Here is a 106,058-nt window from a genome sequence, read left to right as displayed (position 1 = left end):
GTAAGAGACTTAAGTGGGGGCTCTCCTCTGAGAAGCCATGTGTGACCAAAAGTAATACTGAAAATAGTAAGAATAATGGGAAAAGAAGGAAAAGTACTTGCTCTGGTCCACATTTCTTACATGCCTCTGTTATCAAGGATCACCACGCTAAACTTTCCTAGGTCATGTAACTATTTGCAGCTAGAAACATTGCAGGTTCCTGGTGAATACATCTAACTTCCATTTCTATAATTACCATTTTCAGGATCTGTGAAGGCACTCTGGCACAGCTTCAGCTCTCAAAAGTGTAAGTACAGGGAACACTTCAAGTTTTTTTTTCAAGGATTCAAACAGTGAAAGCTATATTAAATAGGAAGGATTTAAAATTCTGCAGCAGTTGAAAATATGCAGAAAGTTAAAAAGTGCCAATGGGGCTAAATATTGTTCAGATGACAAAACACATTTACAGCAGTTTACCTAGTTTGAAAAAATATACTCTGATTTTGTAAGAACAACATAATAACATACAGCATGATGTCTTTTCCTATGTTTACGGGGGTAAGCAAGCAGGTAGCTTTTGAAACACTGCACAAATCTCATGATCTTTCAGTGGCCATTCTTTCAGCAGCATCTGCAGTACCACATCCTGACTGAGGTCAGGTCCCTAGGTACATGCTCTTCCTTGCCCTTTCTTCAGAAAAGCATCTTCCATCTGATACTAAACTGTAAAAGAAAAAGTGAGCACTTTCTCAGTGGCACTAGTGAAGAGGAAGAACACTTGCTCATGACCTGGCTCTTGAAAAATTAAACCAGATGAATCCTACAAGACAAGTCCTCTCCCTTGGGAGCAGGGTGAAGCACATGCAGGGTTAAAGGCTGTTCCTGCTGCAGGCAGCTTGGGTTACACCCATGGTATTGTAGATTACCCTTGGGCAGCAATATTGAGGAGGGATAAAGCTCTGAAGCACAGCATCAGAGTGGTAACATTTGGTACTACCTTCCCCACAGAATTTATTACACAATGTCCAAGACAAATCTCAGCCTTGAACATACTAATGATCATTTTTTCAACAAGATTTTATTATCCTGATTTTCCAAAGTCTGCATTTTTTTCAGTTGTGTCTCTCTGTATCATGGAGCGGAGTGAAAAGCAAGACTGTCTTTTTCCGTCACTTAGAAGATACCTGTACCTTTGAATGTGCTTTCATTTAATTCTCATACATAGCACTACTAGAACAATTACCTAGCTTAGTATTAGGAAGGCACTGTGTCAGACTGCAAGGTGTTATTAAATACACACAATATCAACAGTGGGATGAAACTCATCAGTTCCCAATTCGCAGCAGCAGAACATCAAATGGAAACCAGCCAGCAAAGATGAAAGCCCATTTAGGGTGATGAGGTTCCAGTTAAAGGATGTTGAGCCTCAGCAATGATACAACCTGAAAAGATTTATGCAGCCTCTCAGCACATAACTGAAAAAGGTACATAGCATGCAGGGACTAGCAGGAGCTTTGGGGCACTAAAATAAATTTCCTTTACTTGATCATGTGAGAATCCAGAGACCATCCTGTGACTTACAAGCTATGACACAGCATTCATCACTGAAAAACAGCAAAAAATAACTCAAAGCAACAAAAATCTGACTGAATCTGTACGTTTGAAAGTAATTGCGCATTATAGAGCACAGACTTGGAATAGCAAAGGTGAAAAACAAAATCGCAAACAGCTATTTAACCCCTAGATTACAGTTTCTCAGTTACAAATATTATTGATAATTTTTTGACAGCTCATAAGTATAATAGATTTCAAAGGGGAGACAGCAAGTGCCTGTCATAAATATCAGATCAGCCAGAGCTCACAAACAAGGCAGCAGAGTCAGCAAGTGATACCATAGGAAGCTCATGGGCCAACTTTGGCACTTTATGACAGTGGTGGCAGTGCTAAGAGATTCCAGCAATTGATTTCCACAGCCACAAGACAAGAAGTCCCTTGGAAGATCTGTACTGGGAACACTGCTCTAACCTTCCTTCCCCTTCTCTCTTTTTCTGATGGAGAAGAAAAGAATGAAAAGAGTTAAAAAAAAAAATTCAAGCAGATATAACTAGATCCAGGGTGGAGGCTGGTGATGAGAACCTGCCGACAGTGAAGAGATTTAAGACATCTATTAAACAGAAGAGGAAGATAACAGAGAAGTAAAAAGAAGTTTGAGGTGTGAAAATCCGCACGTCTCTATATTTATATAGATGATATTAGTAAGATCTAAAAGGAAAGAGCGGAAGCTGGAAAATCCTGCACACATTTCAGAATATGGCACGTTCCCAAACGTTATACTATGTGTGAGGTTTTGACACCTTTAGCATTTTCAGCAGGACAGAAATTTGCCATAAGTTTTGGAATCTGCTGAAGATCTAGTCAACTGACTAAGAGCAAATGACAGCTGGTTTTCTTATCAAACATTATGTAAAACATTAACACATAGGTCTGCCGTGTTAAATCCTCCCTTGGGGTTCTCGGCCACACATGTATAAGCCTAAAGCAGCTTTTGCTGGAAGCAAATGAAGCTAGCAAATTTATCCCACAACTACATCCAAAAGCTAAAACACTAATGAAGCTCCAGCAGATGCTGCAATCAGCTACAGCAATCATCTGGCTGCTTGGCCCCTCTTCCACTCAGGATATGTTTCAGATGTAATGAATTTATGTGACTGGGAAAAGGTGGCAGGAAAAGCTCAGGGCACTTGTCTGCAGCAGCTCAAGTTTTCTGAAGGAAGAGTCCTGCTGCACTGGGGATTCAGCAAGGGGGGCAGTATTGGGATGCCTCCCATCCTGCACAGGTCTGGAGCTGACAGAGGGGGAAGAACGAAAAAGGGTAGTGATCTCAGGTGCTCAGGAGGTGAGAACAGTGCTAGGAGACTCACTGCAGTGAAAGGGAAGAAGGTGAGAGGAATATTCCAGCTCATTTATTGAAATAGAAGGAAAATAGGTTAAAGCCAGGTGTTGAGGGAGGGAGCAGCAATGTGCTTTCCACACATTCATAGCAAAACTGTGATCCCAATCACCTCTGGAGGTACTGGGGAAGAGGGTACAGGTCCCTTCTGGGAAACACCTATGAAGAGTCAAGATAACCTGCCCCAGACAACTCACCAGAAGACTGTGGGGTCTCCAGTCATTCCTTTGAGAATTAGGGGGGTCTTACCCCTATTCCTCCTTTGTAACAACAGTGTTTATGCAAGGCCACAAACACCAGCAGCAGAGATAGAACAGAGCCTCACTCTCTCATTTGAATTTCCCATCTTAAACCATAACAGTCAGATTATTAACTTGCATATTTTTCATCAACAAATCCCAAACCATCTATTCTCAGTTCACAGATACAACCATGAATTGTTAAGAGACTTTCCTAAAGCCAGAGAGGAAGTGAGGAGTCTGTGGATGAGCCCTATTTGGGGACTGCCAGGCTCCTTCCTCTTCAGCTGGGGAGGAGGCCACAACTCCAGGGGGGCCAGAACCCCCCCTCTTCCACTTCTGTTTTCAGGCCAGTTTGCACATCAGAAGTGACCAAATGTGGCAAGAGGAAGCCAAATTAAGCCTAAATTGGTTTCAATATCAATGATACACCTTTTGCAGTGAACTCATGCTACTTCTTTGCTGATTAAATATTTGAATGGAGATGAACCAACTGGCAAGTGTCATATATTATTTGCAAGTGAATACACCAGATCTTATACTGCACTGAGAAAACAAATAATCAGACCCCCAAATTCATGTACCTTCCCTTTAGCAAGAGTCACACTGTGTTGTTACATCAGCAATTGAAATATGACAGAGTGCTTGTGTTTATACTCAGAGAAGTCATGTACAGATTCCATCTGTTCAACATTTGGAGCAAATTTGCAGTGATTACTCAGGCTGAAAATTGCTTTGGAGTTTTGTCTGTTGTTGCTTGATTTGAAATAAATCAGGGTGTGGTGCCTCACGTCTGAACACAGACAAATGTCAAAGTGACAAGACAGCAGATGAACTTTGGCTGTTCTGATTTGCAAGACATTCAGGTGCTGTTGACTCTCACACAGTGGTTTTCTCAAACATAGGCTTTGGGGAAATCCAAGAACTAAAGCTGCTGCTGAGGTGAGGAATTAATATTCTGGATCTTTGCCTCTGCAAACTAAGAGTCATTCCCCCTTGGACAAAGTCCATCCCGTGTCATGGGTTCTGGGACAGAGCCATCAATAGCCAATGTCACATTCCAGAGCTGCAGCTGCACTTCTAAAAGCAGTTGCCCAGGAGTCTGGTAGAGGTATCAGTTAAACTGAGGCACAAATGATTCGCAGCTGTTTGAAGTCATCAGGTCCAGACTTAGATCCAAGCTTTGAAGCACCAGTCTCTTGCTGAACAGGACAGCCAAGATTGTGGATCTCAACAATATCAAGAAGAATTAAGAAACTTTGGAGTTTCCTACAGCTTTGCTGATTGGGCTCTAAGTCAGAGCACTAGAGAGATGAATTTCAAACTCAGTCCTTGATATGACCAAAGAGGAAACCACAAAAGAGAGAAATTAATTTCAGTCATTCAAATGTAGTTGAATATGCTCAGCTGCAACTTCAGGGAGAAATCAGAGAGGAAGAATTTAGCTGATTGGATTTTGAACCAGAAACAACTCCCACTAAAGTGCCAGATGTTCAACAGTAGTCACAAATAATAAGGGTTAAGCCCTACATCATCATTATCCAATCCTTAAAAATCCTTGACTGATGGGAGGCTTTTTACATGAAGGTAGGCTATTCTTCCAGCCCTGCCTAGCTTGTGAGATCAAGTGGAGTAAAGCAAAAGGACTGGCTACCCCAGCTAACAAATTAGTGGGATGAGAGAGTGAAAGCATGTGCTGCTCAGAGAATCAGGCTAACTATGTGGGTGGCAAAGAGATGGGAAATGGGTTGGAGGGAGTCAGTATGCATTACCAGCCCCTGATCCTCTGAAAAACTTGTTGACAATGGTGCTGCAGCCAGGGAGCTTTGGAAGATGAACAGCTTGGCTGGTGGAAAAACCTGTTCTCTGGCCACCCACGCCATGGAAACCAGCAAGCAGTTGGCTTCAGAGGGATAAAAGGTTATTTCTATGGATGAAACACACTCAACAATTAAGGGTAAAGTGGCAAAGTTAGGCATCGAGTGAGCCTTAGGTAACACCCGGTGACTGCAGCATGACTTGTGAGACACTGACACCATGACACCATCTGTTTATGATTTATGCTGAACAGACTGCATATAGAAACAGATGGGAGGTGTCAGCTCTGATCAGAATTGTTATGCTGGTGATTCCACAGCACATTATATAGCCGACAGCCTTACTTTCCCACATACTTCTATAAAGAGCAAAGTGTTTATATTCATGTTAGTCAGGGAATCATCCTTGCTGAATCCCCCACTGGACAGAATCCTAAAGTTATACAGCTGGGACAGATCTTTATTATTGTATTGGATGTCACTTTGTCTTTTCAATATTCCTAAATTAAGGTCCCAAAGTATCTTTTTCAGGCTAGTTCTCAAGGTTAAGCCAGAAACTTGCTGAAACTGCCTTCAAGTTTGTTATGAAGGCACTCTCAGGCCCTGATGTTCTTTAACACTGCCATCCCTGCCATTTCAAGTCTCAGCTTTAGAAGGTTTCCTTTATGACTCCATGTAGTTGTAAAAGTTGAGTTTTCATGACTGTGCAAAAAGATGATAAATGTAATTCAGATTCAAAATAACAGAAATCTCCATTGGGAGGAGACTCCTGGGCTGTCTAATCTCTCCCTCGAAGGAGAATCGTTTCCAACACTGGAACAAGTCAACCATGGCTTTGTTGAGCTGGAGCTTGAAAACCTCCAGATTAAAAGACTGTATAACCTCCCTGGGCAGCATGTTCAGAAGTCAAAATCCAAATATAAAAAAACTAAACCCTGTGTTCTCCAAGACTGATGTATGATTTTTAACACAAACACCTGACATGAATACCTTCAAGATGATTTGTCTAATATAAATAATAGACCATAAGGCACATTTTCTGCATTATCACTGTCTATGGACTTCCCTTCATTATTAGGAGATTAGAATCAATAAATATTAGCTCAAAATAGCAAAAAAGAATACTAAAGGTGAAGGCAACTGTTAAAAACTAAACTGCTTCAAAACTTAAATTTTGTAGGAGTGCAGAGGCTTTCTAATATTTTCAGTTAGCTAAACTGGAAAGATATGGTTATGAAAGACTTTCCATCAGTGCTCAGAAGATTTTTTTACCCAATTATCCACAGGTGTTCTCTAAGCAACAGTGCATTCACAACTAATTTCAAATAATAGCAATAGCAATAATACTAATACTACTAATAATAATAATTAACTATGCCCTGAAATGACCAGGCCACAAAACTACCGTGAGAAACCACACCAATGGGCAGTGTGATGCCATGCATGGTCTGCCATTGCCTTCCCAGTTTCTGATCTGGGTACAGATGTCACTGAGTGATGTGGTGCAGAGCATAAGTCCCCATGTCCACTCACACACAAATCTGGGATAGTCCTACCACAACCAGAGGCACTGAATTTATGTAACATGGGTGCAAGAGTGAGACCAGCCCTCTCATCTCACTTCCACTGATCTCTGAGAATGTAAAATGTCTGTGTCTGTGGCTATCAACATCTTAAACTCTATGCATCTTTTTGCCAGTCAGAATAAAACAGCTTTCACTGATTCCAAGGGACTTGAGCTGGTTGATATCAGCAGGGTGCTGTTCACTATATTTTTAAGCATGAATGTATGTACCAGACTCTCAGAGTACAGGTAAGTAAAATGACACAGATATGGATTGTGTAGCACAGAGAAATCTGGCCACCTTTCCCTGGAAGCAAGGGGATTCTGCCAGTGCTGCTCCAGGGCACAGGACCACTGGTGTTTAGCTGCAGGTCCCACTGCTACTGTGAAAGCAGGCACCTGAGCTGCTGGCTAGCTGAGTGGCACCCAAGAATAAAAAGCAGCAGATGAAACAGCAAGTCATTATAGAAACAAACCAAAAAACTTTTTTACTTGTTCCTTAAACTAATCAGGTTTTCAAAACTACAGCAAAATGGAGCATTGTACCACTCTGAGCTGCCACATCCTTCTTGGGTATTGTGCCCTGGGGCAGTGCTGCAGTGGGATTCACCAGTGCTGCACATACCAGCCACTGCACTTCCAGGACACCAGCAGACACAGGGATTGTTTTAGGGATTGTTTGTAATTATATAGATAAGAAAGAGCAGATTAAGAAGCAGCCACGTTTAGGCTGAAGGAGTTTTCCACAATTTTCCTCAGGCCCTGGAGAAAAGAAGCACTGTAATTCCCATATACGTGGCTTCTTACAGCCTGTCCTGCCTTACCTGCCCGGCATTATCAGAACTGATCCTGCAAATCACCTGCCAGATCAATCGCATTAACTTCCCAGGGCAAGATCCAATTTTGCTCAGTAAAGATGCAGAACCCAGCTGGCCTGAAGGCAAACGGGTACAATGGAAGCACAGGGTCTGGGAGGAGGACACTCAGTAAACTCTCTAGGAGATGCTGCTTCCTCATTAGTCAGCACAGTGAATGGCTTGCAGCTAGGGACAGAGCCATGGGAAGAAGCTACTGGCAGAGAAAGTTTCCCCATGTGTTTAGGGCAGAGGAGGGAGGCTGTGACCTTTGGAAAGATGCCCTCCCTGTGTCCTGCTTCTGTGCTTGGTGCTGCTGCTAGATTGATTCCCCTCTGCTCAGCCACAAGACTCCTTGTGCTGGTGGGCTTGGAAAAGTGCTCTCACTGGACAGAGCTGGGGTGTGGGGTTATGGTAGCACACCCAGTTTTTGGTTCAGGGAGCAAAGCAAGCTGCCTTTTCTCCAGCATCATCCAGTTCCCTCTGCAGTTTTATGGGGCCTATACACAGGCATAGAGGTACAGCACACTCCCTGGACACCTAACACAAGGACAGCCAACATTACACTGCAAGAACTTTTCCCAGCCTCATCTACACCTGTCAGGCATCTTGCAGGCAGGTCAGCAGAGCGGGAACCCAACTAGGAAGGATTTCAGACTTGGCCAAGTGTTCGAGTAGAGGGGAAATGCTTTCATTTCTTAACTTTCCCTTAAAATAATGTGCACGATCTGTTCTGGGAACACCCACCCAGTGAAAATCCCTCGGGAGACTGCCTGCCAAAGCCTGTGAAAATCCCTTCTGGGAGCCGTGTCCGCTATTTCAGACACAGCCTGTTCATAGGAACATAAATCTGCTGTCCTCACTGATGAAGATTATTCGAGCTGGATTTAATGTGCCTAGGCACATCTTTCTTAACTTAGCTCAGATAACCACCTGCTACTTCACATGCATTTGTTGCTCAGTACAGATCTCTAACAGAGTCCCCACTGCTGCCCACAGCACTCGCCTTTTCCCCGCTACCTGGCACAGTCTAAGCAGAACTGGCGCTAGGGAGGAAGCCACTGATCTCTGCTCTGCCCAAATACTTTACCTTGGGATTCTCTTCTATTGCAGCATTTTGCCAACATGTCAAATCTGGAGAAGAGAATACCTGGTGTTTAGGAAAGAAACAGACTGTAGCACAACTCCCTAAAAACATAATAGAGATGACACTTATGGAAACTTAACATCTGTAAAAAGTTCCCTATCTATATGATTTACAAAAGAATGGGTTTCTTTGCTGAACCTCTGACTGGAAGACCATATGGGAAATGTTCTGCCACTAAAATTTCATTTGGGGGGCAAAACCACTGAAGGAGGATTCTGAATTCTATAGGTGAGCTCTCTCCATTACAGTAATTCCTATAGTAAAGAAGGGAGGTGGGGAGAGCAGGAATAAACCACATATTTCAGCACTTCTGCTGGCAGCTTGTTGAATTGTTTAAAATCAAAGGAATCCCCACATTTTTTTGGGATGTCAGAACACTGGCACACAGAGACCTTTGTAAGATTTGGCATAAGACAACGCTTTCTTACCCACGAGCAGTTCGTACTGCCAGCCACTCCAAGAACACTTCCATCTCAACATGCTGCTGGCACCAGCTCCACCCGCTGGAAACAACCTCACGTCCCAGCTGGATTCATGTTCTCAGAACACAATTGTTATATTTAAGAACTTGACTCTGCTAACATCCGTGGTGATTTCTCAGTATTAAAACCTTCAGAATCAACAAGTGCTTGGTGCTTTCATACCTTTCTGAATTAACTGATCAGAAGTCAATCCTCATTCTAATGCAAAGGTTTAACTCTGTCTATGTTCTTTGTAATTCTCCCCTTTATCCATGTGTATCAGAAAATTAAATGTAAGAAACAAAGTTTATCCTGTGCTTTCATTTTTTAGATAATTTACATACAAATCAAGTCGAGCTGATTTAGTTTATCTAGTTTGATATAAAGTAGATGAAATAATCGCAATGAAAAATTATTTTTGTCTCTTAGCCAAGGCTCCTAGAACATACTACAAGCATTAGGCATCAGACTTCATGTTCACAGATCCCGCCTCAGGGATGATCAGATACCCACCATTATCTTATGTACACATACTCAGAGGATTTCACATGGCTGGTCCAGTTCTGAAGCCACTATTTATAAGGCTCAGAACTTTGAGTTGAAACAAGACTTTCACCTTCAATCTTCATAAAACTTTCACCTTCAATTTAAAATTCTGCCCAGTGGGGAAACTACCCTGTCAGCTGCTGTTGCACTCAGTTGTTAATTACCCTCACTCTTAACACTTTGCTTCTTACCTACAATGTAATTTCATTTCCCAGAGATGATGGGCTTTTATCATCCCTTTGGCTGCCAAGCAAAGCATGCTCTATTAGTATAAGTGTCACAATGTGGATGTTTATCAGCTGAATAAATTATTGCTCAACCTTTCTTTTAAGCCAGCCATATTTTTATTACTCTTGCATTCCTATTTTCCAATTGATAAAGAGGAAAGAGGAATATAGCTAATACCTACACAAGGCAATAAAGTCAAGCATACCTTGCAGGATCTTGATATTCAAACCTCTGTCCCTGATGCTTTCCTCTAACTGACATTTCTTTTTCTCTCCTAATACTATTTAACAGCAGCACAAGCTGGCATGGGCTGTAAAATCCAAGCATACAGAATGCAAGGTGGTAGAATACATGCATTATAAAACCAGTATTTTAAGGAGCTAGACATCTGTTCACTCAGATGATTCAAGGGATAGGAAATTGTCATTATGAGTTTTACTGAATATTATAGTCACGTCAAAATTAATTATTTGCAAAAAAGTTTGATTCATTTAATCTGGGAATCAGCAGTTACATCAGGATTTTTTTTTTAATCACCCTGTGTGGTAAATCCACAATTTTCTAGGTTTCCTACACATTTCTGAAACCAAACACATTCAATTCTTGGAAATATCTGGAAAATACCTAACTTTATTTTTTTGTTCAGGACTTTCCAAAATAATCTAAATGAACAGTCAATGCTCAGATATGCCCAGATATAAACAGTCACAGGAAAGTTCATGTAATGCTGTGTTACTGAGTTCACAATACCTCTGGCATTTTTCCCAGTCAGTGATTTTATTATCCTAGTACACTTTTTTTGCAACAGGCAGATTAAACTCATTCTTTCTGAAGATACATCAAAACACTTTCATTAGAACTCTGTATGATTAAAAGTTTTTCTCATTAGTATATATCACTAGAGTAGCTATGATGGTCTAATAACACCAGAGATAAAATTTGTTGGCAAAACCAGAACCTGTTACTAGAAAAAAAAGTGATATTATGAAAATATTTGTATTTTCAAAACATATCACCTAATCTAATAGAAGAGTTGCTTTCTTTCTACCAAATTTTGAAAATGTCTTGAGTCAATTTTGGATCATTCAAATATCACAGATTTGTTTTGTTGTAGCAAAACAAAAAGGTAGTTGCAAACATAGTCCTCACAACATTTTACTTCTATTGGCATCAAACATTGCCTTCAAAATTATATGGAAGTTCCTCTAATCTTATACTACTCTCAGTGTAATTTTTCCTAGAAGACAGAGGCTGTAAATTTGACTCAACACTAGGACTGATTATCTACAGTTGTAGTGCTCTTTCATCAACAGTCAAGATGCCATCCACTTACTATGTGAGTGGAACAACTAGCTTTTTTTATTAAAAAAAACTCAAAAAAACCCCCCAAAAACTAGAAATCTTCCAAGAAGAGCTTTAAAAAATAAATTTCCTTTTGATTAGTCTGTCACTTCTGGAAAGGCATTTAATCATTATCAAAGTGTGTCAAGTGATAATCTCAGATGTGGCAATCAAGTGCAGGCACAACTTGGATGCAACACCTCATACGCACAGCAAACCATCTTTCTGGAGTTTTTTCCAACAATTAAAATCTTCAGCCTTTTGCAGGAGCTGAACTGCTGTGTAAGCTCAGAAGGACACAAAAACTCAGCTGAAAATGCACTTGAGATCTTCAGTGAGCTTCCTCAGGTTTTACGTCAAGTCAGGACTGTCCAGCCTATGGTTTTGTTGAGAGCACTGTACCAACACTTGCCATAGCAGAGTCTCTATTACTGCTTCTCTCTCAGAGTGGGCATGAAATAATGCTTCAGACACTGCTGGGACTTCTCCCATCTCTGCAGTCTTATCAATACTGAGAAAATGTTGACAATTTGAAAATGAACCATTATCATTTGAGAAAAAGAGAGAAATTAAAAGCAAACATCTGGTAAATAGAATTAAACATACTCTCTCATCACACATTAGACGTGCTCAAATCACAGAGTATCTGCTGCAGGTCTGCTGCTCAGCATACACCTTTACACCACAGATTACAAAACTTTTTTCTCCTTTTAGATCAGCATTTATTCCGATGCAACTCTGATAACTGCTCCAAAATTACTTGCTTACTAGCCACTGCAATACTGCATCACGAGCATGTAAAAATCCTAACATCCTGTGGCACTGGATGCCTTCATATTTTTTAACCTCAAAATCCTTTCCCTTCCCTGCAGTGCTCACCTAGTGACTTTTGTTTACAACTCCAGCACCAACCCCTCCCCCGAACTAGGCCAAGATCTTGAGCATAATGATCCATACTTCGTGACTGTGGAAATTCTGTCATCTTATTCATACCACACCTACTAAAATCAGTCTGCACCAACGTATGAGGACACAAGAATAGGCATTTGTTGAAAAGACTTTAAAGTATCTATTTTTGCACCCAACCATCACATCAAATTCCTTCATACCAAAAGGATTAGTTTTTGTAGTCCTAAGTTATGTTATCAACCTTACCTGCTAGGTAAGTAGAAAAGGGCAATGTAATTTTTCAAACAGCTGGTTTTTGCCAAGCAATGTACTTAGTGAGTTTTAAGTTAGTTGATTTATGGAACTATCATGAAGTACCCACTCACTTCTTAAAGAAGTCCTTAAAAATCCCTCAAACAAACAACAAATAACAGAAAGCAGAAAATTTACATTTTTTTGCCTTCCTTTTATTCCAGAGGTAACCTACCTGATAATAAGCTTCCATTAAATGTTAATAAAACAAAGGTTACATAATTCACTATCCAGCAAGGACTAAGCAGGATAAATCCAGATACTAATGATAGTTTGTTTGGGATTAATGGTAAGCATTGGATTAGTTGAGAGCTTCTTGGTATCTGCATTTCCCAGCTCACAACAAAAACTCCAACAGCAAAAGGCTAGTGCCACCTTGGGATGAAAATTTGTATTAGATCCCTCAGTCAATCTGATTTTCTAATCTGCTATTTGATTAGATACTTTGTCGTGCTTTCAGAAAGTTAAGTAAGATTTAATCAGCAAGTTGTTTTTTCCTTCTCTCTCACCTCCCTTTTTCCTACTTTCTCCCACTCAACTTTAATTTTTAAGCAATAGAGAAAGAGTTCTTCCCTCTTCTTAGTGCTCATATGATAGCTCTTCGGAGTTTATTCTTGGAAATGTATCAGAATGTCTATTAATTGTCATGGTACTTGATTAAAGTCTATTTGTAAGATATTTCCACAAAAATGTTAAGCATTTGAGGGAGAAGAAAAAAAATCAGTGAAACTTTTAACCTAAGTTTAGGTAAAGGTTTACATAACTTTGATTCTTATTTTGGTACTTCACCCATTTCCAGACTTATCCTTATTTTACCTTGCTTCAGATAGCCAGAAATATCCTCATCAGTCATCAGACCTGCAGCACCTCATTCATCTAAGAAAGAAAGGACTGCTTCATTTTGAAAGGCTGTATCCAAATGTGTTATACAGGCTCTGGCTGAAATGGAATTCACTTTCTTCACAGGGGACCACGTCCTGCTGTGTTTGAGTTTGTGACTAGAACAGCGTTGCTTAACACCCCAGTGGTTTTGTCTAGTGCTGAACAGTGCTTGCACAACATCAAAGCCTTCTTGTTAGTCTCTCTGGGGGTGGGCAAGGATTTGGGAGGGAACAGAGGTGGGACAGCTGACACAGACCGGCCGAAGGGATATTCCATACTGTGTATCTTCATGCTCAGAGATGAGAATCTTGGGGTAGGGGATGGAACATCTTCCAGCACAGCCATTGCTCAGAGTCTAGCAGGACATCAGTCTGATCGTGAAAGATGGCAAGTGCAGCACTCTCTCTCTACCCTCCTTCCTTCACTTTTGAACTGTCTTTCCTTTGACCCAGGCATTTTCTTGCTTTTGTTCTTCCTGTTGTGTGCCCAGCCCACCGCAGGAGGCGCGAGCAAGCAGCTGTGTGGGTGCTTAACTGCTGGGTCCACCTAGCACACCAGGGTTTTCAAAACTTGTGTCTCCGCAATAGGCACATGGCAGCATCTTATTCCCTAAGGCAAAATAGTATACCATTACTGACAGTCAAATCTACAGTCGTGGTTGGTATCAACAAAAAGTGGAGACTGTAAGCAAAAAATCCCAGAGAGGCAAATGATACCATTTGCTAATTGGCTTTGGCTTTTCATCTCTGAGTGGGTTTTATAATTACATGTGAGCTTTATTTGATTTCAAGGGCTCTGCATTTATTTCTAATAGTAGTACTTTCCAGTTTTTATTGGATGATCCCCTGGAGACCTTGTACTAGGGAAAAAATGTGATCAACCAAAAACTTTACTTCCTATGTTCAGGCATACTTCTACAGCAATGTGAAACATATGCCATTTAACCTACCCCACACACAGGCAAGTGACAACTTGAGAAAGACTGTCTGGAGTGAATCAAATCAAAAGAAGGGACTTTTCTTGATGATTTCCCAGTGCAACCAATTAAGTCCACTCCCTGCACACTATGTGGCCTTGTTTTTCAATTTTTTATGATTTCTTTTCCTTAACAATTCCCTTTGTCCCCTTAGGGATGAAAGGACAAGTGTTTGCTTTCAACTGAGGAAATGGTCTGACATCAATGCCCCTCTACGGCCATTCTATTTCTAAAACTTCCGTTTGCAAAGCTGAGCAAAGTTTGGCCAGCTGACTTCTTTTGCTCTCTGCAAGTACCTCCTATACCCGAGGAGAAAATTCAGGATCATCTGAAAAAAAGTTACACGCATCACACATCAACACGTAGCTGAAGTGATACCACTATTACCATGTGAGTCATTACACAACCATTTATTGGAGAAAAGGCTCATGTTTCCAGTTTTTTCTTATGCCCCTACCACTAATGCCTGAGTGTCTGTACCTCACTTACTACTTGAGTCAAGGTCAGGTGAATATAAGAATGGCGTAAGTCAGAAGATTCCTGAACTCCTGACATGCTGGGAAGATTTAAAGAGTACCTAAAATCATATCTCGTATGACAGCATTTCTTATTCATGTTTTATTGAAGCGAAAGTCAGTCAATGAAGTAAAGTGCACATGCAACTCTACTACTAACTCTTACTTTCTACCATTTTTATCCAATGAATTTAGAACATATCCTAAAGGGAACTCTGGAGCTGCCAGCATGTCTGTGTACATTTAATAAAATGAAAGTAAACCAAAGTAGATAAAACAGAAAAACAAAGAGCAAATGCTGCTCTATTCTCAGTTCAATCCACGTTTCTCGGCCCATCTGGCACTTAAAGCCACCTTTATGCTTCCACAAACCAAAGGCCATATGAACAAGATTATATCCCAAGATAAAAATGCACATCTCCAGAGTGTGAGACCTAGATTAAACCATTCGACAGGTATTCATCCCTGTCCTGCCAACATAAAATGCAGCAGCAAGCAAAGCACTTTCTGCCAGTATAACCCATTTATTCTATCACTAACCCACCACATGTCTGCAGTCCCTGTCCAGGTTGCTTACATTGGGGCTGACATTCACTCAGACCTTGACCATACCCAGCTTTAACACCATGGTGGGACACACCCAGTGACTGAGAGCTGACCACTTTAGTATTCACGGAGTGCGGACCATCACTAGGTTTTACTTTTATGACTGCAGCCAACTAGTTTTAAAAGTAGTTACCTGGTACCCAAGTCAGGATTTTGATACAGAACATAAATCCCAGCAGATGCTGGAAAAATGCACCCAAAAAGCTGGATAAATATTTGGCCAGAGGATCCAACCTCCCAGGCTGGCTACTTTAAAACATCAGCTGCAGCAAGACAAAAACAATTTGCAGATTCTCAGAGTATGTAGCTCACAACTAATAAGCAACACTCTGCTAGACTTAGCATACCTCAAACCTAAGCACACGATTTCAAAACAATGAGCTTGTGACCATATCAGGGTATCTAAATTTCTGTACTACCCTGCCTACAAAGGCATCCATCCCTCCCAGCCAAGATGCTAACATTGGCAGAAGCCAATAGGCTGACAGTGAGTCTTGCCACTCTTTTCATTCCCTGACCAGGTGGGAACCTTCCCTTTCTTCAGCAAGCAGCAAGAACTGATGTGACTACTCTGATCTGAGAAAAAGTAAAGAAAGAATTCTGTTCAGACCAGGGGTGTGGTTGGTGTCACAGCCAGCACCATCTCACCTTGCAGTCTCCCTGGGGCAGACTCTGGCTTTCCAGCAGCCAGATTAATACCTCCTAACCCACATTAACCTATACATTCCCTCATCCACCACCCCAGGAAACTATGAGGCCCTTGTCCAACACATTTAAAAGTGGCATAGCTGCAAAGGGTACAAGGATACCAAAGAGCAACATCAGGATTGTGAAAGATACAAGTGATCGTAGATAAATATATTCCAAAGTTTAATAACATGGCAGGCAGTACAACTCTAAACAGTCAGTTAAGGCACACTGTAATAAAAAGTTAGGGACACAGAAATGCAAGCTGACTCCTCATGTGTGAGGCTGTAAATACCACCTGAAACAAAAAAAGACCTTTCTCTCGCAATGCTATCAGAAATCCCATGTTACCCAAAACTTCAGCATTAACCTAACGCAGGGTTTGGATGCTCGAGGCATGAGCTCTGGCGTGCCCCAGGTCAGAGACAGTCCAGCTGCGTTACCTCCACGCGTCGCTGAAGTGGCTTCGGCATCAGGAAAAGGGCTGCTTGCCGGGCTAGCTCGCTGGCTTCTTTGCAGAGGGAACACAGCAGGAGCCGATGGTATCAGCTCACTTAGCTCGGAGACAAAGGAAGAGAGAGGCTGTTCAGGTCTGACTCCTAACAGGTTTATTGTTAGAAGTTTCGCAACCCGAACGAGCTCAGAAGGCTGGAATGCAATGTGATGGGAATGATGGGATTATGATGGGATCCTCCCTTGAGGCTCCTCCTCAGTTTTATAGGGAATTTGAAAACCCCGGTGAAAGGGGAAAACAACCAATGAGTAACAAGAACCACTGGGGGGGGGGGGGGGGGGGGAACCGAGTTATAACAGAACCAATGAACAACCGAGTAACCGAGAATTTTCCAGAACCGGGGGAGGTGGCACAGCCCAGGCGGGGTGCGGCTTAGGCTTCTGAGCCGCCCATCGACCCACCCTCTGAGTCTGCCTCTTCGGGAAACTCGATCCAGGGGAGGGGCTGGGATTGATTGGCATCTCGCTGCCCCAGCCCCGCAGCGAGCTGGGTCGCACCAACGCTAACCCCCGATTTCCAGTGCTGTGTTGTAACAGCTTACCCAGCCAGGCCCTTCCTATGTGCCTCCTCCAGAGCAGACAGTGCCTCACAGTGCTTAGCTCAACAAGAGCAACCAGAAAGTCACAACTGACACCATAAAGATGTTTGTTCCACATCTGGTTGCAGCTCACACTTCATTAGTGCCTGTTCCTAAAGGACAAGTTTATCTGCTGCTCTGACGCTCTGCTGCTCATGCCTGCCTAACCATATTGCAGGCAACACGACTAACCCAACAGCACTTTGGTTCCAAGAAATTCCATGCTCCATGTAATTTACTTATCTGGTGAAAAATCATACGCTGGCAAAACCCTTTCAAAGGCATTCATAGCAAATGGGATGTCTCATGAGGTCTGTAATATTGCTAAACACTAGTGGCTGACACCACTGGATGTCTACACAAGCCTGGAAGTCGCCCTCCCACTTGCCAGGTCCGTGGGCCCAAAGGGACACTCTCAGGGTGGGCAATCACAGGCCTCTCACAGGCAGAACACCCTGAGAACTTGGGTATTTTTTTCCTACTGTAATTTATTGCCAGTTAACATCAACTTCTGCTTGCTCATCTGAGTGCTGGGGGATGGGTGGGAAAGCATAAACACCTCCTTGAACAGCTCTCCTCCCCCTTTCTAATTTCAGCTTCTCATGGGTCACAGACCAGCTACAGTCAGCCCGTGCCACTGCCCTGCCGAGCCAGTGGATGAGGCAGGGGCTTGGGGTTGCATGGTAACAATCCCACCTGCTGCTCTTTCCTTCTTACTGTTTTTCCCATTGCCTCTCCATGTCTTCATGTTTCCAGCTCAGTGTGCCCACAGTCACTGTTCCTCAGATGGGTCCTCACCCTGGTGTGAGATGCCCACAGCCATCTTCCCACAAAGGATCCCTCCTTTGCTGTGGATCACCTTCCAAGAGCAGCAGCCCTCACAGCATGGTGCCTCTGGTCCCCCGCAGCTGCCATTCCTGCTCAAAGGCATCAGTGCTGATGGCCACAGGCTGCCCACACCACGGGCTGCCCATTCCAGTCAGCAACACCACAGGGCTGGCGATGGCCACCTGCCAGGCAGGGCAGCCCGCAGCCCCCACTGCCCACACACAGCACATGGCCATGCAGTGCCCAGCTGTTCTGCACCACATAGCTTCAAAGTTAGAGACAAACTATTAAGAAAAAAAAAAAAAAAAGAAACAAAAAGCAATCTCAGTCTACCCTTGCTCTTACACCACTAGATAAGTCAAAAAATTGAATACTAAAGTAGAACAGCACTAACACTTTAGCAGTCTTTGACATGAAATTGTGGAAAATCATCTCATGATTTACTTTGGATTTGTTTATCTGTTCTAGATTTATTCTAGATTTCTCCCCCTGTAGATTTCCATTTGTTTTAACATATATACTAAAACTGGGCTGCTATTGCTATGCAAATTGTTTAATTCAGATTTCTTTTTATAGTAGCTTTTGTTTCAAAGGCTTGCATAACTTGCTAAGGAACTCATGCTTTAAAAAGATACATACTGAAAACAAATTAACATTTTCTGCAGGAGGTTTCAAATAACTGTACAGAGGGGAGCTAAAAAGGAAAAAATCAATTATCCTTTTAAGTGGGGTATCAGAAGTGAGACTTTTTAAGTTACTTGAAGGTTATAATGGATGAGTTTGTTCAGACACAGAATGCAATTTCAAACACAATGCAATTTCAGAAGCAAAAGTTTCCTTGGTTCCAATAATGTACTTTTCTGAAAAGAGACTTTATTTGGACCAGAGACACACAAACATCCCACGTTTCCAAAGAAGCTTCCTTAATGTCTACAGTGAACTACATCATCAATGTTGTTTGGCTTTCAAAGCCCCAGGCTCAGACCATCCTGAGACATAACACGTGCCCTGCGACCACAAGTGCAGACTTTGAGTCTTCATGGTGCTGTATGTTCTAGAGCACAGAACCTGGAACTGGGCAGGCAAGTGAACGTGGCAGGCAAGACATCACACAAACACATGGCATAGACATGAGTTGGGTTTGTAGGACAAAGGATTGGTCTTCACTAATACTAGCCATACCAGTTTTGATTTCTGGCCAACTTGTATCCCAGACTCTGCCTTTTCTTCTTTTTTGATTTGCTTTTTTGTCTAATCAAAATGGCTTGCACTTGCATTTATATTGGGAATTCTTTTCAAGCACATAACAGGCACAGAGGAAGTGTTTGCACTGAAATTCATTGCTTACTTTCATCTGACCATTGCAGGAGAATGTACTTTCCATCTCTGAACTACAGTGTGTTCTACCATGTTCTTTTAATGATGTAGCTAGTAGTAACTAGCCAAGAGAATTCTGAAATTAGTTATTTCTGCAGTTTCTGGATATGATGAAAAGCACTCAAAAATATGTAGAACCTCCTTGATATTTTACCATTCAAGACAGCATTATTATCTTCAGGAATGCAATATTCTGAAAAGACAGTTCTGCCCATCAAATTTCACCAAAAGTCATGGAAAATTAGACATGTTTTTTATTCCTAGAAGACTAGAACCAAGGAAAAAACTTCATGCTTCAAACAGTGACTGACAGTCTTTGTAGCTTCCACACATTTTGTGACTGTATTATTGAGATGTTTATTCCATGAATTGCAGAAGTTTAATCAGACAGTAAAGTTAAAGAACAAGCAGCAATGCAGGGGCAGACAATTTCTATTAGGCTAATATCCCATTTCTTGACTGAAGCATTGAAATCAAGGACAGCCTTGCCTCATATGGACATCCACGCATCCCCAAAGAACAGCAACTCCTCTCTCAATAAACAGTCAATACACCACAAGTGTTACGAGATAACCCCCAAGCTTTCTGAGCTACTGAGACTCTACATCCTAATTTTGGCTTCATTTCAGAACTGCCACTGGCACAAACTGAAAAGACTAGAAAAGAAGAAACAACAAAGCATTGAGTTGACTAAAGAGCTCACAAAAAAACCCCAAAAGCAGAGCTTCTGAGTGTCCCAAGAGAACCAAGGTGTCTGAAAGAACCAGAATGTATGGAACTGTAAACTGGAGCAAGAAATTCAAGGATGCTGCTTTAATGTACTCTTCTCTCGAGCTTAGTCTCCCTAAATAAAAAAATAAATTTAAAAGGGCATTTGAGACAACCACCCATCCACTGTATCCATGAATAAACAGAGACTTCTAAGGGGAAGAAATGCACAGAGAACTCTGGAGATATGGTGCAGAAATCCAGAAGATACCAAGGGAAAATCTCAACTTCTCATCTTCTGGATCACATCTTCCACTTTCCATAGGCAGCAAAGGAGCACTAGGCTTCTATTCACCTACATGATATACCTGGTGTTAGTAAAAGCGTAAGTGCTCTTCTGTCCACACACTGCAGCAGATGATAGAGTAGAAGACTTCTACCCATCCAACTAAGAGAAAAAAGCCCAGAGGAGGTAGTTAGGCTAAAGCAGAGTATTATAAAAATACATCACAAATAGGCTGAAGCTGACAATCCAGAAAGTAATTCTTAAGTATATGCTACAGCAGTATAATCAGACAGCCAAGCAGGAATCTGCCTGTCTTCACCCCTTCCATCTTTCCACCTCATCTTCCCTGAAGCATACCATTTATCAGCATATAGAGATGCCAAATCAGACTAGATATTAGAGGTGTCTTGCTACTAAATTTCAGCTGCTTGCATAGTGACAAAAGCTACTTACCAACTCCAGGGCAACAAATTTGCTAGACAATCAAAAAAAGAAACCTTGGAGTCAAAACCAAGCAGTTGACTTGACAGTTTTCAAAATAATGTAAACAATGCTATATTTCAGCTGTTCTCATCAGTCACACAAAAGAAGTCAAAGCTCTGTGCAATAAACAGTGTGTGGCACTATTAGGAGAGAGATTTTACACTTGTACATATATCAGTAGACAGCAGACTTTCAAAGTGTAATACCCTATTCAGAGATTTCCCTGCATCTGCCCTCTTAGAGCCACAATACATAGAAGATGTGGCAGAGCATTTGCAATCAGAAATCAAGGCTTACAGAAGTACACACTTAGGAAATTAGTACTGTTTTAAACACTGTTTCAGAAAGCTCACGGAATTTTAAAGAAAGGCAATACCATAATGAAAATCCATTGGACACTAAAAACATTTTTCAGTATTGAGCAGCCCAACTATAAAAATTCTCTCTAGTTCTGGATTTCATAGAATTACATATGATTGAACTATCTAATGAATAATTAAGTGAAAGAATGGTATGATCAATATAATGAAATAAAAAGCAGAAGTAAGTATCTGTTAGTCCAACAAGTTACACAAAGCTGTGTATTCAAAACCACACAGACTAACACTTTGACCAGTGACAGTGGAGCGCTGCATTTGCTAGAACTTTATGAATAGACAAGAAACAAAGAGTCTCGTAACTTTTTGTTGTTGGTGTCAACCCAGTATCAGTTGATAAAGCAGAAGTTTCCAAGAATAGCCATGATTTGCCTTTAGTGCTCTTCTCTGTATCGATACCAAGCCTCATTTTTGCTTCTCTCACCATGAGACCGTACAAAATTTCCATTTGCAACCTGGTGTCCCTAGCCCTACCCTTAGCCATAACCTGAACTATGAATCAAATAAATCACCCAGCACAGAACACTTCATAAACAACTTGCAGCCATCAAACCTAGACCTGCAGACTCTGCTGTGCGATCAATGAATTTAATTCTTTATGATGCTGTTCATAATCCTAACCTAATCTCATCCTGGAAAAAAAACATACACCATTATCTTCTGACATGACAGGCCTGAAGAAGCTGAAAAATTAGCCACTAAAACTTTCCAATGCTTAAACTCATGCTTAATTCTATGGGGAATAATTGACAAGACATCAGTAACTCTCTCAAGCAAAGCAGAACACCATGTCCCTAGAAAAGTCATCACAGTTTTGGTTATTTCTCCTTCCTTCCATGTTGCCTAAAGCTCTTTCTTCACTCCATCCATACTGTATTTCCAAACCAAGAACACCAAGGCAGATATCCTTTCCCAGTCTCAAAAAAATGCTCAATTTCAAAGAAAACATATTGCCCCCTGACTAGATGAATTGTTTTAGAAGCACTTCAGCATTGTAAGAGCCTATGTTCTGACAAGCAAAGGAAAATTCCATTCACAGATCAAAAAATAACTGTATAATTTGGAAGCTATTTGTTTCTTAGAAAACAATCAATGGAACAGTCCTGCCAATGTAGGAGTAAAATTACCAGAAGCACTCAAGTGCTGTACTCCTAGGTATGTAACTATTGACTCGTATATTACGGCTCACACAATGCAGTCTCTAGCTGTTTCTGAGATCATGCACACATGCATTAGAAATACGATCTTCGATTTTGTGTTCTATAAAAACATAATGTAATTACCCACTTCCATACATGAGCTTGAAGGCACTCATTTTTGTATGTAAATAGCAGGAAGGCTACTACTCATGTTCAAAATGTTCAGTCTTTCTAACAGGCTCCTTGAACACAGAGCTATGATTTCCTTCATTGGATATTCTCATACCTCCAACACCCGTAGTCTTTTTTTTTTTAAGGTGACTTTTTGCATCAAGCTGTCATCTATGACATAAAACTTGTGTGCGTGTGAAATTAAGACCACACATTGTCACTGGCCAAAGGCAATGCACAATATTGCAGGAAATAAAATCAGTGATGTGATGTGATGCCATGTGATGGCACAACTTTGTTGCTTTTTCATAATAACTGGGTTCTTCAAACAGTTAGACCAGACTACACAGAATGGACAATTAAGTGTGGTTTTGCAGGATGAGACTGTCATGCAGGCATTTTACAGCTATTCAGCTTGGAAGGTATGGGCTACATACATGCTATCAAACATTTTCCAGTTTAACACTTCCTTTTATTTTTGTCTCTCCATACAAGAACCAGAATAATTTTACCTGAGGAAAAATATTAACAGTCCTGTCCTTCCAAACAATGGAGCAGTAACCTATGGGCTACTCAAATAACTTTTTAAAAATTCAAGAATTAAATAAAAACCAATTTTTTATTTACAGAAGTAAATAAAATCATATTTCACACAACAAAAGTAGTATTTTGACACTCCTGGAAGAGAAATCAGAACTATGGAAAGTCACTACTGAACTTCTACAATAAACACAATGTTAACTATTCAAGTCATTAGTACACAGAAACACAAAAGCTGTGCTGAAAAACTGTTACCATCAACTCCAAAAGGAAGCACATTAGGATCATGTTTGCAATATCAGAGTGTTTTTGGACTTTAACAGAAACTAAATTTAGACCCAGTTACATAAAAATACTAATAGCCTTAACACTTTTAATCAGCATAAGAGGTTTAGAGATACACAAATGATTTAAACTCTGTTGACTAGTTTTATACTGCTTTTGCAATATTGTGCATTAGTAAAGTCAGGGAGATTATGAAAGAAATACTAAAGCATAATAAAATTACATAAAACATGAAAAGCAGGCTATACAGAGCAACTCCAAACATTGATGCTAAGAGAAATTTTACCAGAGTATTTCAAAAACATAACTTGTCTACAGATTCTTGCAGCATAAAGATTAATCTAACCAGGTAATGCAAACCAAGTACTGGTAGGTTCAGAAAATAGGTTGGACGCTTTATAAATGCAGTATTAACTTGTGTGATCCTCCAAAGAGCAAAGAAGAAAACACTTACTATCTTCATAATGTTGCAAACTGCTGATCCATGACTAGCACAACAGCACAAAGCAATCTGGCAGCCTTTCAAATGCCGAGTCTGGCATGGTGACGGGCAATATGCTCCACCAGCTGTGCAACTCCTTCAGGAGCTGCAAAACAGCAGAAAAAGTAATTCCCTGATGATTTGTCAGAGCAGTTCACTACCATGTCTTGCAGAGCACCTGCCAATAATTTATGAAGTATTGATTACATCACACTCAGGGGTTTTTGCTCCATGAAAGTTAAACAAGTTCTCTGAAGACAACCAAAGATACAATAATAGTGTACTAACAGAAATAATTACTTGGATATGGTATATCTATTGCCCCAGACACGTGGTAAAATTACAAAATGATTGGCAATGTTATCGCACCCAATCTCACACTTTTTGATATGTAATCCACACCATGAAAACATTTTCAGGTTCACATCATGAAGCATATGCAACAGGCTAGTTGGGTAATTGTGGGTAACTTTTTTTTTTTTTGCTGACCATTTTTTCTTTATTTGACCAGTTCATTGCAGTGACATCAGAAAACATTCCTTAGAAGCCTGTTCCTGTCGCTGTGTCCTAGGCAGATACAGAAATTAAACAGTGATGATTAAGTTCTAACTACATCCTTTCCTTTCAAGGATCTTTCAAAATCCTCTTGTACAATTTTACTGCAAAATTTGAGTGTTACCACTGATAACAACGTATTACCTACCTGCTTCAGAATTATTGCTGAGAAACTTTGGCAATAACAGCTGAGATGAGCACACTATAAAACTTATACAGATGGATTTAAAAGATTAAACACCCACACTTTGACACAACTACTGCAAAATAAGGTATACTGGAAAATAACGTATGATACTTGTGTGGTCAGTCACATTTTTGCTCTTTCTACAAAAATATAAAGAGCTGGAGAAGAAGTAGTTCTCTGGATTAGACTAACTGCAATGGTTTTACATAAAACTGCAACCTTCAACCCCAATAAAATGTTATCTTTCAACCTCTAGACTATTACTGATTTTTTTTTTCTTTGCTAGAACTCAGTGATCCAAACTGCCTCACTCCAAATTAAGAGTTCTTGCTCTGATTTACAGAGCTGGAAAGCAGTTGAGTAAATGACTGTGTATCACAACGTAGTTCAGAACTGGTGAGACAACTAAACAAGACTTCTTGCAGACAAGGTAACTGAGTTAAGTGACAGCTTTAAGAAGGTATCAATGAAACCATCGCTTGAGAAATCGATCACTCCAAGAGCTGTTGCTTAACAGCTGTGTTGTTAAGAGTTCATTCTTCACACCTATATATTCCTATAAACTAATTAGCCACAAACAAAGGAAAGAATAATTTGTTACATCTAAAAATAAAAACCTTCAACATTTTGAAGATGGAATTTTTATTTACTTGCAAAAGTTCTGACATTGTTATTGACATTAAATGTTATGCTTTATTTTCTACATCTTAAATACCAGCAAGGGCATAGTAGCCACCACTACACAACATGATTAATTCTCTCCATTAGTTTACCATGTAATTTTCCAGAGTCAGTTTTACAAAAACGGTATCAGCCTTGGGCCAAGTTCAACAGCAAGCTAGTGGTTTGGGTTGTATTATTTTTTAACTGAAATGACCACCATTGCAAATTTCTTTAGACTCATTTGTCAAAAGTAGCCTTTAGAGAAGTTTTTATCACTTCCAAAAAGCTGCACTGAAAATGAAAAATATTTAAGAAAAGCCTGCACAACCAAAATAATGTATTTTCTCATTACCAAAATTGGTGACTGCCAGATTGCAGTTACAAACTACACTTTTTTGCAGATGTTTAGCTCATTATCATTCAGCTGTTGAATCACAGATGCAGCTTGCATCACCTAAGAGGATTATGCAACAACAGGCAGGTTTTTACTGCTTAAAGCTCATATAGCGAACTTGCTTCTTCTAACCTTTAGAGTTTGTATGGATCCTTCTCTTCCAGGAAAACAGTTAGAGGGCTTACTGGAAGTTCTACTAAATAATGCAGGAGGTGAGGTTGTTTTTTTGGATTTTTTACTTTCTGTCACAGTGGTAATACATAACCTATCAAAGACAGTAAAATTTGCAGTTCACTGCACGAAACAATCTTGTTTTCCCACATACTCATAACTAATTCCTCTTCTACCACTGTGAGGAAGTGTTATTGAGCTGAAAGGAAGGATCCATTCCCTTACCATGGAACTGCAACCACTCCTCAGAGTTCCTCTGCCAGAAAACTCTAAGACAGAACTAAGAATTTAATTAATGTGATGAATGTAGTTGATCTGAAACAACATGCTCTTTCATCCCTTGGTTAATACTGGTCCAGCAGTGTGATGTACATTAACAGTTCACAACATACACTGTTTATTATGCCATTTTATATCATCCAAACCATTCAATGAAGTATTTGTCCTTCCAGTACTCTTCATGGAAATGAGTTTCTACAAAAACTTGTGTTGTTATACTGGGAGCTTTCAACTTCATTAGAAATAAAAAAAGTACTCTTAAAAAGATGATTAGTGCTCACTTCAACTTTGGCTAACCACCCTGGTCTGTACTTGAAGGAAACAAGCCATGCAACAAGACTCCCAAAATAAATGCTGGTGATGTAGGATAGACATGATCTGGCAATGTGCTCTTGCAACCCAAAGAGTCAATTGTATCCTGGACTGCATACAAAGCAGCGTGGGCAGCAGAGTGAGGGAGGAGATTCTGCCCTCTCCTCCACTCTGGTGAGACCCCCACCTGAAACACTGCATCCAGCTCTGGGGTCCGCAGCACAGGAAGGACATGGACCTGATGGAGCAACTGCAGAGGAGGGCCACGAAGATGATCAGGGGGCTGGAGCACCTCTCCCATGAAGGCAGGCTCAGAGAGCTGGGGTGATCTAGACTGGAAAAGAGAAACCTCTGGGGAAACCTTAGAGCACCTTCCAGTACTTAAAGGGGTCCTACAGAAGAGCTGGAGAGAGACTTTTTACAAGGGCATGAAGTAAAAGGACAACAGGGAATGGCTTTAAACCAAAAGAGAGTACATTTAGATTAGGTACTAGGAAGAAATTCTTCACTCTGAGTAGGGGTGACGTACTGGCACAGGTTGCCCAGAGAAGTTGTGGATGGCTCATCTCTGGAAGTGTTCAAGGCCAGGTTGGATGGCGCTTTGAGCAACATGGTCTAGTGGAAGGTGTCCCTGCCCGTGGCAGGGTGCTGAAACAAGATGATCTTTAAGGCCCCTTCCAAACCAAACCATTCTATGATTCTATGAAATTTTGATCTTTGTATTATATCTCTTATCAAAATCAAAAAGAGTCTCAAGAGAAGGTAACACTTAATACTGTTTAAAATATTTTTAAAAATGAATGTCAACAGGCCATTTTATAGTTCTTTTGATCTAGTTTCATTATCCCAGTTTGAACTACCACTGGTTTCTTACAGAGTTTTCAGACTAAGTACTAAAATCCTGTTTACTAGATACATTTCTTTATCAGATTTGACTATGAGATCATCTTCCCCAGCACTTCCTTTTCAAAACTATGAAAACAGCTCTAAAAACCATGAAACAGAATATCATGCAACATTCAGACCCTTACAGTAAGATTACTTTTGACAAAGACTCAAAAAATGTTAGTAGTTTTCGTGGTTTAGGAGCGGTATTCTCCCATTTGGCGTTCCCACCAAAACACTCCAAACCATGTGCCACTTGTTTGCTCCTCCCTTCCCCTCTCCCTCCCCTGTTGGGGTTGAAGAAAAGAACTGGAGTCACAAAATGTGAAGATCATGGGTTAAGATAAGAACAATTTACCAGAAACAGCAATGAAATAAGAAAATGAACAGTAACAGCAACAACACCAGTAACAAAAGTGTATGAGGGAAGCGAACGATTCCCATGCAAATGCTCACCCCTACACCAAAGGGAGCCCAACAATACCAGAGCAGGAAGCGACCCCTTCCCCATTCTTGGAAAATGACCTGAGGTGGCACAGAATAACCTCTGGGTCCTGGCCACGCCCCTCCTGGCTGCTGCAAAAAATTAACCCTGTCCTGCCCAGAACCATGTTTAAGTGTTTACCCCAGGCAAAACACTCCCCCTTCCTACCTGTAGTATTAATACATGTCATGCCTTACCAAAGAAATCTTGATTCTGTACAAAACAAGTGGTTTAGGGTACGACCATCTATAACAATTATTTAGATTGGAGGGTGGGGAGGAAGGCTGTCTCTGCTTGTTAATTCCTAATGAATAGCATTTGACCCCAATTAAAAGCAAGCAGAGATATGGGAAAATCCCTACATTTCCAAGCAAGTTGTAGCAACAAGCACATCTCAAATGCTGTCACAAAACTGTTAACTCTGACAGAATGCTGGGCATCCTACCTTTCCATTTAGAGCATATTTTAAGAAGGGGATCTGGTTAAGTCTAGATATTATTGAAGGATGGAGAAGATTTTCAGCTTCACTTCACCTTCACTTCATATTGTCGAAGTAAAATGATTAAAAATTAAACTGTCACAAACAATGTTATTTAACTCAGGGTTATAAATTAAGCTATGTTTTGATAATAGGAACAGCATAATAATTAATGCTAGAATTATTTTTTTATCATTAGAATTCTGCTTCTGCATTCCCTTAATCTTTTAAAACGTGTCTTCGCATTCTACTACAGAGGTACAGGAAGAAGAGACTACAAGAGCTAGGATTTACCCACAAGTACTACAGACTTTGGGGATGGAAGGCAGCAAGTTTCCACCTTTCCTGTGTCTCCACATACCCTTGGCTCTTCTTATCTGAGGAATTTGAACTATCCAGGAGCCTTGGAAGGAAATATTTTTAACTGGTGAACACCAAAACTAGGTTTGACGATAATGTTCTTACCCTCAAGGGCAACAGATTAGCGAATAAGAAATGGTACTCTTTGTCACATTTTTACTGTTAATGAAGAAAACATAGAAGTCAGAAAATACAACTTACAGATCGTGGCAGCACTGACATTTTGTGAAGGTAAGCAGAAATTAATCTTTTAGCTCAAATACAAACAAGAACCTGACTAGTAACTCTGAAAATTATACAGAGAAGTTCAATTACTGTCTAAAGCAAATCATAGTTAAGAACCTATCAGGGAACTGACAGCAGAATAGGCAAAATTAATGGGTATTGGCTTCAGCTGCACACTGCTTACAAGCACTGCATGCACAGCTGAGGAGCACGCCTGTCCCATAGCACCAGTACAGCCTGTGATACATTTTCTACAGATGTCCAGAACTCCAGTCCCAGCACTCAGCTGACTACTGTCACCTTGCATGCCAGCTTCCTAGGTGTGATTTCACACTTCAGCCACCCTTATGCTGAATAGACTAAAATAAGCAGTTAGCTGTTTTGCTTATACTTGAGACTTTTCCTCAGTGATAGCACTAATTTGGGGGTCTCTGTCAGCACACACTAGAATTTAGTGACTGATAACACTAAAATTTTGTTGACCTTAGCTGGTTTTGTATCAGTAGGTTAGAAAAACAAACAAAACTGATAGAAAGGTTTATGATCACACTGTGTTGTCTTTATCTTTTTCTTAAAAACAGCACTATTTTTTACTTCCTAAGGGGTTTTTTCTTTATTAGTATATTCCATGCAGGTGTATGTAATCCCATCCTAAGCCCTCAAGGTAAAAGTCCTAGGCCAATATGATTATGTACAGAGTAACTCACTTTATAAAAGTTCACTAGTATCAGCAACAATAGTAATACAATAGTATTCAGCAACAAGTGTTCAGCATCATATAGATTTACATAGCATTGCTACAAAATGTGAGCATTTCTAAGAGGTTCTGGTTGCCAATATAAGGGAAATACACATTTTTCTAGACTGTTAAGAAAAAAACCCAGAAAACTGAGCCATCTAGTTATCCTTAGCTTTTCTTTGTGTAAGAAAATACATTCTCACTCCACATTACATTTTCAAGTTTTTTACATTTCTAGTATATAGTTCTACCAGATGTTTAACACAGTCTTCACTTTTAAGTTACTATTTTAAACAGAATAGTCTGTAGGTCAGATAGAAAATTTTTGTAGAGAATGAATGACAAAGTAAATTAGCTTTCCATTGATAGCCCACAGGGCTATTTTTTGCCACTTTTTCAAAAGGTTTTATTTAAGCATACACACAAAGAGCATATATTACATTGCTGTTTGATGTAAAAAAGCAAACAACCCTCCACTGCCAAAGCTGGTGTTTCACAAATGGACAGGGAAGCAAAGGATTAAACAAACTCAAGAGGCCATTTGTTTTCATAAGTTAATTTCTGAGAAATTAATGAACTCAAAACTGTGCTTATCCTCACCTAAAAAGGAAGGTCAATTCCTAGCATCAGCAGCTACAATAAGTCTCACTGTCAACTAGAACAGAACATGGCACAAAATTATTAAATACATCACATGAATGCAGATTTCAAGAGAAAAGATCTTCTTGAACTTGGGTCATGGGACTCTGAACAAACAGCAGTGCATGGATAAAGGCTTTAGACTTTGAAAAGTATTAAAATCAGAACTTGGAAAAGGTTTAACAATTGGCATAATTTTGCAAGAGCTAGGAGTTACAAATTCTGTAAGTTTGTGCAGAAGTTACTTTGAAGCACAATTACTGCATTTTAAACTGCCTGAAAATATCATCCAATCTTCCTAGAGTAATTGCCCAAGTAATTTTTTTATCTTGCAGATTAATACTTTCATATAGAATATGAAATGCTGTTTCAGAACAAATCAGTAAGATGGAACAGATACAGCATTAAGATGCAGCCAGATCAACACTGGGGAAACTTTATGTAGTCTAGCTTTAAGTGTGCTGTTAATAATGTACTTCAACTAACCTCAAATTAAAAACAGAAGATGAAAATATTTGAGACTGTTTCCCAAATCAAACTTACTAAAAAAACCCCCAAACAACCGAAACCAAAAACAACCACACAGAAACCAAAATGAAGAAAACCAAAGAAACCAAAGTTCTTTATCACATCTTATTTAGAACAGAAAAAATGACTTTTACATATTTTGTACTCTTTGGCAGGAAATCTGTGAAACCAAAACATGCCCTCACAAATTGAACCTTTCCTGAGAAGTGTTCATAGATTCATTTAAAATGTGTTACGTGGGAGATGCCAAGTTGTAACAGTTTAAGAGTCAACTACATGGAATGTACCAATAGATTTATGAACAACAATAGCAGTTACTTACATGTTCATGGCAGCTAATTTTTCTTTATGAATTAGATTTCCCTGTATAAATTAGAAAACTACAAAAAGTCAGAACTGGGAGAAACCTCCATGGTCTGTAAAAGTTCAAGTGAAAACACCTTTGCAGCACTTTCCTTAGACAATAGCGTATTGTTCATATAAAAGGTCTCTTATCCTATAGAAGTCCTGGCAGAGGCAGCCTTCCAATCCAATGCGCCCTGTTTCAGTCTGAAACAAAAGACATGTTTCAATTTATTATCTTTACACTAATGAGGAGCTTATTATTAAAATAATATTTTAATTTATTACTAAAATAATACATATTATAATATTATTTGCCAAAGAGATTAAGATACAGAAGACCTACCCTGCGGACAGCCACCAGGTTGTTGCACACAAGCACTCCTCCTACAAATTCAGCTTGTATACCTTCTCGCAAGAGAACCTGCTTGAAGTCAGACAGTCTTGGCTCATTCATAAACACAGACTGATGTCCAAGAACCTTCAAAACAACACACACAATTTTACTACTTCTATTTAACACCTTACATTTTACCAAGGATCTCATTATTGCATAGGCAGCAGTGCGGCCTCAACTAAAGGACTCTAAATTAGAAGATTGGCTCTATTTCTGTTCACCTGCAGCAATATATCTTCAGGATTGAAAGGCCTTAGAAGTTACCCATCAGGTGAAGCAAAAGTTTTTTCTTTGCGCACGTATTGAAGACAAATGGAAAGCTGACAATGAAGATCCCTCTTCCAAGCCATGCTATGTCAGGGACTGAGCTGCAGTGAGCTGTACTGCTGATCAGTACAGGGTGCTATGATGGTTGTCATTAATCTGAACAGACTTTAGAGTTGTCTCCATAGTTGTCCAGCTCCCAGAACAGACTACATTTAGGACTGTGAAACAGAGAATCTTAAAAAGCAACTCTAGGATTCAAAAGTACTGGAATCATACAAGAGAAAGATAAAACAATATTTCCTAAAATGCAAAATATTTTAAGAGTAAGGGTAAATTTGTAGAAAAGATAAATATAATGAACTCTCAAATCACTACTATAGAAGCAGACATATGAATGTCAAAGATCTGTATCTCAAGTACATGAAATATTTTCCATAGCATTAACAAAACATTATAAAATCCAAAAGCGACTAACACTAACTAATTTCTCTGTCTGCAAGTACTAATTACAGATATGACACGCTAATCAAAATCTTATCTTCATAAATATATGATACTGTATGCTAGGCACTGTTAATGCATGCAAAAGATCATCCTCACTGAAAAGCATAAAAGCTGAACAAAGAACAGCACTGGGTTAACAAAGAGAAACCCAAACATGAAAACCCTGTTTCAGTTAGGCTTTCATTTGAGTAAGATCACAGTATCAACCTCTAAGCACTAGAAGAAGACAAATGAATACAGAGGTCTTTATAAAAGAAATCCAGACCAGCATCATTTCTGTACCTCATGAGGTGGCAGAGGTTCCAAAGTAGGAATGATCTCACTCTCCTCACACATCTCCTTGTCATCATCACCAAAGAGGCTTTTCATGGCCTTCTGTTGTGCAATCACACTCGAGTCTGAAGAAGGCACGTCCACTTGCATCTCTAAGTCTTCATCTTCCCTCAACTCTCCCTCTTCCAGAATAACTCCAGTATCCACTTTTGAAACCCTCATGTCCAGAACACCATCTATCCAAGCCAACTCGGCATCCTTGGCTTTACAGAACTGAAGAGAGCTGACAAGAGAATCTTTCAACCTGACCTGGGTTGCACAAAAATAAAAGTACTATTAGTTTCATGAAAAATACAGAGTTCTTACTTCAAGCATTAAAGATTAGCAAGTTTCTCTTCACTGTCTCTCCAATGGGTTTGGTTCATGCACTCTTGTGGAGAGAAAGGAAGGAACTGGTATCACCGAGGCAAGATACTTTAAAATTTAATATGTGTAACACTTGTATCACAACTTAAAAAGCAGCAGAGATCAACACCTCTCTCATCTTGGCTAAAATAAAAAAAGAACCTACAGAACTGCAAACCCGAGTCAAATTTACAGCAAGAGCAATCATTTCCTTTTAAAAACCAGGAACCTTTTTTCCAGCCAAGCTGTCCCTCGGTTGGCCTTAGCAAATTCAGAGAAAGTTTCTATAGCTACAATTAGGTTATTGATGAATAGTTCCAAATTTCAACCCTCCAAAAAAATTATCATTCATATTTTATTGTAAGAGAAGATGTTGTAAATATGAGACTTTTAAGTGTCCTTACCCTGATTCCTCTGGTGGACTCTAGGACTTTAATCATCCTTTAAATAAAGCTCTACTCTTAGAGATTGTTATGCACATTAGAAGGTCCATGATTCCCACAGCGCAATCAAGGCTGCAACTGTGTGAAAGACACAACTACCAACGACCCACCCATCCTACAGCACAGCCCACTCTCTTATAGTTTTAAAAAGCAAAAAAACCCCAACAACCAACAAACCAAACACAGAAAACATGCTGTTTTAAGGCTCTCATAACTAGATAATTTTTAATAATGATTTTTTTTACTTCCTAGAGAGTAACAGTTTTCTCTGGAAAGAAACAGAAGTACCTCTTTCAACAATTCTACCAATGTTCTTCTACTAACTTTAAAGAACAAAGGAATAAATGACTACTGCAAAAGTGCTTGTGAAAGACTTCCCTCTAAACAACTTCAAAAATTTAATTGGGACCATACACAATTTTCACACAATTCACACAAGTTATTTCTTATTTATAACTTAATATATTGCATTTAATTTTCATGGCTAATACAGAGCAATACATCATCATAACCTCACTTTCCAAGAATCATCACATTAAGTTTTTGGGGGGTATGCGTGTCTTACTGTTTTTATCATTAACTTGCTCCTAACTTTACATGTTCAACCTTAGGTACTATTTAAGTATCAAGAATTTTTATTTTCTAGCTCTTTAAGGCTCCATTTCAGATTCCAAAGAGAATCCTGAATTGCAGCTAGTATACAATGGTATTCTAAATTTAGGTATTATAAATTTATAAATCCTTCAACAAAGCAAACTGATGTCCCTGTGGACATGAACATTGCCTTCTGCACTACACACTGATCTCACATTCAAGCTTTCAAACACTTATGAATAATAAGCATCAGGAGAATGCTTGTCTAGAAGACAGAAAAACACCACCAATGCCTTGATCACACAAAACTAACTGTACACACAGGTAGTACAGCTAGTGCCACCTCTCCCCTCCCAAAGAGCAGAGGGCAAATTACATTCTGCCCATACAGCTCTACTACAGTCCACAGTAGTTACACAACTAAAATTCCAGCACCTTACCTGGTAAATATGAGTTTCACTTGTAGCATCTACAGTTTCATGAAGTTTGGGCATGTAAACTTTAATATCTTTTCCACCAAAAGCTCTGCAACATTCTGCGAGGTCCTGACTGGCCTCAGGCGGTCCATGGACAATGACCAGTTGTCTTGGTTTCATTTGGTTAATAATTTTTTTAATTGAGTCCCCATCTGAACGTCCTTCATAGTCAATGTATGTAACTCTGGCTCTAGTTTGAATTGAGAAATCCAAGAATAAGATGTTTTAGTTTAAAAGATTAAACCTCTTAGTGCTCCAAAATACTTCATTAAGGTATTTTTTAATTATTCTACATCAACAAAAGCTGTCAGTACAAGGTATATTACGGATCTGTAAAATACAGCTGTCAAATATTAGCGTGCGTGTATTTAACACTATACATTCACATAATTCACTTACACAGTTTTCAAAAAAATAAGTTATCCATGAAAGAAGCATATTTGAATATGTTATCCTTTTAACAAAACATATGTATCTATGCTAACACACTATTGTATTATTTCTTCTACTTCTTCCAGTTGTCTCCACAAGACAGGGAACAAACCACATTTCTTAAGAGTAGGGAACCGTAAGACTGTTGTGTGCTCCCAGAAAGACTAGTAAAATTCAGCTTAGCTTGGGGAAAAAATAAACAAAAATCAAGACCTTTCCCACTTTCTTAAATCCAAGCTAGCCTTTTACCCAATTTGCACTGTAACCATGACACCATTCTAGGAGAACTGACGAGAATAAAGTCACTCACTTAATTTCCATAGATTCTGTTGCAGAAATACATTTGGTAGGAACGTCTGATAAATCCTGGTCCATAGGCTCCTCTCCATTTGTCAAACCAGACTCTAATTTGCTTTTTTCTTCTTCTGTTGCTTGAAGTTCTGGAACTAGAAAATCCTCAGGTCTAAAGAATGAAAGGCATTTTGCTTTTTAGAGTAAAACCGAAGCACTACCTAATATAAAAACAAACAGTGCTGACTATTACTACTAAGATCCTTTTGTAACAGCAACGTTACTACATCTGCCTTCACTATTTCCATACTTGAACAGAGCTGATTTGGAAAATATGACTTTCCTATCTTAAGAAAGAACTTGAATAACTTATGAAATACTAGCAAATCAAGCATTTCTAGCAAGTATTCCTTATGCAAAGGAATATCACTAGATTTTGCTAGGATGAACAGTGTTTTTTCACCTCACAAATTTAACATTAAGTGTAATTTAAAGCACAAAAAAGTCAGGTTAAAAGAATTTTAAATCTTCTATCTCATACAATTTAAAAAAAAAAAAAAGCCTGGCGTAAAAATGCATCCTAAGAGGTGTGAACACAACAGTGGAGATCAGCACTCTGCAGCTTCAATTCTATCATAAGCTTCCTGTAAGACTTAGCAGTTTGAAGAGCATATAACAATGCTGCAAAAGAGACAAAATGTTGATTTTAATTCCTTCTAGTTTTTGGTTATTTCAGAGATACTACATTAGTATACATTATCACCACATACTTGATAATTTCACCATATTCATCCCATTTAATTCTTTCTTCAGGAGCTGGAAACATTGGGTAAGATTTTTTTGCCTGTTTGAAGAAACTTCCTTTCCGGCTACCTTCACCTTTCATCATCAAATCATGTTTGGTCTTATGTAAAGTTGGCTGATCAATATCCTCTTCAGCATCACTCTCATCACTGGAATCGATATCTGCCCTGAAATGACATTCCAAAAAAACCTAGCACTTCTTTTTTTTTTTCAAGTTTCATATTACATAAACACACTGACCTGAAAATTACAGCTGACATAACACTAACCAAGGCCAAGGGCAGTTTATGTGTCTGAAAAAGAGCTCACAGACAAAAGGCAGATGAAACTGGGTCTATCAGAACAACAGATTAAAAACAACCACTCCTGATTCCTTAGTGCCCTCAGAAAAGTCTACTGAAACTATAAGTTTCATTTATCCCTGTAAAGAGTTGAAGGAGCAGAATAACCTCAACTCTGATCACAACAGCAGAATGAGCAAACACACTTACTCTTTAGACTGCTCTAACTTCTTAGCTGCTTCTTTCTTTAGTTTCTCCTTCTCTAGGTATTCTTCAAGTTCTTTTCCTTCCAACTTGACACGTTTTCTCAACTGCAGATAGAATTAAAATTAATTTTATTGTGAGTAGCTGACACAACTTTAATACTTCTCTGACATGCTGTTGACAAGAATGTTTGTACTTAGGTATCAAGGGCAAGTATAAATTGTATGTCACATACAAGACAAGACTATGACAAACATGCGGCACCTTGGCATGGCAACGTCATGATAGTGTTAATTAGTATAGTCTACTTTAAAAGGAAAGCATTTCTAAAAATACTAAAATCAACTGAACTTCCCAGAAATTTCTGAAAATGTCTTCGGGAAGTATCTCTTCAGTAAGTGAAGGCAAATACTCTTAGATGAGCAGTGGTTTTTAGTTTTTCTATCATTAACATCAGCCCAAAAGAAGCTGGAAAAGTCATCCTAGCTGGCAAAACAATAGTAGATTTCATCTCTTGTTTTCTGAGTACAGGTCACTCTGAATAAACTGAATTCTAGTGATAATCTAACACTGTAATTCAATGCTTTCAATCCAATCTAAAACTAAAATAAAGCTGCGTCATCAGTATTGAAATAATCACTGCAATCACAGGGACTTCCATATATTAACAGTGTGTACCAGAAAGAAGTAGATACAGGTGTAGAGATTATTAAAAACAATTTGAAAGCATGAATAGCAATTCATTGTCTCCTAATTTCCAGCATTTACTTATCTTTCTAATCCTGGTGGCATGTATTATACTAACTTGACTTGCTTCTCCCCTGACCCAAACCTGGAGTATTTTCCAGCAAGACTAACCCATCATATGTGGTGATCCGTACATCAACTGCAAGCAGACTTTTTTCTATTATAATAAAAACACAAAGGTAAGGGTTGTCTAAATATTTAAAAAGAACTTCATGCTCAGGTCTATGGAGTATTAATTTTGCCACACTATGAAAAAGCATCTTACAGTTCTCACTAAGAGACCTATTTTTATGTAAATTTATCCACAATTTAATAAATATGCCATACACTGATTTCAGGTTTCTCTCCACCACTAGAAGAATTTTCAGAAGATCAAAACGGAAACTATGATCAGTTTTGCCCATATGACCCCAGATGGCCCACAACAAAAACTCAGAGCTATAGAGACAACTCTTACCTCAATATCTATAACTTTTTCAGAAGGATTATCGATCAGGAATCGTGCTAATGTTCCAGGTGTAGTGCGGTAAGTTAAAATTATAGAGTTTTTGGAATCCTGGCACCATTGAATGAAAAGATCTCTAGAAAACCCACACTCCAAGTCAGGCTGACTGGCAAGAACAACTTTTGGACTAGGCACTCGAGCCAGATCAGACAGACTGTGACATAAGGAGAGATGGCGGAACTGAAAAGGGTTATTTCTTTTGTCTTCAAAGCACCTCATCAACTTGTCACTCATCCATTCAACCTAAAACATGTATTAGAGAAAGTTATCTATATGAATACAAGTTCTTCAACAGTACAAGCCTGACATGAAGCACAAGATGCAATATGCCCATGATTACTTCAGTATTTCTCAGCAGGTGTAGAAATAACATTGAGCATAACCAACACCAAAACAAGTACTTTAAGTTCTCATTTTTAACAACTATAAACTATGCTAACAAGTCTTATCATAAAAACAGAAATCAGTGTCAAGAAACATGCCCACTATCAGAACTGGACTCTGCATTACTTGATCAAAAGAGCTGAGACACAAACATGCACTACAGAATAAGGACACTCCCCCAGCACTTTGCCATTTTTTACCATTAAAACGAAACGCTTTTGCATAAATGTTTCATTACACTTCATAATTGGATTTTAAAATCAAAACAAACCTGAGATTTAGAGAACTCCACTACATTGTAGCTGACGTTATTCAAAAGAGCAAGAGAGTAGACTCCTAATCCTGCATCTTTTGTTCTCCAGATCTGATCAAGAAGCTGAGCAAGCTCCAGAACTCTGCCCGCTGTATCCACTGCTATTAATACATTTCCATCACCTCGTAATGTCTCCAAAACATTAGCTAAGAAGAATTAAGAACAAAACAAAAACCTACTTATACTTGAACCAAAGTTAGGTTTGTGGTGTGGCTTGGGGCTTTTGTTTGTTATATGACACTAGCAATCATATTCAAAAGCATACTGAATAATGAAACAAATGAAACTTCAAAGGAGATCCAAATCCACACTTCCACCAAAATTAAAGGGAGCTGGAGTTTTCTCAGTAGCTCTGAAGATCTCTCTGCCTTGGTACTTATTTCTTTTGTCTTTTTTTAATTAAAAAAAAAAAGTAAAATGGAGTTTTAAAAAAGAAAGTGCTGAGGAGAGTAATTTAAAAATCCCTGAAGAGATTTACGGATACTGGGTAAAATATCCTGTTTTCAAATACAGTTCACTGTTGTTAGGAAAACATTTAACTCACAGGATCAGGATCATCAGAAAAGAGTAATTCAAAACTTGTTACATTTTAATAAGGGTTCTTAAGTTTAAATGCTGATGAATTTCTCATAGAAAAATCATTTATAGTGGCTAATAAACCACATTACTGATATTTATGAAGCCCAAACAATACATACTCAGCAGCTGTTCATCCCTTTGCTTCCTCCTGGGTTGTACATAAGTAGCATTAAATGAATCTGTAATAAGCAATGAAGGCCTGCTCAACATTTCCAAGGAACATCCATTCAAATGGCTGTGGAAAAAAGGCAAAATCTCAGTTTTTTGCATTTCTATTTTAAAAGAAAAAATAAGGCAGCTAGCTTCCAGATATTTGCATGTACAGAAATCAAATTACTCAGCTACTGAAAGCTTCCTGCTTCAAATTTGCAAATAAATAAAAATGAATGGAATAAAGAAACCCAGAGCTAATGCTTGCTTCAAACTGATTAATCTAGATGCAAATGAAATTAGTGGTCTTACTAGAACTGGAAATGCACTTCTGCTTCCACACCTCTTTATCACCCACTAAATGATACACACCTAACACAGCTAAGAACTATACATTGCTATGTTGAACTTACATCTCCCTCTTGTGGTTGAAATCAACGGCATAAACAATTTCTTCCTCCCCATCCTTGACAATCTTCCAAATTGTGCCTCCTATCATGTGACCAGCTGGCAATGGTGTGATTGACAAACCATGTCCTTTGCCTACAAAGGTTTTCAGTATTTTAGGTAGATTACACATATTATAATCCATTACTCTGAACAAGAGATAGTAACTTTAAACAACTGAATGCCTAAATTACTGCTGAGAAAAAAAAGTCAAATGAAGTACGAAAAAGCAGTAATATCTGTCCTTCCCATCTAACCAGTAACGTCAAAACAATTTGCAATTCACTTTTATATTTCCTCCAGAATAAAGAAACTAAAGCAAAGATCACTTCTTCCCTCCATCTCACACTGATACTACTCAGAGGCACTGTAAAGTAACACAACACCGTAACGTAAACAATAAATTATATAAAAAACACATCACAAGAAAGCAAGCACACTGATGAAAGCCAGGACCCTCTCTGGGACAACTCTAAATGTTTATTGTATCATTCACTTTTGAGGTACTTAGAAAAACTTATGTAAATTACACAACCCGGAAGGTTTACAGAATGACAAACACAAGCCAAACCATAGCAGGAAAGGTGTTCATGTGCTGCAGTCGGGGATAACAGAACTTTTCAGCACCTGATGCACTTTTAAAATGCACTGTTGCTCCCTGTCACTGATACCAGCCTGTATCTTTGTCAGATTAAAATGAGACCACCCACGACAATTACTCACTGACTCTGCTGCATGAAGTGCACAGTAATAATTAATAATTCTACATACATTATCTTCTTAAATGCCTCCATCGAGTCTTTTCAAATCACCTCCATTAAATATAAAAGAAGTAGGTTGTTTTAAAAAAGTTGTACACTAAAATGACTCATTAGATGTAAAAATTGCCAGCACAAACATAGCCTTGCTACAACTATCTTGAAAAGGGGCCTACAGTCTTTCAAGGATAACATCCTCTTTCTATTTTACAAGTAAGAAGGTAAGTATTTTGGCAGCACTATTCATGAACCTGTGAAATACTTTAGAGACAAACTGCTGGTGGTCAGCTTGTATCTGTCTCTGTTCAAGAAGAGTGTTTTTATTTCATTCTGATCTTTACATTCAACACAAGTGGAAAGCTGCTGATTGTCTGGTTGCTACAGGTCCCCGCAATAAGCTATACTGAATATGATCTGAGTCAGTGAAGATCTCCCCATTAAATCCCCATTACATGCTGTAACTTCATCTCTGCAACCTGCTCTAGAAAGTTTTCCCTTGTGTTACTGCTTATGAACAGTTCTGAGATATCTACCACTAGACATAAGTAAATGCTTTTAACAGACATGAGTAAATTTCAAGAAAAGCTACAAAAACACATAAGAGAAACAAACATCTAAACATTCTTTGGCATTACCTCCTCCGCATTAAGTGAATATTCTATCCATTTCTAGATACAATTGCTGAGGCAAACAATTCAGCTGATACAGGCTGATATGGGCTAATGAATTCAGCACTGCAAAACACACAGTATTTCAGAACATACTCCCTTTAAAAAAGTTACTTTAACTCTTAACTACTCTATTGCCTTTCACTAGAAGTAATTTCTTGAGGCTTTGGTGACAACTTTACCTTTCAAGTTCACAATCTGAGAAAACTTCAGCTGTTGTATCTTATCAAAGGCCGCATCTACATCATCCAACGTAAAGAGTGTAAAATCTTCAGTATTATGACGGGACTAAAACAACAAAGAGGTACAGAGCGTTCAAACACTCCACCATAACAAAGATGTTGTGTATGAAAATATCAACTTAAACATACCTGGTAGAGATCATACATAAACATCTGTCCCATTTTATATACAGGAATAGTTGCATAAATGGCACAATTCAATCCCATTTTTCCAACTGCATAAGGAAGTGCACCAAGGTGTAGAGGATCCGGGTGGGAAAGAAGAACAGCATCAACCTGGTGTACATGCCTGTAAAAAGAGGGCAAACAAAAGCCATTGAAAGGAGTTCTGTATGGTTTTGCGTATCTCCTGTTAGGGCTATTTTGAGAATACATACACAGTCTGAATGCCAAACAATGAAACTTCAACCTTTCAAGGTTTGGAACAGTTTTAAAAATCATAATTAAAAGTTACAGGTGTTTCCTAATGTTCAAGTACTTAAAAACACAAGTGATTTCAGAAAGCATAATTTTAAGATCTGGAAGACATAAGTTTCACATCAAACTCCTAATGAAGAAGACCTTAGCAAGTATGTGGACACCAGAAAGCCACTGAGGGACCAAAAATCCTATCAGCACAGATGTGCTACAAATTGTTTATACAACTAAAAACAGACTACAACTTTTTCTTCTCATGAGAAAGAACCAAGTAACAGGACCAAATACACAATAATCCTCAGACTAATAAACATCAAATCAAAATATATTTCTTTAAACATAGAAAAGATCAAACATATTGTTTAAGAAAAGTAGCATATCCATTTGGGGGATTTTATTACTTTTGAAAACAATTTTTTTTCTTGCAAAGTGTTGCATAAAATTAGAACTTAGACTAAAACCTTTCTATGTATCATAATTGAAAAACTTGAGGGCATAAACCATATGTATTTCACCAATGAAAATACAAGTTGGTCTGACAGCTTTTTGTTCCCTTGCACAGGAAGTGGGGCACACACATTCTTCTCAATGGCTGTTATGAAAAAGGGAATTTTATCTAATTGCTTCTCAGATAAGACGCTTGAAAAATTTTATAAATTGTCCTTACTACCTAACAATCCTCAGTTAAAAGATTCCAAACACTGCCAAGTGTGTCAGTGCTATAAAACTAGTATCAAAAAGCTTAGTTTCTTTCCCAAATTTCTATGTTTCGGTTCTAACTGAAACACAGCTCCTTGCTGTACACCTGCAGACGTCCAATATTAAAAGTCTAGGGAGATTTTGGTTTATAGGGTTTTTTCACTTTGCAGGGCTGGTGAACTGACAGAAGGCATTTTCCTGACAGTCCATTCAACTTGAAACAGGAGGCAAGAGTTGAACCGCTTTGCATTCAGCCTACATACACTAAGGCTTCCTCTCCCATTTTAAACTTAGTTAACTGTTCTAAATTAGTTGAGAGCCATTCTCCCACAAACTGTGTCACATTTACACCGGTAAAAACCAAACAAAATATCCAAGCCAAAACAAACATGGAACAGTTTGAGAATTACAGTTAAGAGACACAACTCACTGGACTGACAAGAAAAAAACCCCAAGTTTTTGCGGGAAATGTTTCAGCAGTGTGATTCCCTTCAGGTAAAACACACACAAAACAAAAGAACAACTTTGGATTTAGCAACACCATACATTATACCACTGCATGGAATTTCTACAACTTTCAAGACAGGCCAAGACCTATTTTAAAAAAAGGTGTACGAACTGAACTACTTACTTCCTCAGAGAATCAATAATATCCATAGAAAAGTTTTCATCCCAGCCACAGTCCAAAAGAAAACGAAACTCATCTACTTGCAACAGATAGCAAAGGGCAGATTCCTCCTGCACCCCCGAGAGCGTAGTCAACTTGATAATCGATGTCATTTTCCTCTCCAAGTGCTTACTCTCCAAAAGAACTAATCTGTATGGGGGACAAAATGTTTCATTGACTAACACAAAGAAAAAGTCCATTTACTTAGATCTAGCTTTACACATTCCTGAAAATACGCAGGCTAACGGTATTAGTACTGCTCAATAGAGCTGCTGGATACCAAGTAAGTCCAAGATGTTAACATTCGACCGTTGCAGGTCTTCTGTTATTAGGAAGTGGTGGGGTTGTTTTTTTACAATATACATTAAGAATAATTAAAAAGAGGATCCCTAGGAGCAGCACAGTTAACAGCAGCTTCACAGAGCTGGATGGGGACACCCAGAGATGGCACATCCAGGGCCGCGACTCTCAAACCCAGGGCCTGCCCGACCAGGGGCACAGCGCGGGGCGGGCCGGGGCCTCCGCGCGAGGGCTCCGGGGCTCCAGCGTCCCACCGGGCCCCGGCGCCCAGGCCTGGCCTGACGGGGCGAGCCTCGCCGGGCGGGGACGGCGTCACGGGGGACGAGCCCTGCACCCACTCCAGTCCGAGACGAGGAAAACAACGGGGAAGAGGAGAATGGTGTGAAAGAGCGGATACCTGCTGCCCTCAACCACCCCCAGCCCGTGCCGCGCTCGCCGCCATTTTGCGGGAGGCGGGAAGGAGGGGCAGCAGGCGGAAGGGTAGCGGGAGGCACCACCGCGAGCCCGCCGGGGGGAGGGCCTTCCTCCCCCGCCCTTGTGCAGCCCGTGGTCTCTCCCGGCCCGCCCGTTCTGGTGCCCTTGGCGCGGCCGCTGCGGGTCCCGGCGGCGGCGCGAGCAGCGGTAATGGCGGGGTCGCGCGTGGGGCGGGAGCGGCGTGGAGGGCGGAACTGCTGTCAGACCTCCCTGGGAGCGCCTTGCCCTCTCCCCTACCCCTCCGACCGGGACGCGGCAGCGGGCGGAAGCGGCCCTCAGCCGTGGGGCTTTATGGCGCTATTGCCCCTGGAGGGGCGGTCGGGGTCCCGGGCAGGCCGGAGGCGGCTGAGCCGGGCGGTGGCGGGGCCGTGTCGCCGGTCAGCGCCCGGGCCCGGGCAGCTCCTCCCGCCGCTCCCGCAGGGGGGGGGGTGCGTGGCCGCCCCACAGCGGCCGCGGCGGCGGTGTCCGCCCTCGGGGCCCCGAGCCCGCGGCAGTGTGTGACAGACGTCTTTGGTGTCGCGTGTAATTCCCTAATCTAGAAGGCTTTGGTTGGGTTGGAAAGGTTTGTTGGGCCTCTTTAGTCTGGAGAAGAGAAGGCTGAGAGGGGATCTCATTAATGCATGTAAATATCTCAAAGGCGGGTGCCAAGAGGATGGTGCCAGAGTCTTTTCAGTGGTGCCCAGCGACGGGACAAGGCGCAATGGCCATAAACTAAACCACAAGAAGTTCCGCCTCAAGACGAGGAAGAATTTCTATAAATTAAGGGTGGCTGGGACGGGCTGCTCAGGGAGGTCGTGGAGTCTCCTCTGGGGACATTCAAAAGCCACCTGGACGCATTTCTGTGTCACCTGCTCCAGGTTACCCTGCCTTGGCAGAGAGGTTGGACTGGATGACCTCCAGAAGTCCATTTCAACCCTAAAGGTTCTGTCATTCCGTGATTTTAGAAATGTTTTCCTTATTTTAGAAACGTCCTTTCTTATCTCTCAGCTTCCCACTAAACATACAACTTGTGTCTGACACTTGAGGCAGGTAATAAACTGTCCATCTACAGGAGTTCAGGTTATAGAAGTATTTTTAATGTTTTACAGAACAGCAGACTTCTGTAGAGTTGCTTTAATGGGTAAGTCAAAGAGATGTTCTATTTCTCTCCTGTTTTAGGATGAAAGACTTTTTCCTAGGGCCAAGAGCTAGTTAGGGTTATTTCTAAGAAACCCAGGTATGGGTTTGAGAACAGTATGTGTCTCCTAGGAAGTGTTAGATAGCCCTTGTGTATTATGTCGTAGAATCCTAGTAAGTGAGAGTAAAGGTGCTAAGCATGCAAGTTTCCAAGTGCAGTTTTATTAGTAACACCTGTTACGCTTTCCTTTCTAGCAGTCATGGTGAATTTCGCCCAAGCTGTGCGTGACCACTGGGTTCACATCCTTGTTCCCTTAGGATTTGTGATTGGATGCTATTTGGACAGATGGAATGATGAAAAATTGTCTGCCTTCAGAAACAAGAGCTTATTATATAAAAGGTCTGCTTTATGATGCCTCTTATATACACGTATAGTTATTTTTCAAAGCGCTTCTTGGTTCTTTTCTACAAAAAAGTTATAAGTATAGCCAAAAAAAGGGAAGAAAGCCCTAAAAATATCAAGCATTCATGAAATGTTTGAGGTCAGTAATAACCTCTGAAAATTGAGTCTTTAGGAGCTATCTTCATGAAGGAAAGGATCATTAGCTGCTGTCAAGTTCTTGGTCATTAAATGTGGAAACCATTATTTTGACTAAAACTTCAGCAGGAAACACAGTGCTTGAGTTTTAATTTTCTCTCTTAAATTTAAAATGATCACAGCACTTTTTAACAAAATCTTTTTTATGAATGTGTGTTACTTAGAAATAATAACCGAGTTCTTGAAAATTAACATACATACTGGCAGCTCTTCACTGAATTATGTGATTATATGCACTGATCAGTTTGGGTTTTCTGGCTGTGACTTCTCAGGGAGAATTTACATCAGAGGACTTCAGGCATGGACTCATCTGTGTCAGTCCTAATTCTGTATTAGATCATCAGATTAATAAAATAAGAGGGGGGAAATCGTGTTGCATAGACAGATGATAGGACTATCAGTTTGCCAGTGGATTTTTTTTTCTACTCTAGCCTCATCTAAATAATTTTGAGTAAGAAAGAAAGCTTTTGACATAATCCACCTCACTGGTACATTAGCACTTTTCTTAATACATTTGTTAGTGATGCTGGGCTGCTATGTCAGCATCTTGTAAAAATCCTTTCTGCTTTCACACCTCTCTTTCCACTGAAGTACTGAATTATGTTTAAAAGAACTAGAATTTTTCATTTTGGATCCAATTAAAAGTCTATTAACTCCTTAGAAGTCAGCTGTTCTGTCTTCCATTTAAATGAATGGAAATTAAGAGGACTCAATCCACTGAAGCTTTTGAAAGAAAAGAGCAAAATACTGAAAGATTTTTAAGTGACAGCAATTGCACAGAGAGTTAAATTTTTACATAAATCTCAAAATTAAGGTATTGTTGAATAAATGCATTTATTAGTAGTTATTCTAAAGAGAAAGATACTAATTTTAGTATCTTCTCTCTTGTTTTTTTTTTTTCTACACAGGGAGTTGAAGCCTGGTGAAGAAGTGACGTGGAAATAAAAGCTGATGATGAAATGGAAGACATTTTTGTTTGATTCATCATCTTATCTCACCTATTGAAAGAACAGGAATATGGTTTTTACCCTGAGAGGATATTACAGTAAAGGATATCTGCAATTCATCAGTGCTAGTTTAATTTCCAGTGTTACTTTTTGAAGTTGATTTAATTACATGACTGATATGCGTTCGGGAATTCCATTAGTCCTTAAGTGTTGAGAAAATTTTGTCCCCTACTCTGGAAAGGAGAGGAAGAATTATAGAATAAACTATGCAAAAATCATTTGTGTTGTTATTGATGTGTATGGTGTGGAATCCATGTGTTGATAGCTAATTCATTAACTCACCTTCAGAGGAATACTTCCATAGACTCAGAATGTGATTGGCAGTTGTTTCGGTTTTTTTATTGAAACTGGGTAAGTTTCTTTTTGTATTTCCTCTGTAGGCTTGGTACTGTGGCTTTGTGAGCAGAACAGGAAGGTGTAAGGGGCAGGCGGCCGGTGAGCCCACGGCAGGAGCGGACGGTGCCGGGAGAGCCGGGCCTGGGGCCGCTGCGGAGCAGGCGGCGCGTGTCGCTCCCTGCGGGCACGGCCGCCGCCGCGCGGGGGCGCTCGCGGCCAGCGGCGGGTCAGCGCGCCGGCCTCCTCCCCAGCAGGGGGCGCCAGCGGGGCCTGCCCTGAGCCGCCGGGGGGCGGCGGGCGCTGCGATTGGCCGGGCCGGTCACGTGGGGCGGGGGCTGCGGCCGCCACAGTAAACATGGAGTCGATCTTCCACGAGCGGGTGAGTGAGGGAGCGAGTGAGGGCCGGCCGGGTCCCGCCGCCCGCCCTGCTGCCCGCCCGCCTTGGGTACAGCGCTGTCGGTTGTGGCCGTCCGGGCCGCTGAGACGGGGGAGGCGTGCGAGCTTTCTCTGAGAAGCTGCTAGGGCGGTGGCTGGGCCTCCCGTCCTCACGCTGACCGTGGGGCAGCCCCCGGGGTGCGCTCGGGCTGTGTCGGACCGGGCCGCGCGGCCCCTCCCGGGCATCCGTCCAGCCTGAGGGAGAGCCAGGGCCCTCGCGCGACGGTGCCGGTGCTTATGGCCCGTCCCAGCTGGATTGTGCCAGCCTTGCAGGAAAAGGAGAGTCAGGGCTGAGCCTCGGTGTCCACTTCGGCATGGGGACCGTGTTCTGGGGACTGCAGAAACAGATTCCATGTGTGGGGAGGTGTAGGCTGCAGCTACTTACGTTTTTTAAGAGAGAGCACGCATAGCTGAGAAATGAGTTTGAGGATAAGCAGCGGCAGGCAGGGCTGGTCCTGTGCTCTCAGACCCATATCTTCACCGAACTTGGTTGAGGTCGTGTAATGAGTAGGGAGTGGGAGACGTGCCAAAGAAATCTCAGTTCATAAACTATGCTTTTGTTTGCCGAACAGTATTTCCTGGTTGGAGGACAAATGCTTCTGTGAACTGCTGTGATTTATCCAGGTTCCCAAATACGACATACTTCTGTTTCAATGTTGTTCAAATTATAATTGGCTTTTTTTCTTGTACTTTGCCAACGTCTCTTCAACTTTATTGTGTTAATCTTAACACTAGTTCTGTTACTTTGTTTTCATGTGTGGGATTGGTTTCCTTAAGAAATCAAGTAAGATAGCTGTGTACCGTCCTTAAAAAAAATTCTAAAAATTGTTCTGAAATCCATAAGATCTGGGGAGTGTTCTTTCTGAGTAGGTTTGGGTTACAAAATTTGGCAAGTGTTGTGGTGTTAAGTAGCTGCTGTTCAGAGGGTGAGTGTTGGATTTCAGTCATGATGGCCTCTGTTTCAGTGACCTTCAGTCTAGGTTTGAATATAGTTTAACAAAATGTACTCTTTTCGTACGTGGCCTAGCCTATTGCAGTATGAAATAACGTCTTTATTACTAAGTTGCTTTCTAGTTTAGTAACAAAACTGCTGAAATTGAAGTGACAAAGCATAATACATTCAGAGATACAAGGTGATGGTAATTTGTAGTTGCTACGCATTCTGGGGAAGGGGGAGTTGACAGTCTCTCATGTGAAACATACTCCCTGGTGAGTTAGTTACACAGTTAAAAAGTTGCACCTGAATGTATTTTAAGTTGGAAGACCAAATATTTTTATTCTGTTATTATTTTAAGGAAAATCTAACTGAATCTCTGTCTTTTTGTCTTAAGGAGTATTTTTTCCCCCATCAAGTGCTGTCAAAATATTTTGAAGTGCTGCATGTTGCTGTGTCTGCACACCCCAGTTGTTTTGATAAAAAGACATGAGAAACATGGTATTTATAAAGAAAATTTAATAAAACCAAGCAATTTTTAGAGAGAAATGACAGTTGCAGAAAGTAGGATTTAAGGATGGATGGGGCTTCAGGAGTCCCCGTCTTAGAAGTTTGTCCTTTCCTTGATAAGATACAGATGATTGAAAACACTGAAAGCAGGGCAGCAGTTTATGTCAGGAGAGGTTTTAATGAGGGGATTTCAGGTTATGGAAAAGAGGCAATATTCTCTGCAGAAAACAATGGAAGTTCATGTCAGTTAAAAACTGTAGGATCTGTTTTCTGCACTTGGCACTTAATGTGTATAGCTTTTACATATGAAAATTAAGATTTATTAATTTCAGATAATACTGTATGGATACAGAAAGGTCCTTTTCGTGAAATTAAGATGTAACCCTGTAATACAACTAATTTTCAGAAGTATTTTAGTATCCCTCTGTTTCTAAACCGGTTTCATATAATTCTGATGGGGAAACTTGTGATTGTTGAGCAGGTTCTTCTGTTACAGTTTTGTCATATGACCAGCAGTAAGGATGTGGTCCCAGAGGGACAGAAGCTGGTGTCTAGTCTTGAGTTTCTTGTTGCAGGAAGGGCGTGAGCTGGAGGAGGTTTCTGGATTCCATTGAAGCCTGGCTGTACAGCCAGTGGAGCTTTAATAACTCTTTGCTCAGCTGAGTTCCATAGGAACGTTCTGGAGTAAAGGGAACTTTGGAGGTTTCTGCTGTGGGGAGATCATGGGAGAGTTCTACATATGATTTGTATGATGCTTTTATGGAATTTTAAAGAATATTGCTCAAAGGCATACTCTTGTATTCTTAGTTTCTGTGGGTCTGGTACAAGGGAGGGATGTTCTGTATTGTTCTTGAGGGTTTTTTTTTTTAACGAAGAGCATGTATAGTAGAGTTCTTAGTGTAAATAAAAATGAAGACTGATTAAAACAAAAGAGAAAAGCAAGATTTTAAAATTGATGTTGCTGGTCTTGCACCTGGAGTTATTTGTTTAAAAAGGGTTGCTTTTCATGGGAAACTGCTTTGGTTGGTTTATGTTGTGAGGTTTATTTAATGAGGCGGTATTTTATCTCTCATATGAAAATTACAGAGCCTGACATGCATTCATTCAGATTAGAGATTTTTAAAATTTGTACTCCAAAATCATGACTGACATTGTTATTTAGCTCTTTTAAAATTTGTGCTGGTGTTCTAAAAATGTTACATTATACTTCTATTACCTGTAGTATGCTGGACATGTAACAAATTATCTGAAATGGTTTTTATTTAAATGGTCTATCAAGAAAAAAATATTTTCATTGTTTAATATGCTGAATTTAATTATTTTTTTCTTGTTTCCCCATCATTGTTTTCAAGATTTTCAAACTAGTGGTATGAGCTTATTTTATCTACTTCCTATATGTAAATTTCATGTGGAAAAGGAGCTTTACTGCTCCTTCAGCTGCTAATCGCTCTCCCAGCAATAAGGTGGAGAGCGGATTGTCAATAGCCACATCCAGAAGGGAAGAAAAGTTAAAAAATAATGAGAGTGTCTGTTACAGAACATGCTTGTTACTAGGAAGTAGATATCTTAACTGTTTGATTTTCATGTATTGATGATTTGAAGAAGATAGAATCCATTGTTCTGATGGTTGCAGAATCTCTGTGTGATTTTTTGGGTCATTGGCAATTTTTATGGTGTTTTCAAAAACAATTTTTACATGAAATTTATTTCCTTTGAGGAAATAAAGTGGTATGCATATTAGGTTTTTTCCCTTCAAGTGGATGGGAGGGTTGTATTCTATAGCTTGCAGTGTAATGCATTGAAAGAATATATGGTATTCTGCAGGGGGGGGGGGTGGGGGGTGGGGCAGGAAATTTGCCAGAATGAAATGGCTGAGTCATTTTACAGAGTTTATATTAACCTGATTTTCTTCTCTTTTTCTCCTCTTTTTTTTTTCTTATCATTGATATTTTTTTCTCTTCCACAATTAGCAAGAGGGCTCATTGTGTGCTCAACATTGTCTGAATAATTTGCTGCAAGGGGAATACTTTAGTCCTGTTGAGTTATCCTCTATTGCACAGCAGTTGGATGAGGAAGAAAGGATGAGAATGGCAGAGGGAGGAGTATCTAGTGAAGAATACAGAACATTTTTACAGGTAAAATCATCTTCATTTGAGGTTGCTTGATATTTGCCTGAAATGTAATATTGTCTGGCACAGACCTGCTAGTCTTGTGTAGCTAGACAAGGTTAATTTTCTAGTGCTAAAGCTTTTTAGATTTATAGGCCTTTTCATTCATGCATCTTGGATGTGTCATTTTCAAGTGTTACTAGTACAGCTTTACAATAATTCAACAAAAAGCTACATTACCTTCATCTTACAAGTAGGAAGATCAGGCATGATCAGGTGGATCAGTATCAGTAAGCCACTGTCAGACAGGAGCAGAAATTCCCATGTCTGTCTGCCCTTTAAGCACTGAACATCTCTAAAGGTTTGAGTTTTAAATTAACATGCCTATTTTGGGCATTGTAATCAGCCTTACAGACAAGGACTTAAGTTGTTGCTTTAAGAATCTGCAGTTACATTTATTTTCAAAATTCAATTATTTTTGACCTTTTATGCTTACACCATTTTTCCCTTTTCTCCCTCCCAACCTCACATCAAGCAGCAGCCTTCTGTAAATATGGATGATAGTGGATTCTTCTCAATTCAAGTAAGCACAGCTCTCCTCTGACACCATTTCCTGTTTATGCAATATATTTTCTCCTCTATAATTTAAATGGCACTGAACTTTTTCATCTAGTTACCAGTTTATGGGCTTAATGGGATTAAGTGCTGGACTTCCAAGTGTTCCGTGTTTTCCATTAAGATCAGTGACTTGCAGTTCTTCAGTTCATGGGCCCTCAAACACATAGGAGAAGCATGGAGTCCAGAACTGTGAAATGACATCTGCTGGCAATAAGCTTGACTTCTAAGCTGTTTCTTATGGGCACTTCAGGTGTAGACCTTGGTTCCTACAGACTGCAGTTTAAAAAGCAGAATTCAGATTGCTTTCTCAAGTTAGAGACTGGAAGGCCCCTGGCAATGCTTACAGGGTTATCACAGTGATCTGCAGATTTTTCTTGGTTTTTTTGATTTTGTTTTTTTAGGGCTGTAGAGGTAAAGTAATTAATAATAAATACTTAAACCAAAACAACAACAAAAAAAGCTTTGAACACCAAACTGGGGCTTGTGTCTAGATTAGAGCTCTAGGCATCTTTGGCTGTCTCCCAAGCTTTCAGTGGTGCTTGCTGATGCTCCAGACTTCTTCAAGAGCCTCTCTTCATTATGGCAGACTAGGCTATTTTTCTATTTAGCAAGAAACCATTAACAGTTTGGCTTTCTTTCTATCACTGATTGGGCTGCTTCAGTAGCTGAAAAAATGCTTCCTTGTTCTACTTCTTTGTCCTGTCATTGCTTTGCCATTTGCTGCACAGTTGGCATGCTGAAAGGAAGTTGAATTGTTAACTTAAAAATTCTTACAGTGTTATTTTGTGTACCTTTAAACAGTTTTTGTAAAAGAGTTGGTGCTCAGATCAATAAACTGATCCTGTGATAATCCAGTGGTACAAAATTTCCAATAGTTACTGTGAAGAAAGATTGAGATTGTATGGGGCGGAAGGAAAGTAAGGGCAGAGCAGTGCATTGCAAGTAGAGAGAGGACAACTTAGGAAGTGTCTATGGAAGGTGAAATTACAGCTTTGTTTGGGGGAGTAAACTCATTAACAAGGCTGAGTTAAATCTTAGTTTTGTTACTTCTCCTTAGGTAAGATGAGAGTGTTATGTTGCATGTAGATTCATGACAGCTGCATTTTGAGTAATGTGATTCCTAGGTTTCCTGGCAATGTTTTGAAATCTAAGTTTTATGAAAACAGTATAATTGTTTAGTGTAGCTAAGATGGTTGCATTGCTTGAATTTAGATTTGAACTAGTTTGACTCACGAAAAATGTTATTTTTTGACAGGTTATAAGCAATGCCTTGAAAGTGTGGGGTCTAGAACTAATCCTCTTCAACAGCCCAGAATATCAGAGACTTGGGATCGATCCTATGTAAGACTTTTAATCTATGATTTAAATAATCTTTCTTTAAAATTGCTATTTCAAGCTGTGCTGCATTTTGATGTTTGTATTATCCCCTGACTTGGACTTTTTGTTTTGTTTTGGGGGTGCATGAGAACATCTGTCCTCTTTGCCTTCATGATATTTTAGTATCTGTGGCATCACAGGTATATGGAAATTTCAGTGATACTGACAACTTCCTAAATATTATAAAAGCAGTATGAGTATTTGGTAATGTAACATAAATGGTTGTATTACTGAAACTTTATTATTATATAAGTTCGAATTAGTGATAACATCTTAAACATTATTATGCACTCTGATTTTAGAGTATTTAATTTTATTTATACCTTTTGTTTTTCTTTTTACAGAAATGAAAAATCATTTATTTGTAATTATAAGGAACACTGGTTTACAGTTCGAAAGTTAGGAAAACAGGTGACACTGTCTTTTTTTATTTTAAAATTTACTTCAGAAATGGGTGTGGAAAAGTGGTTGCAAGTAGACTGTGCTTCCCTTTTGAAGCTTTTGCTGCAGTTTGGTTTAATAGTATCCCATATTTATTTAAAAAAGTAAATGTTTGTTTTATTACAAAAATGCCAGGCAGGTCATTGTTAATGTTAGCCTGGGGAAAGATGGTAGTATCAATTCCCTTGTGAATCTGTCCTGAAGGGAGCTGCAGCTCTGGTAGAGTCTTATGTGACTTCCTAGACGACTTTCTTTTTTTTTTTCTGCATGAAGTACTGAAGAAAAATTGTTTGGGGGGTGGGAGGGAGTAGGGAATCCTGAACAAGGATTGGGATCCCTACAGAATGCAAACTTATTTTAATACAATAAGTTACTGACATGGTAAAATAATTTTGTTTGTTTAAATAGGCAGTAGATATAAGGAAAAGTTCAAAGTTTTGATGGATAATAATGGATACTCAGAAGACTATCCATTAGAATGAGGGTTGGGAAAGTAGAATCACAACTTGGTAGTATTATATAAAACTTTGAAACAATTGTATTCTGAGCAGGAAATAGTTATTAAAGGTAAGGGCTGGCCATATTAGTATGTGGTACCTATGTACCAACTCAGTTCATATCCATGTCCCTTACAGCACCAATGCAGTGTTTTATTTCAGTAGCCAGTCATTGTTCTGGATCATACTTCATAACCTTTTATACAACATGAGCTGATTTGGTGTTTGGTTTTTTTTAGGGCTTTTTTTCATAGAAAACATTCATGGAAAACAGCTTTTAGATTCTGTAATAGTGGGACAGGGGTCTCTTTGCCCATTCGGTTCATTTTTGTAAGTTCTGGCTACTTATGTTGTCATCCAGATTTAAAAAAATAAAGAAAAATCACCCATGAATGAGAAAACTAAACTCTACTGTTCTGCTTTAGTTTAAAAGTATGGGTAATGTTTACAGACAATTTTTGTTTATTTGATATCAAAAAGGCTGACTTTTTTTTTTTAATTATGGAAGTGCTCCTTATTGTACAATGCAACCGTGTTGGGTGGAATTTTATGAGAGAACCCAAAGCCTTCTAAGTTGGAGGGGAGATGTCTTTTGTCTTTTTGTATGTGTGGCCTGTAACCACATGAAGACAATACTAGGTTTCTGTTATCTAGAGGGTAATGAGAAGATTTGACAAAATAGATGGACTTAGATTTATTTGACCTGCTTCTCTTCTGTTACAGTTAAAGCAAAATTAGTTTCACAAAACTTTCTCCTCCATAATGCCTTTTAAAAGTTGCCATAGTCTGTCCATCATATTTTTTTATCGAACTTTTTATTTCTGTGTTTTTCTACACTGTTGGTCTTCTTATCCATTCCTAGTGGCAAAGTGTGTTTTTGGCAAATTAAGTGATTGCATGACAGGGTGGTAGATAGTAATTTATATTATTGTATGGGCCTGGCTGCAAGTGTATGGGTGCATATATGGAGGTTTGGGTCGATGAGTGCATTTCTGTGAGGATGGAGATAGAAGAAGGAGAATTCTATCTCAAATGGTGCTTCCTGGTTAAAAATGGATAATATTGAATGAGGAGGTCTAAAAAAAAGTTCTTCAGCTTCATTGATATATATGGGGGTTTAAGGGTGGAATATTTTGTTTCACATTTGAATGTATTTTCTCTCTAGAAGTTTTATGTAAGTATAATACTGTTTCTGTCTTAGAAGTATTATAAATTACTAGTTATGGTCTTTGGGGAACTAGAAATGAGCTGTGTATGTTTATATGAGGTGTCCCTTCCTGTAATATAGTGCTGTACTCTGAGCGTATTAAATTTGAGTAAATTTTTCTTCATTTTTAAGTTTAAAAATTATCTGAGAGAAGGGTAAACACTAGTTTTCAGCTTCACCTGCTATTAAAGGTGGAATGTTCAATGAAAGTATTTAATGGAAGTAATGTCTATTTCCTGTATCTATTAATTTCTTAACACACAGCATTAACTGATGATGGGTTTCTTGCTTCATTAGTTTCAGGTTTAAACAACTAGGATTAATCAGAATTTTAGAATGATGTCTGAAATAAATCAAAATACAATGGTTAAGGATTGTCTGTTTTACCGTGTTTCCCTGGTACCAGTATTCAGTAATGGGAGAGAGCATGTGGTAATTTCCACACTTCAGATGTCCTGTTAGAGTATTTGAAGGGTAACCTTTACCAGTATAGGTATTATGCTTCAAAAAACTTTTATTTGCTAATTTATTTTAATAGATTTATTTGGATATTCCATAATAGAAAATTACCACAATGTACAGGAATGGATTACCGAGTAATCTTCATGCTAATTTGTTCTCTCAACCTTCTTTTTTTCTTAATTACAGTGGTTTAACTTGAACTCTCTCTTGATGGGTCCAGAACTAATATCAGATACATATCTTGCACTTTTCTTGGCTCAATTACAACAGGAAGGTAATAGTAACTTGCAGATGTTAAATCTCATTAATTAAAAGTAGGAAATAACCATTATTTCTTAGAACTTACATATTCAGTTAACTACCCTTAGTTTTATGATTGAAATAGTGAAATAACCCAACTCCTTATAATGAAAGGTGGAGTCTTACATCTTAAGTTGCACATGATTGTATTCCATATAGTGTGCATTTTAGAGTGTTTATATCTGCACTTTAATGCTGTAGACTTATGATTTCTTTTTCTCAGGTTATTCCATATTTGTAGTAAAAGGTGACCTGCCAGACTGTGAGGCTGATCAGCTACTGCAGATGATTCGGGTACAGCAGATGCAGCGACCAAAACTGATTGGAGAAGAGGCAGCACAGTCAAGAGATCAGAGGTAAGGTAAATAAAGATTTTATTTTGATAATGTTCCGTATGATTGATTTGCAATTTGGAAGTAATAAGAAGTACATTTAGTTCAATGTTTACTGCTGTTGCACACAGTAAAAGCAAGCTGATTGGCAACAAATGGTGTATTTTTAAGTGGGTAAAAGCTGCCTTAATAAGGATTCCAGTCTTTCCATTGAGTCTAATGTGCATAAGCATATTATACTGCAGATTTTTGACTTGGGGAGGAAAATGGGTTAGCATATCTGATAAACTACTGTTAATAGTAATTATTCTATAATTCAGACTGGTTTGTGCATTCCATCATAAGTAGAAAAGAATGAGAAACTGATCTCTGATTTCCACATCATATAAATCATTCAGCCTTCCCTTTTGGAATAATTTTGCTGTAACATTGTGGTGCTGCTCATTTTTGGTGCATTCTGCTAATACAAAACATCGTTGAAAGCATAGAAAGTACTACTTCTGCAATGATTTCATTGAAGTTGCATAGTGAACAAATTGCATACTGATAAAAAGGCTTAAGGCTTCTCAGAGGAATTCATTATTTTTCCGCTTTGTAAAGTTAAACTGATGTTGTAAATCGGTGGAATGATTGGCAGTAATGTAGAAAGCATGTACAGTTTACATGGGTTGCTTTAGTGTGGTCTTCCAGGCCTCCTGAGAAGGAGACCATATGCGCCATTTTCTGCTGGTATAACTGTTTCAATAGCAGTAGGTTTGAATAACATGTATCATGGCTTTTTGTGGGCTTATAATTTTTGACAATTTACTATCTAACAGCTTCTTGTCACCATGTGCGTTGTTTTAGAGTGCAGTATGTGGCAAATATATGTTAAGGTTGCACTGCAGTTGCTTGCAGCCCTGTTTGTGCTTTTTCATTTTTCAGAAAAATATTTGTTTATATAACAGACTTTCACAGGAGAAATATTTTTTCCAAACTTAAACCTAGAGTTAAATCAGCAGAACATACTAATTTTAAACCTCATGATAAAACCTAATGTGATTTCTGTCTGAATTTTGCGATGAATGTATGGATTTCACAGGCTACCCAGAAGTGATGTGGACCAAGGAATAGAAGTTAACCATCCCTTTGATGGAACAGGCATGTTAGACGAAGATGAAGAGAATTTTCAGAGAGCCCTAGCTCTAAGTAGGCAGGAAATTGATATGGAGGATGAAGAAGCTGATCTTCGCAGAGCCATTCAGCTCAGCATGCAAGGTGCAGTACTCATCTAAATTTCTTACAGTTGCTTGTGTTGCTTATGCTTTAAGCAACTACTGGAATCAGTTTGTCAGGCACTCTTTCCAGCATGCGTCAAGCTCTCTGGAAAGACTGGTTTTAGGCATGGAAGGACAATCCAGAATTGCCTGTAGCCATCTCCCTTCTGCCTTTTGAAAAGTTGTAACTTACATGTTGGCATTGATTATTAGAAAAGAACAACGAATTGGCAAAGGGTGGCAGAAGGAAAGGGAAGCAGTTCTAAGGTGAGAAGGAAAGAGAGTATCAAGCAAAGTTACTCTGGGTGCTTAGCTCTCTAACAAGTCTCTTTCTTCGTCTCCTCAAGTTTGAAGACATTTTTTAAGCTGTATTTAATTTACTAACTTCATTTTACTATAATTAGTAGGATATGGCATGTTCTGGTTTTAGGTAGCCGTCAAAGTGAGCTCTCAGGCTCATTACCACAGAATGTTCCTCAGTCGTCGCACAGCAGTCAGACAGACTCCCTTTCCTCAGAAGAACTGCGAAGGAGAAGACAAGCATATTTTGAAAAGTAAAGTAGCTGATAGAAAACTGCATGTGGAAGTACATATTGTATTTTTCAGTGCTTTTTGGGGTGTGAATGGGTTTCTTACTGAGGTCCAGCACACCTTTTCTGTCTTAACATGATTTCCTAACATAATAATGCAGTAGTCTTGCTGCTACTGGAAGTCTTGTGAGGAAAGAAAACAAAACATACATTATAGAAGTATTTTAAATGAAATCCTGTAAATTTCTGCAATTACCTTCCCAACAAGAAGTGTTATTTCTCTAAGACTTTGCTTCTGGTAGTGATGCTTCTCATATGCATCACACAAAAGCATTGTACGTATTTTATGTTGCTGTTCTGGTGTACCTTTTTAATACATAGTTGGGTTATTGTAGTTTTTCCTTATCTCGGTCTTACAGTAATGGAGGAAATAAAGACCAGGGAGAAATGGTATGGATGGGAGGAGTTAGACTTGGCATGATAGGATAAGAATGCAGAGCTTCCAAATCCTGGGAAAATAGTCATGTGGCTTGGAGTGTAATACTGGGAAGATAGGTGTCTGAAGGTTAGCAGGGTGAAATGATGAAAGAGATTTTGGGCACAGGGGTGTTACTGTACCAAACAGCTTCTACTTCTGACTCTTGGCCTTCCTTGCAATGAAATGAACTCGATTCAGGTCTCATACTGATGTTAATCTTACTCTCTTATAAATTTATAACACTTTCAGACAGCAACAACAGCTACAGCAGCAAGATCAGACCCCAAACCTACAGGATAAGGCAACTGTCAGCTCAAGCACTCCAGAAGCTGGCCCAGGTATTGTTTTTTAAACTTACATCCAACGCTGAAATGTGTCCTTTTTATCTTTGTATTGTTTCTTAATTTTCCTTGTCTGCCTACTTTGTCACTTCAGCAGCCATTCCGACTGCATATCACAGCTGTTACTGTACTGGCAGTGAAGGAAAGGATCACCTTCCTGAAAAGCCTGTTTCCCTTTGAATGGCAATATTCTGTTTCAAAGTGAAGAGCATTGCTGTCAGACCACTTGAGTTCTAGCTTTGCTTTTTGTTGTTTTGTTTGTCTTGAGCATTACAAATTGGAATCTTTGATGGTATTTGTGCCAACTATATGTTTTCTAAATTACTTTTAAAGTTGTATGACAACTTGGAGTAATATCTGACAAAATTATTGGAACCAGTTTTCAGAAGAACATGTGTAGACCTTACCAGTGTTAGGTATTGATGATCCAAAATTGGTGTGTATGGTTGCAAACTGACTTTTGTCAGTAAAAAACTATTTGCAAAATGTTCAGTGATTATAATAACAAAGCCAGTTTTGTGGGTGGGGTGGGAAAAAGGGGGTGTGGACAAAAGAAACAACAAAAACATTTAACTGAGATTAAGAACTGTGAATTTATTACAGCTTATATGTATTTATTGTCTTTAGGAGGTGATATGAGCGAAGAAGACATGCTTCAAGCAGCCATGAATATGTCTCTGGAGTCTGTTAGAAACCACTTGAATTCAGAAGAGGAGAAATAACATCATTATTCCCCTCGTATTGTCAAAATGCTAAGTCTCCATTAAAATTCTACTGTGTGAATGTTGCACAAACAGGGTTCATTTCAGAGTTCTGGAAGCAGGAATGAAAGGGGGGCTGCTGGAGGTCAGTTTAGAGAGGGTCTGCAAATACAAAAAAGATTGCACTAATTTAGAGAACTGTAGCACTCCTACTACAAAACATCTGCTCAAACGAGTAGTGTTGTTAAAATTAATAGAACTGTTCACACAAACAAAATTAGACAAGGGTAGCAGCTGTAACTTGCATTTAAAAAACAAGTTTAAATTGTTTTGAAGAATTCTATAGAAGATACAAATGATGCTGAAAACAGCATCAACTGATTTTCTTCAGTACTAATGGAAAAACAGATACGAGTAGTAAGTTATGCTCATAAATTCTTTTTAATAGATCACTCTAAAATGGGGAGAGTAATTAAGTTCCATTCATCTTAAATTATTTATCTTGTGATTGTTTATTATTAATGACTTAATGTCAACTTTTTGATCCTGCTGTCCACTTCTGAAATGATCCATTCTGCAGGAGAAACAAGAATCCCTAAATTTAATGCTTTTCAGTTCAAGACAAAATTTTCAGTGTATTGTTGATTATAATGTTATTCCTGAATCTTTCAGTGATTTCTGACTTTTTAACAGTTTTTGGTTTTAATTCCAATTGTAAAATTTTAGGTTCATGTTTAACATACTGTCTTTTAGCAGATCACTTGCCTTATTTGGCTTGGGGTTTTTTGTAGTTCTTGTTTGTTTTTAATTATTGTATTCTTATGTTCTTTCTTGTTAAGCCACTGTATTTTTACTACAAAAGCAGCATATACTCAATTGGATTGAACAGGTTTTCTTTTCTACCTCTTCCAGAGTCTTTTCCTCTTCAAGCTCAACCCTTCATTCTGGCCTTTCAGTGTGAAAGAGCTGTAACGGAGTCTAGGAGAAAGTAGGAGGGGATTTAGGTGCCATAAAGTCAGTGCCACACATGAGGTGCATTCCTGCAGTCTGAAATGACCCCTGTGCAAGTAGCTCTTTTAAGAATGAATATTTATGCCTGTGTGGATGTTCTTTCTGAAATGCTTTCTATGAGTGTCTGTCAGAATGTTGCAGTTTTTTCAGGAATGGCCTTTATTCACGCACCTTAAAATTTTTTATCATGCTGTTTCTGATCCTGAGAAAAATTGGGAAGTGCAAAGTATGTGAGAGAGCTTATGGTATGGATTGTAAGACATTTGCTTTGATATCCAGGATGAATGTGTAACAGGGTGACCAAACCTGACTTTGAACTTCAGTGCAACAAAAGAGAGATGTTTCATTTTCCTAAATGGTGCTTGAAATACAAATTCTGTTTACATATAAATTATATGGAAATATGTTGTAGATAGAGTATATAAGCTGTAGTCCAGTTAAAGCATTAACAGCACAGGCATTCTAAGAATCTTTCAAAAATAACCCCAAATTTCTTTAGCAAAATACTTTGAAGTTACATCTTTGCACAACAGTAACATTTAATTAAAATTAGTAGGAAATTAATGGTAGTTAGATGGAAATACACATTCAGCATCAAGCAGTACTGTACATGAAAGGGCTCTTATCTCTCAGTAAAGATTTGTTTACAGCAATGGTTTCCTGATCGCTTAGGATATTATTATATCATACATAATTGGGCTAAATTTTGGGTTTCTTATCTGTGTGCTGGATTTTCACCAATGTCACCAGAACCACTGGTTTGTGTTACACAATATGGATTATGACATGAGACAGCACTACTTTTTAAAAACTGCATTTTGTCTTTTTCAAATAATAGTCATGCACATTATAATTATTTGTAATGTGTTAAATTAATATAGCTGAAAAGTGACTTTAAAAGTCCATCTGTGTGTATGCCATTTTGAAATGCTATACTTTTCAGGATGTGATTTTCTGCTTTCAGTTTGAAATTTCTATGAAACTGAAATGAAGAAAGGTGTCTAAAGCACTAAATTTTTTTTTTCTCATCTGTCAATTAACCACAGCTTAATTTTCCTTTTTTGGTTGTGCCATAAACTAATTCTGAAATAAGAGTCATTTTTATAAATAGGTGTAGACTGGCAATCTGATGCCAGTACTTGGAACTCAGACCTTTTATCCTCTATTATGAAAATATAATCAAAATGTATTATTTCTATAGCTCTAGCAGCTCTATATAAAAAAAAAAAAAATCTCAGCCCCTTAAATCTCATTGACTAACCCAGGCCAGCTACATGATTTTATAATCACTAAAACATGCAGGCTTGCTGTTGAATTTTCATGTCACATCAAAAGTCCCTTACCATTAACCCAGCCAAGTCCACCACTAAATGTAATGGTCCTAAGCACCACAGCTACACCTCTTTTAAATAGCTCCAGGGAGGGAGGACTCAACCACTTGCCTGGGCAGCCTGTTCCAATGGTGGACAAACCTTTCAGTGAAGAAATACTTCCTGATATCCAACCTGAACCTCCCCTGGTGCAAATTGAGGCCATTTCCTCTCATCTTGTCACTTGCTACCTGGGAGATGAGGCTGACACCCACCTCACTACAACCTCCTTTCAGGACTTGTAGGGAGTGACAGGGTCTCTATTTGAACTGTACCTAAGGCAAATACTAATACTAGTTGCTGACAGTACATATTTTATAAGCCAGGTCCCAGGTTCAAAATGTCTGGACCTGCCAAGACACTGTCAATAAAACACTGATGTCATTTTTTGGTGTGCATTCTTTCAGTGATAAACAGTTCTCAATGTGGCTTAACTACGCTTCTAAGGTGTTTACTAATTTAGAGCATCCTCCTGGTATTATCTACCCTGTCAAGCTGAAGGGTTGGGGTTTTTTTCCATGTTACAGCTTTAGGCCAAAGTCCATTGTAAGGGAGCAGTCATTGATTTTTTTTTTTATTTTTTAAATTTTTTTTTAATTACAAAATTATATTCGAGGGGATTTCAGACTTCATTCATTCAACAGATTTTTACTGTTTTCCAGTGAATGGTCCATGTGACATAATTTATGGTTTTCTGCCAGTAGAAGTCAAAGGAGCAGAGGGGGAGTGAGTGATACAAGAAATATCTTCCAAAATTACTGCTCTAAGTATAATTCTGCAAACTCCTTTCATGGTCCTACAGTGAGGGCAGGAGGAACAAGAGTTGTAATGAAGTCATGCTTGTATGCAGTTCTTGTTAGGCGCAGCAAGTACAAATATGAGCTGTTTAAATGCTTACATTTTTCTAGACTTGAAACTAATCTGTTACAATTCTGGCTTACTTTAACATTTGGTCTTCCTGTGCCCTTCAAAAAACTGCAGCAAATTTAAGTGTAATTTTCAGCTAAGGTACTCTTCTTACTTGTCATACTTTATTACTTTGCAGACTACTTGAAAATAACCAGTACAAATTTAAATCTATGATGTGTTTTAATGTTGGACTATTGCTTCTATTACAAACTTACAGAATGGTAGGGGGGTTAAAATGGCTTCTGCGGGTATCTAGTAGACAAATATCATTTGCAAGCTGCTCTGTCTTTTACAAAATCGACAGGCTTTTAAAGATGAACAAGAACATGTCAGTTCTAAAATGTGAAATTTTCTAGAATTAATTATTGGTTCAAATAATGATGAAAACATAAAAATGGTGGCCTTTATACTGAAAAATACAGTATAGGGGAATGGGATCAGAGAACTAGAACTCTAGTTACAATACTTATAATACTTACAAAGAAGTATTATTTTGCAATTCGTGTTACCAGCACATCACTTTTAAATGATTGAAATAAGAATCCAAGGAGAAGAAAAATTGATGTGGAAACTTTTTTTAAGGGCTTAGATAGAAAATCATGTTGTTCGCTTGGTAAGCCATGACTGTCTTGCATAAAACAAATTTAAGTCCTGGAAAATCTTTTATTCACAAATCATTACAAAAAAGAAGGAAAAGAAGTCTAACAGGTAATATGTACATATCTATTCCATACACACAGAATCATTTGTTCAAGTGAGAATAATACTTATTACATTCAAACTGGCTTGGTCCAAATACTCAATTCTTCAATGTAGAATTAGTAGCTTTGTCTCGTATCCAGGTTTTCATCTTAAAAGCAGTTCTTTTGCAATAAAGTTTTCTAATCTTCATACACACATTTTGCCTTATTTACATTTCAGAGATGGAGGGAATGGTGTAGTATTTAACTTGCCGTAGTCACCTCCTTCCCCAGTTACAGTTCTTCAGACAGTTAGTATGTGTGACTTTTCAACTGCTTTTACCAAATCAAAATATTTATACATTATTTTCTTTGTTAAGAAAAATAATTATAACTACACTTTTCTTTTAATCTCCCCCCATCCTCAGTACAGGCACTGTGTGAATTCAGGACGGGACTTTTATAAGAGTTTGAACAAAGGGATGTAATATTTAAATGCCATTGTCCAAAAGCAAAACGAAAAAAAAAAACAAGGTAAAAACCTTGATCTTGTCTTTAAAGCATGTAAGCATTGATAAAAATTTATTTTTTGCTACATGAAACCCCCTGTGTACAAATCAGGGTAGAGTTAGGATTTTGTAAGGGAATAATTTTTTTCATCTCTTGCCTAATAGTTGTGTATTTTAGAAATCATTTTCAGTAATAGATTTTTTTTGTCAAGACTGTTTTCATATCACATCTTTGGCTCTGAATTCCTGTATAATTTTTGTCTATTTTGTGTATATAAAGCATAGAATACTGAAAAGATTTTAAAAGGGAAAGCTGAAATGCTTTGTCATTGTTTTGACTGGAAAATGGCAGCACTGTTCGGTATTTTGAAAATGCTGTCCAAATAGGCATGAATATATATGGTTGTATTTGATATCACTTTTTTAAATAAATATGATTATAGCTTCTAATGTTTCTCTTGTAAGTGTTTGCACATGTGCTTTCCCTTATGTGCAGATTGGGCACAGAATCATCAAACATTGAAATCTCATCCCTGGTATCAGTGGGCTTTGCACCAGAGGTGTGTAGACATCAGCAGTGGGGTAGTTTTCCATTGCTGACATTTCATCATCTGATGTCTTTGCATCTGTTGATACTCCAAAAGTTGTGTAAAGAGGCTCCTGTTAAGGAAGGAAGTTGGTGCCAATTATAGTTATGTTACATCTTTAAAAATTGTATGCTTTGTAATTTTTAAAGTAAGATACAGTTTCCTCCCTTGCTACCAGGATACTCACTCTTTTTGTGCATTGCTTTTGTAGCTTAGTCAAAACAGAGTATACTGGATCATTTGTGTGCCCTTATTAACAGTGGATGAAGTCAGACAGCTAAAAAAATTACTTGCAATGCTAAATAGTCAGTTTCTAGTTTTGCAGGAGTAGTAATTAAAAAGAGTGGACAAGAAGCCTTCTGTGCTACTTTATTGACTACATGCCTTACTTGGCATTATAAAATTACCTACAACAGAAGACATTTTTGTCATCCCTAAATATTTTAAACATCTGCAGGATGTCCCTGATCTTTGTTGAAAAATGCTAGGAGAGTTTCCCATAAAGATTATTTAGCCCAACACTAAATGACACATCTTTACTGTCATGAGGACCCATATGGGTTTTGTTAAACCAATGATAAGGGGTCTTTTGAGCATTGTGAACTTTTCATCTCCATTAAACCCAATATTGCAAATTAATAGAACTGATAAAGATTTATCTACATTCCATGCTATGTCACAGCACTAGTACTTCCTACAATTTTAATGCCTCTTTTTTTTCAGCCAGAAATGAATTTGAAGTGGTGTATGATTGGTTTTATTATGGATAATCGTAAGGGTGGCAAGTATGCCATTAAATTAATATACTAGTAAAATCAGGTATAAACCTGATAGAAGAATTGTTCAGTGAAGAAGAGTGAGAACAATCTTTATTGGAGAACTTTTAACTTCTAAACCCTGGACCATACACCATGCCCAGCCTTAGGGTTGCCTGTGAGTGACAGAGGACAGTAAAGCTAAAAGGTAATACAGTATTGCAGGCCAGCTATGAACCCTTCACCAAGGCTCTGCAAGATACTGTTTGGGAAGCAACAAGCAGATTGTTCCCTATCTGGCTGGTTATGTTTGCCAGCTTGTAACTCTAGAGCATGTGTTCTGTGCCTGCTGCATTCTCAGACCTCTAAAAATCTAAGATTTCACCTGTGAAATGCTCTCCTCAGCTTCATTTTGCCGTTGATGTGGTGCTTTAATTACGCATCTTTTTATGTAGCTGTCAATTTGAAACAGGCAATGAGCCAACTGCCCTGTATTTTATTCCCGGTATGCACTTTTTTTTTTATAGCAGTATCATTCTGACTGATACAAAACTGCTTTTTTTCTGCACAGTGCAGTACTCCTTGTAGTCCCAAATAATTTTAAATACCTCGCTTGATTAAAAGAACTTTGAATTGGACCAGTGTTGGAGTTCTGGCTGGAAATCCAATCAAGAATCACAGAAGAGACCACAGTAGGTCATCTGGTCCAACCTCCCTGCTCAAGCAGGGTGATCCCAGAGCACATTGCACAGAATTCAGATGATTCCTGGATACCTCCAGTGAGGGAGACTGCACAGCCTCTCTGGGCAATCTGTTCCAGTGTGCAGTCACTGCACAGTAAACAAGTTCTTCCTGATATTCAGGTGGATCTTCCTGTGCAATACTTTCTGCCCGTTGCAGAAACGTTGTCCTGTTGCTGGGAACCACCGAGAAGAGCGTGATCCAGCCTCTTGGCACCTCTCCTTGAGACGCTGATAGACGTCGACTAGGTCCCCTCTCAGCCGCCTCTTCCCTATCCACTCCATTTACATCCAAAGCAGCCGGAGTTTCAGGTCTTGTGTGTTTTGTGAGAACACATTCGAACACAAATCGTGTCTGTTCCCGTGCCCAGCACACTGCTTTGCTCATGGCCCGGCTCCCTCCCGCCGGGCGAGTGCCCCTTGATCACACAGCGCTCCACGCCGCCGCGCCGCGCCCGCGGCTCCGCCACAATCCCGGCATCCTCTGCTTCCGCGGACACGCCATGTCCGCCTCCGAGGGGGCGCTCTAGCCCGGGCTGCCGCTCTCGATGGTATTTGGGAGGGGTGTCATGGCTGCCGTTGAGGTGGCAGCGGCCGAAGCCGCCGGGAGGAGTCGCTGAGCCGGGACGAGACAAGACAAAACAAGCCGGGAGGAGCAGCTGAGCTGGGAGGATGCGCGCGGCGCTGGCGGAGGAGTTGCCGAGCCCGGTGTGCTGAGTCCGCAGCAGGAGCCGCGACCCGCTGTAGCGAGGAGAAGGGAAGCGGAGGCGGCCCCTTGGCCCGCAGGAACCGGCTGCAGGGGCCGCCCGGCGGGGCCGAGCGAGGCCCGGAGCCCTCCGAGCCGCGATGGCGTCGTGGCTGGGCGGGCTGGGCTCGGGGCTGGGCCAGTCCCTGGGGCAGGTGGGCGACAGCCTGTCCTCGCTCACCGGGCAGATCTCCAGCTTCACCAAGGACATCCTTCTGGAAGGAGCGGAGGAAGTGGGCGGTAAGAGGGGCTGGGGACAGGCCTGGTTCCGCGAAGGAGCTCTTCCTCCGGCCGCCGGTCCCCTCCGGACCGACAGCGGCGGGGCTTGCGCTGCCCGCACCGGCCGGGAGGGAGCTGATCCCGGCTTGGTGCTTTTCTCGAATGCTGCTGGCTTTGCTGCCTTTGTTTTTATTCTGCTCTTGTGATCTCAGGATCTGGAGAATACACAAATATATTCCCGGGCTCTAATAGCAAACGTGAACTTATTTTAGGCTTATTATTCAGAAGTTTCTGAATTGCGTGAAGTGTTATGTTGCTCCGGAATGACAGCACTCAAGCAACACTCTTTCTCCTTTCTGTTTGCTTAGTTTATCTAAACCCTCAGTTAATTAGCTGCTTTTACACTGGTTCCATAAAACTGCAGAGTTGTAGTACAGAGGTTGTTTTGCTGCTGGTGTGATCTAAGTCTGACGTGTCACACAGGCAAAGGTTCAGTGTTTGTCATGTTTTTGTTTATATTTCCGTTGGGCCCAGAGAAACCTGTCGAGTTCTACAATTCCCTTGCAGCCAAGTAAGAAAATATGGCCCTTGCTTTGTAAGGATTAGAGGCTAGAACGATTTATCTTTAAAACAGAAAGTTAGAACAAAAAAGTCAGAGACATCAGAGTAAGATTTTCTATAAACCAATTGTAAATCTATTCTAGAATATAATATTTTCTTCATATTTTTAATAATGACTTCTTGTTACAAATTTTTGAAAAAACTTAAGTAAAGCAGTTGTATAATGTGATAATAAGTATCAATAGATTAATATCCCTAGTATTGTTTACGATCTTGTAACTACAGATTATTTTAAAAGTTAGCTTTCTCAAAACAATGGTAAGAATAGGAACCACAAAGAACAGCAAAGACTTCTGAATAGTCATCTTAAATGTGAAATTAAGCAGTTCTACTTAATTTACAACCTGTCATCTATGAAGCATTGTGAAAGAATATTATAGAAACATATGTTGTAGAAACCTTGTTGGCAAGCTGATACAATGGGTTTCATATGGATGGCCTTTCTGGTACACAGGTAGAATGCTCAGAAGAGAGAAATTCTGACAACTGTGAAGTAATTTTTTTTCACTTTTCTGAAAGACTTTCTTAGAATGGTTTTAAATTTCAAAATCTGTAGTTTAATTTGGAAAGCTATTTTATGCTCCTGAGCTGTGCAGTCATCAAGGGTGTTTGTTTTGCTTTTTAAAAGATAATTTGTGAACTCACACATTTGTGCATGAGTTTGTGCAAGAGAGATGTACTGATGTTCAGTAGGTATTTCCAGGTGTACTTCACTGCTAGATACTGCTGTCAATATCTTAATTTTCCTAAAAATTTCAGAGTAGTGTATTTGTATGGGTTACTAGAATCCAGGGTGTAAAAAATCTAGTGTCATCCAAGTATTCTTCTATGAAGACCTTTAAATACTGTGTGGCCTAAACAAAACTTTACAAGTACTTCCTTACAGTTTGGGTTTTTTAAATTTCCTAGTTGGTAAAAGTCTCCTAGTTGTTAGTATTTCCCTTGCATTCAGTGTTTTGACTGCCATCAGTTGTTTGTGGATTATGGACTTGCACATCTTCTGTTTCGCAGTTTTCATGTGTAAATTGTTGCTTCTGCAGTGCTTGAGCTGTCTCAGTTTTAAACAGCACGTAGGAAATTATGAAATACAGTATTTACTTGGAAATTGTACTTATTTCAAATTTTGAAATATTGTCAAGGCTGCTTTATAGTCAGTTCGGGATATTTCTCATTGATAAAAGGAAATGTGGTGTTTCTGTCCGTTAAAGGTGGGACATAGGAGAAATAAACATAGTCAGTTTGAGGAAGATTGGTCATTAAAGTGTATCTGGAATTATGTGCTTTTTCTATTGGATAAACTGGGATAGTAGATGTATCACCTTTTTAAGAGACAATGAGTCTTACAGGGTTGATGTTTTGTTGTGTGGTTTTGTTGGGTGTGGGTGGTTCATTTTTTATTCTGAAAATTCAGTCACTGTTATGTGTATTTAATGGAATTAATACTTGTTTTGAAACTTCACATGGCATTACAGAGAAACACACAACTCTCAGGTCAGGAGCAAGTCTGAAATGAGAAACAGATTCAGGGACACGAAATAGTCAAGTAAAACATTTTTATCTCCCTTACTTTAAAGCTTAAATCCATACTAATCTGTTAGGGTTTTGATTTGGTTTAAAGCCTAAATATGAGTGAACTAAATTACGTTCAGAAAGATTGTCTGAAAAATAATTCTTACAGTGTTCTGATGAAAACAGCTTTTGATATTTACCTAGGAATGAACATTAAAGCAGTCTGAAGTAAGATATGTATTAATAACTGGTCTTAATAGATTGAAAGGATTGTAATTAAAATGAAAATTTTCACTTTCTTTCAGATGCAGCAACAGAACTCCATGTGTCCAATTCTAGACTCAGAGAAATAGAAAGTATTAATGCAGCACAGAAGTTTGAAGTAAGACATTTTGAAACACTATTGTAATTAAGAGCAATGCATAGAATTTGTTTTGTATAAAGTTGAAATATTTCACTGAAGTTGCTTGTCCCTGGGTAAATCCAGAAACAACGGTGACAGTGGCATTAGAATGTGACTTTTTGTGACAAACTGCCATCACAGTTAGGGAGGCACATTTGTTTATTGGTGTATGCATGTGGTGCAAGTTTTCATCTTTTGCTAACTGCTGCATGCTGTGACTGTTCCTGCCTATCGTGTGGACTAGGACTGCAGCAGTAGGCTTAGCTCTGAAAAGAGTGGGCGTTTTCCCTGCTTCTGTTCTCTCTCTGTTGTCCTACCGTATGATCATTTTTGACATAGCTATGGCTGCTCATGTTCCTCCAAAACCACTTATAAATCTCATGTGTCCTCATGGAAAGTAGCTTTGTGCGCTCTTCTAAGGGACTTGTTGGTCTTGAGACTTTATTTATGTCTCTAAACAAACAACTTTCATGTATGTCTTCAGCCCTTAAGAGCATTGTGAAGTTAAGATACTATTTTGGGGCCATAACTGTTCCTGCTTGTCCTCTTTCTAGTTTTTTGCCATCTGCTATTGGCTAAGGTCAGAGAGAGAACACTGGATATTAGCTCCAATTTGTGCTTTGTGGCTTAAATTCTTAAATTCTACCTGTGGATCTTGCTAAGATTCAAGTGATTCAGCCGTGAGTTTTTTAAACCTTGGCATTTATCTCTGGTCATCACAAAACTTTTTCTGAGAATGAGCTGGAGTCCATGCTATGTCAAAATGGAAAGCTTGGATGTGACCACGATTTTGGGCCCACGCTTGAACATTGCTGTTACTGTGTGTTTTGAATTAAATAGCATGAGAAATCTGTACAACTTAACTTACTTCTTTTCTGTTCAGTAGCCTTTTGCTTTTCTGATTCTTTAAGGAGTGCTCTGAGTTTACCAACATTCATTTCTCATTTTTGATAGAATGATAGACTGAAAAAAGTCTGTAGTGACTTAGAAGAAAAGCATGAAGCAGCAGAGCTGCAAATAAAGCAGTTGTCTATTGAGTACCGCAATCAGCTTCAACAGAAAGAGGTAGGATACAGAGTAAAATTTCTCAGTATGTTTGTCAAATAAACTTACCTGTTGTCCTGTTTAATTCCTTTGTTGCAGTGTCTGTTCTCTTCCAGTGGAAATACTGGTCATAGCTATGGTTTCTTGGTTTGTTAACGTAGGCTAAGATCTATTTCACTGTATCATGTGATGCAAGCCAAGCTTCCAGGGGATAGTTGAGGCAAGAGAAAATGCTCTGGGAATGTCATGCAGCTGTCGGAATTTCTGTTGTTTCTGGGATCACTGTGAGAAAAGACACTATATACTGCTTTGTGTTTCTGATTCAGTGACTTTTAAGGAAGGCAACAGGAGCAAATTCCCATTTAAAGCAATTATTTTGTCTTTAGATATCATTATTTATCTTAACATATACAATTAAAGAGAACAGAGCTGCCTTTCAAAATTTGTGAAATGTCTCTTTGTGGTGGAAGCATCAGCTTTATAGCCTACTGTATAACATGAGATTTCATAGACCTAAATGAAGAAAGTTGCCAGCATGCCAAGAGTTACACAAAAGGGAGTTTTATTTCTGCTTTATTCACAAGTTCATGTGGGAACTAGAGGAAGCAGAACTATGAGATGTATAAAATTCTGCTTGTTAAATACAGTAACAGAGTTGTTAAAAGAAAATTACATGTAGCTAATTTCACCTTATTGTAAATGAGTAAATTTTCAATACATTGAGTTGTTAAGCATGAAGGAAATCAAATGTAATAAAAATAACTGGAAAAGCATAATATATTGCTTAACTTTCATATCTGAATACCCTCTTTATATAGTTAAATTTTTTGTATAATCAGTTAGCCTGGATAGTGCTATACTATTTGTGTACCTTGGCTGCTAAAAAAAACGTGTCTCTGTGTGAGGTACTTTATAACACTTGAGCTAAGGATGTTTTTCTCCATTATGAGAATGTTTAGGGTTGTTTTTCTTTTTCTAGTGAAAGTGATCCATTATTTGTGCTGGGGGGAAATTGCTTGGTTCACATTTCATAAGGCCACAAAGGGTAAAGTAGAGTGTATTTTGATATTCCTCTTATTCAAACAATGCATTTTATTTTGTATATTCAGGTGGAAATCAGCCATCTAAAAGCCAGACAGAATGCACTACAGGAACAACTGCAGAAAGTACAGACAGCTGCTCAGACTGCTCAGCTGGGAGCTGGTGTTTTGCCAGCAGCCACTGCATCAGCCTCCTATGTTCCAGTGGTCAGACATTCCTCAGGTTTTGAAGCAGATGACATGGATTTTGGAGATATAATCTGGTCACAACAGGAAATAAACAGATTGTCCAATGAAGTTTCCAGGCTTGAATCGGAGGTTGACCACTGGAAGCAGATTGCAGTGGTGAGTGGTTTCTCTTCTACCCTGCTTTTCCGTCTCCCCTCCAAATTACTGCTTTCATTGCATTTTGTGGATTAGGAGTGGATCTTTTGGAAGTTCATGCTAAAAAATGTCTAGAAGCAACATGTTTTGATGGAAAAGCTGAAACCTTTCTTGCTGTCGCATGATTAAGGACACATTCAATGACCAACTTCCAAATGCTTTTTTGTGATGGTTTTATGCATGATTTGTCAAGTTAGATAAGGGGTTTTGTGAACATTCACCTAGAGTGCTACTTTAGGGTTTCACTTTTGTTCAGCTTTTCAAAAAAATACTTCCTTTCCTCCTGGCTATGATAATGATTTTTATTGATAGCATAGTACTGTTCAAAGTAATAGCTGGATACTTGCATATTCTTTATACTTTCTCTTCTCTGAGTCCTTGATATGTCAGTTATAATTCATGGTCTGTTGAGACAAAAAAGTACAATCTTTCAAGCTGCTGCTGATGTGAGTTATAATTTTTCAAGCAATAGCCTGATTTCAGAGGTATGCTTTTCCCATATGAAAATACTCAAAACTAAGCAATCCTGTTGTCGTACTATGAGAAATAACACCCCCCACTCCAAACTTTTTACCCATTTATATGTAGCAATGTAATAATAAAAATCCATGGAAAATTAAAATGTTTCTATTAAAATGTATTTTTTTAAAAATCAAAATTACAGTGGATTTTTATTTTGTTTCATGATAGCTTTGTTGGTTTTACTTTTGAGTATCAGTAGAGGAAGCATTTACATAAAAAATACATGTATTTATCACAGTTTTCATAGGGATATGGTTTGGGTTTTTTTCAGTCTTCCAGAGTGCAAGGCACAAATGATGCTGAACAAAGTGAAATATGCAAACTACAAAATGTTGTTAAGGTAAGATGACAAACTAGTCTCCTTCTGCGTTACTCTTTGTGGTTTTGCATATGGTCACATGGCTTGTAAATATTTTAACTAGCACTATTACAATATTATTAAAAATGCACAGGGGCATGTCATAGCACAGCAATATTTCAGTCAGCAGTACAATATTTTAAAATGGTTACTCTGAGAAAGGGTATTTGTATAGTTTGATAATTACAGTATGTTAGCTTGGAACAATGATGTTAGTACTTACTAGGGCAAATCACTTTGTGAAGCTGTTGATGACTTATGAGACTGTATTTTAGATACACAGAATAATTTCTCCCTTCTCAGAAACATCTTGCCTTTCTTTGTTGAAGATGCAAAATACTGATTTTACATGTCATCCTAGAAAGTCACTAAAAATGCATCCTAGTGTATCCACTTTGTATGTAACACTTGTAACTGCTTTACGTTGGTTTAATATTTGCTGTTGTGTAGGGCATACTATATGTGTAAGCATATGTTTTAAAGGAATTTCTTTCAACACGTTTAAAAACTCCAGATCAACAAATGTCAAGAAACTTGACTTCTGCTGTGAGAAATCCTTTAATGAATCCTTTAATTAGACTAGGGAAAACTTTCTTTCTTTCTTTTGTATTGTATTATTTCTTTCATAAGAAGACATTGTGCTGTATTTTGCTATTTTGTTTTTCTAATGATATTTTTTAGGAGCTCAAGCAGAATTTAAGTCAAGAAATAGATGAACATCAGCATGAGCTGTCAGTGTTGCAGGATGCACACAGACAGAAGTTGGTAGAGATAAGTCGCCGACACCGAGAAGAACTGCATGAATATGAAGAGCGAATTGAAGAACTCGAGAATCAGTTACAGCAAGGTCTTTGTTACCACATGCTTTTTATTTTAGTTTATGTAGAGTGAATTTTGGTTAAAGTGTTGAATATGCATGTGGCAGTACAATAGGTATCAAATATATGATGTTTAGAATTTGAATTTCAATTTCAGTTCAGCTTCATGCTTAAGATGTGTCCTGTATCTTTTATTCACTCTGATTGGCTTGAACACTGGAATGATAGTGTTTCATCTGTGACATGTATTAGTCTGGAGGGTCATTGTCTATACATACCAATTGTTGTACTCTGAATTTTACACTTTCTGGGTTGGTTTTTTTAACTTACACTGAATATAGGTGTGGATGAGACGTACCGAATTGAAGATACGAAAGTAACAGCACAAAAATATCTTTTATGAGAAGTAATATGTGCCAGTTGAATTACTTGACAAAAGCTCAAAGATTGGGTAGTGGGACACTGGAACAAGTTGCTCAGAGAAGTTGTGGATGCCCAGTTTCTGGAAATGTTCATGGCCAGGTTGGATAGGACCCTGAGCAACCTGATCTAGTGGGTGGCACCCCTGCCCATGATGCAGGTGTTGAAACTAGATGATCTTAAGGTCCCTTCCAACCCAAACCATGCTGTGATCCTGTGATTGCCATAAGAACCACACCTAAGAATGTGGCCTGACTACAATATAGAAGCTCAGTAGTTCCCACAAGGAGCTTTTTGTTGCCTTTTAAGTATTTCATATTCCCTAAAAATAGTCGTGTCAGTTAGGTTTCCTCTAGAGGCTTCTTTGCACAAATACGTAAGCTTTGCCTGTAAACCTCTATTTACCTGGTAAAGCTTCGACTTCTAAAGAGTATATATTCTCTGTTTGCAATGAGAAATCTGTTCCCTTCTTGGAAAGAAGGGAAGTATTTTCACAGCTTCTCTAACTTGTAAGGTAGTACTGATAGGGAATTTATTTCTTAAAATCAGATGCCTGTTAAGATGTAATATGTTTTTTCACTTCATGTATGTACACCAGCAGGACAAATTTAAGGAAGTCGAAGGTAGAAGCCCCTTATCTTTTACATTACGAGTTATCTGCAAAATAAATACCATTAGTGACTTTTTAAGAACTGGAGTATTTTATATTTTTATTTTGTTCATTCTGTCTGACAGCATGATAGGGACTAGGGCAGGAGCAAGTGTTTGAGCTGACACTGAGGTGAATTCACAAGTAGTGTGCTTTCATTTTTTTCTGTACTCTCCTGATGACGCTTTTTTGTATTCTCTAACTTACCTGGAAATTATAGGAGATTGTACAGAAATATAAATGTCAGTATAGTATGATGGATCTGTAAAAAGATTAATTCTGAAAAATGTTTTTCTTCAGCTGAAAAGCTTAGTGCATCATTTAACCAATTATTTGTAGCAAATTGTTTCCTATAACAACCGTTTGGCAAACCTTTGAAATATAATTAATTAAATTATAAATGGATTTTGCATCAATCTGAATTAGGTGGGATTTGATAAATTATTCTTAGAAAATTGAGAGATTCCAAATCCTGATAAATTAGATTGTCATCTCCTCACCAAGAGAGGTGGGGATCAAGTATATTCTAATTAAATTGCAAACAAATGATGTCTTGCAACACTTAGCATTTAAAGTTATTTTGAGCCAAGCATGTGAAAGTATTCAAAAAGATACTTATCAAATGAGTAATGTGTATAGCACAGCTTCAAATGTTAAACCTATTTAACTAAACTTTCTGTTGATGATGACCAGTTTTTGTTTTAGGCTATCTCCCTCTGTCAGAAGAGGTGAAAGAAGAGAAGTAAAACATCTAGAGTGATGGTTTTGGTTAATATTGCAAATAATCTGTTTTGTCTTTTAGATGGTGTGAGCACCGATGCCATGGATGACTCTAAAATTACTGAACAGAAAAAAAAACCTCAGAGTCTAGATGGAGGAAAAGTAGAAGAGTTGCAGATTGTAAAGAACCTAGAGGATGAAATAAGAAAATTAAATCACAAATTGTCTTCTGCCAAAGCAGAAAACAAAAATCTTCTGAAAGAGCAAGAATTTGCAAAGCTAGAAAAAATTCAAATAGCACAAGATTATGAAAAGCTTAAATCTGACTTTAGTGTGCTTCAAAGATCTGTGGCAGAGCAAGATGCTCTCCTGAAAGAACAGAAGCAGCTCCAATCAAAGACATCACTACCACAAGATGTTGTCAGACTACAGCAAGCATTGTTAGGTACTAAGATTATTATTTTTTTATTATTTTTAATAGTTTGTTTTCGCAGGTTTTTACTTTTAAAACTCAAAATTTATTTTATGAATTTGAAACTGAATATGAGAATATGTACCTTCTAAGTGTTGCTGCTTTATAAAAGCATTGTCCATTGAAGTACGGTGAAGCAGAAAAGAGAACGTTGTTAGGACTAGCGTGGTTATCATAGGGGTTTCTCATTAGGGAAGTAATCATGTCTGCCAACTGTTTGGTAGGGGTTTTTTTCTTTAAAAGTGAGTAAGCCTCAATAGAAGTTGTTTGATTAAATTCAAAAAGCACATTCTTGTGTATGTGTGTATGTATAAAGGTACTTGGTTGCTAATATCTTCTTGAGGAAACACTAACATACCTGTATAAGGAATATATCTGTAGGTAGAAAATATTTTAATATTGCGTAACTGATAAACTGTAGTACCAAAGTCGTCCTAATGTGGGATCAGTTGTGAAAGTAATGCTCTGCTTTGTGGTAGTGACTGATGGTATGTTTGAATCTTTCATGGCCCTGGTGCTTGTCATCACAAAATGCTGTGAAACTATGCTCTTCTGAGCAGCAGCGTTCTGTTTGGGAAAGGTGGGAGAATGATTTTGGTTTATTGTTGTTTGAAAGGTAGTAAAATTATCTATTTTATTTCATTTTCCTTTATAGAAGCAGAAAATGAAATAGCAAGACTTTCCAGTTTAAATCAGGTAAAGCAATTTCTAAATTAAGCCAACAAAAAAACTCATAACAATAGTAACTGGTAGAAAACACATGTTTTGGTAATTTTGGTGGTTTTTTTGAACATTCACACTTCTACATAAATAACATTGTAATGTGAAAGGAAATAATTGTAGTTTAATTCTATAATTATATGTGGAATTTATAGAAACAATACATTTTTACTTGTGAAACTCCAGTGTATTCTATTAAGGAAAACCATTCAAGTTCCACATATCTTACTCTTACCTAGAAAGCTGTAACATACATTTTTAAAGTACTAATAGTACATTTTGTAGAATACATCATTTTTCACTTCTGCTTTAGCATATTTCAGTTTCAGCACTTACCAGTTGGGAAATACTTCTCTTCTATGTAGTACTTGTAATAATACTGCATTCCATCTTACTGATGAAGTGAAGCAGTGAAACATAACACACCTTTAGTTTTTGGTGTGGTTGACTTGGTCCTTTATAAACTCTCCAACGCGAGAGATTTGCTTTATTTTACTTTGTATCCAGTAGTATTTCTCAATTGAGGATTTCTGTGTTCCGCTTTCATTCAAGGGTTCCCGTAGCATTTTTCAGAATGATGTTATTTAGATGCGCTTGATTAAAACTTCCTGTCTCACCATGCAGCCTGCTGTGTTTAGGGTGGCTCTTGCAGTTATAATAGTTTATCCCAGCTGTCAATCCATACCTCACAGGCGGATATAACTTCTTACCATACCATGGCTTTTTGTGCAGAAGTTTATAAACTGCACTCCTAAACCAAGCGATGAGGAAATAAATGTGTATGTATGAATAGTGGAGACAAATGCTTCACAATCAAGAATTTTTAACTGGGGAAGTATTTCTGTAGGCTTAGAGATTCCAACATAATTTCAGCAAGATAAAGTCTGATATTTACAATTTTTTTTTTTTTTTTTTTTTTGAGGGACTTGAGAAGGAACTGACAAGTGCACAACATAAACATGAGAATATTCTTTCTTCGAATACAGAGGATCAGAATTCAGAAATAAATCAATTAAGACAAGATTTGGAAAGGAAAGAACATGAATTAGATGAAAGTGTTGCTGAAAGAGAAACATTAATAGCAGAGTTGGAAGAACTAGACAAGCAGAATCAAGAAGCTACTCAGGTAATAAATACTTCAACTAATTATTGAACTGCTGAATAAATGTTTAGAGTTGATCTTTGAACATATATAGCAGGGAAATACAAGTTATCCTCTGAGGTCTAAAAAGAAAATTGGGGCCAGTATTTCTCCATATCTACCATCTCAATGAGAAATTCTGAAGTGCAAGTAAAACCCACTTGTTATAGACAAAGGAATAATACAGTGTGTCAGCTATCCATAAGGGATGTTACTTTATGAAGTCCAGTTAAATAGTCCCTGATGTTTCATTGCAGCATTTCTGATTAAATTTATCCTGGTAGTATTCTGACTGTTTTATGACAGTAAAATCAATCATAATTTGAAACTTTTTTCCTTTTAAAATTTTTAATTATGTTGAATATTTAAGTTACTTTATTGCAAGTTCTTTATAATATGAGCATTTGTGGAGTAAAAAAATTCACCAACTACATATAATCAGAAACTTAAGAGTTGCAAGCCATGTGTTTTCAATTATTGTTTTACCAATGAATCACCTATGAAATGAATCCAAACAGGTATGTTGAAACAAGAAGTTGAAAATAGAATATACAGATAATTTAAATGTAGTGCCGCCCTTTTTTAAAGCAATTTTGTTTGCTGAATTCCAACTGTCTTGAGAAATTCTGACCGTTCTTTTTTTTTTTAAGCAATTTGGTTTTTATTTCTTGATTTAGGTGGTTTTAAGGTTCTTTTAGGGGGGGATGGTGTTCTTTTTTTTTTTTTTTTTTTGGTAGTGAAATGTCATCTGTCCCTGTTTGATATTTGGTTTTAATTAATTTGACTAGGTGATACAACTTGACAACTTATGTTGGCAACTAAGAAACATTTTTTCCTCTCAATTTTTTTTATTGTTTAGAGGATAAAAGTGAATGAAATGCATAGTTCAGCTGGTTCTCCTACCCTAATGGATTCTGTTTTGTGTTCATTTCCAGCATATGATTACACTGAAAGAGCAGCTGTCAAAGCAACGCACAGAAACTGATAGTATCATCAAACAGCTGAAACTTGACATAGATTGTGAAAGAAACAAAGTATCAGAATTAGAAACTGAGAAGATGAAAACTATTAAAGAGTTGGATAGTCAGAAAGAAAAACTAAACCAATGTTCATATGCACTTAATGATTTGCATATAATTAAGCAGCAGCTACAAGATAATATTAAAGATCTTCAGGAACAATTAAGGAAAGCCCAGGACTGTAATTTGCATAGTAAAAAAGAAATTGGAGAATTGCAGCAGAAACTAAAAGAAAGAGAGGAGGAACTTTGTGTATCCTTGAGCCAGTTAACAGAAAAAAGTAATGAGGAATCTAACAACACTTGTCAAGATCTGATTCTGAAAGAAAGAGAAGTTGAAATTACAAAACTACAGAATGATGTTTCAGAAAATAAACAACTAAATGAAGATTTACAGAAATCTCTGTCTAATCTTAGAACAGAAAATGCAGAGCTGATAGTAGCCATTGAAGACCTAAAACAGGAGTTAAGTGATGCCATTTCAGAGAAAAAGAAAGTTTATTTGGAAAAAGACACTGTTGTGGAGGCTTTGAAAATGGAAAAAAGACAGTTAGAGAGTGAATTAAATGAGACAGAGAAGAGACTTTTGGAACAAGCACATAATTATAAGCAAACTATCCAGGAGTTATCAAATGCCCGTAGTATGGATACCACTGCACTGCAGCTTGAACATGAGCGCCTGGTTAAGCTCCATCAAGAGAAAGACTTTAAGATTGCTGAGCTTAAAAGGAGCATTGAGCAGATGAAAATTGACCATCAAGAAACAAAAGAGATGTTGACTACTAGCTTAGGAGGACAAAAGCAGTTGACAGATCTCATAAAAGAGAAAGAGGTATTCATTGAAAAATACAAAAATCAAGCCTTACAGGTGAAGCAGGAACTTGAGGAATATATGAAAGTTTCAAAAAAGCAGGATGTCTTAAAACAGAACTTGGAGGAGAAAGACAGAAGTCTTGCAGTCATGAAGGAAGAAAATAATCATTTGAAAGAAGAAATTGAACGCCTTAAAGATCAGCAAAGTAGATCTACACCTGTGGTTGAGCCTAAAACTTTGGATATTATTATTGAACTTGAAAGTGAGGTAACACAGTTAAAAGTGATAAAGACTAATCTTGAAGAAGAAATAAAAGTTCACAAAAAAACAATAGAAGATCAGAATCAAACAACAGTGAAACTTCAGCAGTCACTGCAGGAGCAGCAAAAGGAAATAGATGAGTCCAAATTTCAGTGTGAGCAAATGAATGTCACACATGAAAGACTCTTTTTAGAGAAAGATGAGGAAATCAAAAACTTGCAGAAAACAATAGAACAAATTAAAACTCAGTTGCACAAAGAGAGACAGATTATTCAGACTGATTCTTCTGATCTTTTTCAGGAAACCAAAGTTCAAACTCTTAATGGAGAAAATGGAAATGAAAAACATGACTTATCTAAAGCTGAAATTGAAAGACTAGTGAAAGGTATCAAGGAAAGGGAGATGGAGATTAAGCTCTTAAATGAAAAGAATGTTTCTCTAAGTCAGCAAATTGATCAGTTGTCTAAGGATGAAGTTGGTAAACTTACTCGGATCATTCAAGAGAAGGATTTAGAAATACAAGCTCTTAATGCCAGAGTTTCCTCAGCTTCCTACAGGCAGGATGTTCTGTCCCTTCAGCAGCAACTGCAAGCATATGTTATGGAAAGAGAACAAGTACTAGCAGTTCTAAGTGAAAAGACAAGGGAAAACAGTCAGTTAAAAACAGAGTATCGTAATATCATGGACATGGTCGCTGCTAAAGAAGCAGCTTTGGTGAGGTTGCAAGAGGAGAACCGAAAATTATCTAATAGATCCGAAAACAGCAGTCAAGACATGTCTAGAGAAACTATTCAGAATTTGTCCCGTATCATTCGAGAAAAAGATATTGAAATAGATGCCCTAAGTCAAAAATGCCAAACCTTATTGACTGTCTTGCAGACATCCAGTACAGGTGCTGGTAATGGGGCAGGAGGTGTGAATAGTAACCAGTTTGAGGAACTTCTGCAAGAACGTGATAAACTAAAACAGCAAGTAAAGAAAATGGAAGAGTGGAAACAACAGGTAATAACCACGGTTCAGAACATGCAGCATGAGTCGGCTCACCTCCAAGAAGAGTTACACAAGCTGCAAGCACAAATTTCAGTTGAAAGCGATAGTACTTCAAGACTGCAGGTAGATTATAATGGCTTGATTCAGAGTTATGAACAGAATGAGAAAAAGCTGAAAAGTTTTAGTCAGGAATTAGCACAAGTTCAACACAGCATAGGACAGCTTTGTAACACTAAGGATCTTCTCCTGAGTAAACTGGATTTGGTAACACCGTCTGTGGCAGCAGCTCCCGCTGTTTCACAGCTTTCAGGTGTTCAATGCAGTCCTCCTGAAGCACTCAGTGAGGAGTATAAACTCCTTCAAATTGAGTTGGAGCAACTGAAAAAAAAGTTACAAGAAAAAGATTCAACTATTAGGACTCTTCAGGAAAACAATCAGCGATTATCTGATTCTGTTGCTGCAGCATCAGAGATTGAAAGAAAGAGTCAAGAAGAGACCGAATCAGAGATGAGGCAGATCAAAGAAAAACATGATGTGTTACAGAAATCACTTAGGGAAAAAGATATATTAATTAAATCTAAAAGTGATCAGTTACTTTCTGTGAGTGAAAATCTTAGTAACAAAGAAAATGAAAATGAGCTTTTGAAGCAAGCTGTAACTAATCTAAAAGAAAGAAATTTGATTTTAGAAATGGATATTCGAAAACTGAAAGAAGAAAATGAAAAAATAGTTACAAGGTGCAGGGAAAAAGAAACAGAATTCCGTGCACTTCAGGAGACTAATATGCAATTTTCAATGATGCTGAAAGAGAAAGAGTTTGAGTCTCACTCAATGAAGGAAAAAGCTCTTGCTTTTGAGAAGCTGTTGAAAGACAAAGAACAGGTACGTAAGTTCATACTTAGGACTATCTCTTAAAACTAGACAACTTCAAAATAATACTCTTCCTGCATATTTTTCTGTGTTGCAAGGCCATAGATGTGCTAGCCTTTTCCTTGTTAGATCAGTAGTATCTTTACACTCTTCCTGGCAAAGACTATGCCTCTGGTAAAACCGTTGGCCATGTTTGAAATACTTGTCTGTGTCTTCAACAGGGCAAGACAGGAGAATTGAATCAGCTGTTAAATGAAGTTAAATCAATGCAGGAGAAGGCTGTTACTTTTCAGCAAGAGAGAGACCAAGTCATGGTAGCACTCAAACAAAAGCAAATGGAGAGCAGTGCCCTGCAGAGTGAGGTACCAACAAATAATTTATAGTTGCAGGAAATAAATTAAAAAAGAATAACAAATTGCATCCGTAATATTTTTTGGATTATCTTAGTAGCAATCACTTGTTAAAAGCACTTAAAATCAGTACTCTTGCAATGTGCTTGAATGGGCGTGTGTTACGTTTGCTTAATTTTTTTTTATGAGAAGTAACATAGATTTTTTTTTTATGTCCAAGTAACTCAAGGTATGTTCTACACAGGTACAGCATTTGCATGAGAAGGAGCAGCGCCTAAATCAGGAACTGGAGAGGTTGCGGAATCACCTTTTAGAAATGGAAGACTCCTACACCAGAGAAGCTTTAGCTGCAGAAGACAGAGAGGTCAAGCTAAGAAAAAAGGTTTTGATTTTGGAAGAAAAACTTGCATCCTCGTCTACTGCAGTAGAGAATGCCAGGTAGTCTTTTAAATACCACAGTTAACTACACTGGTGCTGATGGCTCTATTATACTGAATTGCCATCCTGTAACTTACTAAGCACTTGAGAAAACAAAAAGATACAAACTTTTGTTACTCAGAATCAAGAGGGTGATTTGAAATATACTTGGCTACTGTTGAGAATTTAATGCATTTCTCCTTTTAATAGCAACTATTGAAATCTTACATGGTTAACAGTGCTTAGAACTAGGAAAAAAATCCTCAACCCATCAGTTTAGTTGTGTGTTAAATCAAAAAAGAAAGTGACTTAACTTACTTTGAAGTCAAAGCTTCATTCAGTTTGAAAGAGTCTTATTTTATACACTTCAGTGCACAGATGTGACTGTCATGCTTTGTGAATTGCTTTTGAGACACATGCACATTCCTACTTTGTCCCTGATGCCATGGAAAGTATACACTGCTGAGAACTTCCTTCTTCTTAGTGTAAACATATAGATAGAGCAAGATGCATGGAATTTCTCATGGATGGCAGACTCTGGGACGCTAGAACCAGTTGTTGGGTTTTTATTTATTTGCCATAAACAGTTTTTTCAGCCGGAACAATGAAAGCCCAAGTATTAAAATTACTGCTTATCTTGACTGCTTTAGTATCTTATTTAAGCAAATTTTGGTTGCTTCAAGCAAAATAATTCTTCTTTTCATGTTATTACAGTTGTCCAAATGAAGAAGTATTTTAATTAAAAATATGTATATAGCTGCAGTCTTGGGTTTTGGGGTTTTCTAAGCACCAAAGATGGATTCTGCTCTTAACTTTCTCAGGAGATCTCCAAGTTAAGCAGAATTTTTTGTGAAAAATTCTGGAGAAAGTGTAAGTGTTGGGAGAAGGTTTTGTGAAATCTGAGTGTTTCTTAATTCTACATCAAACTTTTCAAATACCTTTCAAGAAATACTGCCTGTTTCCCAGCCAAGTAAATCAGGTTCAGAATATTTTTGCATAATGGGAAAGTAAATGGAGCATTCCATTTTTAGTATGTAGCAAGCTATACGGAGTTCTTGGAGACCGGGTTAGAAAGTAAGAACTGGTAGAAAGACCTATTGATCCATAGTCATTGAAGTAGACAATTAGCAAGATATGGATTCTTCTTTTTTTTTTTTATTGTCAAGATTTTGTTGCCAGACTTCATTAAAATATCTTTTTAGGTTGGTTTTGTTTGTTTGTTTTTGAAGAGGAATTGGGGGCAAAAATGCCATAATTTTTTTAAGTTGAGCTGAAAAATCCTAAGCTATTGTTTGCTGGGATTTGATTTTCTCTGTGATAATTTCTGTTATTTGAGTAATGTATCTTGTTTTCATTAAGTCATCAGGCTAGTCTGCAAGTTGAATCTTTGCAAGAACAGTTAAACCTGGTTACCAAGCAGAGAGATGAAACTGTTCTGCAGCTGACCATCTCCCAGGACCAAGTGAAGCAGTATGCACTGTCTCTGGCCAACCTGCAGATGGTACTAGAGCAGTTCCAACAGGGTAAGGTTTGTCAAGAAATAGCAAAGATTGCAACAAGTATTTTTTAGCTGGGATAGTTATCATATATTGATGCTTTTGAAATATTATTTACCTGGTTAACTTTTTGATAGCCTGAATTTAAGAATCTGTTGTCCGTTAAAAAACTTAAAAAACAAATTCTGTGAAAACTGTTGATCAATATCACATTTAAGAAACTTGAATTCCACCTCTACCTCATGAAGACCAGATATGATAATGCTGAGGTTTTGCAATTGCATATCTCAAGAAGAGTTGCATGTTGCAAATTAAGATTTTTTTGTTTTGTTTTTTCTCTTATTTTTTATCATTTAGAAGAAAAAGCTATGTATTCAGCAGAACTGGAAAGACACCAGAAACAGAGTGCAGAATGGAAGAAGAAAGCAGAAAACCTAGAAGAAAAAGTTGTGTCACTGCAGGTGGGCCAAATAATGAAATTGAACTTTGTCAAACTACTTTTTAATTCTTGACTGAGTAAGCAAAGCAGCATTCTTCTGCTGACCCTCCATTTTCTGAGGGTGTTTACAATCCAGTTATTTGAAAGAACAAGTGATTGGAGTCTCTTCATATGTTATGTCTGATGTGTGTTGTTAGTGTCATTGTAATAGCGATCTCCCTTGCTTCTCTTTTTGTCCCTTTCCAACCCTCTATTTAGGAGAGTTTAGAAGAGGCAAATGCTGCCCTGGATGCAGCATCCAGGCTTACTGAGCAGCTTGACATCAAAGAGGAGCAGATTGAAGAACTTAAGAAAGAAGGTAACAACATTTTCTTCATTTCTGCTTAAAATATTTCAAGCAGCTGAGGAGACTATGTAGTATTCCTAGAAACTTATTAAAATTCATATCCTATGAGAGCGAGACTAATTCTGTGCCACATTCTGAGGACTTCCTTGTTTATAAAGCAAATATGAAAAAGTATGTTTACCTTCTGTTAGGGATCTTTCTCAAAAAAAAGTCCTGTAGACGTTTTCTGGGTTTTGGGGGTTTTTTCCCTGTAAATACCAGGACACTTGATTTAGCTCTGTAAATGTCTTTTTTAAAAGTTGGAAAAATACCAAATGTTGTCAGATTTTCCAAAGTAACTACCATATTTGACATGGATATAGGATACAGTGAGGTAGAGATAAAGGGTGTGCAGTGGGTCAGAGATGTAGAGGCAGCAGCTCTTGCACAGATGTGACTGCCCTCTCTGCTGGATATAGTGATAACTCATGCTTTGAACGTATGCAATTAATTATTGCTATTCCTTTTTAAGTGATAATTAGTCTTACTCTTGAAATAAATGATGTTTTCTTGAAGCATACTTGCTTATGATCAGAGAGATGGTGTGAAATGTCATTTGAAAGTCTTCAAGATTCCAGCAAGAACTTTACAAAAAAGTTATTCCTTTTCTGCTACATATTTGAATGCGTACTTACTTAAATTTAGTTCTCTCTAAGTGCAGTTTGGTATCCAGGTGGGCATCACAGGAGTTCTCATACGAATTTTACAAGCTAAATTAAATTTCAAACTGCTACAATATACAACTCATGATCTGTTTTTGAATTGACTGATCTGTATATTTATTTCTCACTACAGAAATTCACAGTAAAAGTTCACAAACACCCTGGATTGAAATTAGTTTTGACATAGGCAAATATTGCACTCTTAAACGGGAAGTTCTTCATTACTGTTTAATTTTGATGTCAAACCCTTGCATAAGAAAGCAGGAGGGGTTTGAACTTGGAGAGAAAACTAAATCTCAGTATCAAGCAGTGTTGTATTGGCAAGCAATTTACTTGATTAAAAAATTGAAATGGAATTGTTGCATAAAGGAAACAGCATTTTAACGTTGTTGTAAAGTAAATAATGATTTTTATACAAAAAAAAGTATCACTTCATATTCACTTCATATTCTCTATTTATACAAGAAAACATATAATGTCTTATTGAAAATTGGCCAAATACATTCCCAGACACAGTTTTGTTAGCCAAATCTTTTGAAGGATTTCTTTATGGATTTTTTTGGCAGGAGAGGTGATTTTAATAGAAAAGTATAAGATGTACCAGATGCAGTTTTCTGGATTGCCATAAATGGTTAATAAATTATTGGAGACTGTAAATGTCTGGTTTACAACAGTCCATGCTGAATTTTGGCTCAGGACTTTTTTGTTACTTAGTCTTTTCATACAGCCGAAGTATGTGTTTAAGTCCTTTTCAGCTGTAAGATTCTATTTTAGAAGGAAATGTTCCATTTAAAAAATATGTTTAATGGTAAATTGCATAGTCACTGCGGATGGAATATAGCAAAGTAGTGGTCCTGAAAAGTTGATCCACTTTGTTATAGAACCTTTTTTTCATTTAAATTATTAATACTTTTGGTTTAAAATTCATCATAAAGGGATAAATTAAGTGAATAAAAATGGAAAAGCAACTCATACTGTCTTGCTTTGTAGAGAAACAGCAACAGTGTAAGATTTAATTGAAACTTGTTTTCAAATGCTGTTTATCTTTTTGTGGTGTTAGTAGTTTATTTCCCTTTTTATTCCCTTTTGTTCTGTGGACATCCAAATAACAAGTCACCTATGTTTGCTCCTGCAACTGTATCACTTTGTAATTATACTGCCAATGTTTTCCTTCAAGTATTGATGTCCTATTTAACCATATTTACAAAGTAGCATAATTTTAAGTAAATGTAAACCTTGAAACCAGGGATCATTTCTCCTGTGCCTCACCCTGATATGTTGAGAGAGGAGTGTTGAAGAGCAGTCACATTATTGGAATGGATTTCGATGCATATGGATGTAGTTGTTACAAGATAGTGTTGTATAATACATGTTTTGCTTTGTTTAACTTGCTTTGAATGAGGAGTTTACTCTGTGTGTTCCTTGAATAAGAACTTTCCCAGCATGACATTAGTTAGTTTGTTCTGTTCTGTACTCCTTAAAATTCATATTTGTGAAGTAAAATGTTTGTATAAAGATGTGGAGTATTTGAACAGGGCATATTAGGTTGTATCCATTTCACAGACTGGCTCTTTGATGTGTGTATATACAAAATCTCTGTGTGGATTCTCAGGGAGTTATTGGTGTTAATTGAGAACCATGTTTTGTCAACACAGTTGTGGCATGCACTTATTAAAGATTGAAAGTTGTGGAAACAAGAGTGGAATGCTTTCCATGCATCCCAGATGATTTGAAGGTTGTAAAAATTCATAAGTCACTTTTCTTACAAAGATGTTGAGGGTTTTAGAAATTAAGATAGATAAACCAAGAGTGTATATTTTGTAGGTTTTTTTTAAATGAAGCATTTTCAATTAACACGAGCCTAAAAATTGTTAAAATGATAGGAAAACTAAGGTGATCAGCAGTTTTTCCAAAGGATTTGGAGATAAGCATTAAACCTTATAGAGGGAGAGGAGCAAAAGTTCATCCTGTTATCTTATACATCTGTAGGGTAGAGGTGGTCTTCACATGAACAGTCCATGTTATAGTGTGTTTGTCAAGCTTTTGTGTATGAATAATTGTACTTTTATTAGGCTTCAAAGGCAATATCTTACAGAACCCCTTTGGTTTGAGAATTTAGTGCAATATTACACTTTGGCAGTCTTGAGGTGAAGCCATTTGAGGTTTAACTTCCAAGAATTCTTAGTACCTTGTATGTAATTACTTGCTTTCTTGTCTGAGAACAGTTTACTGCCAGTGTTCTAAAATCCTGCATTTGGGGATTTAATGAAGATAAATTTTTCTAGCAAGTTATTCTGTGGGTTTTATAGAAACTCCGCAGACCTGAACATCAGAGACTTCAATCCAGTTTTTAATATTTCTGCATTTTTATAAAGAGAAAACTTTCTGCCTTGTTTCCTTACAATTGGAATGCTGTACAATATTTATGGCAAGTAAAACTTCTAGGAATTTTTTTTTCTCTATTATGAGCTTTATTTTTATGAGCTTTATGGGAAGTTAGAAGCAGCCTGAGTTACTGGCACAGTGTGGTTGGGGTAACTGGCGTATTTCAGTTAACAAGTAATTTGTATTATTGGAATTTTAGAATTGTAGAGAAGTTGGTGCTGTGAAATTGTTGGGCAACAGTGAATATAACAATATCATGCCATGGCTTCTTTTAAAATCATGGGTTATTACATTTGTCGCCCTTGTTACACAGTCCAATGTTGTGAGACTCAAGTGTGTAGATAGTAAACAAATTGTTTATTAAGTTCAGGAATTTCAGGAAGCTGAAATGTTTACAGCACTGGTAAGTGCAGAATCTAAACTCTTCTCTTACTCTTCTAATAGTTCCTGTTTGTGTTTATGAAGAGGACAAATAGTGTGTTTGTGCAGGCCAGGAAGATCATTCTCAGTGCTGTGCTATCCTAGATGAACAGATTCATTGCAGCCACTACAGAACAGTATCAGAACTTGGAGTCAGCATGCAAAAGAAGGCAGAAAACGTGTGTAGTGACTCCTAGCACACTCTTAAGCTACCTCACATTCATTGACTTATAATTCTGGCCTATTTATTCAGTTTGCAGGTCATGATGCCTGACTGAAGTGTTTACCATTTTTCTCTCAGTTTTGTCTTTGGTTAATAGTAGCTGTGGCATTTAATGTCTTCCATTCATATTTTTGTTCCCAAAGTATGGGTAATCTTGCATCTCTCTGCCTCTCTTGCCAGTATACTGAACTGTGAAATTCAACACTGTTTCTGTGATGCATTAGTGTGTCCCAGTATGCTGTTTCCAAAGCTTGCATCAGTTACAGGAGTGAGAAAGGTCCTAGCAGAACAGACCCACAGCAAGCTCCTGATGTTGCTCTGCTAGCCAGTAATTCATCTGGGAAACTTGAGAACTTCTTGGTGCTTCAAAGGCTGTAGCAACCTGATAGTAGGGTGTACAGAATACCTGGGCTTGGGTAGTATTGGAGGTTAAGGGCAGAGATGAAAAAGACCTGATGCCAACATGGAGTTTGCTCATTATGAAAAAGATTGCCACCACAGAACTAAAGACCTTGCTGTAGAATTTCTTTCCAGTTCTGTATTATTTAGATGAAACAGAGCAGTTCATCAGACCTTCTGCAATGGACTTATTTAATGTGTGTTCCTGTATTTCGGCATTGAGTATCATTCCTGAAATTTAGGTTGTGGTTTCAAATAGTAATGATGTAGTAGACGCCTTTTTATAAAAAAATCACATAGATTTTATGGGTTTGTTTTTTATTTAAAAGCACCACAGCAATATTTATAGAAGTGTGTATTATTGATAAATTTTGCAATAATGTTTCAAAGTTTTGATTTTTGTTAATTTTGCTGTGATGTCAATTTATAGGTGAGATCAGAAGAGAAATGTTAGAAGATGTACAAAATAAACTAATGAACCTTATGAACAGCACAGAAGGAAAAGTGGACAAGTAAGTCTTTGCTGAAAGATTTGACTTAAGTTTTTGGGTTTTATTCCTCTCAATGTACAGATGTGGCACTCACAGTTGCAAGAGTAGTGCAGGACTGTACTTCTGTATGTTATCTTGTAATTACAGTTTAATTATTTTGACATTTTTCAATTGCTTGGTGGTTGTAAATAGTCATTTTGATTACTAAAACCAACAGATTTGGATCAGTGATGTGTTTCTTAAGTAGAAAGAAGTGCACTTCTGTAGCATGAGCTGTGCAAATGGAGATAAGAGTTCTTAATGAACGTATTTTATAATGTTCAAGGTGTGAACAGCAAGCCCTTTTGTGTACCTGCATCACCTGGATGTCATGTAAATCTCTTCCTTGGTCATTTTTTTTCTTCTCTACCCAACAGAACTGAAACAGGGATAGGCAAATGGGCTCCCCTGTTGCTTTCCTTACATCTTGGTTTGGGACTACACAGAGCTATCTCTTTAAATGCTCTTTTGAATCAAGATCTTAGAACAAGCATTTTCCCTGACTGTAGTATGTGCATCAAAATTTGCTCATGTACCCTTCAGTTTCACCTTACTGCATACAATATTGCTAATACTGTCCAAATTCACACTTACTATGTAAGAAATGTGATAACTTACAAAAGGAGGAAATTGGTGAGGCACCTTTTTAGTTATTTGTATTTGATGTGTTTATTTGAATTACTGTAAATTAGTCAAGAGTATGAGGAATAAATGCATCAATATTATGGTATCAGCTGTTACACAATAGCAGCTTGTATAAGTAGCTTCTTTTGTTCTGCAGACTGTTGATGAGAAATCTCTTTATTGGACATTTTCATACTCCAAAAAATAAACGTCTTGAAGTGTTAAGGTTAATGGGAAGTATCTTGGGACTAAAAAAGGATGAACTTGATCAGGTAATACTTTGCAGAAAACTAGGCTTCTTTTTTTCCTTTCTTTTTTTTTTTCTTCTTTTCTTTTTTTTTCTCTTTTTTTTCAGTATCCTTACCTGAAAATAGAATCACTTGCTGCTAAACTAAATGTGACTGTCCCTGCACATCTTGTGGGGAAAGTATGTTTTTCCTTCTTTCATCTCACTTTTTTTTTCATGTGGGACATGCTGATCTTAATCTTTCGATAACGTCGTTTTAATAGAGTAGATTTCATTTTATTGATGAATGCTAATGCATAAAGGAAAGGATTTAACTTTGTGCTGTTGTGTATAGTAGCTGTAATATATCAGTTACAGAAAAGTAAATCTGTTATATATGTGCCAGTAGTATTGTGAAGAACGTGAGGCTTATATTTTTAAGTAAAGAGCCAGCTTTTTAGACTGCCAGTCTAAAAGTGAGAGGTGGAGAATATGGTTTTGACAATAATAAAAAATTTTTATTTATTTCTCTGAGTGCCACATTGTTATAGTGCAGCTCATTATATTTACTCACTTTCTTTCATCTGCTGCTTTATTTTATTTTGTTTCCTAACTGTTTTCTTTAAATACTTCTCTAGTTACTATCTGAAGAGCAAAGAGGAGTTACAAGATGGGTGACTGGCTGGCTTGGTGGAGGAGCAGGGTCAAAGAGTGTTCCTAGTACACCTTTGAGACCAACTCATCAGAACATTTTTAATAGTGTAAGAATTAATCATTCATTCTCTTTGAGTGCAAAAATGGGGAAGTTGCATATTAATGCTTGTGTTTGGCTCATCAGTATATTGAGCTTCATTTACTGATGCTACTGTATCTTGCATTAATTCTTTTGTGCAACTGCATTGGCAAAAGTTTTTTTCCTGCACTAAGGAAATACGTAGACATTGAAAATTATACAGTACTAAATCCTGTGCTAATACAGAAGGCAATTACTGTTTCACTGGTTCCTGGCATCACTCTTTTCTTACACTATGGACTTCATCTTGCAAACTATGAGTACTGGAAGTTAAATATATGTGAGAGTGTGGAATTCCGCAATACTCAACAGTATGGAAGACCATGACATTGTATTTTGATGGCTCTGTTCCTGTATGTCCTTTAAATTTAAATTGAAAAGCTTTTTCAGCTGCTGCAGCTAGTGCCTCTTCTGTGCAGCGTATAAAACTGGTATTTTAAGTTTTCAAATGCTGTAAAGCAACAGATCTCATAGCATGATCCATGGGAGCAGTTTATCTATGGAACTTTTCATTTTGCAGGCCAGTAAATAATGTACTCAAGGACCAAGTATGAGGGGTTGGGGTTTTTGGATTGACTTTAGGTTTTTGCTCAGTTATGCTAGAAATGTTGAGAATGGATTCCTGTAAATCATCTTGAAGTTTAGGGATTAGTTTTTCCCCCTAAAATAGTGCAGGCACATAAGCCACTAAAGGACTGTGGCCTATGTGGTTTATAGATGTAAAAGAGAAAAATTAATCCTTTTGTGTGAATAGTACAGGCTTTACTAAGTCAAATTTTATCTTGTGATGTTACCGACACCTTAATCATTCCATGCTTCCTTTATTTGAGATTCTTTGTGAAATAAAGCATACATGGGCTTTAAGAGAAAAGATTGGGGTTTATGTTTTTCTGGAGGAGAGATTGGTTGAGCAAAAGACAAAGGAAATACTGTGATGTCAGTACTAGCATGGGATTCTTGAAACAACTGGCTTAAATCAATAATGGAACCATGGTAGAAGTATGTGTGTTATCTTTAGAGTTTATCAATTTTACATAAATGCTTCTTAGTGAGACAGCAACAAAGAATGTATTTGGAAAATAAATTTCATTGTCACTCACTGAGGACTGCTTAGTACTAAGTACAAGTACAAAATTGATTGCAGGCTGTTGACAGCTTTTTGTTTTATGTATGTATGTATGTATTTTTGGCTTAGTGCTTTTCACCAGAGCATCAGTGAAATATAATAACTAGTAGCCTCTTACAGTCTTTTTCAGAACTGTTTGTGAAATTCCTTGAAACGGAATCTCGCCCAAGCCTTCCCCCACCCAAGCTCTCTGTTCATGGCATGAAACCTTTGGGAGCAGCAGGAACTGGTAAAACTAACAGTACTCCATCCAATAGTCAAATGCAAGGTAATATTTGAATCTTTACATAGAATATAAATAACTAAAGGTAGAATTTTCAAGAGGACTTTAATGATTCTGTGCTTCCTCACTTGTGAATTATGAATTTGATTTCTTCTGCCCCAACCATTTCCTACTTTTCTCTTTTTATTTTTTTTAATTCTTCTCCTATCTCTCCTTCCCACTGCATCTATACCTCACTTTCTAAACTCTCAGAAGATTAGAGAAACCAAATTCCCTTTGATATGGAAAGGATTTAACAGCACCTGTTAAAGCCAAACAGATGCTGTGTAGACAACTTCATATGGTGTAGTAGTGAACGCAGTCCTGATTTTCAGCATCCCTGTTGATCAGCTTGTGTTGAAGTGAGTGAAGAATGCAAGTAATACAACTTTGCAGTGTCTTTCTGGTGTGTAGAACTGGTTGCTCAGAGAGGACCAAAATGAAATCAGTTAAGTGTATGGCCTGGTATGAAATCTCTGTAAGCTGTGCAAGAGTGTTTGATTTTTCTAAGGCAGAGAACAATTAGGCTTATATTATGCATGTTAAATTAACGTACTTTCGTCTTAAGTAATTTAAGGTTCAAATCTTCAGTTTAACTGGTCCAGTTTATTCTTAATTTTTTGTGTTTAAGACTTCACCTTAATATAGGTCTGCTGATTTGCAAAAGCTTGTTTTGTTTGAAACTTAGCTGTAAACTCAAAAGAAAATAAAAACAAAAACCCCGAACACCAAACCCCGACATATTATACATGTGTACAGAGAGAGAGAGAAATGCTAAACAGCCCTCTTTCAATTCACCTAAAGTAGTTGGATGTTACAAAGTGCTGTTTATTTATGGGGGTTTTCTTGGGGCTGACTCTGGGGAATCTGTGCTATGTGTTGGGAAACTTTCCTGTGGTCTGCATTGTAGTGCATGTGCCAGGGCCCTTACACCTCTGCACAGTGCTGGAGTCAGTGTGACAGATATGTCATGCCTGGCATTGCAAAGGTGAAGTGAACTGCAGAGGGGGTTCACATTGCCTGTCAGATGTGCACGGTTTTTTGGGTAGCTTGAGCTGTTACAGAATTTTGGTGGTGGACTTGGCAGTGCTGGGTTAATAGTTGCACTTGACTTTAAGGGTCTTTTCCAACCTAAATGATTCTATGGTTCTATGAGAGAAGTCAGAGACAATAAAAGTCTTTGAGGGTGTCTACTGTCCATGGCAAGGAGATTTTCAAGGACTTACATGTTGCAGAAGTGATAGGCAATTTTAGAATGTCTCTGTGAACAAATGCTGTAAAATTGGATAGATTTAGGAATGCTTTTTAACAAAGTGTTTTCATTGTTGGTTTAGGTTTTTGGGGTTTGTTTTTTTCTTATATTCCAGATTCTGCAGTCTCAGGAATGGGTAGAAGACCAGATGCAAATCCATTTATAGCACCTCGATCTGCAGCAGTGCCTCTCATAACACCAGCTACTAGTTCTGGACATCTGCTTATGAAACCTATTTCTGATGCATTGCCTACTTTTACACCACTGCCAGTGTCCCCTGATGCCAGTGCTGGTGCTGTATTAAAAGACCTCCTAAAACAATAGATCATCTTGTATCAGTATGATGAGCACTTTAAGGAAAATGAGAACACTATGTTGTATATAATTTATCACGATGAGGCCTTCTGTAAAAAGTCATGTATTTGACTGCAATTGTACTTTGCTTTTCTTGTACTTACAAACTTATCAGTGCTTCAGAAATTCTAATGGTGGAATGAATAACTGCGTTCTGTATAGCAGGCATTCATTTTGGGCGTGGGTTAAATATTTAACTGAGGAAAAAATCTATCTTGTTGCTAGATTGTCACAAGACAAATTAAAGGATTTTTAAACCTTATGTATACTGGGTTGTTTCAGATATGCATAAGACAGCATTAACTCTTTGGTGTTGAGATCTGTTTTTCCATTAAAATGATCTGCCATCTACCTTACAGAACCAGAACTGAAAGAAATACATAAACCACCCAATTAATGTTGTTTACTTAATGTACTTTTGGATATATATCTCTTATTTACAAGTTTGATTCTATTTGGGGGGCAATTTGAGGCACATTAATCTCTTTGCACAATGATTTGATATACCCCCCCAGACTAATAGGTGTTTTCAGCAGTCTAAGCAGCACTAAGGAGTTAACTAGGGAAGTGAGGCTAGAGATATTCATGTGAAGAGTGGGTAATTTAGCAAATGATACATTCATATATATAAAGACACTGTGCTTTAATGGTCCAAGGTGTATATTTGAGAGACTTTTTATCTTGCAAGATTTTGTAGATCCAAATATAGACTTAAAGCTTGAACACATGTATAGAATTAAAAGGGAGGAAGGTGTTTGCTTATCTCAAATGTGTAAATAGGTCTTTGTAAAGCCAAGGCCAAAGTCAGTTACTGTGTAAATTTTGTTGTGATAACTTGTACGCTTTGTTTGGCAGGTAAAGAATGAAGTTGCATACTAAAGGATAAGAGTCATCCTCATAGTGAATCTGAGATAAAACATCTTCAGTTTAAAATGTGTAATTTCTTAATCTTTTTATATGTCTCTCCTTGTTAAGTCAGTGTTACGATAACTGTTGTGCAAGTTCTATATTAGAACTGTCAACCTCCTTCATTTTCATTAAGGTCCTGGATGAAATTGTTGTAAGAGTTATATTTAAATAAAATAATTACTGAAACTTGTACAGAACCAACCAAAATAATGCAAGAAATCTTTGCATTTATTTATATAGAGGTCAAATAGTGAATTTCTTTTGTTGCCTTGAAACCTTGCAAAGGTTTTTTTAATTGCTGTACTTAATTTAAGAGCTGTTTGAATCCTTTGTCTCCAGTATATTAATGTTTCATGGAAGACTTAGCAAACTTGTAAGTGGATTGACCATATTGGGTTTTGATTTTAAATTCTTTACCCCATTATGGACAGTTTGGCAGATTGATTTCTAAAAAGATAGCAGCCACATATTTACCAAAATTAATTCTGTGTTTTGTAATAAATGTATTGAGAATCTCAAATTACCTCAGCTGAGAAAATCGCAGTTAGGTACTTCAAATGTACATCTTCATTTAAACTGGACTGGAACAGCTACCTTTTTTTTTCCATAGCAATTATAAAGTAAAGTGAAGTCAGATGGCTTCTGTGCAATCTCCCTTGGTCTTGTAGTCATGGCTGTTCAATGATAAATAGCTGCTTCGCAATAAAATTACCTTTTGGTGAGCCAGAGCAGAAGGAAATGTTTAGTTTTTAAAAAATATGTGACTTACATGTTGTAAATTACAAATGGAGTCATGCTGCTCACTATTCTCTGAAGATACTAATGGAGCAGTTCTTAACTTTTTTTTATGCATTTTTTTCTTCTTCAACTGCAGAGAACTTAATATGTACACATTTCTCTTTCAGGAAGCTTTCTAAATGCCAATAAAGAAAACATAGTAAGACCATTTGTTTTTCTGCATGCTGTAAATCAGTTCCATTTGTACAATAAGCTGTGAGTTTGAAGAGGGAAGTCTAATACCAAGCAAAGGTACTGAAGAACTTCAGAGTTCCTCATTAAGCTCCTTGAGGGAGAAGAAAATCTATAGCAGAGATACAAAAGGCTTCAGTCCTTAAGTCCTAGGAGGTGAGCTCTGTTGAACTATGGAGAAAATCCTTATGCCTTAGAGGTTTCTGTTCTAAGGCTTGTTCCACAGGTACATTGGTGGGGTTTGATGCTTTGTTAGAAATCAGCTGGACTTTGTGTTCCAGGCAGTACTTTTGTGCAGAGAAGTGTAGAACAACTTCATTACTTTGTTTCTTTCTTCCTTCTTTGAATGTTTCACAGACCATTACAAACATTCAAGCTTTGTTTTCATTGAATGATTAGTAGATATATTTTTTCCTCTAATTTTTCTTCTATGTTTACTTTGTTCTTGATAACTGTTCCATATATAGTTGCCTTACCAGTTTCCCAGATGTACATACGTGACTCATGTAGTCTGTCCTGTTAATTGTGTGGGTCTTTCATGAGGGAAAAAAATCTCTGGAATTTATTAACAAGGTGCAGTAGTTGAAAATTTTCATTCTATCATTTAATGTAATTGTTTTCTTTTCTGTGGCTTTTGCAAGGAAAAAAAGGTGTCTGGTCCTCCTAGTTTTGGTCTAACAAGTTATCAGTTATCTTTAGTGGTAAGGTCACAGAATTCTATTAACAGATTCATTTTGCAAACTTGATATAAGGGGGGGGGAAACAAAGGTTAATATCTTCCGTTGTTCTCTTTAGACTTTCTCTCTTTTTTTTTTTTTTTTTTCCCTGTTCTTTGCTTATCCTGCATTCCATGCAGAGAAGGAAGTAACTGGTTGATCTTTCTAATTGTGAATGTGGTTTGGGGTTTTTTATTGGGGCAGGGCAATGTTGGGTGGTTTTTTTGTTGGTGGTTTTTTTTTTTTTAATTAAACTTTCCTGCATTACACCAGTTAGTCACAGCAATATAATTTCACACATTATAGTGACCAGTGTAGAAATAACTTTTTTTTTTTTAACCAAATGTCAATCCCCTGCATTTTAGTATTTTTTCTTACTGTCATTCTTGACCATTTTGTGTAAGTTGTTACCAATAAGGCAGGCGATCTGGGCTATGTATAGGAGTAACTGATGGCTAAAGTAGAAGAGACAGAATGGAAGATACTTGCTTTGTAAGTATTTCACATTGTCACATACCTCATGAAAGCTTTGCAGTTAATTAATGTCTTCTTACTGCTGATGTCAATATTGATACACTGCTGGGTTTTTGGTATTTTCATAGAATCATGAAACTGCCTTGTTTGGAAAGGGCCTTCAAGATCATCCAGTTCCAATCCCCCTGCCACAGGCAGGGACACCTTTCACTAGACCAGGTTGTTCAAAGTCCCATCCAACCTGGCCTTGAACACTTCAGCAGATGGGGCATCCACAACTTCTCTGTGCAACCTATTCCAGTATCCCACCACGCTCACAGTCAAGAATTTCTTTCTAATATCTAATCGAACCCTACCCTCTTTTAATCTGTAGTCTGTGGAAAAAGTGAAAAAATATTACAATATTTGAGTTATGGTCAACTATTATTAGAGGGTTTTGCCAGTTATTGATAGAAGAGAGTTTAGAAGCCCTGTCACATGTGGTGTTGTAACAAGCACTGACAGACTACAGACCAATGGTATCAGGGAAACAAACTACTTATACCTGTTTTGTGTGTTTGTTAACAAAGGGAGCAAGCTGACCCTTGTACCAGCAACCAAGAATGTTCTATCTCCCTCAGTGTAAAGGACATCTAACTCTTCAGAGAGCTGCCTGGATACTGTTTGAATATTAGCCAGTATCACAAAGGTAAAGGGAATCTTGGCAGTACTGAGTGGTTAGCCGCAAGGTTTTCTTTTTTGACATTAGATGCTACCTGCTTTTCCTCCCAGTGAATTTCCAGATGGTGATGCAAGGTGGATTGAATTGCAGCATGATCAGGTGTGGGAGCACAGACCAAGGAGATTTTACAGATTTGAGGCAGCTAGGAACTATTTATTTCATGTCACTTATGAAATAGTAGCTCTTAGCCAGCACTCTAGTACAGCCACTTAGTAACTAATGTTTGTTGATGGAATAGTCCAAGGGGTCAGGAAAAAAAAGGTGTGTAACACACTCCAAGTGGTGCCTATTTTGTTATTTGGCAGCTTTCTGCCAGGGCTCTCCTACGAGGTGAGCAAAGTCAGATGGTTGATTTTGAGCTAGTAAAAACCGACCAGTGGCATCTCCTGACTCCCTAGAATGGGAAGCACTGTTAAACACAACCCTCTGAGAACAGAAAGCCAGGAGTTATAATGCTTCAAATGTAACTTTTTGTAAATTGGGGAGTAGGGAACTAAGGACATTCTAAGGTTTTGAAAATTATTTTGACCTTTTCAGGGTTGCAGAGAAAGACAGCAGCCCACATTAAGCTGGATTTTTAGAACTAAATAAAGCTACACTCATTTGTACAACTTAGGTAGCCTGAATCCATGAGTTTCCTGAACAGTTAATATAGTATTACCAACAAAATATACTTACTCTAAGCAACAAAGTTGCAACTGGATGTAAATAGAGCAACAGTAAAAGGTAGTAGCAGTTTTGAGTAAATAGGGATAAAAAGTTCCTAAATGGGAACAAGTATAAGAAATGTAAGCTGCAAACATTATTTCACAGAATCCATTAGAAAAGACTTCTGAGATCATTGAGTCCAAGCTTTGACCAAACATACCTTGTCAACGAGACCATGGCACTGAGTGCCACATCCAGTCATCACTCAACAACCCTTTCTGTGAAGAAACTTCTCCTGATGTCCGACCTGAACTTTCCCTGGGGCAGCTTGAGGCTGCTGTCTTCTCATCTGGTTGCTTGAAAGAAGAGACCGACTCCTGCCTGGCTACATCCTCCTTCCAGGTAGTTGAAGAGAGCAGTATGGTCACTTTCTCAGGAGAATAAATAGAGATCATGAGAGTGATTCCAGACACTGTTTGGGTGCAGGTGTCTAAGAAGCTGCATAGGGAAAAGGAAATAAGGGATTCAGGTTTCAGCTCATCATTAGGAAAGCCAACCACATGGTGATTGTAAATTTAACCTTTATGTAAAACTGTTTCCTTATCTCCTGCAGTAGTTTTCTTTATTGTTATAAGGTATTAAAGAATTTGAGTGATGCTTTTGTGTGTAATAAAAGGGTATTTTCAGAATTACAAGCAAATTACCAAGTTGATTCTGGTTCACCTGTGTGTTTTGGTTTACATGCTGTACCATGGATACAACACTAAATTGTAGCAGGAGTAAAATTGTAGTAAAGAAAGTGGTTTAAATGGTAGACTGGAGCATTGAAAAATAGTAATCAAAATTGAAACTTTTTCTGGAAATAGATTTGGAAAATATTTAGACTGCACTTTGCTCTATGTTTAAGTAGTAGCTGCCAATAAAAATGAAGACAAACAGAACACTACCTTATTTTTGACAATAGGAGCAGTAACAGATGTATTCAACAGTTTTCAGCTAACATAGAGAAGGCTTATTATGAAACTACAAAAATTTGAGTACAGGATTCTAAAGAAAATGAATGAGTCATAACTAGGGTTGCCAGATCTGTCTGGCCGCAAGTGCAGACTGAATAGCACATTGTCTGCAGAGTGCTCTGGATGAAGGACCTGCAGAGTGCCACTGCAGGCAGAGGGGTTGCAGGTGGTACCTCTGTCCTTACTGGACTCTGAACAGAACAGCAACTATGGTGTGCTTCCCAGAACCTGCCAAGTCGGTGGGCCTGGGGCTCCAGGGAGCCTGCTGCACTCTGGCTCTGATGTTCTCCTGAACTCAATCAGTGGTTCCAACTGCCTTGTACAGGCACTTAAATAGCCTGATGCTTTGCTGGCAACCTGAAGCCTGCACTGCCCTGGCCAAATGGGACTAGGTAATCTAGTTCATGAAGAAGATTTTCATTAGAAACTAAAATGGAATAGGGAAACATCAGAAATTACTGCAATTGATCGAAGCCTGGAGGGCCAACCCTCCTGTTGCGAAAGTATGAAGGAAACTCTGGCAAGAGGCCAAACTGCGACCTAATTGAGCCTGTGACTCATAGGGGGAAGGCTACATGTACTCTGCCACAGCGATGTGGTCTTGACATTGTGCCTGGCACTGAGTCCCCGCATTGCCCAGGGTACTGATGCATCTCTCACTGTTGCCACAGTGCAGAGAGGCAATGTGCTTAATACTGAGAAGTTCCACTTCAAAGAGCAGTTGGACTTACCTTCTTGTGTCCTTCACTCTTTGATCCCCCATCCCTGGTCTCTTTGTAAGTATCTTGGCAGACCTCCTAATGTTCCATGCCCCTGTGCCAAGTCCCCTGGGAGTTTCAGCCACACCTAACTAAGCTTCAGTGCCCATTCCATGGTCCTTTTCTGGGTTGGCCCAGGGTGGCTAAAAAGGCTATAGATGAAGTTAAAAACTTTGAAATGGCAGCTGTTATACAAAAATTCCCAAGTTTTGCTGAAAAAAAAAATCACATTTGCTATTTACAGGTGCCAGTTAGGAGTTGGCTGGAGCCGGTTTCAATTGCGCAGAGCTAGAGTAAATTTAAAAATAAACTTCTATACCATGGAGCAGAGCTATTTTTCTGAGGTATGTAGTTCTTAAGGATAGTCTCCAAGAAAACCTACGCCTAAAAGATCACAGAATCATTAAGGTTGGAAAAGACCCTTAAGACCACCAAGGCCAACCTTTGATGGATCATCACCACATAAACTAGACCATGGCACTAAGTGGCACGTCCAGTCATTTCTTGAACACCTCCAGGGATGGTGACTCTACCATCTCCCTGGGCAGTCCATTCCAATGTTTAACAACCCTTTCCATGATGAAATTCTTCCTGAATTTCACTAAATCTCCTGTGCTGTACTACTGATTTCCAGATATTTTGGATTTACTGTTCCATATTTTATTAACAATTATATAGAAACCTATGAAATACAGGATTGTATTTGGTAGTTTTCTTCTAGCACCAGGGCAATTTTGTGAGAGATTGCACTTCAGATAAACAATTCAGCTGTTGCTAACAGTCATATTTAATTCAGTTAACAATTTCTAAATGTCAAGTGAGTTCTGATGAATGGTTTTTCTTCATTTTCTTGATTTTTTCTGCAACCTCTCCTGCTGACATTTCAATTTACACATATCATTCCAAACAGAATTTGTTTGTTTTTACTTATTTCTTTTTCTTTCTTTTTTTTTTTCTTTTATTCCACTATGGTAATCTCTTGAAGTTTCTCTAGCAAAAACAGATGAAGAAGAAACACTTCACCTTCTACAGTGGTTTTAAATTTTCTAAGCACTATTTTTATACCTTGTTCATCTGTTGGCTTTGCAGACTGTTTGGCAGTTTTCCTGCTTGTGGTGTGTCTGAAAAAGAATTTATTATTAGCTTTTATGCTTCTTATGATTTGTTTCTCAAACCTTCTTGGCCTGACTTTCTGTTTTTCACATTTAACCTGTCAGAGTTTTTGTTCTTTTCTATTTTCTTTATCTGGCATAACTTCAGCTTCTTGAATTTTGTTATGGAACTATGGACAAAATGGGGACTGATTGATTTGTCAGGCTCTGGCTATGGACTCTGTTATCTGTACAAGTGCCTCCGTTGGAAGAAGGGTCCAGTTCCACTGACTTTTCACATGGCTGCTTGAGGTTCTGGTACTCCACAATTCCCAAATGGATGGGAGCCCTGGGCATGGCTGGGCTGCTTCTGAACGGGGAGCTCCTCGTACTGCTCAGCTTCTTCTGCTGTGGCAACCAGTGCAACTCAAAGCAAAGGCCAGCAGATTTAAAACAAAAAAAAGAAACACTCTGTGTTAGAAAATGCATCCTGTTGGAAGATTTTGTATGCTCTGCAGCACACACAGCACGACTAGGAGATGGGAGTACAGCCTGCTCAGTGGAGTTTCTACATTTAGCACACTAAATCACTGCCTTACAGCAGCACTTGTTGCTGCAGACCAGTGAATAATGAGTCTGAAAACAAACAGACAACACACATCATGTTTATCACCCAGTTTCATAGCCAGTTCTTATGAAGCATGGTTAGGTCACAAAAGTAAACAGGTGATTTGTGAAATGGTGTAATCCCTGCTGTGGGAATAAGTAAATTAAGTGTAGTAGTTCTTAAACCGACAAAAAGTTTATAAATATCTTCTGGGGTTAGGAAAGCAGTTGAGAAAGTACAGAACAGTCAAAATTATCTCTCTCCTCACAGGGAAACTTTCTGCCACTCCTATATTTGACTAATATATAGTCCCAAAAATCTTAAGGAAAAGACCCAAAAATGTGCCGAGTGTTTTACTGGAAAAAGAAACCAGAAGTCTTTGCTTACATTGTATTCATTCACCTATGAGAGTGAAACATGTTTTTAAAAAGGGAATGTTTTCCACCACTTGGAAGGAGAGAAGCTCTGGAAAAGAGGGCTGATGTCAAATATTGTCTACTCTGGATTCACCACCAGGGTTCTGGCAGGTGCCCTTACAGAAATAGTGCACATACTTGTGAACATTCAAACACCCCTGTTGAGAGATGGCATTTCCACAGACTTGTTTTGGTTTATTCAGAACCTGAAGTGTTTTAATGGAAAACAGAGAATATGCTCAATGCTATGGTGGCTAATCTTTTGGATAAAAACAAAGTGAGTTGCCAAAGCAGACTAAAAAGGAGAAAGGATGCTCAACTAAATCTGAAAATAAAAACCAAAATCAAACCAACCCAGAACACAAAACCCACCTAAAATATAAGTTCTGTGTGATGGAATTGAAGTACCTGGGAGCCGAGGAAGCACAGGCGAAGCTGGTGTTTTACTGGCACTGATGCCCAGCAGCCAGGGAGAGCTGCCAGGGTAACCAGTAAAGGTGAACCACTGTCTCCAGTCAGCTGCTCTGAGGTGCCACCCAATCCTGCTGTGCCAGATGTGCCCAGTGTGGTGCTTGAGTTAGTAAAGGGCTTGGGAAACTGTGAAAGTACACCGCAGTCTTGAGGCATTTTAGCAAAAAATGAATCTGTCCTGAATATTTCTAAGGGAGGTTTTAGTACATACTTCTAACTGTCTGGTTGTAATTGGAGACCAATGGTTTATGTATCCCAGGCACTTGAGAAGACTGAATGTTGGCTTGCTCCAACAGTGAAACAGACTTTAGTCTTGGTCCAGGAGTATGAAGAGTTTTAGGTCTTTATTTATGGAAGGTCATTATTAGCTGAAATTGGCCATAAAGAATTTATGCTTGCTATTAAAAGGGACTGGTAAACATTTTGTCACAAGATTAAAGAGCATTGTTTTCAACCACATTGTCTAGACCATTTGACAAAAATGCAGGGAAGGCTGCAGCCCAGTTTATGTACATGTCAATCTTATAAAATAAACAAAAACAAACTAAAATATCTGTCTAGTTTCAGGCAAAATGTGAACTGCAGTTACCAGAGCTATGCTGAGTGTCAACAGAAAAACAAGTATAAGTATGAACAGTGGGCTGGAGCACCTTGTTCTTGGATACTCAGAGCAACCAAGGGGGAGAAGGGAGTTCTCAAGTCTATCTTTTGTCTTTAGGTATAGGATTATGTTCCATACACTTTTTACAGGAAAGTATTTTAAAAGTACAAATGTCAGTCATCTAAGGATTGAAAACTCAAGAATAATGTTGCAGGCTGTTGCAAACTACTACTACTAATAATTATTACTCTCTGCTGGGTGTTGTCACATACACCAAAAATGCTGTGAAAGGCTTTCCTGAGGAAGTTACGCTAATCATTTAGTTTGCTTGTTTACCTTACTTTTATTGGGTTAAAAAAACCCTGAACAATACTGAAGAATTCTTCCGAGAATATTACTCTTTTTTGCCTCAGGCATCTTCCTAGACTATCCTAGAAAGTACTATGGCTAGACAGGTGATCATGAACATCACATCTGATCTCACTAAAGGGAATATTCCTGAAATAGTTCTGTCTTACAGTAGATGCAGTTCACTGGGCTATTTAAAACTGTTTCGGTTTTGGTATGTACCTGCTAGATTCTAGCACTGCTCATCTAAAGGGACAATTAACATGTTTTCAAAGCAATAAAGTGGAGTCAGATACTAGTCCTTGTTTAGAGTTATTGCATTTCAGAATGGATCCAGTGGTGCCTGGGCTTTCCACTGATGCCTGGGCTTTCCACTGGTAATTTCTATCCTAAAAGAAGTTGTGCTATTAGAAGCTGGTATCAGAGTGACCACCGACCTGTAAAGAGAGTAATAGCTATGAGGTGTTTAACCTCAGCTGAAACCAGGACAAAGATGAAGAGCTGGAGTACACCAAGGACTTCAAGTGTTTATTCCATGTGGTTGGGCACTGTGAGTCCACCTGGTACAACACTGAATGGGGCTCAGCGTGTGGCTCTTTGGAAGCAATATCAGCAATATCCTCTTCCCAAAGGAACCCGTGTCTCAGGCAGACAGGTGATATCCTTGTACAGGAGGAGGAATGGGTGCTGTATTGGATCTGTTTTGCATGGATATCCCATGCCGGTGGTAACTGTACCACATTGAGGCAACTGAGCCCCAAGAGATGACAGCACAACAGGAACTATTACATTTTCTCCTTCCTAAAAATGATATTGTGAGCTGCAGATCAACACACCACAACATCTCAGGGACCCTACATTCCCAGTACATTTTAGTTAGCACTACTGATGTCTTTACAATTACGTATTGTGTTAATTTTCACTGTTAATTCTAGCTTGTGTTATGTTTGGCTAGGAAAGGAAAATATATGTAGGGCTGTGCTTTTGAGCTACTGGCCTGAGCCATCTGGAACAGGTTATCGCATCATTCATGTTATGAGATGGCAATTATAATTCAAACACTGAATAATCAGCTGATAATCTAAGGTAGTCTTTGAAAAATTATAGGGAACCCTCCCCAAACACCAGGAATTTGCAACTGAGATTCTTTCCTGGGAGGTGGAAGAAATGAGCCCTACTCTTTCTCAGGTGGAATTAGGGTTTGAGACCACATTTCCCATGTGCTTGGTGTTTGGCAGTAGGATGAGATGTGTGTATGTCAAATCACTGCCTGTCATGTTATATCAGCATGTGACAATATCAAAAGCTTGCTTATTTGGCAGTCTTCAAGAACACTTAGATCAATCTCCACAGTCAGGCAAAAGCTCAACTTGTCAATCTCATGGAGCTTCGATGCTATCAAGACACAATTGTTTCTGCAAGTGCCCAGCAGTTTTGCTCTGAGTGTTCTACCATTTTTGCTGGTAAAAATATTTGGTTCCATAAAATTTGGTAGGAGCAAAATGAAACTTGGACATGTGGGGCCTTAAAGTGCCAGTTATTGACAGATTCCTTTAATGAATTTAAACCAGTCTGTGTGGCTGGGTAAAAGATGTCTAAGACCTGGCATGTAGAATGACTTTGGGCTCACAGACCTACCACCATACAGACTTGTGTGGTTCGACTCTTCTCACGGTCTGACAATGTTGTTGAAGATGTTCAGAGTGGGGGAAATTTAAAAATGATAGGAACATCCAAGAAGGGTGTTTGACTGATGTGGTTCTGGAGAAATGTAAGAACAATATCAGAGTTTAAAAAGGAGATCAAATGTTGTAAAACTTAGAGGATGAGGACTTGTTTCTGTGAGGAAGATTTTCTGTTCAGGTGTGCTGAGTGTAATTAACTCTTTTAAGTTCCCTGACCTATTTACAACTTTTTCCTTAGCATTTAAAATCTGTCAGATTATGTTCTCCAGTGCTGAGGGCTCCTGTTCATCCAATCCTGTGCTTTATCTGCAGGAGCATGGCTCAGTTCATATGTGCAGCTGTCTCATCCAAGGAGAGTAAAGTTATGCAACACTGTTTATGTCCCCCTTATGATTATATATTACACAATTTTCAAAATCCAAGTCTTAATTGGAGATATAGTTTCAACCCTAGCTATACACAAAGCAAACTTTGGAGAACATGATTATTTAACAGAGTCCCATTTTATACTGGGGACTGTTCCTCACCTTCTCATGAAGACAAAGGAAATGTCGAGCTAATCTAAATGAAGTAATGGATTTTATAACACAGAGGGATATTTGAGACTACTGAAGTGAGAGCACTGCTAGAGAGGAAGTTTAGCCACCATCATAAGCATAGATGCTGAAGGTGTCAGCACAGG

General features: G+C 38.3%; 4 protein-coding genes across 8 annotated transcripts; 3 read left to right on the top strand and 1 right to left on the bottom strand.

Moving 5' to 3' along the window:
- Nucleotides 1-29,804: 29,804 nt before the first annotated feature.
- Nucleotides 29,805-43,688, bottom strand: CPSF2 (cleavage and polyadenylation specific factor 2). Its single transcript, XM_082283615.1, has 15 exons — nucleotides 43,644-43,688; nucleotides 42,911-43,096; nucleotides 41,293-41,452; nucleotides 41,104-41,209; nucleotides 39,462-39,591; nucleotides 39,018-39,133; nucleotides 38,278-38,465; nucleotides 37,575-37,865; nucleotides 36,377-36,477; nucleotides 35,852-36,052; nucleotides 35,101-35,253; nucleotides 34,323-34,548; nucleotides 32,450-32,749; nucleotides 31,346-31,480; nucleotides 29,805-31,206 (listed from the first exon to the last, which is right to left on the bottom strand). Exons 2-15 carry the CDS (start codon nucleotides 43,057-43,059, stop codon nucleotides 31,114-31,116), a joined length of 2,349 nt encoding a protein of 782 aa, XP_082139741.1. The 5' UTR covers nucleotides 43,060-43,096; nucleotides 43,644-43,688; the 3' UTR covers nucleotides 29,805-31,113.
- An 80-nt stretch (nucleotides 43,689-43,768) lies between these two features.
- NDUFB1 (NADH:ubiquinone oxidoreductase subunit B1) lies at nucleotides 43,769-46,659 on the top strand. 2 transcript variants are annotated; one of them, XM_082283337.1, is made up of 3 exons: nucleotides 43,769-43,867; nucleotides 45,092-45,236; nucleotides 46,343-46,659. In XM_082283337.1, exons 2-3 carry the CDS (start codon nucleotides 45,097-45,099, stop codon nucleotides 46,377-46,379), a joined length of 177 nt encoding a protein of 58 aa, XP_082139463.1. In that variant the 5' UTR covers nucleotides 43,769-43,867; nucleotides 45,092-45,096; the 3' UTR covers nucleotides 46,380-46,659. The 2 variants fall into 2 exon arrangements, with proteins under 2 accessions (XP_082139463.1, XP_082139464.1); XM_082283338.1 differs by having other exon boundaries at nucleotides 43,796-43,867; nucleotides 45,095-45,236.
- A 461-nt stretch (nucleotides 46,660-47,120) lies between these two features.
- Nucleotides 47,121-64,233, top strand: ATXN3 (ataxin 3). 3 transcript variants are annotated; one of them, XM_082283696.1, is made up of 11 exons: nucleotides 47,121-47,156; nucleotides 50,627-50,791; nucleotides 51,303-51,347; nucleotides 52,638-52,723; nucleotides 53,104-53,170; nucleotides 55,553-55,640; nucleotides 55,890-56,022; nucleotides 57,080-57,255; nucleotides 57,685-57,808; nucleotides 58,512-58,600; nucleotides 59,231-64,233. In XM_082283696.1, exons 1-11 carry the CDS (start codon nucleotides 47,133-47,135, stop codon nucleotides 59,323-59,325), a joined length of 1,092 nt encoding a protein of 363 aa, XP_082139822.1. In that variant the 5' UTR covers nucleotides 47,121-47,132; the 3' UTR covers nucleotides 59,326-64,233. The 3 variants fall into 3 exon arrangements, with proteins under 3 accessions (XP_082139822.1, XP_082139823.1, XP_082139824.1); XM_082283698.1 differs by having other exon boundaries at nucleotides 47,134-47,156; nucleotides 50,631-50,791; XM_082283697.1 differs by lacking the exon at nucleotides 51,303-51,347.
- Nucleotides 64,234-66,437: 2,204 nt separating this feature from the next.
- On the top strand, nucleotides 66,438-96,490 carry TRIP11 (thyroid hormone receptor interactor 11). 2 transcript variants are annotated; one of them, XM_082283589.1, is made up of 20 exons: nucleotides 66,438-66,850; nucleotides 69,265-69,341; nucleotides 70,317-70,427; nucleotides 71,516-71,791; nucleotides 72,624-72,692; nucleotides 73,392-73,557; nucleotides 75,400-75,762; nucleotides 76,445-76,485; nucleotides 77,432-77,635; nucleotides 78,586-81,615; nucleotides 81,825-81,965; nucleotides 82,198-82,391; nucleotides 83,730-83,893; nucleotides 84,224-84,327; nucleotides 84,564-84,663; nucleotides 89,210-89,291; nucleotides 90,091-90,205; nucleotides 90,798-90,920; nucleotides 92,199-92,346; nucleotides 93,708-96,490. In XM_082283589.1, the coding sequence occupies exons 1-20, from the start codon at nucleotides 66,712-66,714 to the stop codon at nucleotides 93,914-93,916; spliced, it is 5,856 nt and encodes a 1,951-aa protein (XP_082139715.1). In that variant the 5' UTR covers nucleotides 66,438-66,711; the 3' UTR covers nucleotides 93,917-96,490. The 2 variants fall into 2 exon arrangements, 1 of the variants encoding a protein (XP_082139715.1); XR_014226498.1 differs by lacking the exons at nucleotides 90,091-90,205; nucleotides 93,708-96,490 and having other exon boundaries at nucleotides 92,199-92,339.
- Nucleotides 96,491-106,058: the final 9,568 nt, after the last annotated feature.

This window comes from Coloeus monedula, assembly GCF_965178545.1.
Source record: "Coloeus monedula genome assembly, chromosome: 6".
NCBI lineage: Eukaryota > Metazoa > Chordata > Aves > Passeriformes > Corvidae > Coloeus > Coloeus monedula.
Note: the sequence above shows the minus strand (reverse complement) of the source record. Positions and strands in the feature narration are given on the sequence as shown.

What these genes read in the sequence shown, in the direction of transcription:
- CPSF2 (XM_082283615.1), bottom strand. Translation starts at nt 43,059, where the DNA reads ATGACATCGATTATCAAGTTGACTACGCTCTCGGGGGTGCAGGAGGAA. An exon ending in TTATGTATGATCTCTACCAG is followed by an intron (nt 41,210 to 41,292) that starts GTATGTTTAAGT and finishes TTGTTGTTTTAG; the next exon opens with TCCCGTCATAATACTGAAGA. An exon ending in GTGAAACTCATATTTACCAG is followed by an intron (nt 32,750 to 34,322) that starts GTAAGGTGCTGG and finishes TGTGCAACCCAG; the next exon opens with GTCAGGTTGAAAGATTCTCT.
- NDUFB1 (XM_082283337.1), top strand. Translation starts at nt 45,097, where the DNA reads ATGGTGAATTTCGCCCAAGCTGTGCGTGACCACTGGGTTCACATCCTT. An exon ending in AAGAGCTTATTATATAAAAG is followed by an intron (nt 45,237 to 46,342) that starts GTCTGCTTTATG and finishes TTTTCTACACAG; the next exon opens with GGAGTTGAAGCCTGGTGAAG.
- TRIP11 (XM_082283589.1), top strand. Translation starts at nt 66,712, where the DNA reads ATGGCGTCGTGGCTGGGCGGGCTGGGCTCGGGGCTGGGCCAGTCCCTG. An exon ending in ATCAGCTTCAACAGAAAGAG is followed by an intron (nt 70,428 to 71,515) that starts GTAGGATACAGA and finishes TTGTATATTCAG; the next exon opens with GTGGAAATCAGCCATCTAAA. An exon ending in ACTGCAGTAGAGAATGCCAG is followed by an intron (nt 82,392 to 83,729) that starts GTAGTCTTTTAA and finishes GTTTTCATTAAG; the next exon opens with TCATCAGGCTAGTCTGCAAG.
- ATXN3 (XM_082283696.1), top strand. Translation starts at nt 47,133, where the DNA reads ATGGAGTCGATCTTCCACGAGCGG. An exon ending in TTCGAAAGTTAGGAAAACAG is followed by an intron (nt 53,171 to 55,552) that starts GTGACACTGTCT and finishes TCTTAATTACAG; the next exon opens with TGGTTTAACTTGAACTCTCT. An exon ending in CATTCAGCTCAGCATGCAAG is followed by an intron (nt 57,256 to 57,684) that starts GTGCAGTACTCA and finishes TTCTGGTTTTAG; the next exon opens with GTAGCCGTCAAAGTGAGCTC.